This window comes from Bombus fervidus, chromosome 4, assembly GCF_041682495.2.
Source record: "Bombus fervidus isolate BK054 chromosome 4, iyBomFerv1, whole genome shotgun sequence".
NCBI classification, from domain to species: Eukaryota; Metazoa; Arthropoda; class Insecta; order Hymenoptera; family Apidae; genus Bombus; species Bombus fervidus.
The window spans coordinates 18,854,167-18,993,095 of record NC_091520.1 but is presented as its reverse complement, the minus strand read 5'-3'; the positions used below and the strand labels follow the sequence as shown (position 1 = coordinate 18,993,095).

General features: G+C 38.6%; 6 protein-coding genes and 2 long non-coding RNA genes across 10 annotated transcripts; 6 read left to right on the top strand and 2 right to left on the bottom strand.

Moving 5' to 3' along the window:
- Positions 1–42,585: 42,585 nt before the first annotated feature.
- Positions 42,586–48,819, bottom strand: LOC139986538 (uncharacterized). Its single transcript, XR_011799669.1, has 2 exons — positions 44,931–48,819; positions 42,586–43,132 (listed from the first exon to the last, which is right to left on the bottom strand). It is a non-coding gene; the product is annotated as an uncharacterized lncRNA (long non-coding RNA).
- Positions 48,820–61,889: 13,070 nt separating this feature from the next.
- Positions 61,890–73,931, top strand: Ken (zinc finger and BTB domain-containing ken and barbie protein). The gene is made up of 6 exons (XM_072001935.1): positions 61,890–62,015; positions 69,738–70,028; positions 70,119–70,291; positions 70,561–70,788; positions 70,888–71,179; positions 73,074–73,931. Exons 1-6 carry the CDS (start codon positions 61,905–61,907, stop codon positions 73,533–73,535), a joined length of 1,557 nt encoding a protein of 518 aa, XP_071858036.1. The 5' UTR covers positions 61,890–61,904; the 3' UTR covers positions 73,536–73,931.
- A 3-nt stretch (positions 73,932–73,934) lies between these two features.
- Positions 73,935–76,829, top strand: LOC139986535 (uncharacterized). Its single transcript, XR_011799664.1, has 2 exons — positions 73,935–76,219; positions 76,250–76,829. It is a non-coding gene; the product is annotated as an uncharacterized lncRNA (long non-coding RNA).
- A 2,240-nt stretch (positions 76,830–79,069) lies between these two features.
- LOC139986532 (apolipoprotein D-like) lies at positions 79,070–81,245 on the top strand. The gene is made up of 4 exons (XM_072001947.1): positions 79,070–79,226; positions 79,487–79,617; positions 79,938–80,178; positions 80,546–81,245. The coding sequence occupies exons 1-4, from the start codon at positions 79,113–79,115 to the stop codon at positions 80,969–80,971; spliced, it is 912 nt and encodes a 303-aa protein (XP_071858048.1). The 5' UTR covers positions 79,070–79,112; the 3' UTR covers positions 80,972–81,245.
- A 1,052-nt stretch (positions 81,246–82,297) lies between these two features.
- LOC139986534 (apolipoprotein D-like) lies at positions 82,298–86,201 on the top strand. The gene is made up of 5 exons (XM_072001950.1): positions 82,298–82,322; positions 83,621–83,739; positions 84,001–84,134; positions 84,639–84,818; positions 85,488–86,201. Exons 2-5 carry the CDS (start codon positions 83,629–83,631, stop codon positions 85,630–85,632), a joined length of 570 nt encoding a protein of 189 aa, XP_071858051.1. The 5' UTR covers positions 82,298–82,322; positions 83,621–83,628; the 3' UTR covers positions 85,633–86,201.
- Positions 86,202–92,944: 6,743 nt separating this feature from the next.
- Positions 92,945–121,535, top strand: Dnt (tyrosine-protein kinase Dnt). 2 transcript variants are annotated; one of them, XM_072001932.1, is made up of 8 exons: positions 92,945–93,527; positions 112,221–112,348; positions 117,041–117,447; positions 117,777–117,962; positions 118,679–118,817; positions 119,007–119,299; positions 119,865–120,024; positions 120,484–121,535. In XM_072001932.1, the coding sequence occupies exons 1-8, from the start codon at positions 93,428–93,430 to the stop codon at positions 120,730–120,732; spliced, it is 1,662 nt and encodes a 553-aa protein (XP_071858033.1). In that variant the 5' UTR covers positions 92,945–93,427; the 3' UTR covers positions 120,733–121,535. The 2 variants fall into 2 exon arrangements, with proteins under 2 accessions (XP_071858033.1, XP_071858034.1); XM_072001933.1 differs by lacking the exon at positions 92,945–93,527 and adding an exon at positions 114,040–114,102 and having other exon boundaries at positions 112,220–112,348.
- Positions 121,536–123,681: 2,146 nt separating this feature from the next.
- LOC139986600 (uncharacterized) lies at positions 123,682–125,868 on the top strand. The gene is made up of 3 exons (XM_072002040.1): positions 123,682–124,266; positions 124,352–124,687; positions 125,630–125,868. Exons 1-3 carry the CDS (start codon positions 123,997–123,999, stop codon positions 125,786–125,788), a joined length of 765 nt encoding a protein of 254 aa, XP_071858141.1. The 5' UTR covers positions 123,682–123,996; the 3' UTR covers positions 125,789–125,868.
- A 979-nt stretch (positions 125,869–126,847) lies between these two features.
- On the bottom strand, positions 126,848–133,936 carry LOC139986525 (uncharacterized). 2 transcript variants are annotated; one of them, XM_072001930.1, is made up of 7 exons: positions 133,717–133,936; positions 130,879–131,186; positions 130,749–130,773; positions 129,477–130,694; positions 128,684–128,786; positions 127,970–128,093; positions 126,848–127,217 (listed from the first exon to the last, which is right to left on the bottom strand). In XM_072001930.1, exons 1-7 carry the CDS (start codon positions 133,805–133,807, stop codon positions 127,029–127,031), a joined length of 2,058 nt encoding a protein of 685 aa, XP_071858031.1. In that variant the 5' UTR covers positions 133,808–133,936; the 3' UTR covers positions 126,848–127,028. The 2 variants fall into 2 exon arrangements, with proteins under 2 accessions (XP_071858031.1, XP_071858030.1); XM_072001929.1 differs by having other exon boundaries at positions 130,749–131,186.
- Positions 133,937–138,929: the final 4,993 nt, after the last annotated feature.

Sequence of the window (138,929 nt, the reverse complement as noted above, 5' to 3'; positions counted from 1 at the left end):
TGTAACGCGTTAATCGTCTTTTACGATTCAATATACAAATATATTAAATTTCTAACGAAGTAAATATACTTTATTAAAACTGATTAAACGTTAGAAATTACTAAATTTATCTGTTATCTCGTTCGAAATCTGATATCACGACCAATTCGCATGTTTAATATCGTAATAATCTTCTCAATTATACGAGTTAAATAAAAATTTTCTTTCGCCTATATTCTCTCTGTTGCATGCCGACTGTTTCAATAAATCTCGATATTTCTATCACCTTCTTTCTTCATATATTTATTGTAACTCGGATTCTAGCCAGAATCTTTCATGCAACTGGATTCAACTTCTTTTCCAGGAAATTTAAGTTGAGATACTAAGATTCGAAATTAGGTTTCAAGGTATCTTTCGTTTCGTTTCGACGCTTGATATCATATTACGCGTTTCCCTTTTTAATTACCTTGAATCTTTTAATTTCAATTTCAATTTCAACGCGCAAAGTATAAAAACCCGTTGCGTGTTAAAATAAAAAAGCAACTACGCTGTTCGAATAATAGATAATAAAGTATAGAGTTTGTACGACAAGTTTCTAATCGACTCGAATCTATACTATAGATATGTAAAAACGCGACGTTGAAACTATAGTACAATGTTTGGAAGTAGGAATTCGATCAATGGATATTACACGTCTAATAAAGCAGATTCTATCTTTTAGTCACGCATAATAACGAGAGAGTTACTAAAAATTAACGATGGCCGAAATTAATACTAGAAAATTTTCACCATCGATAATGATCATTGTTATTGACGATCGAAAGGTAGTTTCATTGCTGATAACAATTACCGATAATCAAAATGAATTTTTCTCGGCAACATTGAGTACCATTAAACAAAACGTGTCTTCCGTTATCGACAATGGTTATCGATAACCATAGAGATTTTAACCATTAATATTTATAACGGTTATTCGTAATCAAAATCATTTAAACTAGGACATGAATTCTTGTACTGTTACTTTCTCAATTCGAATTACAACGGTGGCGATCCCTGCGAGAGACAGGTTCACGAAAGGTCTAAAAATATAATAGAAAGAAAGAACGCGTAACGATACGAAAAACGAATGGTATATTTTGTGGCGGATAAAGAGAGACCGTGGTCGGAGAGGCTCGTGCGTTGATCGGTGTTCTCCAAAGAGCGTAAAGGTACCATACGGGCTGCTGGTTGGCAGCAGGCCCTTTCTAAAATCGCGGGAGTCGACCGGAAACGGTACGAAGGCCCCGAAAGAGAAACCAAGAGTGGGAGATGGGAGCAGTGGGGGAGAAAGGAAAAAGACGGCGCGAGAAACAGACACGAAGGAGAAAGAGGTGGGCCAGAGCCGGGTAAAATGTGGAGGGGTACGCACTATTTCCTAATCCAAGCGAGAGAGAAGCGAGAGAGCCAACCAACCGACCAACGAAAATGAAAGTGACGGAGAAAGTTGGGGCATTGTTACGGAGCGTAAGCCCAGCGTGCGACGATGTTATACATATGCCTCGACTCTGAAATTCTCCTTGAATTTTGATTCGCGTAGGCACGCGTTTTATGTCTTTCCGCGACTATATAAGTCATTCACGAAAGTCTACGTATACCTATCGAATTTTGCGTATCCGACTTGCCAAAGAAACCGTTATCACCAAATTACTTATACACTTAAGTATCGATATAATTATCGTTAAAGTATTTATTTAAAGAAATTCAATGGTTCGATTCAGAAAAATCTTGGTCAGTACAATAAATTTGTCAATACCAGGGACCGGATACCAAGCTTGACGGTACGCGGTGGGATGTTACAAAATATTAATATAACAATAATGTAACGTTGAGCCGTAATTTTTGTAACAGTATCCCTTTCTATACATCGATCGTGAAACACGCGCAAACACGTAATAATCGCTTTATCTTCTTTCTATTTATTCGCTACCGACTCCGCCATGGTCGATTTTCGCGTAAGGGCACGCTTCAAGGACACCTAACGCCGGAGATTTCTAAATTATCAACTACCTCTGTTTGCTGTCGTTGCGAAACTGCTTGCTCCGAGCTGGAAGAAATTCTGTCGTAAAATAGAAATTCATCTTTGTTTCTAACGTTTCACGTGATAGCCTTTTTTGACATTTTGCGATTAAACGGCATCTTGCTATTTTGTAGTACATTTATCACTGTTTTCTGATATCTGTATCGTTTCATAAATAACACCAAAGAATTCAAAGTTGTTTGCGTTTACTAATATTTCAGCCTCTTAAGAAGCCAAACTGATGGCAATTCTACTTTTTATAATTTCTCGATTCATTACCTGGAATCTTTTGAACGGCCAAATTTATTCTACGTTCTAACGTAAATTTTCAAAAATAACGTTTGTAAAATTATAAATTTTCTTTACTTTTTAATTCATCAAGCTGGAGATTTCTACACGCTTCGTCTTTCTTTGCGTTTTAACACAACGTTAAGCAATTATATGTCAATTCACGCAATTATTAAAGCGTAAAATCGTACAAGTTAGTATGTAGCGACAAAGCGAATCTCAGATACTCGCTATTATTATTACGTTCGATAAATTCGAAATTATTAACGTACTTTTATGTCGATCGATATTATTGTCGTTACCAAAAACGTCTTACGAATATTTGGCAGGGTGAAAGCCCCAAGAGCCCCCCCCCCCCCCTCTCCACTATGCTTGTTACGCCATTCACTATGGATCATTGGTATTGCGATATCTCGAAACTTTCTCTTTGAGTTAATAAATCGTAATAGATTATTAACCACTATTGTACCGAAGAAAACTTTCTATGCAAGAATCGATTACTCCATATTACCTCAGTCGAATAATTTCTAATGATCGTTGTTGTTACAAATGTTGCGTAATTTTGTCACGTTGCAGATACAAGGAAAGATCATTTTCTTGCAAACGCGCGTACACAAGTACGATATTTTTGAACTTCTCGAGCTCCTCTTTACGTTGTCTCTATTCACAGATCCGACAGAAAAATGACCGTTTATTACGAACTTGGAACAAAATTTCTATCGTACCACATTTTTACTTTATTTCGCAACATTGACTCGAAACAAACGCGTAAGTCGTTGAAAACTTGGTTTACGCGTGTCCAATAATTCGCAAATAATTACCAAAATCGTCGTTTATTCGGCGCGGTCGGTTACGGTTCACCAACTCGGAGCAAATACAATTTCTGCGGCATTTGCAGATAAACAAACAAGCAAAAACAATACGCGAAAGCAGCATTGCAGAATCGTGCGGTTACGATACCAGTACAGTGGAAATACGGGCGATAAAACGAAGAAACATTTCGTAGGTAACCCGGCGAGAAACTCTATTAGATTTTTTCTTCCAAGAAGCGGTAACAAAGTAGAAAAGTTTCTTTCCTCGTTACCTAATTTCCGGTTTTACTCGCATCGCGATTGCCACGGCGACAAGGTTACCGTTCCGTTTATGTGGAACGAAGTTTGCTTTGAAAACCAGAAGAGGAGAGAAAAAATACATGCATGTAATCGACGCGTTGGTGCACGCTGTGACGTTGAAAGCCTACCGACATAAGAGGCACCCGACGAAAGTGCGACGTTACATAATTCGAGCACGGGACATTCGTCCTCGTGACCGCGTGGCAGGCAACGAATTGCCGACAATTATGGAAAAAGAAGATGGAAATCATGCAAGAAGCTAATTACGTTGTTTTGTCGAGCAGACGAAATGCCGTTTTCGACTTGCTCTTTCCTTCTCGCGATTCTGTACTTTTGGTCGAGAAACGAAGTTTCTCGTTTCGCTGAGGACGTACGTGGAATGGAACCGTCAAAAATAATAAATTTACTTAAATTTTCACGCGTGTTCTTCTTACGGCTTAAATCTATTAATAGAAATGTAAAGATTATTAGTAATAATAATAATATGAACGTATTCAACTTTTATGTAAAATATTTCTCGATATCACTGAGATCACTGAGATCGAAGATATTCACGATGATCAATCGGCATTATATACAGAGATAATTTTGAGTAATTTGTAATTTTTCAAGTTTCATAATATTTCAAGCATGTATATACGTTCTAATTTACTTTCAAATAGAATACGTAGATTTTGCATTATATTATTTGTATAAAATTATCGGTAAGTAATTGAATGTAAACCGCGATTGTAATAATTTGAGGATCTAATATTCAAATTATACGATGTATTTTGAATATTTATCGACGTAACAAGTCACCGTAAAACCGCAACCACGTAACTGCGTTATCTTTCTTAATGAATTCTTTATGTAAAGAATATGGTAGTACGTTTAATTTATCTATTCGTAAATTTCAATAACTTTCAACTACAGGATTAGAATTCTATAACTGAAAGTTTTTCCTTTTTCTTGATACTTTGAATGGCCTTTAACGCGTCTGTACTAATTTTTCTAAACTCCTTGTAAAAATCAAATTTTACTAGTAACTGCGATTATTATCTTTATGCGACAATTTTCTTTAACCTTGTATCCGAAATTAATGTATTAGTTGCAAACACGTTAAAATATTGCGCTTCGTTATATCATCGGAACAGATAAAAACACCTTTAACGCGAATGACCTTCCGAAAGGCACGATGGAAAGAAAATAGATAGTAGTCTTCCGACTGAAAATAGATCACGCCAAATTAGTCATTTTTGCTTAATTTCAAAAAATAAACTGCCACTTTAAGACGGATGTGACGATAAAACTAGCGACACGTGTTCCAACGTACAGCAGCAAACGTTCAACAGCCCGTGAAAAATACAAATTAAACTTTAAGCTCAAGAACGACCACTCGAACTGCAAAAACATTCGTCGATTACCATACTTCCTTGAGGAAGTATGAACCGTTTGACCGACGCGGAACATAACGTGACATGTTGCGAATAATTATGCTTGGAAGAACGCGATACGAGAGAGTCAAAGGACTCGCAGCAAAAGCGAACGCATCGGAAAGATAGAGAGGAGGAGAAGAAGAAGAAGCTGTTTCTTGCAAAATACCGGGCAACGTGTCCGAGGTCGAGGACCATCCGTCGAATCTCTGACGAAACTCTTTGTTTCTTGCCTTTTCATTCGAAACAGCAATTATCGTGCTTTCCAGTTGGACCAGGTAAAACAATCGAGCCTCTCTAGCTACGTAAACCAACGAGTATGAGACGACCGGTCCTTAACCGGACAAAGAAAAACTGGTCCCGCGAGCAGAGAGCCGCAGATCGGAATCGCGATGAACAAACTCAGGAAAGGAATAATACGAGCGGACGTTTTGTCGCCTCGATATCGAGAAAAGTTAAACACAGATCGACCAGCTACCTACCACCCATCCCTTCGATAAATTACGAAGACTGTATAACGAGGTAAGGAAGAAATAAGTAGATAAGCAATGGTAGAAATAATAAAAAAGAGATAACGCGATAATTATTTTATATTTCATTAAGAATAGGAAAAAGCGAGGCGCCGTTTTGTCGTACAAATAAGATTTAGAAAAACCACTATTTTCTATTATATTCTATTATGTTCCTTGGTAAGTACGATGCAGTTTTGAAGAGTAACGACAATTTAATATAACGCGAAGGAAACGATAAAGAGATATCGAAAGATATACGTAATTTTTATTGATGTTTCTTTAAAAGTGGTACGTACTTGGTAGTTTTACCTAAGACTACCGCGTACTGTAAAAATTAGGGCAGAATGTGTAGGAAAACTGATTTCTAAGTCTAGGAAAATAGATAAGGTCCGACGGAGACGAGCGATTTTTTTACGCTACGTCCTCGCTGCGTCCTCGCTACGTAATAAGTTTGTCTTCATTGACGAGTGACTTTGACATTAAATAACCTCTTTTAAATACTTTGTTTCGCTTATCGCATCGATGTAACGTCGCATTTTATTGGTATACCATTACCTATGCCGTTCGAATCATCGTATCCATGTAAGTATCTGTTTACTTACAAGTATATCGGGAAAATATTACTCGTTTGTAATATATCAAAGATTTATATATAAAAATTGTAAAAATATATTAAAAATAAAAGGAAACCGTTAATAAGAAGTTTTCGTAAAAATGTTTAACTCTAAATGTATAATATATCATACCATCGTCTGAAAATTGTCGAAATAACATATTCAAGCAGAAGGGAACTTGGATTTGTTTTACGATCAAAATACGATGAAAATCTTTTGACAATTAAATAGAAAAAAATGTTATTAAAGACCAGAAATAATGAATATTTATTAGGAGCGATACCAGCCCCAAACTCTTGTACGATAGCGTAGATATGCATATCGTAAGAAACGTAGTAAACAATGTTGTCGTAATTTGCGTTGACGGTTCTAAAATATAATCTGAAGAAAGAAAGACGCTGTGTTTCTGGAAGGTGACACACCTGGACAAACAGAAGAGCGATCCAAGATCTAATCGTTGAGAGACTCGGATCAAACCGTCGCGATCGAGCGAATGGTCGAGTTAGTGAAACACTTGGAAAGGCGGCTCAAGGCTCGGCTAGCCTTGGACGCGTTAGATTGCCTAATATTCAGGCTTCGAGCAATGCTGCGTGTCGTCGACATGGGGCAAAAATACACATGAAACTGTATGACACAATTCACGATGGACTGACAAGGCTCGATTTTGTACTCCATCGGTAACGATGAGCTTCGATATTCCGATAGCTGTTAGTTCTCGTCGCTACAGAAATTTCTTCTATTTTTGGGCAACTACGATGATCGACGATCGTGCGTATTTGTCGAATTTCGACATCCGCCATCGATACAGCAATTATTGCTCAAAAGTAAAGCGTTCGCTCATTTGTAGCGCTATATATAGTTTATATATGTAGCAGAATACACGTATAAGGACGTGATAAAATAAGATTAGATATAGAAGAAAACAAATATTATATATTTAATTACATTATTCATTGCCTCAAATCTTATTAATCGATAATTAAAACTTGCAACGAGTTGTCTGCGTAAGAAGATAATATCGGTATTAGGCTTATTACGTGTAGCCATGAATGCAGATAAAGAAGTAGGATCTAAATAAATTTTACATAAATCCATAATCCGCGCTCTAATCATAGTAATTAATCATTATTAATTTACCTATAAAGATCAGGCAAGCAAAACACGAGAAATCCATTTTTGTCGATTTTCTAACTGCGATGCTATTTAACAGATAGAAGAGAATATTTCGGTATATTTATAGTAAAATAAGCGGATAGGATAGGAAAGCGAAACGCAATACGTACTTGTAAAGTCGTTTGAACGTACCAAGACTGCACTCGTCGACGAACTACGATATAATCTACGAAGCTACGATTCGTCTAATAAATGAAATTTGTCTAATAAAAATAGAGACTGATGTTTGCGCGCTGATGCAAGCCGTTTAACCTTCCACGGAGAAATAAATTTCCCCACGGGACGTTCGATTCTGATTAAGATTACTGCTCGCATATCACGAAGGTCGCGGAGCTACGAGTAACGTCGACGCCGATAGCGTCTCGCGTCGTCCCGTTGCTCGTTCGGACGTCTCTCCAGAGGCACCTGCACGCATCGCAAGCTATGTAAGTATGTACATCGAAGCGTGTCAGGCGTGTACGCAATGGCGTGCAGGTGCGTGGTCGCTGTAACAACCGTACTCGATCGACGTGCGACGTGCCGAACGATGAAAAGTAACATTAAGCCACGTACGCACCAGCAGACCACTGCTCACTTTTAAGCATCGTGATCGTGGCAATGAAAATCAAATGCGATTCGAGCAAGAAGAACAAGATAATAGCTCACAGGGATGTTCAAATTCGCTTATAAAAACCTTCTATATATATATATATATATACGATATTTGTTATGTCCTTATATTTGATAATAAATAATAATAATAATAATAAAAATACTCAACAGTAGATAATAATAATGCGTAACAAATTGTGTAATTCTTAATATTTGCTATATACAATACATCCGTTGTGTATTACGTGTAACACTTTGAAACCTCATTAGTACTGAAATAAGATCCGATTATCGTTGTTAAAGTTTGCGACAAATTTGTAAACGTACAGGATATTTAGTACGAGTATTATATCATCCGTTGTATATTTCACAGAGATCACAAAATGTTTAAGCAATCGATCCAATGGAATATTCTGCTGCGGTAGAATTCAGACGATTAGTAAGAAAAGAAACCAACAGTGATGCAGTCAATTACGATCCAATGGTACTAGTTGAGATTTAAAAGTCGGCAGACCGATTAATTTTACAGCATCTATCCGCTAATATCGCATCCGATCGATTTGATGTCGCTGCATCCGAACAGCGTGCGGAATTAATCCATTAAATAAATTGACCCTGAAGATATAGACGTTTCTTTGGAATACGATATGCTGGCGACAGGACTTTTGTTGAAAGTAATTGCCATTCGACGTGATAGCAGCAATCGGTCGCGATTTCCATATTGTCTACGTTAAGAAAAAGGTCGTAGTTGGTTCACTTTCTAAGGCCGATGACTGTTTAACCGATCACCCATTACCAGCGTCAACGTCGCGGCAGAAAGGTTTGCGAAACGTGACTGCTACCTATACTTGTCTCCCCATTGCCATAATACCCGCAACATCGCAACCAATAAACGAACAATATTTGCCTAATAATGGTGATTCACTTGCACAAGTGTTTAAGTGAAAGTACACGGCGACAAATTTTTTATCGACAAAGGAGAGGAATAAAAATTTCGAACGATACCGCTGCCAATGACGAGTAACGCAAACATTCTATTTTAAGGCAAACGATCCATCGTTTGTTGAACTGTTCTCAATCGTACGGTGAATAGTTAACACGTGTCGCTAACGTATTCCGCAACGATACGTACGTATGATTTTCACTTTTCTGGGATTTAAAAATAGGGAAGGTTATCGAATTTGGATCGCTGTGAGCTTTTATTCTCTTGCCCGCTTTTGTGTCTTGTATATTTCTAATTTAACTTCAAGCATATTTCGTAATTATGATTTTCTAGTTATTCCGAGCGTTGAATTAAGAAACTAAATCAATATTGAATTATGCTAACCATGATTGCGAAATAATTTCAACAAACAAAATGGAAAAGACGAAGTTTGAATTTTCTACACATAGGTATATGTTTTTAAGAAAACTTGAGATTTTTAAAAAATTATTCATCGATCCAACTTGAAACACTTGCTTCGATCGAACTGTTGTCGTAATTTCTGCAAGCTCCTTCTTTGTTCGCCTTACTTGATTGCGCGTTTTAAAAAATAAATTATATTATCTTTGGAACATTTCGAATCTACGTTAAAAAATGTAAAATCGATAGAAATTCCCTAACCTAAATGCTAAATTTAGCGTAGAATAAATGTTTTTAGGATTTGAGATCCTAAATATTTATGCAGTTCGGAATACATGCTCGTATCGTATAATTATTCAACTAACAATTCCTTCGAACAACTATGATTTGTTTCGTTGTCAATTTTAATCAGTCATTCGTAGTAAAGTAACTTTTTGCGCAAACTGTATTTATGCCAATAAGACGTCAAAAATTATTTATATATATTAATTGATATATTAAGTATTCGATGCATACTTAAATGCATATTTAAAGAATCGTAACGACGATTAAATTTTATAAAAACGCTCAAACGATACGGCTCGTAAGCCGCAATATGTAAAAAGAATATAAAGAACTATTAGGTGAAAATTATTGACACCGCGACATATCAATGTTTATACTCAAAATTTAATTATATGTATTAGTCGAATGAAATATGTTGTATAATTGCTTGTTTCCTCGTTTCGGTTATGCTTGTAAAACATTGGCTAAAGGAGATGTTTCTTACCCAGAAAATTATATAAATTTTCTATACGCAACGGAGAAAAAGAAAGAATATCTAAAGAAGATATTATAATGCAATAAGAAAATCAAAACGATAGGTTACGTAACAATTCTGTTAACGTTGCAAATATTTCCAAAGCAATTTACAATTCAACTTAAATTCCTCAACATCGATTCCGAAAGCTAATTTAAATTTTCAGAGGTACGAAAATATAAAAATCGCGATATTATTTTAAAAAATAGAGAATTTCGGTTATCGCAATGTAAACTGTACGGTAAGGTTCGTCAATATTTCTTTAAATTTTCCGTTCCAATAAAATCTGTCATCCGAGACAGAAATTTCCGAAGAATTGGAAACAGTTATAAATAGTTGTGACGGTTCTAAATATAAGTAAAAGTGGTTAGCATTAGGAGAAATAGATCGGCGATAAGAATGCCGGCTGCAACACGTGCGCAAACACGCGCGTTGCGTTTTCGTGTTCGTATACAGTTCAGCTATGACATAACCGTGTAATGTATGCGTTTAAAGGAGACCATCGAGGAGACGCAAGTCTTACGGGGGAAAGCAATGCTCACTTTCACCGGTTCGCAGGCTTTTACATTGTACGATACGCGTGCACGGTGCGCCTCTTTATGCCCGTTTCTTCGTACAGTCGAGTTTCGTTTTGCCGCTTAATATGTACATATAAAACGATCCTTTACTACTCTGTCAAACTCCGTGAAACTCCGCTAATCTTACGTAATTCCAGTCGAAGACGTATATTCGTCATCGGAAATTTTCTTTCCCTTTGAAATCTTTAAAACGCGCTTTTCAAGATACGCAAAGATAATCAGTGCGTTTCTTGCCGATGGCCGCGATGAAATTGCACGTTGCCAACATTTAATGCCGCTTGGTAACGTAATTTACCGCTTTATCGTTTATCTGGATACTCTTTAATCCGGTTCCTTTTATTTCTGTCTCTCGTTGCGTTCGCTTTTGCCTCGTACCGCTTCGATATTACTTGCACCCTTAAGTCCGTATCTCGCGACTGCAACTCTACGATATTAGTAACTGAAATTTCTTGCTATTTATTATTTGTATATAAAGTTCGACTTGATGACATTAACTGGCTGGCATCGCACGTTTTCGAAACTTGCAACCAACAAAAAACTAGTAATCTTCTGTAACTAATAATTCGCATAAATTACGGTTTATACACGATCGTGTGATCATTTCTTAAGAATTACCTCTAGAATTCTATCCTCCTTGATCGAAATGTCCTATGTCGAAACTGAAAACAATTGAAATTTTGTCAGGTTCTTTGTGTCATCTTCGATATTTTCTTTTTCTCTTTTCGAAATACTCTTTCGAAATACCGAATCATTATTTCATAAGAGACTGCGTAACTTTATCTACGAGATAAAAATACACGGGGAATATCAAATATCTCATCGTCCCTCAGAAAATGAAAAAGTGCTACTTTAATTGAGAGGAACAGAGATACAATCGTGAAATTTTGTACTCGTTGTATCCAAATAAAGATCTAAAAAGTCATTGAGCATCAAAATGCCAAGACTTGGAGGAAAAAATAAAAGCAAGGAAACAGAAGAACGGACAAAATGACTGCGTTTGTGTTATGGAACTTAACTTCCAAAATTTCTCCGTGTCCATATACGGTCGATCGCAAAAATCTATATACACCCCTCAAATATAAAATATTATAATAAAAACGTTGATCGTGCTAATTCTACTTACACATTAAGACACATATTATTAAAACGTAATACGATTTATTCACTTTCACTTTTAAGGAAGAAGAAGTAAAAGAATACCTATTTACGTGTACATAAAATCATAAACATAGTAGACTTGATATTATATTGATTTCTCGTACCGCTCCTTCTCCCACCTCCACTTAGGCATCTTCTTGGCGTTAAAAAATCGAAGGTTTTGTAATTTCCGATGTAAGTTTATCCCACGATTTTTATAAGATAAATGTTTTAATTTGTACAGTTCTTTTTAGAGATACATTAATAATAGTTGTATCGATATATAAATAATTTTATGAAAAAGCGCGTTTTTAATTTCTTTCCAAAGTCAGATGGACGAAATTCGATAGCTGCGTGTAGACTTCCCTGGCTGACTGTATAAACGTTTGAAAATTCCGCCGGAAATAAGAATTTCCCTCGCTAGGAAACGCGAACCGTTCGCACGCACAATTCGTTCGACAATTTTCACTTCTCCCGTGTTCTTTCCCCCTCCAACCGGAGCAAGTAAAAGCTCCTTCATAAGATACCGCGTATCCTCGCCGCGATACGTAAAGTAAGGCGGGCACTTTCGAATTGCATAACAGCGGCCCGCGCCTTCAGTTTGGTTATGTCAGAAGAAAGCTGTCGAGAGCCTGCCTGGGAAATGTAGGTAGGCATACGTACGTACACACGGCCATTACTGTCTGCCCGCTTCTCTTTAAACGTTATAAATAAACGTGCTAGCTTCTTACTTCACGATCTACCAGACGGAGGTCCGCCGGCCAACGAGACCACCATTCACGTGTACTACCGAAACGCGAAGAATAAACTGTTCGAGGATCGTTTCCTTTTTCTTTCTCGCATCGAGAAACAGCCATGAAATCGCGGTTAATCCTCCCTCGACGTTAACTTACGTAATCATCGAATAGGGACGCGGCAAGCTGTCTTCGCTTGCCGCGACACAGTACAACGTCCTTAGATACGCTTCAGTTTCCATTAAATGCTATCCAAATCGATTTCTAATTGTTTACTTCCACCCTTTCCTCCGTACGTATACATATTACATAAATTAATTCAACGATAACGAATGTACAGTGGGATTTTGGTAAAACGCTCTTCAAATTAATCCACCGTCTCTCCGATAGGTACAGCATCATTCAAAAGTACTTATACTTTGAATCAAATTCTTTAACCCATTAAGAACCAAAGTTACGTTAGCGCAAACATGTTAGGTAAATTTTAAGAAAAGGTACGGTACCTACGCTGAACGTGAACTCGATTATTGTCGTTAGTCGTATATAACAAAAATTATATACTGGTTATGAAGTACATTGAGTAATGAGATTTTTCTGAAAATTGAACCGAGAATTATTATATCGTTAAAATCGAAATTACAAATAGGAATAAAAAATGTAACGCGAAAAGAAATGGTAAATAGGTCATCGTATAAAATAGATCGGTGGGGGAGAGAAGTACATACCTAATCAACTACAAGCAGATAGTTATATCTATTATACTTTTAGTATACTGAAACGCTTTAAATCCGAAATATTCGATTATTTTTCTCGCGTATGACGTCACAATTCTATGTTCACATTTAATATCAAATTCGATCGCATATTCGCTTCAGTTTCCATGAACTCGCGAATCGAATACAAATTGAATGTAGCTGGCGAGCAATTTCCAAGATAGTTACATGAGTCTCGATCGAGTTTATCTTTGTAGCAATTAACAACACCCGGAAACAGCAATCGCCCTTCCGTAACGTTAAACTACGGCACGTTATACAATTATACATATATGAATTTGTAATATCGTTGAAGTATTTAAGTATGACATGGTAGAAAACACGTCGCGTCGTATCGAACGAATTGCTGCGTGCTATACGCATATGCGTGGAAAACTTTGTTACAGTAATGTAGCATGTGTTTAATACAGTGGAGATAAAATTGATTTCAATATCTCCTCGTGCGTTGTAAGAGATAATAAATTGGTTATGCAAATAGTTCTTTTATGAAAGTTCGATTTACTATCGATCAAGTTCGTATTGCTGAACTGTTTTATTATTTGATTAAATATATGTTTATGGAATTAAGCGAACAACCGTGAAGAGATATATCGAAAATATAAAATAAAACTAGACCTAACTACAGAGTCTTTCGAGCCTTGTGTAACGCATAGAATAGGTTCGTAAAACTTTTCTACGATGAGCGTTGAAATATTTTGTTAATGGTATGTATTAATCCGAATAAAAATAATACATTCTGTAAATATCGTTGATAAACCGGGTTAAACTTGCAAATAAGCGACAATGTACGTACAAAAAGCTTGTGTAGAGGAGGAAACAGTAGAATGAAAGGGAAGGGGGTAGTAGAGACCCAAGGTAAGGTGAGCACCTGAAGCTCGATTGGATCCGGGTACCTGTTTGCTCCAAACACAATTAACCCCCTATGGAGAGACGCAGCTTCTTCTCTTTTTGTCGAGCTTACAGGGAATTGTCATCGTTCCACGGTCCCACGTCAGTGCCACGCGTCCGACCTGATTTACAACCGATTTGCATTTTATTTCCAACCTTTGCACCCCGTGACACGGAGACCCCCAGAGTCTCTCTGTTACCTCTATTTTCACCAATGCGATCCGTTACACAGTACGAAATGGTTGAACAGGACCAGAGAAGAGAATAGAAGGTTCTACTGTTGCAAACGATCTATCAAAAAAAAAAGCAAGGTCAATAATGTCGATTTTTCGTTGGAATTTTAAGAAACGCAGCGACAATGCACGCTTTACCGTGTCTCGGAATTTATTGTTCCGTTACATTCGATGTAGGAGTTGCCGATTGCATATTTTGTTATGTTACGAACAAAGGAAACTATCGGAAGCTAAACTGCTTGGAGTTTCCCAAGAAAAGTACAAAACTTACGATCAGTCAAAGAAATTGATTCATTTTATGCTACAAGAAAATATGAAAAATGCAGATAATATGTAAAAATGTAAGTACAAAGTATCGAGAGTAAAATATTTGTTATAATATTCAATGAATGAAACGTGTTTCTATATAAATTTTGCTCTTTCACTGGGCTCCGTAAATATAGTTAGGGGTTCGTTTAGCAGAGAATTATTTCAAACAGAAGCTCATTCTAGTATCGAAAAACTTTCAGAAATGTAATTTTTTTCATAAAAGAGATATGTCCTTTGGTATTTCTTATTGTATTTTTATATTATACCGTAAGACGAATTCAGTGATGCAATAATACGTATCGTTTCGATTATCCAATTCTCTAATAACTTTATTTGTTTCTGAATTAACGCCTACAATTTCGTTGACAATATAGAGAGTACAAGCAATATCGTAACTGACTCCTGGACCGTCCAGTATGCCAGTAAAAGAGGAGATTAACCATCCAGGTTAACGGAATCATTTTATGTAAAAGCAAATTAAATGATACATATCGTAAAGCGTAATACAAAAGTCGAGAAAGAAAGACTTGTACGAAGGCATTTGAAATGTTCCAACTATGAAGTGTACCAAACTTTCAATGTTTATATTTAGAGAAAAGCTATCGGCACATACTTATCTCTTTTCTGTTGTATTATTGTTTTACATGTAACTATCGTTACCGAGGAAAACGAAGAAGTACAGTTGTCTTGTCAGAGATATTAATAACTGGTATAAGAATAACTTAAAAGTTACTCATCAAGCGACTAAAATCAATTAAATGAAGCGTCGCATAAGAACATAATAATAAAGGACAAGCGATTGCTCGTATGAAATAAAGATTGTTGGAACAGCAATAAAACAAAAGCGATTGTCATTTACAGTAATTATCAAATCGCTTTCGAGTAGACTACGATAACAACGTAACATTACTAAAAATAATAAAGTATTACCTTAACTTGGCTGTATCGTTGTCATTCGCGACTGTACACACAAACGACTGTCACTCACGAGAAGTTTTTATCGAATTCATATTTTATCTCTCAAATGTTATTAATTACGATTTGTAACAATTACACTTCTAGTATCCTTATCTTTAAGTACCTTCATTTGATATAATTATTGGAAAGTATCTTTCCAATATCACTCTTTCTAATTTACTTCTCTCTCATACGTTTGGCCAGTAATGTTTCTCGATCGTGTTAATCGAATCCCAGCTTTTTTAATTTATCAGAGTTGAATTCGCCGCGTGTTTGTTTATCACAAACTTACGATCACCAATAAATCGTATAACGTATCATTCGTATTAATTTACGCGTATACATATGTCATAAAACAAATTCAAGCAAAGTCTAATTAGAATCCGTTCGGTACACGTAAATTTTATTACATATCTAGTTTTAAAGAACAAATATTATGTAAATCAGTTAAATAATAATTTATATCTTGATAATCGTTTGGTTAAATGTTAAGCGAGTTAAGTAATACAATATACGTAAGACGAACCTCATAAAATGTAAAACGTATTAAACGTAAAACATGGAAAATAGTCTTTTTATCGTCTCTTATGCCTTGTATAATGTTTGGCGATTTGTAGAAAAGTATGTAAGAAAATTTGTATAATTGACACCAATTACCTATAACTTTAAATAGAGTTGCAAGTAACTTTTAAAGTAGAGAACGAATGTCATATTAGCGATGTACTTAGTTATACAACGTTGAAGTACGATTGCGATTATAACAATGTTTATTATCAAAATAATTATTTAAAATGTTTAGCATATCTTAATATATATATAATGCTTATATTTCTTTGGTCCCATTTTACATTTATTTTAGTACAAATGGAATAATAATGGAAGATACTTTCTTTTATCTAAATCCCTCGATCGATATTGGATGTGCGAAAATTTCAAATATAAAATATTTTAATTTTTTATATATATTTCTTACATATTTTTAACTTAACGACGCAACTAATAAAGCTTAATATATTTATAAATACGAAAGAATTCACATCGCACAAGAAGAAATTTCCATGCTTTATAAATTTTTCCTTTATTTCGAAAATAATTACTTAACTATTATTGTGTAAATTAAAGATTATAGAAACATAAATTTCGTTAACATTAAAAACTGACATCGACACGTATATTACGTATTATTAAACCATTCACGTTTCTTTTACTTTCCTTGTAACCGTAATAACGATATTATCTCTCTCGAAAGAACCTTACAATTTATAACCGAATATGACGTGTAAATAACGGTCTGATTTTCTTGCACGAGAAACAAGTAAGATTTGTCCATTGAAGACATTCTTTGAAGGATCGGAATGCTCGATTATACATCGTGGGCGTAAATTCGTGGTAGGAGCGAAGTCTGGCAAATTCTATAGAAGCTTCATTCTCGAGAAAATTGAGCTTTAAAACTCGTCGAGTATACGCGTATATGATTAATTATCGGTTAGGTAGCAGCGAGAGATTGACAAGAAATTATTCGCTTCGTTACGTGCGAGATACAGTGAAAAATATAGAACAAAAATCGTCCCCCTTAAAGTCTGATTTTTGAGGAAATTGGGTTTGAGTATTTGTTCCGTATGCTGTGTAGACTTGTTTTCGTACGTAGAATAACCTGCTATCGATTGTTCGCTTCTATGTAATCGAGAATTAGTCAAATAGAGGACAAGTGCTTGACACGTTTTCAAGCGCGATATTCTCGAAAACTTTCAAAGCAGTCTCGTTACTCTTAATTTTCGTTTTATTTCGAGTAGTAGAATCTGCTTGATTTCTCTTGTGCCGCGAATTTAGTTTCGTCAGGTGTGTAGAGGCATTCGATCGAAGAGAAGCGTACGAAGAGTATCGTTGGTCGAAAGAAAATGACGAGGTGCGAGCCGCGTGGCCGTGCAAATGCGTGCTCACGATTGTCACGGAAATAGGTCGCCGGCGTGACGCTGTTGAAGAAAGGAAAAAAAGGAATCGTGCTAGCCACTTTCCTTCTCATTCGCCGTGGAAGGTGTCGCGAACTGTGTACAGTGTAGCAGCAACGTTTACCTGCCTCGGGCGTAAATGCTCGCTCGAGCGGTTTTAAAGCAGCAACGTTCGACTTCCTCGACTCGCTGTGCGTTCCATGATGGTTGTACTTAAACGCATACTTACTTACTGTTGCCTGCTGTCTCATGTCCGTTGGTTTATTCTCGACAACCAACTGAACTTGATAATTGGACAAATTGAAAGACGTCAGTTTCGAAAACTTTCGAACGTGCGTTCGATAGATACTGATAGCAAGACATGGCGTTTCCATTAAGGGTAACAGATTCCCCCGTGATATATGAAAGGACAGATGTTATATATGCATACGAATAGAAAGCGTGTCAAATCTACGTAATTTATCGCAAAAGATATTAAACTAATATGGTATTAAACAAATACGAATTGGTTTCACGTTGATTCGGTCGAAGTGTGTAATTCTAAATTATTTCTTGTTAGAAATGACTCGTTTTCTTACTTTTGAAACTGCATAACGAACGAGAATCATCTAGAATTCTTTAACGCTTACACGATTATATGTTCATAACTTACAAACTTCGATTGTCTATTTATTGAAATCAGAGGGTTCGACGCCGAAAACTGAAACCTAACCCCTCGTTGACCTTTCGACCGTACTTACGAAACGTGAAAAATATCTGATCGACGTAGGCGTAACACAATCTATAGTTAAAACTATATAGGCACTTATTAGTCTAGTAGTAATAATTCCTAAGTTAAACACATGTAGGAATAACGAAACAGTTTTATCTTATCTGCAATTAGCTAGCAGCGTAAACACAGCGAGAAATTTTCAAGCACTTCCCAAGGAAAACGGATGACGCGATTCGTCGAATCAGGTACGAGAGGTCGAATATGGAAGATGCAAACTTTGGGCGCGATCTGCCAATCGAGTATATCGTATGCAGAAATGTACAGTTGTTTCGGTGTACAAACAAGATAGTCGTAACAGCGATTAACAGTTGCGAGGACAAATAAAAGCGCGTGAGAGACTATCTTCGGGCGGCTGTCAGGAACTCGGTCAGAGTGCTGGAAGCATCGATGTCGAAAAGAATCGAGGACGAAATGGGTCAGCGCCGGAAACGATGTCGAAACGAATCGCTTCGTCTAGCCGCGCTTTCTTCATGACCTTCCTCCTAGTCTATAAATAAGCGGACGTGTATAAGTGTAGCCGTATGTGCACGCTGCTAGAAAGACACGGTGCGTGCGAGCTTACGAGCGCGTATCGTTTGTGCAACAATTGTTTCAAGTGAAATATAGGTCGGCGCCGAACGGTAGTCTAGGTACTTACTTTCGACTCGGCTCACAGCCGTTAACAAACCATCGCTCGACGATGAGCCAAAATTCGATCACGACCTCGGTGGATTTCTTCCAACCTTTTCCCTGCAGCTTCGCCGCCTCTTTAGTTCTAATTAAAGCTTCGGTATTTACGAGGATATTATGTCAATCTATGGTGACTTCTTTTATAACTTTCCTGTTTTTTTTTTTTTTTATCCTTGCTGGTATATCATAAAATGATCGAAAAGTTAAGACGAGCTATCGAGAAAGGTAAATGAGCCGAGTATTTCTCAGACCGTGTGCCAAATGAACAACAAGTCGGTATTACTCTGCAATGGCGATTGTAGTTCATCGTGTTTGCCGTTCTTACATCGTATTTCTATAAAATTTTCATGGAAAATCATCTTAATTTCCGATAAGAATAATTATTTTATATGCGATTATAGCTATTAATACAAGTATCGTTTCAAAAGATGATCGTACATTTTTATAAGACGTTCTCTACAAACCAATTTTGTGAATATACACATCGTTATTGCTACAGGCCGTTCAAAGTATCCGAGTATTTATAAATGTTGGTAGATTACTTCATTTTATTTCTCCTGTATTGCACATTTTGTCGATAAATATAAGAGTTGTAAATCGCGTTATTATCGGCTGCGTTTATCGTCAATTTTCGACGATAGTATGTAAACTTGGTGAGCAATTCGACTAACAAACGTACACTAACAAACGTATTATTAGTCCTCGAGCTGTATGGTACATAATCTTTCAATTCGTCCGCGTTCGCGACAGGATAGGATAAAATCTCGTTCGTATCCTTATTTGCAAGGAATAACGTTACACAATGTGCGCGGATGATATTATTAGTGACCCGTCTGGATGATTGCTCGGCAGCTGCCTCTGCCAAATGGTCAAACGGTCTAGGCGCTTTCTTCCCGACCTTCCTCGTCTATAAATATACGTATGAGCTTACGCGATTGCGTTTATGCAATTGTCCGTTGTAAAATAGGTCACGCCTTATCGTGGATAAGGCTGTTTTATTTTATCACCAATGCCGCTTAACTATTCTCAGATTTTTCTTCCTGTTTACAAATGGCTCGACACAACTGGATGTCAACAGATTGTTTCTCCCACCACTGCTTTTCTACGCAACTTTGTAACTCTTATCTTGGCGCCTATGCGCGTCCAACGAGCCCCAAGTGCTCCGATTAAATATCAGTTCGAATTATACCTGAAAGCTTATAAATATGTGTGTAACACTTACTGCTGTTTCATGTGTATTTTACAACTATTCCGATTTAGCGAAAAAAGGTATTTGGATTATTTCATTGAAAAAAGACAAATGAACGTTTCCGCTTTTATACATGTACGTATCCTCGGTCGGTACATACAATCATAGTAGAAGTTGTACAATTATCGGTCTGTTATTAATTTAAAATGTTTTGGCGATTCAGCCTTTCCGGCGTTGATATTTAATGTCGTTCTTATATTTAAAGGGAAAAGAAATATTACGTGTTGCTGCCTTATGATCAATTAATATAATTTCAATTTGGAAAATCTTATAATCTACGAAACTATTCGAGGTATATGACTTAGATTTTACATTATCACTTACTAAAATAAAAGATAGACGCTTCGTTTTCAACCGAATTTTTCTAACTTGAAGAAGTATCTTCAGTTTCAAGAAAATATGATTTATCGCTTCAATTTTATACTCGACATATCCTCGTAACAATTCCTTTTTGTGAAAATTGAATTATAAAAATTCAATGATCGCGATAGCATCAACGGGAAGAGGTATAAACCGTTTTCTTTTATTTTCATTCGTGAACCATGGATCCTAGAAGAAATATCGAACTTTCGAGCAGCGATCTAGATACGTTCCAACGAAACGTCGCCTCGTTTTCTCCATCACAAACAACAAAATGCTGCTATTAAACGGTATACGTAATTTCTCATTGTCAGGCAACTACACGGGTACGAACAGATTTCCGGATGGAAGAAACGCGCGTAAAATGTACACGTCAGAGTCTTTAATCGAAAACAAATAAACGCCGCGTGCATCCCGCGGTATGTAGCTATATCTAAAGCGGAGCCACTTGAAACGCGCGGGAAAAGTTATTGCGAAGAGTCCGGAGGCAGCTGGTTAACGCGTTATACGTGTGTATACGAGAGATCGGCTGTAAATAGGTCAGAGGCCAGTGACGTCGCCGAGAAAAATTCGGGTCACCGGAGGCTTTCTTCATGGCCTTCCACCTTCCTTGACTTCTCGCTGCTACTTCGTTTTCGGCTGCTCGCCTATAAATAGCTGACGGTGTTGCGCGTTACGTTCGAACGCGTGCCGAGAGCGTGTACAAAGAGACGCATTCGTCGCGACGCACCGCTACGCGATTATGCGACTTGCCATCGGTTACAACATCGTTTCTCGATTGTGACAGATCGATATGATGCGTGAAGAAGGAACCCTCTTCCTCCGTCGCTACGTTTTCATCGATAATCCACGTGTAAATGCTTCCCTCCCTTTCACGGCTACTGTCCACAGCTGTTAAATGGATAATTAAATTTCCAATGCTCGTTTCGTTCTCCTTCAGATATCTCGAACAGCGTTAGAATTTGAAGATACCAACTTACATAGTATCTTTCTACATTGATCTATAAGTTTCTCGGAAATATAAGTTTCTCGAGTGATCCTCGAGATTAGTAATTTGAGTTCTATTCACCATGAAATTATTTTTATAATATCCGATATAAAACGCAGACGTTCGTTGAACATGGATAAAAATATTTTACTAACTTCGAACGAAACCAATATAACCAATATAATAATAAGGTAATAACCAGTAACAAGTATTATATTTTTATAGAAGCATGCTTTTTCATTGCGTTATTTCGCCGTACCTCCTAATCGTTCAATGGGAAAAAACAACCTCTTGTTTGAAATACAAAGATTTTGATACGTACCGTCTTAATAGTTTATTTGTAGTAGAAGAATATATATAACAAAACTATAATTTCCAATCAATTTTTTATCACTACTTATATCTATGATTATTTTTCAAGTACATTCACTCCCACATTAATTGTATACGATGAGTACAAAAAGTACATTTGTAGAGTGATACAATTTCGTGTGACTACAGAACAATAGAACTTGGATACTGTAAGAATGAGATATAAAACCTGATAAAGAAACCCTTCGAAATAGAAAATTAGGTTATCGGTCAGTGTGGTCACTGTACGTATTCGGTACGAAAAGATTTTCACGTCGATCAAAATGATAAATCATTCGGATAGATGAGAAACATTTTAATTTCAGCTTCCATTTCAGTTCCAATCTATTTACGGAAAAATATACGATAAAAAAGATCGAATATAAAAAACATAGAATATTATGTTACATGTTAAAAGTTATGGTTGTGAATGAATTATGAATTGAGTAGAACGACGGTAGGAAAAATTCTTAATTGCTGGGCAACTTTGAGAAAATATATCGATAGATGGATGCGCGTTGTTGGTATTTGATGGAACGCGACTAGAACCGGTAAAGTACCGAAACAATGTATCGGGAGATTGCACACGAAGGAGATCGTAAAATGTTCTTGGAAAAAAAGAAAAAATATTTCTATCAGATAAGCGTTACATTCCATCTATTCCAAGCTTGGTCGTGTTTTTACGATGCTAATAATTGGATACAACCGGACCAGATAAGGATTCGATGTATCGCAAGATAAGATGTCAGCATCGTACACGGTCATAGTTACGCATGACATTTCACGATTCGAAAGTATGGCTTCAAAAGAGGCAGTTTGTGAATTTTAACGTAACAACAAACTCACAACTTATAATTACCACCGTATACGATGATTTATTATTGTTTAAATGACGGTACTATTACGGACGGTGTATTGTTCGCGGAAAGGAATAGTTAATTCGTTATTTATTTAGAAAGACTTGATTTATTACTTTTAAGTGAGCGAAGTCTAGTTACCGATATATCGATAAGTGGTCGTGAAAAAACCAAAGGTTGAAGACGCAGGGAATTAATCGGTTCTACGATATATCGCTTGTTTTAAGAAAATAGTTGATATTATCTCAAATCCTTCTTTGTCATTTTTTTGAAACTGTACTTCCAATTTTATCCTGACAGAACCATTAATTAATTTTGTAGCAGCGTTATTTACAATTTATTTTTGTGGCTGAATCCAACTAGACTTCTTGGATAAACAGATGTAACCGGAAGTAGGATTAAGAACATGGTATAATGCGTCGAAAGAAGCAACGAGATTTCCAAAGCGAAGTGCTAGCCTGAAATGCAAACCTGACGAAAAGAATGTACTCGGAGTTACGTTTCTATGAGGCCGGCGAGTCACGATGATCCGAGGCCGACCTTAACTCTAGTCTCGAAACGAGAGCATCGTTTCTAAATGCGTCGTTCGCGACACTCTTTGAAAGCCGTTAGCACTATTGCAAGCAACGCCACGGACCGTCGGGACTGAATTAACCTTGTTTTACCACTCATAGACCGGCCGGGGCGAAAATCGTGCCAATCCGACGTGTGTCGATTTTCCACGGGTAAAAGAAGGAAAATAGCTCGACCAGTTCGATTCGCAGAAGTGGCCATTTTTCTGTTTTTCACTCGTGCAACCAGTTACCGTCGTGGCGTACGAACTTTCATGTATACGAATTTATGTTCATTCTTTTACCCTTTGCATTTTGCATTTCATAATAACGCCGGTGAACCAACTAATCGAACTGTGTCGCCAAAGGTACGTAAAACATACAGTGGCTAACGATAATATTTCAACATTTATACACAAATAACGCTACTTTTATGAACATATTATGAGCGTATCGTGTGTGTCATATAAAACATTTTGAAATTTCACGACTATCATGATTATATTGGTCAAATTTCAAACGAATTTGAAAATGTTCAGAGAAGTTAGAAAATATTTATTACAAACATGCGTTCCCCGGAAATTATTAAAACGATTATCATATATCGTTAAATCAATAAACCGCGATATTTTTAATGGAATTGTCTTTGTCACTAATTATATCGTATTATATCGCCAGCAGCAGTCACGCTATCTAATGTATTTATATACTTTTTACTAGATTTATGATCGAGGGAAATAACTTGTAATTTTTATATGCGTTTCTGAATTAGTTTCAAGCACCGGTATAATCGAGATAATCGTGTTTCGTTCGTAGGGCTCGTGAGATTTCGAAAAGTTCTCAGATACTTTCGTATATCGCTGTATTGAAAATCTACGAGCACGTTGGAATTTCTAATTAACTAATTACATGTTACGTTCGTAACTGTGGGATATCGTTGAAAGATTTTCGATGAATCGGTGGAGAAAGAGCGACTTGTGATGACGATTACTATAGAATTTATTAAAATAACGCGTCCTAACAATTTCTTCGACTCGAGTTGATCGAGCGTTGTACACTCGATAGGGAACACGATGATTCCCGTAACGGTGGAGAGTGTGCAAATATTTGGCGACCGATTTCGGGCAGTTTTTCTTGGCAGGTTAGGACAAGCGTCCCCGATAGCAAAGAGCAAAAGGTGTGAGACGGCGGCGCAGCGGCGACAGCCGGTAGCAGAACGAAATGCATAATAAGAATGGCCACTATTATTTTGATATGGCTCAGGTCGAGCAACGCTGTGGCGCGCGGGCCGCGTTCCCTGCTTACGTAATTTTACCCGACCGCCAGCGTCCCGCGAACGTCGACGAAATGAAAATGAAAGTAACCAAACATTCCTTGGGCCGTAGAACCGCTACCATTAGCGTTGTCGAGGAGGATAGAAAGACCGTGGCCGGATGCCCGGGAAAGGGGGATCTTTGTTTGGTAAATGTGTTCTTCCGTGCATGATAACTTCCTGTTCCTCCTGTAGATAAAAAGAGCAAACGTTCTCGGTTTTTCGATATATTTAATTTAAAAACTTGCTCCACTGTCTCTTACAACTTCTTATCTTCGATTCTCGATATTTTCATCGTTTAACCAACAATTACGTAAAGTAGAAATCGATATTTCTTATCCGATAAAAAATTAAAATCCATTTTTCTTATTCTCTAGCAATTTAGATTGCTGAAATGAAATGAAATGAAATGAAATGAAATGAAAAAAATGTTCATCGATATAATGTATGCATTTTCGAGTGGAAGAAAAATCTGAACGCATGAATTCGCCTCTTTCTCGGATTTAATGGTCCAGGAGTAGAACTTGCTACGTAAAACTATGAACGAGTTATTATTCTATCAAATTCATGTTTATTACATTGTATAAATTACAATACCCAATGAGGCGGAATAGGAAAAAATGGCGTGACCAAAATGAACGAGCGCGATCATTTTTCGAAATAACTGCGGTGTCCGACCACGGTGAATATGTATAGGTACGTCGGCAATGAAAGTAAAGGGCAGTCGGAAAGGAGAGTAACGAGAGAAACGTCGAGAGTAACGAAAACGTCTAGAAAGGGGGGATGTTATACGTATATGTTCTTTGTGGAGGGGAAAGCGCTTCCTGTTCCCAAGAAGCAGTGGTTTCAGAAAATCAGAAAAAAAAAAAAGAAGAAGAAAAAAAGAAAGAAAAACAACGGTAACGATGTTCTTTTTTTATGGTATAAACATGGTTGACAAGTGCTTATTATCGAACTAAACCGTTGACAAATTGCGAGAACTTCTGAAGATAAAACGTAATTAATGATATATATAACTAGAGTAATTTCGTTAAGAGTTCGTTCGAGACTTCAAGGCAAGCTGTAAAAAGAAAGAAATGGAAAGCAGCAAATAAAATGTGAATATTCACTATCAACGTTTGCTTATGTTCTTATTTGAACTTGATTTGTAGAGATTAACGTTATTAAAAAAATTGACGTATCGTTTGGCACGAGATAACCTTTTTCCAAGATTCATTAAAATTTATATCACTTTACCTTCACAGATACGATTAAATCGAACAGAAATTTCTTTGTAGAAATTATTGCTTATTGTACGTTGATCGCAAGAAAACTAACAATAAAAAATTGTTTAATTTAAAATTTCATATAACGAGTTTATAATGAGAAATAATGAGTTTCGCAAGAAAATCTGACAAACGCTAGTCAATTTTAATCGAATATGCATTTATAAGTTATGAAATCGATTTTCTGTACTTTTAGTATTTTTTTTTGATAACATTATAAATTATCCTTTTTACTACTGTGCCGTTATTAGTGTATTAGGATTATGTTATATTTTATTTACATTATTTGATATGAGAATAAAATCTATCGATATTTTAACGTATAAATTACTCTCTGCTTTGCGTTTAAATTAAGATTCTGATCATATTCATATTCTATAATTTATACGTTCACACGCTGGGAATATTAACACTGTTTGTCAGATACAGTGCAAAGTACAAACATGAAAGAATTTATTATTATCTTCAGCCTGTGTAACGTATTTTAACCTCTTTAATAGAATATTTGGTTACAGAAATATAAACAAGCGATTACGAAATTCAAATAAGCTAATTTATATTTTTAAGCACATTCCTCTTAGACGACGCATCATTTTCTTTTATTCCGTATACGAGATACGAATATTATTGGAAAACTCGACGCTATTTCGCAAGAAACAGATTCTGCATGCAGATACAAAATCCGTAGAAGGGGTTTTATGTAAAAAATGTACCTGTTCGAATATTCACGGATCGTGCATTCTAATAAAAGAGTTACGTCGTGCTATTTCTCGAGTTGATCTATTTTCCTAGAAGTTAGTCACTTGACCAAGCAGTTGGCTTCGAGCCACCTATTGCACCTTAGCAGCCTCTTCCTAACTTTCCGGACCTTGCTCCCATTTCTCTAGTCGAGGTGAGACTGCCTAAATAGATTCGCATCTCTCGAGACGGTTATTTTAACAAAACCTGACCGTACGCAAAATTTACGATATTAGTGTATCGAGATGCAAACGTACGATAGAAATAAAGCGCAGAAGTAGCACTTTTGGTTAAGAGAGTGTTTGGAAAATTTGTACTTTTAGTGCTAGAGATATACGTGTATTTCGAAATAAAAAGTTGTTTGGAAGCGCGCAGTAGCGTAGAGTAGAAACGATACTGCGATACATCTTGTTATGGCAATATTAGGAAAACATTTATTCTTAGTTGGAAAGATACAGACGCATTAGGAAATAAAGGGGTGGTTTAGAAACGCGTAGTACGAAATGGAAGATCATGTAGAACCGCGCTATTAGCGAAACAGATGAGACGTTGATGCGTTCCAGATTTCTCAAGGAATCCGATGCAAAATTACCGAAAGTCCGATTTCACTGACACGGTTTCTCACGAACGAGAGCTCATAGCGCAATAAAATCGTTTCTCCCTTTTTCCGTGTCGATGCCGACGATGCCCTTAGACGCTTAATACGTGCGCGTCGAAGGCCAATTTCTAATCCCCTTTGCGACTCAAGGATAAGAGAAACGCAGCTCCTCGTTTCGACCGAACGTTGCCGGGCAAAAAGGTCCGGTGAAAAACATTGCGAAGAAAAGATTCGAGAAGCGAGAGCGAGAACGAGTGAAAATCGTCTTGAATAACATGGTGGTTTCCTCTGAAAAAAAAATGACCCGGTCTGATGTAACTTCACAAAAACTCAGGCAACTTCCTTAAACCTCTTTGACAGAGGCAACAATAAAAACAAAAACAGACGGAGAAAAGGCAAAGGAGAGGATCGTGGACTATAAAAACTCTCATAATCTTGCTATTGTGACTGGTAAGGGGCCAAATAATTTCCAACCGGCCACTAGTAAACGCCCTCGTAAATGCCCTCGTAAACGCCTCATAATGCCATGGCCGTGGTCCTTTTTGGTCATTCTTTCGACAGATCTACGAAAAAAAAAAAAAGATTCGTTTGCACTTTTCCTAATTCCAAGAATGGACAATGCCTTTTTCGACTTTACCCTTCTGCTACAACTATCTTTGGATTTTCGTGTATGCAATATCAAATTTTTTGAAAACTCGGACAACTGGCAAACGTTTCAACTTTGAACCTTCGTTCGATCGCGTAAGGAATAACGAAAACTAAAATTAATTTAACGAAAAAAACGACCCCGTTTTAATTATTTTACACGAATTTCTCTTACCGATAGCAAGTCTTAAGTTTACGTAAGTTACGTTACCTTAATGAGAAAGATAATTAGAAAGTATATATCTCTGTATATGTATTATGTTTGTATTTAGCTGTGTTACTACGATGCATTTCTATGAGATCTACGAAGATTGTTGAACTAGATTAGCGTTGTTACAAATTTTACCCAAATTTTATACGCATTAAAAAGTGATATAGTAAGTTCAAATACGAGGCATGTTCAATCGAGTATTTGAAAATAATTTTACTCGAAGAGCCATAAATCCAGCGTGAAATTTCTTCAAGCGCGCAGACGACGAACGATAGAATTGGCAAAATTTTCTCGTCCTTTCTTACTTTTTATCGCTCATTCTTCGTCTTTTCTCACCTATTTAGCGTATCGATGGCTACCACGATGTCGTTTATGGCCATACCTAAGTTGGCCGAGGTTACATTTTACGGCATTTCAGTCTTAGATGGTTCTTTGGTATCTATGTTTCTCCTATCTACTCGCCCAAGGTTGCAACTTTGTCGCGCGCTGATTCTTACAACGAGCTTTAACCCTCCCATCGAACAACAGTTTTTGCGTTCTTGCGGTCTATCGAGACGGTAAAGCCGTGGCAATACTCGTCAAACCAATTGCGTTTCACAGTTACATAATTCCAGTGTATCGATTAAGGAGATTATTACGGTATAATTTACGAGCGATCTGCATTATTTAAGATTGCCAATTTTTGGAAAAGTACGTCCTTGCTGTCAATTGATCTTCCATATTATTAGTACCGATTTTTAATATACACCTACGTAATTATACCTATTACGTATAGATGATCATCCAGTTGAAATGGAATAGGTAAATATTTATGGGAAGAGCTTCAACGTGTTGGATCTTGTTGGGGGGAGGAGGACATAATAAGCTTATAATTTGCTAATGAAATGAAAATAAATAATATACTGTGCCTCTTTGGTAATTGGAAAAACAAATGTACGATTTGGTGTTTTCGGGGTTAAATCAAATAGCGAATTCGTGTTTCGATATATAGAACTTATACGTTGGGAAAGAGCTACAGGTATAAACAGATAATAGGTAACGAAGGAAATTGAAAATATTCCTTCGAAACGGAATTGTACTGCGCCAACAAAGAATGTTTATACTTTATGTACGTTGCGTGACAATCGATAGAGCATCGTTTGACAGTGAACGTTTCGCAACAATAAGTCGGTGCAATCGAGTATAAATCCAGTAATAAATTTTTATACTATTCGGTGATAACGTACTGTCCAGTCTCGATCATTGAATAATTAATCGAACGCAATCGGAAAAATTTGTAAAATGGATCGGTAAATTCGGACGTTTATACCAGTCGAATTTTAAGGTAATTAAAACAAATTCCATTGCAATTACGTTTTCAACGAATGTCATCAACAACATTGCATAATCTGTATTAGCATCGCGAACATAAATAGCAGGCAGGCGTTAAATGCATTCACGAATTTTAGCACGATGCTCTTACTCATAGCTAAACTTTATTGCACATGTTCGCAGTGCGTCATTAGGAAATATGTCTTATGCTTGCATCGAGTTAAAAGTGCGGATTTTCTTCTCTACGAAACAGATATTTATGTATAAAAATGATTCATAATAAGTAGAATCGTACTAGAAATGCAATTTATTTCATTAATCGGTCAATCCTTGTTTTTAAGGTTCGCTGACATTCCACGTTTACGTTCAAATTATTATTCTACGATTATTCAACGATGTCGTATCACCCTTTCAGCGATGAGATCAAATGCGACAATTTAAAGCATTATATAACGAGGAGAATAAAATCCTCCCTATTGATATTCTCAATATGCTTTAATGGCAAAGTGGTTTATGCTCGACGATTAATGGATTTTAATGAAAGTCCTCTTATCAAGACCTCGAGTCATGTTTTGTTATACTTAGAACTCGTTATTTGCATTTAGATCCCGCCCATCTATTACTAAAAAAATTCTAAATCGTCAGACGTTACGAGGAAAATAGCGTAACCTTAAAAACTTTAACGTATGTGACGTGCGTAAAAACATGTCTGAAGTGCGCAAAATGAAATTTACGATCATTCCATAATTATCGTGTGTTAGGAGAAGGGGTATGGTCCCTGGTTTCGTATTGTTTCTTAATATCTGTAATATCATAGTTCAAATTATTTTAAATTTTTGTGTAAGATGCAGATCAACTGATAAAGTTACGCGCGATAAAAAGCGGAAGCGAAAGAAAAACAATTTAATCGAACGTAATATATGCGCGTTCTGAAACCAAATCGTTTTAGGAATTTTTACTACAACGAGGATAACGTAACGGCCGAAAAAGAAATCGTAAGAAATAATTCTTTGATAAAGTTAGAAATCAAAAAGGAGTTACGAAATAACATAAAATATGTATATTGTATATCTGTTATAAGATAATCTGGTAGTTTGATAGATAGATTTGAAAGACTTTTGATTTAGCTTGTTTGAAGAGAGATAGTGGCGAGCGATTCGTCAAAGTTATCGGTAAAATTTTACGTGTCGCGTTCGCAGTTGCCCTCATCGACGCGAAGAACAGGCGGATCAGCTTCAATTTCTGGCCGACCCAATTTCGCAATTTGCCGTATGTACGTACGGGCTCGCGTGTATATACACGCGGTTGCGACTCGGCCACGAGGAGCTATCGAATCTCCACTTTATTGTTCCCCTTTCGGAGCTGCTTTCGCCTATCGACCAGGTCCATCGATTATCAACTAACCAACCTTTCGGTTTAGCTAACGAACGAGAATCTTTTTGTCTATCCTCTCGTGACGATAATTGGTCAGAGAGGAAGTAATCGTATCGTTTGCTAATCGTTTCCGTAATTCTTGCAGTTTTTCTACTGCCACGCCGAGAACAAGACACGTACTATACAGAGTGTCCGACAAATAATAATACAATCGGAAAAATAGTTTTATCTTTGACAGAATTGCCTTTAGATATTCGCCTAGCAAGTGTTAACGAGTCTCGCTGCAGACCGATGTCTTTACTTATGTTCTTATTTATTGCGTTGTATCAGAAAATGCGTTTCCTTTGTATTCACACTTTTTCTATTATTGCGAGTAATCGACAAAATTTAATGTTCCACTTGATCGAGCGTTGTCCATCGTCCATCTGCAATGAAATCTGATCTCTGTAAGTTTAATACGAAGAGATTTGTGTCGTCTGTATAAAAGCATCTTCGATATCTATATAGACAAAGAATAACTACTTACAACATTTCTACGCGTAGATGAAGGATACATGAATTTTTTATCGGCTTATAAGGCAAATATTTGGAGCTAGTTTTCTCGACGCTTTTGACCTATCTATTCAAGGTAGAATCACCATCTTACCGATTATATTACTTACGAGACACCCTGTATTTAGGGCTCGAACGTTTTGCATTATGCATGCCGCAATCCCACCCGATTACACCACAATGACGTTTAAACGTTTGTATCGTTTCCCGCTTCGTGGCTCCTCCGTAACATCTTCGATATGCACAATTCACTTTTATCGCTAAATACTTTTGATTGTTAGCGATTGAGAGTATTCGAAGAATAAACAGTTAGAAAGAACGAAAGTTCAAAGTCTATAAATAAAGCGTAGGAAAAATAAGTCGTAAAATAGAAAGGAAACTTTATTTTCATCGGTGTATAGACAGGCTTTTCTCGTAACGGCACGTTCGTTCACGCGTGCTCGTAGCTCGCATAAACTCTTACGCGTGGTTGCAATAGCACGACAGCACGCTTGCGTCAGTGTGTACTCCGTTGCGTGCGTAGCCAACGATGAGATGCACGCGTGTGTGTGCGATCACGCAAACGTTAGAGACGCGTATAACCACGCACCAAGTATAAGTAGGCCACGGTGCTTTCACACGATAAGACCTTATCAGAATGTACGCATGCGACTTTGCCTCTATCGTATTTTCCTCTGCCTCCTGCCTCTCTTTGCGTTTCCGTCCCCAGTTTTCCTTTCTCTCTCTCTCTCTCTCTCTCTCTCTCTCTCTCTCTCTCTCTCCTTTTTTATATTCGATTCTTCTATTCTTACTTCTATGTATTTCCTACCTCTTGCCTCTTGCTCTTTCCTCCTTTCCTTACCGGCATGTTTTTTACGATCTCAACCCCTCCTCCACTTGTTCCCAAGCGCTTTTTTCTACTTGAAAGAAGAATTCGAAACACATTTCGTTCTTTATCGATCTTTACAGCCGACGAATAAAAATCTGACAAACTTGTAATCTTTTACGCGATTTTTATTGAAAAATATAACTTTGAAGTCTAAAGTTCAAGCAATCGGGGATCAAACTAAATGTAACAGGATTGAAAAATAAAAATATAAATAACTTGTGTTATCGTTTTCTCGAGATACGTACTAAAACAATTCATAGGGACTGGCTACTATCTATAGAAAGCAAAGACGCAAATAACTAACCTTGATTTAAAAGAGATAACTAATAGTTAGCTGGTAAATTAACTAGAATAAAAGGAGACGTAGAAACATGGGTCAGGAAACCGAAGAAACGATAATTTCAAAACCTATATTTTACGATATCTGAAACGTAAAATAGAAATCGTTTGTCGTAAAGATTATAATTGAATAATGAACGTTCTTTCGCCAAAAACAGCAAAATATAGCAAAAATAAACAAAGATAACCGTTCGGTGACAATGTTTGTCTCCTATTTCGCTATATTTCCACTTTCTTCGGCGCTTATCCCAGCAATGTGTTTCAATGTCATGTCCTTTTCTTCGTCGGCGCTCTTTAGTTTCTACCCTCACCCAGCTGCGTGCACGATGGAACCCTTCCCACGCACGGAAACGAAGGATTGTAAAGGCTGCGACCGCGTGAATGAAAGCATCCTGAAACGAGGCTCTCGTTTCCTTCTTCGCTCCCTTCTTCGCTCCCTTTCCTCAAGATCGTTAGGCAATGCGAGCAATACGCTTCGAGAAGAGACGAAATACGCTCGACGCAAGATCCAACTCGATTCCGCTCAACGTTCTTCTTTGCAAACCAGTTTATTAAAATACCCATCGAGTAACGTGGATACTTTGGCGCGATCAGCCTTTGGTATTTACGGTACACAGAAAAATGGACATAATTCTTTCGTTATCATCGAAACGTATCGAATGTCTTTGTTTCTTCGACAATCACGTGGAGAAAATGCCAGACGCGATGAAACTTTACGTAATCGTGTAATGATCTAGCTATCTGTAATAAGATAACGTGATATTTAGCAAATTCTATAAAATTATTGCTTTTGACATCGATTAGATACACGGTGTTGCGTTGTGCAACTAAACGTCGAATCGGTTCTCTTGCTCTGATTCAGCTCGCTGTGATTATTTTCGTATCATATGGAATTGTTTCTCGGAAATAATTATCAACTTGAATCATAAATCTAGATAGTTATCTTTGTTGGAAGGAAAAAAAAATGGTGCACCGATGAGGAAGCGATTAATGGACTAGGTCATTACATATAAATGAAAAATTTATATGTATTAAATATTAAAAATTTACATGTACATATTAAAGAATCTAGTTTATTTGAATAAACTGTATTACACAATTATATAATATTCGTTTTCTGCAAGAGAGAAGCTCTCGGAAACAACGACCTTTTCTACGTTACTTCACAGAGAAAAGTAGAAAGGGTCATTATCTGTAACCGATTTAATAAAACATTGATTTCGTTTCATAAATCTTTATCTACCTTCGGAATCTTTATTATAACTCATTTACGCAATCGTGCAATTACTACTGATTTATTGTTATTTACTGCTAATCCTTTTTTTACCTTGTCACGAACCTGATATCAAGGGGTCTTCGCCCACGAATAAATAAATAATTAATTAATCGATTAAACTTTGAGATTTTACCCTGCTTCCTTGCGTCGTAATTGTAAGGAATAAATTATCCAATAAGAAACGGTCGATGTGTGGCCCATACGCACGTAGATCGTTATTATATCATTCATATTTGTAATTAAGGTAATTTCTTATTCAGAACCGACAATGCAAATTGGAGATCTAACGATGATATATTTTGCTCGCAAATCACGGTACAAGAGTCGAATGCAATTAAAGCACTGTTGGCGTTTTGGTGTTTGAATAATCGATAAGATCTGGCGGCGTGGCGGAGGTTAGCAAAACGTTCGAAAATAATTTACAGAGCTGCGAGTGACAATAAGGAAGAGAGCTTTCGAGAGTGACATTCGGTGCTGAGAAAATTCTCTTTTACGAACGGGTTATATCCAGAGCGTAGCGACGAAACGAGCTTGTTCTAGAAACGGTCTATCCGTCGTTAACCCTTATTTATACCTGCTTGTATAATTAACGTTTACAACGTTCCGACGTTTACCGGAGACGGAGAGTTTTAACCTCGACGGAATTATTGTTTGACAAAGTGTTTCTTGCTTTCCATACTTCATTGATGCGTTTATGTGCTTGCGAACTGGTTTGAACGAATTCGGACGAAGGGAAGAGTTTAAGGTCGAGAAAAATCACTTCGAGAAATTTCCTTTCAAGGTTGCATCTTTACAGAAGCGTTAAGACTCTCCGAGAGTTGTTTTTTGCTGTGCTCGGTGATAACGATAACTGTCCTAAACCGTATCAGTAAACATTTCTTAGCAATAATTCAATTTTATTTTCCCACTATAGATAGAGCGTCCCACGAAGGTACCGTGTACTTGAACACTTCTAGAAACATTTTACGAATATATTATGCCAACTATGTAACAATTTTTGAAATTTCCTTATCACTACCGATAATAAAATACGATTATTATTACGATTACGTGTATCAAGTTTAAAAGTACCCGAAAATGTGGCGTATACTTGACAGGGGTAATCAACGTATTTAAAACAGTCGATTATTCGTTAAATTAATAATCCGCGATATTTGGTCAAATCATCTTCGACACGAACGAAAGATGAAAGCTAATGTAATGTGGAATAATAGTTTGAATGTTTTCACAGTACGAGAATGAATCTATCGCAATGAATTTTGACAAGCGTCGATGGGAAAGGAGGCGCCCGCGCCGGTACAATTTTCTCCGGCAAATACGTCCCTGGATCGCATCGACGTGTTAACTCGTTGTACAAACAACAATGTAAAGACCTTGAGACCGCAGTGGTGCAAGGCATCGAATGTAAAACGTTCACATAACATTATGACATTACATAATGATCCGTAATGCCACTGCAATGCCGCGTCTGGCGTGCTCGACGACTAGATGAGAGATCAGGATCGTCTAGAAAAAAGGGAAAAAAAAAGTGCGTGTGGGATTTAACGATGTGTCAGTCAAGGTAACGAAAGATCGGCCGATACGTTTATCGTTGTTATTCGTTTATCGTATCGCGGTCGACCCTCGGTCGGAACAATTACCAATTAACGCGAGGCGCCATTCCACTGAATCCAAGCCAGAAGAAATTCTACAAAATCTCGCTCGACCATTAGACGCGCTACTACGCTACCTGCTAACGCTTCCCACGTGTCGATCGTGTTACAACACTTTTAAATGCTGAGCAAACACCTTTTTATCTCAGTGTAATCGACGATATTCCGGATAGACGTGAAAACACCATGACCGATATGTTCAACGTTCCTGGCGAGTAGCTTGGAAAACTTTTTGTTCTACGTGATGTTATTCTGCCCGACTTTGTCGATCGTCGGTCTATGGTTTTTAACATTTTCGTTTTAAGGTCTAGGAAGCAACGAATAAAGCTAGACTCGCGCAACAACGACGGCGCAGCGCAAGTCCTCGCACGCGTCTAGTTACGATTAGAAATTTCAAATAAGAAAATACATTTATCTTCTTTTAAGCGAGATAACCTGTCTCGTAATTTTGTTTACACGACTTTTGTCAGATCGTTGATTCGAACGACGAAGTGAATGTAAGGTACTTTTTTGTACACCCAGAGATTTCACGTTAATCTAGTAATCTGATTGTATACGCGTAGACAGTCCGTGTATCATTCGCACATAATTTGCCGGTGTCAGTTCTAGATTCACGTACAATCGCGTAACAAATCATACATTAACAAGATGGCTATCAGGATGAAAATTCCGCGGAGTAACATTTATCTGCAATCGGGTTCGCAATTTTTCACGAAAGACTCGTTTCAAGTCTCGTTGTACACGGTTCGCACTCGATACCGAGATTGCATCATCTTGCTGTTCGCGTCGATTTTTTCCTCGTTTTCTCTCGCAACCAGTCAACTATTGTTTCCCGAAGCTACCGGTCTATTCAGGAATACGTTTATTTTTTTCCTCTCCTCCGAGCGAAACAGAAGACTCGATGCGTACGCGCGTGGACGTAAACGCGCGCTCACGCGGACCTGCGTTTTCCGCTTTGGAAAGTCGACGGCTTCCTGCTATTATCCGAGCACGTCCATGGAAAAAGGACTGTTATCAGTCGTCGTTAACTCGACGTTGAAAGATTTGTCACGCACCGCCGTGTGTATGTATACCTCGGTTCTTTTCATGCGCGATTTCAGACGGCCTGCGTCTCGACGTACAGCTGCGTGGAATCGCCGCCCGTGCCTGCAAAAATCACCGATACGATAACGACCACGAGGACATCGTGAAATTCCTAATTGCGTAAGAAACGATCGTATCGGACGTTCCTTCGGCTTCCTTCCCTCGCCTAATAGCTTTATGAAATCGCTTTTCCGTCCGACCACTCGAGACGCCGATTTAGAAAATTATATGACGAACCGTATCGGGCAACGATGCAACAGACGCGCATTTCTGTGAACAACTGTACGTGCAAAGTAGAAGGTTACCGTATGACATCAGCCTACTCTATTGCTACACTCTATTACTTCGTTGCCCGCGATGATAGCACAGCCGAGTTTTCTTCTGCTACCGACGATAGTTGAGATGCACGAGTAACGGAAGTCACGCAACGCACGATCAACGACAAAATGGATCGATTTTAAGCGTAATCCATTAGCGTAGTCGCGAACACGTAGAGACGCTCCGCCAGTGATCTGAATAAAAGGTCCGGTAAAAGTACGAATGGAAAAAATGAAGGAACACCCATGTGGGAATGTGCGGGCATACGTGCGAATGGATCAATTTTACTCGTGCGCTTTGTGCGAAATGTAAATGCATGGAGCAGGTTGAATGGATAGAAATATGACGTAACAGATGCAAGTACAATACCGGTATACTAAGAATCGTTTTACGACTCGAAACGAATTTATGAATAATAATTTAGTCGACTGGATGGTAAAATGTTCAGCTATTTGGTTATTTTTTACAGCGAGCGAAGAATGAAACAATGTCTTGGTGTCGTTGTAGAAAAAAGAGCATTTAGCATGACAGAAACGATACGTAATTTCGCAAACAACGAAAACCAAGTGCATAAATAGATGTACCCACCTGTCTGCTAGCTATTATTAGAACGTTTGAGAAAACAGGCATTCCACTTTATCTAGAAAGAAGCAATTTCATGCGTGCGTTCTTACGTTCCAATTCGCTCAGGCATTGCATCGAACAAATCGCACGTGTCTTTTCATACGTAGATGCATGTGTAACTAATTTTATTTTGCAAAACGTTTGATAAATAATTACCGCTAATTGATCGTCGAACAAGAAAAATTTATTATCTTGAAGTAAATAATAAATCAATAACATCGACGTACCGCGTCTCTCACGCGATATTGTAAGCGAGTGGGTTATCTTTGTACTCGAAATTCCATGAGAATTTTAATATCAGTAGATACGAAGTATTATTATAGTGGATAGAAAGTATTCGTAGGTAGAAAACAATGAAGATCGATTTATCTGTGTCGAAAGTTCGTAAAATAACGACCTAAAGAGACGCTGCTACGAATCTCCTTAAATTTTATCAAACGACGCGTCCACGATAATGCAAAAATATCTATCAATGTTAGCACTCTCTGCATACGCTTACACAACCTTGTTCTGATTTTAGACCGAGCCGTATCTTTCCACGGAGAAGCATAAGCATTTTTTCATTAGCTACTGTGATACTTATCGTGGCATTGCGCGACAATTAGAAGAATCTCTCTCGTTTCGTTCCAGTCTTCTTTCAGTTGCACGCCAGTTCCTGGACCGCGGATCCTATTAAGCGAGCGTAATTTTCATGCCGTCCATATGCGAATGTATAATTAAATTTCCCAGGTAGAAGTATTATGCTAAACTTTGTAATCAATTACGAGAAACCGAGACAGAAATACCTCGAGCAGGAAGACAAAGCGCCATAAATGACGTAAGTTCGCTCAGACGATCGAGGTAGGATGGAAAGGTTTTTTCCTCGAATCCTAATGGGGCGCGGCCGTTTCGCGAGACTCGAAGAAGAGCTTGTTTTTCTCATTTTCCAAATCATCGAATCGCTAGGTTACGAAACCAACAGACAATTAATTCGAAGCATTTCCTGCAGAGGACACTGGATGGATATTTCCGCCCCCCCCCTCCCAAAAATTATCGGGTACTTGTTAATTTTAAACATAATCTTCGTTACATTAGATCTATAATAATATGTTTAAAAGGTTCATTTTTCTTATACCATTAATAAATATCCATTTCGTAGTTACGACATCCATTTATCTTTATTCTAAGTGCGTTACATACGTATGTAACATACATACGTAAAAGTGTATGTTGCGCAATTTTGAACGATGTTTAGACCGATAACAAGATTTTTACAAATTGTTGAAAAAATTTGCAGCTTTGTAACAATCTATTTTATAAATAAAACTATTATCGGTTTTACTCGTGAACTTTAGATGTATCGAAAGAATTGCAGATAGGTATTTAGTGCTTTAAATATATCGCGAGAAACTCCACCTATTATTATTTTCGAATTACAAAAATTTATTAACGAGCCTTTCGTCGACCAAATGCTTATCTACTGAACGAAGCTCGTGTATGACGCTTGTGAAACTAATAAAATAATACGAGTAAGCGCAACAAGTAACGATACCAGATACGCAATTAAGCAAACAAATAAATTGATTATTTTTATCGATCCCGAAGGACGAGTCGAAATAACGTTGACGACGATCGATTGATTCTGTAATATCTCTTTTAAATCTCTCGTATCTGCGGCGAATCATTATGCAATTAAGGCAAGAGAATTTATCGATGACGTTGAGCGGATACTTGTATATTCGCGATCGAGCATAAGTATCGACATACCGATAGAAAATCGTGCCCAAGAAATCGTCCAAGATGAGTACGACTAGTTGTTAACTGTGTGCGCAAGTTGTAACGATCGAGGAGGCAACCTTGAAACTGGCCACCACCTCCAGCTTCGTCACCTCTATCACCTACACCAGCATCGCGTAATGTGCATCGGTGTTCGAACTACCGGTCGGTAGCAACTAGCGGTAGCAACAAGAGCAAGCATCACCGACGCGCGTTCGCCGTCTCTTCCGAGGCAGCAACGATGGAAGCTCGACAGGCAACGATTCAGCAACGAAGCGTGCAGCATCGACTAGAAGAGAATGAGAGGAGAAAGGGAGGGCCCGTATCGTTGGAACGACCAAAGAAAGATCCCTCCCTTTCCTTTCCTTTTCCTACGACTCCTCCTCCTCCACTTCCTTCGCCGTCCATCGCAGCCCTCTCGCACCTTCACCCTCTCTCTCTCTCTCTCTCTCTCTCTCTCCCCCTCTCTCTCTCTTTCTCTTCCTGCCTCCTCACGCGCTTTCTTGCTTCACCCTCCGTCACGGGAAGCAAACCGGATTCGCAATAAAACGAGTCACCTCGAAATATACGAGACCAACGAGGATCTAACCTATACGGTCAAACTGGATCTCCGTCTTTCTATTTCTCATTCTGCATTCTCCTTCCCTATCCCCCCACCCCTCGCTCTCTCTCTCACTCACCCTTCTCTTCTCGCTCATTCTCTCATTCGACGCTCTCCTTCTCTCTTTCTCCCTCTTTCTTCTCTCGTCCCCCTTTTCATCTCGTTCCGTTGCACCTTCGTCCCCGCTTCTCCCTACCCTTTTCCCGGTTTTCTTCTCTCTTTCTTCCTCGTTTCGCTAAAACTTCTTTCCCCTTCTGGTTCGATTCGAGTGAAAGGGACAAGGAAAGAAGGAATGGCTAGAGAGCTGCGTCGCGTCGTGTTGTGAGAAAGGTGCAAGTACGACGATCGGCGACCATCTCATGGGACGAGGTAGAAGTAAGAAGAGTTAGAAAGGAGAGTCCGACAGAGGGAGAGAGAAGGAGAGAGAATGAGAGAGAAATGGACGGAGAAAAAGACAGAGTGAAGGAGTTAGGAGTAGGGTGAGACCGTCTCACGAAAGAGACCAAGCGGTCCAAGGGTGTTGTTCCATAATTTCTGTGCATAGTGCCGTGTCAACGGAATTTCTGTTCTTTTACGTTGCCTGTGACAGAAGGAGACTGATACTTTCGCGCGTGCCATTCCAACTATATAACGTATACACGTTCGTAAAGAATTACGTTGAGCGACAGACCGCGTTGAGCAACGTTCATAGAAGATTATGTATTGCGTGAAATATCAAATCGCGGACGCAACAGTTACAAAATTTTAAGCATGGAAATGGTGGCTACGGAGAAACGCTATCGCACGAAAGACCTTTCGATTCCGTCGTAGTAAAGAGTTGAATTCATTTTACCGGTCGACAACGACGCGACGACTGGAGTAGGCTGTCCTAATTATACATATACCGTCGCATGAGTCAGGCGAGGAAAAGAATTTCTAAGGTGATAAGATTGTGCAGATAGCGAGAGAAATGTTTGCTCACCACCTATGTACATGGTCGACGTTAGTTTAGTTTATAGTTACGAGACTCTATCACGACTTTCAACTAGACGAATTCAATGTAGAAAGCAACGGCAAGGTAGAAGTTCACCGAGCAATTTGCGCAGCATCTGTCGGCTTTTCCTCCATTGGCGATACGATGAAACGAAGAATACTACGCTGTGATAAATAACGAGTAAGATGAATGCAAATTAAGCAAAAACCGAAGGAAACGAATAATGGCAAAACGCAGATCTCGATGGTACAGTGGAAAACAAAGAAGAAATTGCGAAAAAAAATAGCAGAGCGTTTAATTGCATGCGTGCTGAGGTCGAAGAGGACCTTGCAACTTTTCTCTCTTTTCTTCGTTCTTCTTTCTCTCTCACTTCCTTTTTCCCCTCCACTTCCTTCTATCTTTCGCACGTAATGATAAACAGCCGAGTGTTCCCTGTAACGATTACGCAAGACGTTTGGCCTTCTCGACGCGCTTTTAATTTAGACCGCACCATAAATAAATAAATAGTATCGAGCTCGATAACTCGACGCCAGGCGGTAACGGGCCGCGTCCACGAGACCGCGCGCGAATTAATTAATTTCTCGCAATTACGCCGACGTAGATAGCACGGGTAAATATTTAACGTAACGTACGATGGCTTCTTGGAAGAGGAAGAAAGATAGAAAGAGGAAGAAGAACAGAGAAAGAGTTTACCTTTTACGTTTTTACGTTCGTTCATCCGAAAAATCGTCAATTTTTCGATAATCAACGTCGATCGTGCGAACGATTATTAACCTGACATTTAATGTCGATACACCCGCGGAAAATGCATCGCTACCGCTGACACTTCTTTTTATCGACTGTCGAAACGATTAAACCACGATTACGTGGTTTAACGTTGGATTCAATTGATTAAGACGGCGTTACCAAGTTACCACGCTCATATTTGTCCAAAAGGTCATCGATTTCTCATCGATTAGCGACTAAATTATTAAGCGAGAGGATGACATTTTTAACGCAGGTGGAACACAGTAACGGGCCTGTTCAACGTCTTCCAGCACTTACTATTAAATCACGAAATAAATCGAACGAGGCCGACGGCAGTTCGTACAACTCGAACAAAGCAACGTACTGACATTTTCACGTTATTCCGGCTACGATTATTTTATTTCAAGGCTCCCTCGATCTTTGCTTTTTGTTATAGCCGCAAGTACTTTATTCGATCGAAGAAATCGAATTAACACGTATGTCATACGATTTATTCGTGATTAACGATAGATTTACCAGGGGCACCATGGAGGTCATCGATGATTTAAATTAAATAAGCAGTCTATTCGTACAGTTTTCAATATTCGTAATTACGCTGACGTCAAGTACTAAATGCTCTAGAAAACGCTGAAACAATGTTGCTTGTTGTAGTTTGTATACCCCTGGATCGAGGGAACACGCGGTATTACGTATATATAGGTACACGCTAATGTAATCACTCCTTTAAACAAAAACATTCGACTCGATTATTTCTCGTATCGTAGACACACATGGACGACTAAGAGATACAAACTTGTTACGTATTTATTAGTAATTTTTCACAAATTGACGTTGAAATGTACTCGTGATGCATATTGTTGAATTCGCCTCGAAATGTATAATAAAGTGACGACAGCGCCGTTTAAAAAAATTACGTCGTTATTAAAACAACAAATATATATTGTAATAAGAATGAAAATAAAAATCGAAATGTTATACGAACAACAAAGGCACCAAATCAAAGTGACCGGTACCAGATCTTTTTTTTCCGGTTAGAAAGCATGCAAGTATTTTTATTAATATTAGCGTTTACTGTTATCGAGATAGGAACATAATCGTATATAGTACTTGTATAGTTTCGTATCGTTTTAATTTTAACCGACTGTACATTACATACGCGTACAAGTAGCTAAGTATTAGTCGGTAGTAACAGCGTCGAGTTTCTTCCATGAAAGAAACTCCGACTTTCGTATAAAATATTTTCTTGCATTTTCAATATTTAAGCATATAGCGCGCATATATATATTTATTTAAATCCGACATATTATATACGAATCTTACAAAATCTTATATATGATGCTGAAATAAGCGACAACGTTCTGACGTTATACGTAAAACATGCAAAATTCGTCCAACAGTCAACGCGTTAGCACGGTCGGACTATGTTTCGTAGCGAGAAAGAGCATAGGAAGAGTTTATCGCGGCGAGGAGCTCCGAACGCAACACATATCGCATCAGCTGTTTCTCGACCTCCTTTCGGAGCGTCCCTCGAGCGAAATTCGTCTACCGCTCTAAGTATAGCCAGCCGCTGCGCTGCCGTAATCTCCGGACGCGTGCACATCGTTGACCGAATCTACGAATGGCATTAGCTGCGGGTACGCCTGTCCCCTGCTATCTGGCTAGAGAAAGAGGAACGATGAAACAATCGCATACCTGGTGCACCGACTCGAATTCAAGCCACACCAGTCGGCCATGAAATTCTTTCGAAGAATGTTTATAAATAGTCCGAATGAAAAGTAAAACGTTCACGAGCTAAAGCTTTCGTTAATGAAACGAACGCGCGGCGTACAGACGGCTGACACGAATCGCAACAATGAATGAAAAAAACGTCGTTGAAAAGCTTCCGCTCGTTTTTCGTAGACTCGATTCGGAATAACGAGAGTTTTCTTGCAACTTTATGACGATACTTCGCGACGCGTAATTATCGATTCGAAGCAGCTACCGCGCGAAGCTACGAATGGACCATCGGACCATTCCAAACAATTCGAATCGGAGCATAGTAAGCAAGTAAGTCTTTTGTAAACGACCGAAGCATAGGACGGATCGTATACAAACGGACAAACAAGCGGAACGGGTTCGAGCCCATTTAAGGTTAATCCGACGATAAGAGCGGTTAAAGATGCTCGTGTCACGAGCTAAACTCGTAATCAAAGTAAACGCGGAGGAAGCTCGAAGCAGTAGGTGTTTACCAGCGAGTCATTCAAGCATTTCACTATCGATCACGGCTGAAAGCGTTTCCGATGCATAACTAGAGCAACGACATAATTCTTCGGATGAAAAAGAGTACGCGCGACGATCGCACGCTCCAACCGATTGGATGAACCGGCCGGTCGCGGGCCATAAGTTTTTAAATGGGAAGAAAGCACGTGGGAGTGATAGGTGAACGAGAGGAGAATAGGTACGGCTTGGAAGGTCGGCGAAAGAAACGAGAGAGCGATCCGGAGCCTAGAGAGGGATTTACAGGAAGGAGGAAGGGGAAGGAAGAAGGGAGGCGGTGAAAACATAACGTTCTATCTCCTCGGTTCGCGAGCGACTGAAGAGACGCGCAAGCGCGTTTGCTCGTTCGCATAGACCAGAGGATCGAGGCGGAGTGAGAAAAGAAGCGGGAAAGACAAAGAGTGGGAGTGGGACGGATCGAGGGAGGGCAGTGAAAAGCAAAAGATAAAGTTTCAGCCGGTGATAAAGAAAGACGGAATAATAGAGGGAACGGGATAGAGATTACAGAGATAGACATGGTGGACATAGGAGGAAAAGGCTCACGGGAGGACGCACAGAAAGAACGGAAATGTTGGGTCGCAAAAGACGGGGTGAGAGAGCTCGGGTCGTAGGGAAGAGGAGGAAGGAAATGAAACGAAATGAAAGAAAGAAAGAAAAGAAAAAAAAAACGAAAGGGTAAAAGAAAGAACGAAAGAACGAAAGAAGGAAAGAAAAAGAGAGGCGCGCAAGGGTCTGCGAAGCTCTCTCGCTCCATTCTTACGTATTACGTGCACGAGCACGAGCGGAGCCTTGTATTACACCATTATCGTGACAAAGAAACTCGCTATTCGGCCGCATCCGAGAGACGAGGACGAGAATAAAGAGTATAGAGTGGTTGCGATTTTCGCGTGTGCGTTCGTACGTGTGCACACTACCGAACGATATGGACATATGCGCGCGTCTAGACGGAGAAACGAGAAAGAAAAGATGAAAAACAGAGAAAGAGGAAAGGAGAGCGTAGAAGGGAAAGAGACAGGGTGGGCGGCGAGAGGGGGAGTGGGAGGTGGGCGGGAGGCGCGAGAGAGAGAGAGAGGAAGAGAAGAAGACGGAAGAAATGAAGACAGACGAAGTCTGTACTCTTATCGTACGACAGTTCGTGCATGTGCATCGAGGAACACAAACACACAGGTTCCACACGTGAATCGTGGCGCGCGTACTTGCACACAATGTTGAGTAACATAAATGTGCACGGAAGGAGCAACACCTCACAAACGCGGCCTAGGCAAGAGAGCTATTTGTAATGTAATAGTGAGAGCACCAGTGGGGAAAGGGAGAGTGGAGGAAGGTGGTGGTAGGTGGTGGGGCAATGGTGGGAGGAAAGAGTAAGCGTAGGAAAGAGATAGGTAGAGGGAGAGCGAGTAAGAGAGGAAGAGAGAAGAGAAGAGGTGCCACTCGACGAGGAACCAATACTACGGTCCCTTTACAAACGAACTCACGAGGCTCGCGAAGCCTCCTCTCTAGCGTGAGTATTCCGCCGGGAGTTCTCGAGAGAGAGAGAACCGTGCTTTTCGGACCCTCAACCCTTTCTGGGCTCGTCTGTAAGCCACGGGGCCCACCTGGCCTCTTCTCTACCACCACCACCACCGCAGAGTCACTACTACCACCGTTACCGTCATCGTCACTGTCACCGTCCTGCCACGCTCCGATCAGTGGACGGGTATATACGCACTCGTTTCAAGCGGAATTCGTGTACCACCACTACTATCGGATCGCATCAACCACCACCATCGTAACCACCACCACTACCACCACTACTACTACCACCACCACCACCACCACAACCACCACCACCACCACCACCACCACCACCACCGTAGTCACTCGTCGACTGCCCAGTCTACCTCTCTTCGCGTTTACCTAGGACCAGCCAGAGAAAGAGAAAGAGAGAGAAAGAGCGAAGTATCATACGCAGAACGGAGATAGAGGTAGAGATAGAGATAGACAGGGAGTTAGAGAGAGAGAGAGAGAGAGAAAAAGGGAGAGAGTAAGAGAGAGAGAGAGAAAGAGAGAGAGAGAGAGGGAGAGGGAGGGAAAAGAGAGCGAGAGGGGGGAGAAAGAGGAAAAGAGAAAGAAGGAAAGAGTGAGAGAGCGTGAACAGCACAGAGAGTAAGAGAGGGTCTCGGGTTTGCGCAAAAGTTACGACGGAGCGAGGAGCAGTGAGACACACCGCGGAGACCGGAAGAGACCCTCTCTCCCTGAAGAAGTCCTCCGGCGAAGTGAGAAAGAGAGAGAGATCACGCGCGAAAAACATACATCGTGTCGATCGAACCGTGTCGTTTCTGTGTATGACGTGCGTGTATGCGACGCGTGTGTAGTGAGACAAATTTCGTGAAAGTCAACGACAACGTTGTTAACGTTTCGTTTCTATCGGCGATCGTGCTCACGATCGTCGTCATTGTTGTCGTGGTCGTCGTAGTCGTTGTCGTGGTCGTGATCGTTACCGTCGTTCGCCGCGAGTCTTCGTCGGGAGGCCACGTGGCCTCTGGTTGCTCCTATCTTCTGGATTTCCATGGGACTGTGTCGACACGATCGGACATCGTCCGCACCGTGAATTTTCTTCGGCTTTTTATATCGTGGTATCTGAAAACGAGTGGCACAACGCGTCGTTATCAGTGCGATCCGAGTGCGCGTTCCTGCCGAACGAAAACACCGGACACGTGCTCATCCGCACGTGCTTTCGTCGACGCACGTGCTCTTTAGGCAAGTCCGGTGTCATATATTAAACGAGCTTTTCGAGGATTTCAGAGGAATGTCAACGGTTTAAGCGGATTTGCGATTGTGGATCGTCGGCATCGATACGACGATATTTAAAATCGCAGGAATTGGAACTGTGACACAGGGAAAGCGAGAGAGAGATAGAGGGAGAGAGAGGGAGAGAAGAGGGAGAGAGAGAGAGAGAGAGAGAGAAAGAGAAAGGGGGAAAGAAAGGAAGAAATAAAGAGAGAGATAGCCGAGACAGCTGGTGAAATTGTGAAATCGTGAAAGGATCCGAGCGAAAGGAAGAGAAAGGAAGGAAAAGGTGGAGAAAGGAGAAAGAAGACGGAGGAAAGGTGGAAAGGTGGAAAGGAGGAAAAGAAGAAGAAGAAGCTTCGGAAGAGCAAAGAGCGAGACTCGGTGCTTGGTTGCCGCTTACGTACCAAGCAAGAGCGGGCTGCGTTGTGTAAGAGCTGAAAGTAAAAGTTGAAACCGCCGAGTTGGGCTCGCGGGAGCGCGTGCGGAGCGCGCTAAAATCCGATCCTGTCTCGTAGGCTGGGCATAGCCGAATATCTCTGCCTCTCTCTCTCTGTCTTTCTCTCGGTGGCTTTCGGATTTGGTCCCACCTTCGAGCTGTTTCTCTTGGACGTGTCTCCTAAGCGAGAGTCGATCGCGGGCACCATTCCCGCGGAAGGAACACGGTGATTGTCGGGAACTCGAACAGTGGAACGCACGAAACGGAACGAAACGAAACGAAACGAAACGAGACGAGACGGAAAACGGGAGCAAGAAAAGAAGTGTGCAATTGTGTAACAACATTTCTAGTCCGCTGCTTCGTGAAATCTGTGTCTAATTCCGATTAGACGACGCTGGTGCACGCCGACACGAACTCTCGGTTTGGTCTCTCCCGCGACGAAAACAGGTGAAAGAGCGCGCATACGGTGAACGCGTTCGATCACAATCGTTGCCCGTGTTCGTCCAAATCGTCGACCGTGTCCGCGTCGACGAGGAAAGCGATGGAAACGATCGTTCTCGTATGTTTGTTGGTCGTGTTGTGCGCTGTGAAACGCGAGTGTTCAAGGTCGTCGCTCGTATCCCACCGGTAACCCGCTTCCGGGACGAAGAAGGCACCAGGATCCCCTGTCACGGCGTGCCTTTAGCAGCCAATTTCGTGGTAGAATTCGAGCCCGTCTCTTGATCCTTCGATCGCGTCCCGCTCGTTTCCACCACACGCCGCCACCGCCGCCATCGCCATCGCTATCGCCACCGCCACCGCCACCGCCACCGCCACCGCCACCGCCACCGTCACCGTCACCGCCACCGCCACCGCCACCGCCACCGCCACCGCCACCGCCACCGCCACCGCCACCGCCATCGCCACCGCCACCGCGTCCGGGCTACAGAAGTTTCGTAAAACGGATTACAAAACCAGAAGAGAAAGGAGATAGAGAAAGGGAGAGGCAGAGAGGAAGAAGAGAAACAAGTGGAAGAAGGAGAGAGAAACAGCGGTGATCCGCCGCGTCGCAGGAAATTGTAAGGCAACGATACGCAGTGGAGATACGGTGTTCGAGCACGAGTTCTGGATCGTCTCAGGGGGTGGACGACGACGAAGCGGCCGGCAGAGTGCCGAGTCGTGAAAGAAGAAGTCAGACGGCTCGGCAACCGGGAGAAAGAGGAAAAGGACGGAGAAGTCTCTCTGTCGAGGACACCAGTAGTAGCGGAGGACAAGTTTGAAAGACGATCCGGATGTGGCTGAATCCACTTGTTATCTTTCTCAACTCTGACGAGAGTCCGCGTACTTTTCTAGTCTTTCGACTCTGGTTCACCCTTTCAACGTACTGGATTTTCTCAGTGTCTCTCTCCACTTTGATCGATAATACATCCCCCGGCGATTTTGCTCGACGTACGTCGCTCTTTTACAATAAGATCTTGGAGAGCTCGTGCACGCTGTACGGAGACACGCGGCCGAGCGGAATTAAAAGTGCGCTTAAAAAGGTTAGCGGGATAAAAAAGGCGCGCGCGCGAAAGGATAAGAGAAAGGAATAGGAGCTACCTCCGAGTCCTTGAGAGTACCCAACGGGTAAAAGTGCCGCGCTCGGAGCCAGCCGGTTGACCCTGGGCAGCCAACGGAGCAGACCCCGTTGGAAAAAAGTTCTCCACGTCTTTGTCGTCGTCGTCGTCGTCGTCGTCGTCGTCGTCATCGTCGTCGTCGTCGTCGTCGTCGTCGTCGTCGTCGTCGCCGCCGCCGTCGTCGTCGTCGCCGCCGTCGTCGTCGTCGTCGCCGTCGTCTTTGTTGTTCCTGTCATCGTCGTCATCATCATCGTCGATGTCATCGTCGTCGCTATCGTCATAATCGTCACCATCGTCACCATCGACGTCAGTGTGATCCTAGTTATCGTGCCCGATACATCGTTCTTCCCGATTCATCGTTCGAATATCGCTTTAGGGTGTCGTGCGACGTATCGGGCTACCAAGTTACACCCTTTCGATGAGATCGCGCGTGGTTATCCTGTGGCATGTGTGAAATTAAGAAGAACCACGCTACATTTGAATACCACTTCTGATTATTATCGGTTGCGTTCGAATTTCCTTCAAGCACGAAGACTACGACTTGTCATTCATTCGCGTATCGTGATTATGTGAACGTGTTTTTCGATGTGAAGTGATTCTCAGTGCCAACTCCGATATTGTCTCGATCATATTTCGTTGCTACACCGTCTGTTTAATGTTCCACCGTTTCGTCTGCGTTCCTGTACGACGTTCTGCGATCTGTTTCTCGTGCCGGTGGTGATACATGCTCCGGTATATCAATGTATGTCACGTGTCTGTACCGTCGTCCTCGTCGCCGCTATCACGGGATTTCGGGTCGTCGGCTCGTGGAGATGCTTCGTGACTCTTCGAGAGAGTCTTAAGGAAAACACCGCCATTCGCCGACTTGCTTTCTTTGGATACCACCGATATTGGATAAAATACGGACGATTAAAACGACAAGGTGAGAACATAGAATACGGAATATCAAAGCATTATCCTTAAACTAAGAGACGAACGCGACAACTGGTCTGTTTTAAATTTCTTCGCTTCTGTTACGATTCGTAAATCAAGTTAATACGTTGACGCAAAAATTGTTACCACGCGAACATCGGCGAACGATTTGCCATGTAACCAAACGAATTTAGATAGGAATTTGTGTAACGATACCCGGCGTAATTTCTGTAAGCTTAATTGTTACGCTAGCATCGATAATTCGAACTGTTTGTACGTACAAGTGAAACGATTCGAGCTGACGATATTTGCATAAAACTCGTACGGAACGTGACGATTCGTAGCACGAGCTCGTGTGCAATTACGTGCACGCGAAGCATCAGAAAACCCCGTTGAAAACGAAATTCAACGAGTTCGAGGAGTTCTCTCGATTTTTATTTCACCGCGCGTCACTTGACACAGCACATATCGGTATATCGAGGAAACGGCGAAACTACGAACGATAATGAGGAAATTACCAGAGCAGTGAACCAACATTCCATACTATTGGATATAAGAGACTGTGTAAATTAAAGTGGCGACGTAATTGGAAGCAAAAACGATCTAACGTACTCAGAGACAGGTAGATAGATTGCAACGAACCGCACTGACAATGAGAAAATATGATCGAACGAGTTGTAGAACAAATTGCACGACTATATTGACTTCGCGAAAGTAATTCCTATTTCTGTCGAAGAGCCTGCAGTACTAAATCCGAACCTGATCGATTTGCGTGTATTCGTCTCAATAAGAATAGCAGCGCCAACGTTATAAACGTTAAAATACCATATAATATGGTCCCTTGAACGAGCCATGTATTCGGTGTATGAAAGAAATAACAATTTCACCGTGGCCGTCGTTGTCCTCGTTGTCCTTGCTGTTTATTGGTCATTGTTGTCCTTCATTAATATCTTGGTAATCTTCAGAAAACTTTCGAATAGACTCGTCGACTCGTTCGCATAACGACGTAAAAACTTCTCTCCTGAACGTGCAATTCAAGTTCAGGTGTTCCATGGTCGTGCATGAACGTTGGTTGCGCAACTGTTTTTAAGAAAAAAAGATGGAGGAGGGACTCGCGAGTTCTATGTGGTCATCAATGGCTCGCGATGACGGATCGTAAAGAAAAAGCGATCTCGAGTCAAGGTCGGGCTCGTCGAAAGGCGTCTTTACGTTCGCCATTTCGTATTCATGTGGTCATTATCTGCCGGATATATTTATGTTGCGCTCTCGCATAGTCAGTGCATATAGAACTTGCATCGACGCAAATATTCCGATGCAAACAGAAATTACGGTCAAGTTTGAAAGGTGAACCAGGCGAAAATTCCGAGTTAACGTTAATCTACGCTTTTATCGATGCGATCAGCGTGTATTCTTTTTACCGGCTTTCATAGAAGAAAATTTTGTCGCCGTAAAAACGAGTTCTTCGTCCCTAGAATTCTCTTTCGAATTATCTCACATATAGAACGAATGAAGCAGAATACAGACCCCTTACTTTCACATTACATTTTCTAAACAAATTATTTATGCGATTGCGCCACTCGGGATATTTGAAGCGTACGCAGAAATAAATATTTCTTTACGCAAACTACAAAATACTTTACGATGCTATATACGGTAGTGTTCGTTAGATGATTAGTAAGGCTAGTGAAAGGCGAGTTCGGTTCCATTAAGATAAATTTGATCAGCACATCGAAAAGAAAATATTTTCATTCGTACCGAGATAACCGCGTGTTCGAGTAACTTGACTTGTAGCGCGTGTATTTACGAACAATCTATTACACAGACGATTTATTATTAAATAAATAGAAATATCTATTAAACAAAAAAATAGTAACGTTTCAGCACGAATCTCGATCGCTTTTATCTACGTTACATGGTCATTGATCGGCAGACCATTGATTCGTTTAGCGGAGGACGATCGGCTCTCGTAAAAACGATTAATTAACGAGAAGCTGGTAAATGAGTATCAGCAGTTCGATGGTTCACGATATTCGATATCCGATATTCGAAAACAATGTCGCATGCTTCTTACGTTCTATTTGATATCGATCGCTTCTCGATAATCGATACACAACTGACTAAATCCATCGTGAATCACGTCCAATTGACGTTACGTAAGAGAAGTGTACGTTTTCTTCGCTTAATTGCGATCGGCAGGTAACACGTGCATTTTCTATTTCGCTATTCTTTAACCGTTTTACGAACGTCGACCGCGTTGTATTTCTCGTGCAGACCTCGATCGTTCTATCGTTCGTCCTATTTCTATTTTCCTATCTGTTACGAGAACGTTTGATTTCTCCTGTGATATTGGAAATTAATTTCATGGTCATAGATGGGATTAAATCGGAACGAAACTGCAACGCGTAGCATTATCGCTCTATAGAAATGTTGGCAGTTGATAGCAAAACTCGATTATCGCGGACCGATTGTAACTAATATAGGTGCCGCGAGATAACTATAATCACGCACAGGCACAGTACGAGTATAGTATATTTAACACGATTGCATTTTTTTCTGTTAAGCGTTAAGCAGATACTTATAGCGTGGCAATAACATCCGACATAATATGGATGTACAAAAAACACATCGTAGAACGGCCTATTACGATTCAGTACCTACAATGTTATTATTCGTTTGAAAAAAAAAAAAAAAAAAAAACATTCGCGGGCATGGGAATCTCGCCTGAATGGAAAATACGTCACGGTCGGAAATCGAAATTTATCCTTTGAAAACGTCTGGTAGATTTCGCTGTGTGTCTACTCGTTCGACTCGTCGAACGGCGAAAAGATCGATCAACGAAGAAGAACGCGATCGGCGAGCATTCGTATAAAAGAATGTTGAATTTTCTACGTAGGCTGCCGGCGTATCTCTCGACAATTTTCACCTTCCACGGTCCGCCTGCGGTTGCTTCCTTCTCAGACGTTTCTTCGCCGACGATAAGACGGTTATTAAGACGCGGTCTCGCGACGTAGAGGCCTCGGATTGGTCGAACGTTTCGATGTGTAGGGCACGTTAAATGAAGTTGCAATTAAGAGAGCTAAAAGCTGCGCGGCTGACTATGCTTCTCAAGGCCTCGGGCCTCGCCGGAGCGTACTTCCGCTTCTGATTAGCTTCCTCTTTTCCCACATCGTCCTCGCCGTTTTCTCTCTCTCCCTCCCCCCTCCTTGCCCCTGTCCTCTCACCGCTATTCTTTCTCTTTCCTTTTCTCCTCCTCTTTTTACTCGGTTTCCTTTTCGCATCTCTCCCTACCCTGCTCTCCCTCCCTTTCCCTCGCTTCTTTTCTCCCTTTTTCTCTCCCCCTCGTGTTTCTCTTTATCTTTGCAGGTCTTATCTCGTACCGTGGGAATCCGCGCGTGCGATTCGCACCGCGCGCGCGACAGAGAGAGGAAGAGAGAGCAAGTTCTTAGTCTCGTTCTGCGGTCATCGTTTCTGCTTTTGCATCTTGATAATCGGCCCTTGGCGCACCATTGGTCATGAACATTACCGGCGTCGGATCGTTTCTTACGGCTTTCTAACATACGTTGGGTTCGCTTAAAACTTGTAAGCTTCTGACGCGTATTCCACCCTTTTCGCTGGCAATACCGTTTTCCCAAATTCATCTTTGGCAATTATCGTTATTGGGAAGCGGTATTTGAAAATCCTTGTTTACGAATAAAATTGCAATTGTTATTATTATATTTTTATACAGCATTCGTGTATAATCACGATCTCGTTATATTTGCTTGTAACAAGAGAGCATTCGAAACGATATCATATTTACGTCGATGTCTCGCTCGATCAACGTTGAAAAATCATCGATCGTTAACGACACGATATAAGAGAGACTTGTAAGTAAGCTTTTTATAAGGTAAGCTTCGCAAATTGTTAATCGCCTTGCACGTATAAATAATTAGCGTTGATCCGCACTTCGAACGACATGTACGGACTTCGAAACTGCTTGAAATTCGTTGGCGTTCTTTCGAGTTTACAGCAATAGGCTGCTGATTATGTAAGATCGCTAGGCGAGAAACCAAGTTGAAACGCGATTGTTGTTTCCGAGTAAAATAAAAATCGGACGTCGTCCCACGATAAAACTCGGCCGCGCGATTTTAACGGTTTAAGACGTTAGGCGAAAATGTTTCACTCGCGGCGTGCACTTTCACTCGAGCCGAGTTTCGCCGAATTGGCAGATACGATTACATCGCGCGTTGAAATTTCTGTCGATCGCGCGGAATACGGTTGTTCGTTGCGTCTCGATCTTCTGAATGGCGGCTGATCCCTTCCACGGCTTTCCACGGATGCGATTACGTACCTTGTAACGAACGTCCGATGAAAATTTGATGCAAATGCAAGAAGATATTCGATGGAAGAGTAACCTTCCGATCTAATAGATATTTCTAGAGGAAAGTATATGCGCTAACCTTGAATACGTTTGAGAGGCAATCAAGAATTTGGTCGACGTACGTTTGGTTGTGAAATATTCATTGAATTATCTTTCAGTGGAACGCCATTCACGTTTTTAGCGTTCGGATAATGCACGGATTACACGTTTCCTTTATGCGAGAAATGTTAATATTTCATCGCACGACGAGAATCGACGGTATGAATTACATAAATCGTAAAGTAATTTAAATTTTAGAGAAAGTTAAAATAGAGTGTAACATAGGATCTAAAGTGGAATTCTTGTGCCGCCTACACGACAAAGTGTTATTCTCCGCAGTGTCGATGGGATCATCGTGATACCTACGGCTTTCTATCCGTAATTTCAATCGCGATTCGTAGCCGTGTAACAGAATGTTATCCTAAAGTTTGTTAGAATCGTGTAGGGAGCGTTTTCACCCACTCGATCGTCGAGAAAACATAACAATCTCTTTCTGCTCGACTGAAAAGTCAATTACGAACGCATATATTCGCCTACTTGCAGAACAAGTCGCTTCCATTCAAGAGGAACGGCGGCGTAGCTGTTGAAAGAACGAAATGAAATACATACCTGTAACGGCCGAGTTATCAATTTTCCAATAGTCTGTATAAAGTTCTTGCGAACACGGAGTTTTCTCTCCCTTGAAATACCTCTCGTCCAAAAATAGAGCGTTCGTCTATTAATAGAGATGTGCGTATATGTCCGTTTTAATAAAACGAAAAACAAAAAAAAAAAAAAAAGAAAAAAAAATAAAGGAGAAAGAGTGAGAGAGAGAAAGAAAAGAAAATACGAGTTGATGCAAGATTTTTGTCCAACCATGGAAATTGGTCTTGTAATTTAGGACAGACGTATGTTATCATGGTTGGCGCGGTGATTTGCTCGTTCACGCAGGTACTTGCGACTGCCTCGTGGTATTTTCCTTGGTTTCTGGCCCGTTCTGGCTCGTGGCGATTGTAAATCTTGCGCTGTGGGCCCCCGCGGCCGAGTATATGGCGAGTAACAGCGGCCACGAGTATATACGTCCGCCAACCCTTTCTACCTTCCCTTTCACTTTCATCTATCGCGTATGCTCGAGGCCCCTTCAGGACTTGCCTGTTTCTCGCTCGCTTACTCGTTCAACTTGCTCTTTTGCTACCTACTTGCTCTCTACGTCTACTATAGAAAAATGAAAAAAGGAAAGAAAATGTGTGCCGTGTGTAACGAAAGAATCGTTTCGCTGCTCGAGGTGGCCTTGAATCGGCGAAGATTAAATTAATGCTCGGACGAACGTTGCTTCTCGAAATCGTATTGTTTTAACAATTGTTAGATTTGAACGTAAACTTGCGTTCGATCGGGAGAAAGCGTATCGTTCCTCGTCGTTTGTTGCCGCCTTATCTAAATAAAGATTCGAAATATCAGATCATTGTATAAAGTTGTATTATGGTTAAGAGCCGAGGGAAACGCGTAAGATCGTAAGTAACATCACGGATTCGTGTATTTAAACGGGAAAAATGAGACGATCGTACGTTTCGATACCTCGAATGGACATTGAACCGTACGTAACGTATGCCGTAACAATGATATGCCAAGTAAAAAGCAGTGAAATTTAAAGTAGTGACCCGGGGACAAACGTCGTTGGCTTTCTTTGCAACCTGGATGAAATATGGTTGGTCGAGGTGCCGAGTGTTTCGTACGACAGTGAAAGTGTCCTAATTTTGAGGAGAGAAAGAGTTTCCGAAAACGTTAACGGTAATACGAGACACGTAACCATTGTCGAATGCACTGTTAGAACCTGTTATTGCCGGCTGGACAAATATAGGAACGTGCCTAGTAAAATAAATTATCGATAAATACTGTACGTAACGCTGGGGAAATATTGTTCTTGATACCTAGGCGAATCGAATTCGAGGAAATTTGCTACACGATGAATAACGATGATCTCTTTGGTACGTATTGTTGGGCAACAAATAATTTCCTTTAAAACTTTGATATATTTTCTCTAAAAATTTCTTTCGCGTCATCGAGTCCGATCGTTTGAAAGTTAATGGTAAGAAAGGCCGCATCGCTCGCAACATCACCTAATACCGTACGTGTACGCTCGAGCGTTACACTATTTTTCGACTTGTGTTGCAAATCGAAACAACGATAAGAATTATCGGAAACGGCGTTTGAACGTTTCACGCCCGCCTACCGGATAACTTTTCTGCCTTTTAGCACAACCGCATTTTTGTTTTGCAATAATAAGTTGTTGTTGCAATCGGTACTTGGATTGCCGTTTGGCCGTTGTGTCGAAAGGTATAGCACGCCTCATTAAAGGCCATGACTGTCTCGATTGTTGTGATTTTGTTCTATACAAGGTGTAAACGTCTGTCGTTGCTATTAGTCACGATCGATGTCCAAGTTTTTCACTCTTCGATCGCACGTACTTAATTAACCTCGTGCTCCGGTAAAAATGATACACGCTGGAGACATCGAAGACATCGTGTGCTTCCAAATTAATTTCCCATGATCGTCCATCGACGTTCATCGATCGGTTCGATCTTACAACGAAAGTTACGAAACTACTTTTAATCGCTACGTGCGTACTTTCTCCGCGTTTGGAAGAGCGTTTACACGCGTAAACGGATACATTTTGGTCCGCGGTTTTAGCAGCGTAGTCTGTTTTTAAAAGAAAAATAATTCGTTTGTCGGTTTATCGTCCACGGTGTTCCTTCCTGACTCGCTCGCCTATTTTCACCCGTACATCCGCGACCGGCGTGTTCAGAGACAAACTTTCTTACTTACATGCTCGCTTACGTGCCTCTCGCTGCTCGTGTACACCCAACTGACAGCGTAATTTCTCCTTCGCCATTGTTACTCTCAAACGATCTCGCAATCGTCGTCTCCCTCTTGTGACACGCTAATCATCCCCGGAGCTTGTTACGTCGCGTCGCGAAACGACCGACCTACATACATACCGAATTTCGCCCCGTTTCGTCCTGTTGCGTGGCGTTTAACGTTTCCTGGTTATCTTAACCGTGTCCGGTCTCCGTTCGATTCGAAACGGTCGAGAGAGAATCGAGAGAGAATCGAGAGAGAATGGAGATAGAATCGAGAGAGAATCGAGAGAGAACGAAGAAAAAGTTACGAACGAATGATCGCTTCGTTAAACTAGTAGCGTTTTCCTGCGGAACCAGTTGTCAGATGGAACAGGGGCAGAACGCAGCAAAGGTAATTGCAAGGTGTCGAGGTGTCGGATTAGATAATCGTAAGCGATAAAAGCACGGGGTCGATTTCCATCGAACCAACGCAGCGACCCAGATAGAACGTTCGAAAAAATTGAAATAGCCCCGCGTTGCGTTTCGGAAATAATCTCGCCGCGTTCGCATCGGCCGAACAATGCTACTGGTTGCGCGATATCGGAGTACAACGAGACTTACTCGACTCCGACTAGAGGAGATAAACGCGGTATCAACGCGACCTATCTTCCCGTTTTCAAGAGTATCTTTTCGGGGCTGGAAAGCCGGCCATCTCTCGCTCTTCTCTCGCTCTTTTCTCGCTCTTCTCTCGCTCTTCTCTCGCTCTTCTCTCGCTCTTCTCCCGCTCTTCTCTCGGGCAAACAATGCAAACGGCTTTCCACATGATGCAGACTTTTCGGACACGGTGTACGCTTCTGCTGTACAGGGACGGGACGCGTGTGCGCGCACACACGCTCAGGTGGCAGACCAATACGGCCTCAAAGGCACACGCGTTAGCGACAAGTCCCCACCCACAGTGTGAGATCATTGCGATTACGTAAGTGTCCAGTCGACGGCGGTGTGGACGCGCATAAAAGTATCGTGTAGCACGGCACATGCCGCTCTAGTGGACGCTAGATCGTGTTGTTCCAGCGGATAGTTCTTTACTATGCTAGAATTTCGAGGGAAAGGGGGATCGGTCGATTTCTTTCGGTTCGGTGGAAACTGAACCAAAGCAATGGACGCACCGTTTGTCCAATATGCCGGCGATACGTCTCACTTTTGAAGCTGAAATTCCCGAATGACGTAGTTAGAATGCCCGCGCAATGGTATAGATTAACGGTAACTGCTACTTGCGTAGGAGAGATAGCGCGCGATTCGATACGACCGAGTGACATCAAAGTTCGACGTAGATAGTAAAAGGATGAAAAACGAAATTTCGATAAGAAGAAAAATAAGGCTTGTTCACGGAAGCGAATGTTTTCCTTTAAACCAATGCATGCGGATAGAGGTTGACGGAGAATGAAATTTGCATAGAATTTTCAAACAGCACGAAGGCAAATGGATGCAACAGTGGCGCCTATAATAGGATTCGCAGGTAGCACGACGATCAGCCGCAACGCGCGTGATTGCGTAACATTTTGAAAAGTCGACGTAACGTGTCGGAAGTCATCGTTAACTGCGGCTACAGTGCCGTCACGACTGACCAAGCATGAATAAACAAACGAATAATCGACCGATGCTTTGGATCACCTATCCGCTTTGAATTTCGTTCGCTTCTCTCGATCGCGTTAATCGTCGACCTCTCTAGCAATTTTTCTCGTTGAACGATAACAACGATGGGGCTTGGTGCGTCGATTTCCGATTCACAATCGTAACAAGGCGTCGAGAATAATTATTCAAGGCTACGCTATGTTGCAATTGTATCGGCTAGAGCTAACTATACCGATGAAAGTCTCGCCGAGTTTAAAGAGCTTCGGAAAGTTTTACGCGTGAAATCGTTTTATTGATGTATCGTACTTTTATAAAAATTCCTTCAAACGGCGAAAACATATCGAATCTATCGCAGACGCGGTAAACTTGAACCATAGTAAACAGAATTGAAGTAAATGTATGAAAATAGAATTACGTAACGAGAATCACGCGAATCGAGTTATTTTTATGAAGAAATCAAGTACTAAAATGTAGTTGCGCTTTCGCCTGTTAGAATAATATAAAACGAATTTAAATCGAATAACATACGCATAAAAATTGCGGAAGTAGCGTTTCGATATAACGGATCGACGGTATTTAGATCGTTGTGATTGGCCGGTTTATTCCGAGGAGGCTCGCTCATCTTGAAACAAATATGAAATTGCATAGAGAGCACAGGGGTCTACTTCTCGCAAAACGTTGGTCATCACTTGACGTTTCTCGTTTCCGCCTGACTCATTTATACGCGGCAGCAAGGCCGAGCCAAAAGCAGCGATCTTGGCTTTATTAAAATATGCCTGCAAGGCGATTACAAGGTAGCGAGTGTAAATGCAACCAAATAAAAGCGGTTCCTAGCGAATGGCTGCCTGCAGAAAAATAACGCGCATATCGTTGCATTCCGATGCGTTCTTGTAAAATTCCATTCCAGCCAATACCGTCGATGTACAGTGTAACAATGAGGCGTAATTGCGACGTTACCATCGATCGTTACTAATCATTTTGTATATTGCCAATTGATACAGTATTATTACACAAAATACCGTCTACAGTTAATTCGAACGCTCTACTCTCAAACTCGTCTCTACTTTCGTTCGTAGTTCGTTCTTACCTTTACGAACAACAGAACCTGTAAATTCCATGACATCGTGTTCTTCTTTGGTAGAACGACGTTCGTTCGGAAACTATTCTTATATTTGATCAATATCGGAATATAGATTCGAACGTTATTTCGTAAATTTTATAAATTTATAAATTTTGCTCCGATATATTCGTACGTAGTTTTATACGCCGCTTGGTAAATCTCGGAGAAACTGTCTGCGATTGATCGAAGGATTATATTTTGAAAAGCGAAAAAATTTATTTTACCGAAATCTTTGCTTAATTTTTATCTATCGTAATCTAAAGGAAGCGAGTGTGGTGTTGTTGCTTTTAAGATTGGGAAAGTGTCGAAGAGCTGGTTCGTTACGGATACTCTTACGATAGTTTTGAAATATTTTCACATTCGATGGCCGTGGTACGGTGAAACGGAGATTATACGACGAATTAAAACTCGGAACAGCGTGGAATAACGGAAGTACGCTCGTCTTCGGTACGTCTAATTCTGCCCGAAAGAAGCGTAAATGGATTAAAACGGCGAATCGTCGGTAGACTTGCCCTTCGGATCCGAAACGCTGGAGCAGCGTGCGTGTCTAACTGGCGATGGAGAGGGCGAGGGAGAGGCGGAGAGAATTAGCGGAAAAGAGAGGAAGAGGGAGAGAAGAACGATCGTGATTGCGTAACACGAATGCACGCGGGTACCTCGCGGCCGCGTATGCTCCCGTACGTAGGTGTATGTAGATCTTCTAGGTAGTGAAAGGTCATCCGTTTAATAGTCCTCAATCGCGGCTGTATGCACGATCGGATCTCCGCCAGTCGATGACTAACTCGCGAGCAGAGGCTTTGACGAACCACTACGCTACATGCTGCTGCATCTGCCGATGCGCAGTAAAAGGTGCACTGGATGATGATGCCAGGCTTTGACATTGAACGGATCGAAATCTCGACGTCGCGATCGGTACACTCTTTTCCTCGACTTCTTCGCCGAGTGCTCTTCTCGTATTCGTAACGTTGCGCCGACGTTGCTTCCGTTTTCCAGCTTTCCATGTTTATATATAGCTGAACTCGTAGGAAAATTTCTGAAAAACTCGTTTCCCTGTTGCGACGCACTCGCCGTCTTATATCATATTACGATGCAACCATATTTCCATTTAGCGTAACAAGCCAGAAAGAAGGAAGATCGGCTAACTCGATCGTCGCTGTTTACGAATCTGGATCGGTTGGATGACGTTTGGATTTGAAAATCGTTTCCTAGGAAGCGTAACTCCGTGCGTTCGTAGAAATCGTAAGGAACGATTTGAAAGCCGTTTGTCACTCGTTGACGGCCCTTGCTCTCGAAAGGTTAGACGGACGTCGACGGTAGCGAGTTCGCCGGGGGCAGAAATGCCTTTTGGCTCGTGTACCAGAAGAGAAGACGAGACGCGGTGCGTTTGAGAGAAACGATCGTTTATTACGTAAGAGAACGCAACGCGGAGACGTGCGTGTTGCGGGGCATAAAGGCAGATACACACGATTCTGTTTACTTGTTTGCAGCGACTGCAGCGAGATACGTATGTGGCGTGCACGCATGCATGTATGTACGCGCGTGTTCTCTCGTCGATGTAAGGGGAGAAAGGACGAGCGTCGAGGATCGAGAGAGCAACGTTGCCAAAGTCTACACGGCAGCCTTTTTTTTTTCCTTCTTGTAGATTTTTTCAGAAATCTCGCGAGGTTGCTTCTTCGATGTGTTTCCGCGTTTCCACGTGATCCTGCGGCAACGATGCTCCGCGCTCGGACGTCCTTCTGGTTATGCAACTGCTAAAAAGTGACCGACGCTCAATATTATAACATACACGATGTTTATCGCGCGAATTCCGTAAAAGACATATCGTTTGCTGTTCGAGAAAAACGATCGAAAGTCCGAAGTTTCTATGATTTCTGCCATGCACCTTGACTCTTACACAAAAACGATAAGCGAATTAATTTGTTTCGCAGAAAAAAAGCCGTATGTTCTATTCCAGCTGCAGTTTCTATTACTCGACACATTCTTGCCCGATGTTCTTTAAATGCTAATTACTTTTTTCCGACGAAACAATCATTTTCCATTTGCTACATCAACGCTGTGAGTGTTGTTATCCCGATGTATATGCGTTTCTATCGACGAGGAAACACGTCGCTTAGACGTAAAATCCTGAGACGCGGTTCAAAACCTGTCGACCTTCGTCCGCGATCGCGGTACGAATATTCTCAATTTTAACGAGGCTGGCCGCAGAAATCGCGGGTGCACTCGATTGCCCCATAGAGCGAAGAAGTGCACGACGCGTGCGCGTAACAAACATGCCCTTCAGATCTACAATGATGGAGCGTCTATTAGAGGAGGCGATTGTTCTTATATAATGAATGGATCATGTAACTAGCCGCTTCGCGGACTCGCTTCGTGGAACGAGAGACAGAAAGAGAGACGAGGAGAGAGCGGCGAGAGACGAGAGAGAGAGAGAGAGAGGGAGAGATAAAGAGAGGGAGAGGGAGAGAGAGAGAGAGAGAGAGAGAGAGAGATGGCTTGCCGCGTACACATACAAGGCCATCGAACGTGTGTCACGTACAAGCGTCGCGTATACCTGGGAAGAGTGTGTACGACCACGTACCAGTTAGAGTCGGCTAGGTTGGTACGTAAGTGCAGCTGAAAAGGCTTTTTACTTTCTGGCCTTGAACGAAATGTATCCGGTGACTCGACGACCGCCGATCGGCCGAGGGAATTCTGTCGTTCCCCTACGTCACGTCGAGTCGCGTCGCGTCGCGTCGCGTCGCGTCGGGTCGGGTCGCGTCGGGTCGGGTCGCGTCGGGTCGCGTCTCGTCGAAACGAATCCTCCGTCGTTGTCCTGATCGTTGTTATTTTTGACACGCGCCTGCTCCGTATCCGCCAGTGATCCGTCATTGCGTTTACCGATGTCGGGCCGATTCTACCTTTTAATAGCCTCTACGGACAAGTGGATAGGATAATAACCAGTTTCGTGGCGCAACGCACTTATCGAACTTGCGATCCAGAAACGTGTCTCCGCATCATTGTTTTCCCCGAGCGTGAAAGTATTTCGAAACATACGTACGCAGGCCGGACGGCTGACTACCGACATTTCAAGTAGAATAATCTATCCGAAGAATTTCGATCTCCGTTCGATCGAACAGATTTTCCTTTTTCTTTTTCTATTCGACCGTTAGATTTTCTCTTCGCAGCGGCGATCTTTCTTCGTTTCTCGTTCGTTTCTCGCGTTATTAGCTTCTTTTTGTAACATCCAAACGTAGTCGAGCGATTTTCGTCAGACCGGTTGAATAGCGAGCGAGCAAGGGAGACGGAGAAAACGAAAAGGAAGAAGAGAGAAGAAATAACGGAGAGAGTACGTCACAGTCGACGGAGCGATGCGCAAGAGGGAGAGCGTGAGAGACCAGTTGGAAAATAGTGATTCGAAATCGGGGAAAGGTGTGAGTCATAGGTTTCACGGGGTGTCATAACCCTGCCCTCGGTTAGAATTACGCATTTTCGTTTCTAATACACGGTGAAACACGTTGTCTGCACGACGAGGAACTAACGAGCCACGACTCTACGAACTCTATAGATATTTTCAGCAGTTGCGAATTTCAACCGAAACGGTCAACGTGGAAATCCAACCGCGGTGTCAACCGAATCTATAGAAAAAGTTTATCCTTCTAATTCCTTGTGTTTCCTTTTATCCATCGGCCGAAGATTATAAAACCACCATTAAACGGATATCGTGTTCTTGTCAGAGAAGCCATCAACGGCCGTGACGTGTTCGATGCAATTTCTTCTCTTGTTCGTGATATTTTGTGGTAACGCTGGATCGTATAGCCTCCCCGCAAACTTCTATGGTGTTCCAAACGAATGCTTTCCGATGCTTGTGTGCGTACGTGTAAGATACATGTACACGAGAGAGGCCCGATGAGACCGCGAAACACGGCCTATTGAGGCTGGCGAAACGTAATTGGGCCCACAAAAAATGGAGCGGAAACGCCTGGACCCCATTACAGGTCTCGTAACGAGTTCTCCGCGCGTTGCTCAATCCGCGCTGGCTGGTTCGCGCGGTTTCAGCAGCCTCGCCTTAATCCGAATCGTCACGATCTGTTCTCTTTGCGATAAATAACAAACAGCTCCATTATTTTTCAGGTTCGTACGGCACTGTAATGACAAGCAATTCCGTTCAACGGATTCCGCGATTTACGCTGTTAAAGCGTGAAAATTGGACAACTTATTTCGGTGATTCGGGTCTGCCGACAACGTAACGTTTCGCGTTTTGCGGGAAACGTTCTTCGCTTACATGGACGCATCGCTTTTTCTTTTTGTCATTTAATCGTTGATACGAAAACGAAACGTGAATCGATAACGGCAGGTCACTTTGACAAACGTACATCGTTATCGGGACATCGTTGTCACGCAGTTTCTTACCGTTGTCAAAAATAAGCCAGCATCGATGCAGCAGCCACCTGTCATAAACTCAACGATAATATTTACCGTTTTTATGCTATCGGTTTATATTTGACAGCGTCATATATATGAAAAACAATATTTCGTACATGGATATCGTTTGATAGTTTTTTCACATTTATGTCTAAATTCTTTACGTTGTATAGCATCGCTTATCGGACAAAGGTAATGAAAAATGCAAACGGTAAAAGAAGTCGTTGTCAAGTACAGAAAATCTCGCGAACAATATCGTACGTTTCTGAATACTAAAGGTAAAGAATTAATTTCAGACTTTTGCTCGTTCGACGAAAAAGGATCGTTCTTTCGAAAAGAAGAAAGACAGAAAATTTCATCGCGGATAAATCGCAAATTCGTACGTGTTCTAACAATTTCAACGGTGTTTGTATCAAACGACACATTGTCAGCGAGAATCGACCGATAATCGACGATTATATTATATTTACATTATATTATATATATTAATATTAAATATCCTAACCAAGTCCGTGTGCTACGTATAAACAGTTACGTTCGAACAGTCAATTGCATCGGTCAATCGCGTAGAATGATAATTGTACGTACGGGACCTAGACCAACATAAATGTGAACCAAGTTTTAAGCACATCGAACCGCGAGAAACAACACTCTCGGCATCGACGAGCGTTTTCTCCGATCAAGGCCTCGGTTTTTCATACGAGAGCTGAATCTTTTTCACCGGCCGATGCTGGCGCGAGCTTCCCTCTCTTGGCCCCGCTGTCTCGCGCTTTAATTTCCAGCCTCGACATTTGCGTAACCCAGTTTCGCCATTGTTCGATTCAATGGTAGATCGTAACGTCCGCCATCCGGATAGAAGATTATAATGCTCGCGTGTGTGTGGCACTGCGCATCGTTACATCGACATAGTGTGAGTGTGAATATGTACGTGTGTACGTGTGGTGGTGTAGTCACGAACCGAAAGTGTAAGTGTACACGCGCGCGCGTCTGCCGCGCGACCGTATTAGTATGCCGAGGCGATAAGCAACCGACGTCCACGGAGAGTTCGCGCAACGAAATTTACGAATTCCAGCAACTTTCTCCTCTCATTCTTATCTTTAGCTCAACCTCACGAACTCGTTGCACCAGTTCCCACTGCATCGTCCCCTCTTTTTCTTCCACAAATGCCAACGTCTTTCGGATCGTCTCGATGTTGCACACGAGACGACGCGTGTTTTTGCGAGTAACTACAAAAGTTGGACGACGTGACGTATCGATACTATTTCGCAAGTTCCGTCTGTGAGGCAGAGTATTTCAAGTTTACAGAAATAATACGCGCAACGCTGAAACTTTCGCGCGTTCACTTTTACCCCTGAATTACCCTTTAACGTATCACGTGCGGTGAATGTCATCGGCACGGATCAGGGATGCATAAACCTACTATGCGCGATCGGTCAGCTATATCGGCACATTCGTTGATATTTGGTATAAATCGAATGTCTTTCGCCACGAACGTGTTTCCTAGTCATTTTATCGCAAAACTATTATTTCATTCGCGTCGTGTATACCTTATACGTAATATAAAATACAAAATAAAGCAACAAACTCCCAATACTTGTGACTGGTGATGTATATAACCAGGAAATCTCATCGGTACGAGCCATTCGTATACCTATTCGTATTCGAGTAAAAATTATACGCTTCGTCTGTTCCACCATTTTACATAGTGAAATATCGAACATGATAAAATCAGAATAGCTGGAATACACATGCTACGTCGTAATGACGATCATAGAAAATCGCGTATCGCCTATGGGAAACGTTGGTGCGCGGTGTATTCAATAATCAAAAGGTTAACGGATGGCACGGTCGTTTTTACGATGCGCGGATTAATTTCTTACGAGATCGCGTGACGCGTGAGAACGTGTAAAACCGTACAGTACCGATATTGCTATAAATAAAGTACACTTTTCTCGCAGAATTCACGATTCGTACTTTCCCAATAAGAGCGTAGCATCTATGGACAGGGAAACTTGTAAGCAAAGTTTGGTAAAGAACATATCTGAAAAGAAAGAGCAGATTCTTGGAACGAAACGGTTATCAGAAACGTGCTCTAATTTCGCAATCACGAGCATTCGGATCCACCGCCAAAAGCGTAGCGCCAAGGTTCTTCTATTTATCAGCGCGCGACAAAGTAGGAGTCGATGGTGGTTTACCGACACGACGCGATGTATCGAAACGCGGCGGACTACCAGTTGGGGTTAGGTTGGACTGTCGGGGAAAGAGAGCAGCACCTACAAAGAGCGGCAGGCAGGCATCCTGACTAGTAAAACTGGCAAACAGTCGGATCGCGCAACCCCCACCAACCGACAACTGGGCCAGAGTTTCTGCATCTAGTGGCACGGGGCCTTGCCCCCACTTAGCACGAATGGCACGAGACCCCGCCCGGCAACTCTTCAAGGCCCAAATAGAGGAAGAAAGACGAACGTAAGCGTAAGCGTGGACGTAACGCAGCCGGTCGGCCAGCGATTGACCCTGAACTTCAAGTCGTGCTTGCTAACAGCAGCAACAACAACGCAGACGCATCAGCAACCATTTCCTTATTCAGCGATTTTCTTAGTAACCGCTTCACGAGACATTACGTGTGCGATCGAGTCATACGCGCGCGAACCAGCGCCGCGTGCCGTTTCTTGTTCAAGGATCGTTCTCCTTTTTTTATCCTTTTTTTTTATCCTCTGTTATTCGATTTTTGCAGCAGATTTATGGTAATAGTAGATAGAAACGATATCGCGAGGAACATCATCGATCGATGATCGTCTAGCGGAAGTATTTCACCGATAAAGCAGACGGTCGATAAAATTAACGTTTCAAGAACAGTTTGTATCGGCGTTGGCAGTTCGACGATGAGTCATAAAATTGGAGCTTTCAGAATATAACTTTAAAACGATGTAGCCGTTCGCCTTCGTGCGTAAACAAACCTATATATCGCAGAGAATAAGTTGACATCGTACGGATGATCCGAATAAAGGCTTCTCGTGGCCTTTGAAATTATCGATCGATCGATTTTACGATCTCCTTATATCCCTTTTATTCTTTTCTGCTATAGGTACGTATCTACGATCACAGCTGTACGCTGCATTCCAATTTAGAATTCCACGGAATAAATAGACAACAGTAACATAAGCAGAGAAACAGTAATCGATCGTTATTGTTTCGAAAAATTGGAAAATCAGAAAGCGAAATTGTATACATTTTCTTTTTATTTATTAAAAATTATTAAAAATTTCTTTGCACGGTTTTAACCGAGGTTTTAGTAGGTTATGCGATTAATTTGTCTAATTATCGATTTTACAACCTCGTCACGTACGAATCGTAGCCACGATTCTTTTAAGCGATGTTACTTAGTTACGTCGAAGTAACGAATTTAGGATGTTCGTAGTTAGCGAAGTATTCGAACAAGATACGAGGTATGGCACACCCTCGAGATATAGAGAAAGAAAGAAACGAAGAAAGCAGCGTATGTGATTCGCGATCTCTCGCTTCGATGGAATTCACGCCCTCTTCGTGACTCTTGCCCAAGGCCTTCCCTTTCCAATTTGATCGGATCAGTCATCGAAGGTCACGTCGATGAGTATCCACTTGACAAGCTCCTGTATCGTGTCAGCGTAACAGGAAAACGGTTTCGTGATCTTCGTTTCTGATCACTCTTTATGCAACTAATTTGATCTTAATCCAATTGTTTCATTAAAAATCTGACACTTTTTTTTTTTTTATTCGAAACAGAGTACCAACGTGAGAAAATTTATTCCGTCTTGCGACGAAGCTGTGAGATACTCGAGATCGATCTGCTTAGGTTGATAACAGAAAATAGCATGCGTGGTTTTCTCGATCAAACACCCTCTCTAGAAGAGAAATAACGAGTTTCGCTAACGTTCGCGAATGTTAAGCGTGAAACTCATTGTGCCTGAGACACGTTTGACATTGCGGAACGCGTCGATGTTTACGGCATTGGTTTCATAATGTTAATTATACTTCTGCTCGCTGAGAGCATATAACGTGAAATCAAACTTTCTCTCCCGCGGCTCCCCTTGAGAAACGAACGAATGAACGAACGAACGAACGAATGAACGAACGAACTATTACTCGATTCCTGCGCGACGAATTTATTCAAACGTTCGAAATGAAAAGACCGTTCGTTCAATTCGTTGCGTCGTATTTGTACGCTATTGGAAAATGACATACGTCGATTCGTTATAAATAAATAATATCGGATGGTACGCGCAATTTGTTACGACGTTCCGAATAAACGTACAATTTATTTTCCGGGTAACCATGTTCTGCCGCGTTATTTTCTAATCGCGAATTAAATTGCAGTGCAGTTACATGAGTCACGGTAACATTTCGTTGCGAGCTACTTCACCGGTATTCGCCGGTACTCTTTTAATAGGAAGTTTCTCGAAGAACGCGGAGATCTACAGAATTTCCCCTCTCGAAGCGGCAGATCATTAATCAGCGGGACCGCAACTGCCTAATTACGCTATTGCATCCAAGATGCAATTCTATTATGTTTATCGATGCACTGTTACTCGCGAACAATTACGTCAGTGGGATTACGCACACACGGTTCTCTTCTCTTCCCAGAAAGATAAAATTTTATCGTTTCATTTTTCCGAGCAATAAATGAATTCAAAGTAATTCAGCAATTACCTTGAGCCCGTTAGTTTTAACTGATCACGCTGTTTCGTATCGTGTTAACGATAGACAGATCAGAATCGTTTTCTTTGAAATATCCACGTGAAACTGAATTCGTCGAATAAATAGCTTTGCAACTTAATTATATAGATGAGCTATCATTAGACGCAATTCAAGTCCTTAGCAGAAAGCTGAGCGAATGTCAGAGAAACGTGAGAAACATAATCTTGGGACACGTCACCGCCTTCCGCCGTTTCTAACAGAGGCGGGGCACGGAAAGATGAAATTAGTGTAACGAAGCTGTCTTTGCATGACGCGAAGCGACGACAGCGCATTATTGGGTTAAGGACGTCACACATATTTCGCTTATTTCGTTGTTACGAAAGATTTTTCCTCGCCGCTATCGTCGTCGTGCGGTGATAACAAGCGACATAGTGCTTAGATTTTGCGTAAATCATTGTATGCATCGTATGATGCAGGATGTTCCAACGATACCTAACTGATCGTATAAACGTAAAATCGAAAGCTTCTTAAACAGTTTCTAATTTCGCTACTTTTAAACGACCATCAATTAGAGTTAATCAAATATAAGTAAACGACAAGCAGTGGTACGATCTCTTTGATATTACAACTTGTTTCATAGAATTTTATATGACTCGAACGGAAGGTTTACGCCAAAGTTTCGATAGAAATAAACGCACATTTACGACAATTTAGGACAAGATCTTTTGCATCCTCTTGCAACAACTGGTTCAACGTTATCGGTACAATTTTATAAATTACGAATCAAAGTTACGAGTTTCCTAGCGAAATAAACGAAATTCTGCAAGTTAAAAATCATCGTATTATCCTGTTGTAAACGTAAAATTAACGTATAAAATAGGTGTCTATATGCGTACATTTTACAACTAGTAACTTGTCGATTCGTCAAGTCGATGCACGCTCTTAAAGTACCTTAATTTCGATTAATTTTCCTCATAAAGCAAGCAATTAAAGCATGAAATTATTTATCGTTATTTATTTCGTAATAAATAGAGCCGATCAGGTTCGGCAACAGACGATATTTTCACTAAATCCGAACTGCGCGAAGCTTCTTTACGCGAGCTACGATTTCTTCGAAGCGTTTTTTAATAAAAATCTTTACAAGTTGCTTGGAGATAATCGAACGCGCCACGCAATTACACGTGCAAACACGATAATGGAATAAAGCAACGAATAACGTAAATAACAATCGACGAACTTTTTACAGACGATGTATACTGACGGTCTCCTGACGCTCCATTATGGGAAGCATCCAGCGACCTTGGCCGCGGAGGTTGGAGCCTGGTACACCGGGGACCGTCACGTGGACGTGACGTTAGCTTGCGACGATGGATCCGTCGTCAAGGCCCATCGAGTAGTTTTGGCCGCAGCTAGTCCCCTTTTGGCTAGTCTCCTTCGTAACCCTGCATTGGACCATGTGGTTCACTTGTCCGGGGTCCGAAAAACCCAGCTGACTCATTTGTTGGAATTTCTCTATAACGGAGAAGCTCTCATTCCAGTAAGCCTATTATCTCGTTGTGTAACATTTTACTTCGACGATGCGTCATTCGCCGATGAAAAAACATGCAAGAACGATGATATTTTGCAGTCGACGGAACTCACGCCGCTAAGGGAATTGTTCGAGCTTCTTCAAATTAAGTCGGAGCTGTTCGAGCCGAATCAACCTCAAACCTCTAGTAACTCCGACCCCGAAAGGATACCCACCCCTCATCCCTCCGAGGGCCAGGAGAGTTCCAGCTACGAATCGCAGTACGACGGCAGGTTGGTAGAGAACGACCAGTGTCGAGGGTTCGCGAAACGTCAATACGATCGACAAAACGGATATCGTCGTTTCTATGATAGAGAACTATTAAGATTAATTTCCGCTTTCGTTCGATCTTTGCTTCGATAAAGGGCCAGGCTGGTGCGTTCGCGCCTTTATCTTCCACTTTCCACATTTGTTCCCAAGTTTCCGGATGAATACGCGTGATATACTTAGACGATTCGAAAATCCGACGCAAAGAAACAAGTATCATCCGGTAACGTTACAGGCAGTCGAACAATCCGGCCGACTGTTGCTCGGTACTCATAAAAACCGAGGGATGCGAGGAAGAACCAGAAGTAGACGTGGAAGGCGTCGAAGGTGAAACTCTCCTCACGGAGAATAGAGAAAGCAGTATAGAACCGCCTCGGCGGAGGGATAGTTCGGATCCCGTAAACCTAAGCTTAAATTCTGGAACTTCCACCACTAGCGAAAGTTCGCACGATATTGTACCTAGGTAAGTTTGAAAATACGTACAAACGTTATTAAATTCTCCGTTCCATTGCTGGTTGGTCGTAACTTGTTCTACGAGTTTTATCGCCGTACGTTTATTCAGGCCAGAAAAGCAGTTACTGGAGAGGCGAGAATCTCTAGAGGAGGCGGAAGAGAGAAGGAGGCAATTAGCGGCTCGACTCGCGTTAGGCTTAGAACCGGGAAAGCGAAAACCCGAAGAAATACCTATCCCACCTGCGGAGGCGTATATCGTCACGCCTCATCGAAAACGACGGCCAGGTTTTCACAATGCACCCGCTCAGAATCCAGCCTTTGTACCGTTCAATCCTGGATTCGAGACGCCGAGGCGGTTGCAAGCGCCACATCCCCTCAGCGTCTCGGCACCCCCGTACCTGGTACATGAGTATTTTTATTTTCTCTCTTACAATAATACAAATCAGACCGCGGACTTTTATGCACCTTTTATGCCTTTTTTTTTTTTTTATAGGAAATTTACAAATGAGAAAATACAAAACTATCCTTTCATCAAATTCAATCGTGGGCTTCTCGTGCAAAAATATTAATATCGATTTCGATTATTGGCTTCTTTTATCGGTCACTATAGTCGATTCTCAAGTTAGTTTCTTCGCAAACCTTTATGGATTTATCGTGTACAAAATTGAGATCAAATCGTATATTTTTCTCTCGCGATCTTCGTATAAATTCATTCAAAGTTGAGTATGTAAAAATATAATTTTGCATAAATATCCGCGGTCTACGATATTATTTACGTCACATTAATTTGTTAATTATATGTAATCGTATTTCTACCTAAAAGTTGGTTCAATTGAAATTTCACATAGCTACCAGGACTACGGAGATTTGCAATTATTTCGATGATATGTTAACATTTTAACGCGTTATAAATAAATTGAATTTATCTAGGTATTCTCTCGTAAGAGAATCGTCGACGAAAATAATTTCTATTTTGAGATGGAACGATGTCTAATTCCAGACGTGTAAATTTAAAATACGATGACTTATAATATTAGTAATAAAATTTTTCAAGTTGAAACGTGCAAGAAAGTCAAGTAGAACTTAGTAGAAGATAACGAACGGATTATTTTAATTTAATAATACTGTTCTTGCTTTATCTCTTAGAAATAAGGTTTGAAAATTATAGATTTCCAGCGCCTATGGACGAGCAACCTGCCATACACCGACTCTTAAATACGAGGCTTTAGTAAACTCTTGAGAGCAACGTACAACTCGATGCGGAGAACTATGATGTTATCGTTTTCGCATTTAAATTATGGCAGTTAACGTTTGATGACACGTGTTCTTAAACGCGTGAAAATATTGCAGCCTGCATTTGTAATATTTCCATCGCTTATTGTAAAATACAAATAAAATTTTTCCAGAGTTTTTTAAATTAATGTCACTTTACTGAAAAATGAAAATTTTTAATAATCTTCAAGATCATATTTACAAAAGTATTACAGTTGTTGTTACCAAACGCTATTAAAATTTAAATACGAAACAACGCAAGTAGTCTTTGCGTCACGCGATATACAGTTCCTTGCTTAAAATATTATCGAAAGGTTGTTCATCGATCGATGCCCGACGATCAATCCCGTATTTTTAAAACTTTGTCTCTAAAAATAAAGCGACGTCAGGCATTTGTTTATTAAACGAAGATGTTATTCTCATTGTTATATGTCATCTTATTTGTCCGATCTATAGCTTCGGAACTATGTATATGTTTATGCGATACGTATAGTACTTCTTACGTAGAACAAATTTTCTATGAAAGAAAATTGCATCGATAGCAATAATAATAATAAATTTCAATAATACCAACTCCGAATCTACAAGATACTAGATTAATTTATCAATTAAATTAATCGAATTTCGTTAAAATTAGGTATTTGGATAGCAGTAAAGGATAGTAAAAAAATAGCAAGGAATAGTAAAGAATAACGCTATAAATCAATATTATGATAGAATATTGAGGTTTCCTGTGCCTTCTTGGGAACAGTAATATTATGCAAGTTGTTAGGAGTAAGTAAATAATAATCGAATATTTGAAACCGAGCGGAGAGAAGAAAATAAATAAAAGTTGAGTTTTCTTCGGTTTCGATAGGACGTTTCAACTAAAGACGACAGTATAGATATAGTACTGGCAATTTCAAGCGAACAACGTCAAAATACTCTAACAATCGAATATAAAGTCCTTGCCTGTATGAAATATTTTAGAAAATTTGTAATTTATTTGCGAATAGGATAACATGTATTTATCGTATTTTATAGCAGGACAGATCAGTGACACCACCAGGAGCGTCGCATAGACCACCAAGCGCGGATCCAGCATCGGCGGCAGGCTTGGAACCACCTTGGGGCTCTTGGGCTTTGCCAGCGGCAAGAGCGCCTCCGCCTCCGCCGACGGATGACCCGCCAAAGTCTACTCCCGTTCGCGAATATCGGTGCACTTATTGTGGCAAACAGTTCGGAATGTCTTGGAACTTGAAAACGCATTTGAGAGTGCATACGGGTGAAAAACCTTTCGCGTGTAGACTTTGCGTGGCTATGTTTAAGCAGAAAGCTCATCTGTTGAAGCATCTCTGCTCCGTTCACAGAGGCGTTATAGCCGCCCCTGACAATACCTTTACTTGTTGCTTCTGTTCGTTAAGTTTCGATAGTCTACAAGAGTTAATTAGGCATCTGTCAGGGCCGCATAATAATCTGCTACTCAGCAAAAATCTACACGACTAGCGACATGGATAAGGCGAACCGGTGCTGAATCGTCATCTCGAACGCATCTCGATCAAATATTGCGTTCTCGCAAATCGATTCGAGCATGCTTGGATCGTGTTCAGATGAGAAAGTACGAGTGCCTTTAAATTTTCAATCGCAGCGCAACACATTCTCAGTATTCGAACTATAGATTCAGAATTTTTTTTTTTTTTTTTTTTGTATCTTTTAGTTTTTCCTTTTTCCATTGCTTCCGATCGTTGACGGAAACTTTTTGGTTTGAATATCGATCTCGAGATGATAAGACCATCGTGCACAGAGTAAAAAAGTAGTTTTCCCAACTTTTTTCTGGACGAATATTTTTCTCGAAAGATATTTTAACGTAAAATAACATAGCATTATGCATTACCTTTAAATTTTGTTACCTTTAAACGAACGAACGAAAGTGTGAACGTGTTATTTTATAAAGTTCTGTAGCAAGATTTACGATTCTGCGTGGAATTACAAGATCTTCGTGAATCTCTCTCTTTTTATTTTTTGTTGGAAAGTAAATATCTTACAGCACCGGATGAGCCTTCCACTAAAGCGTTACGTCGTTTTCGTGAGCCTCTCTAAATCGAAGATATTCGAAGACGACGCAACAATCGACTACCTGTTTATTATTATAAGCGATGACCAGTAACTCTGACCAAATAACGTATTTCCGACAGTCGACGTTGGTCGGAAGTGTGTCGGATATGTTGACGGTCTCTATCGGGTAACGTTAAGAAAGTCGAAACGAGAATATATAACAAAAGGAAAGAAAGAATAAAGCAAAAGATAGAAAATATAATATAAACGAAGAGGCGAGAGTCAATTATCGTTGTCACGCGCCGAATTTCAATCAGTTCACTAAAGTGAATCCGGCACGCGTCTTCTCGTTGCGTCTTACTTATTGAAAAAGCTTTTAAACGCTTCCGTTCGCGTCACGTGACATCCAGCGAAACCTCTCGTTTACCTCAGATCGCGCGCAAACAATCTCATGTGTAAATAAGGTTAATGTTTAGTCGTAGAAACAAGCGAACGGATATAACAATTTATTTATTTTACACTTTGCAAAGGGACCAACCGATTTTCCACCGATTTCTGTCTTAGGTAGATTTTAGGTATCCTGCCCGTTAATCACCTCGAACAAATTTGCTCGCAGAGAGCTGTGTGTACGGTTTCGGAATTAGCGTATGGAAGGATTCGATTAGAAGGTCAGGGATGTAGAACAAAAAGATATTGGCGTTCTCCTTATCCTACGAAGAGGAACATTATCGGCGAGACGCGATTCTGGAAGAAGCGACAATAATTTTTTTCAAAACGGTTCAACCTGTTCGCCAACTGTTAGAATAAACGTTGCTAATGTTCTTCCGCGTATTACAATCCTCGTCTTCCACTTCATCGTAACGGTCCTTCTCACTTCCTCCCTTGTCCCATCTTGTGTTGTTTTTCCTCGAAACGTCTTTGGTATCTCAGCGACTCGAGTGCCTTGTCAAATGGGTCCAAATTGGTCGATTGGGCAGTGATTTCATGTGTTCATAGGCTTAAGATACGTACACGTGTAAGATGACGATACGAGCTCGCTTAGGAATTGAAAGAAAGCGTTAATTAATTCACGTAGAAGTTTTTAATATCACTCGAATTAATCCAAGTTTCGTTAGGATCTAGATAGATTGTTTTAAGTAGTAGCTTTTGTTTCTCTAATTTCTTTTTTGTTGGCGCAGGACGTCATGAATTTCTTTTCTAGATAGGTATTACTACCTAAGGTGCCTTGAAGAAGGGCCTCAACCTCTCTTTAGCTCCTTGGCTGTATGAAAATCTGTATGAAAATCTGAAATACGGAACGGCCGGTCTTAATAAACGTACAAAATCAAATAAATTCGAGTCCCAATAAATATCATTAGCGATAATATTATATTCGTTTGAAACTCACGCGCACATTCCATATACAAGTGAATACTTTCACGAAACGATTCCTCTAATTTATTTTACTCAAATTATATTTTTATATTTAACGTGACCAGAGATGCGATTTCCAAAATTTCGTTCGTAATATCTCCCCATTGATGATCAAACGTATCGCTAAATTCGAACCGTTTCACTTTTTCCAAGCGGACGATGTAAAAAATCAGCTAGCTGCTGTTGCTGTTTATTGGGATTCGACATTTTTGAAAAAAACGATATCGCAAGTGTATTTGAAATAAGATCGTTCGTTCTATTTGCCTTCGCCATGGTATTTTTACCGCCGAGGTATAAACGGGCACGAAAGCAGAACATAGGAACGTAAGAAGAGGTTAGAGGGGTGGTGTGCGCTCTCATCAAGCCAGGCAAAAATGGCCAGCACAAAACAGTGAACGCAATGTGATACTAAATGATAATAAAGATAAAGTAATTATTGTTTAGCGTGCAACGCTTCGGCGCATCGCACGAGCGCGACTCGTGGCTCTTTCAAATAAAAAGGAAAAATCTTTCGATCGCGAGAGGAAGAAGCTAACGGACGATCCTTTTTCTCCTGCGAGCCGCCTAAATAATTTTTTAGTAACTAACTTTTCGTCGTTTCTCTGTCTCCAACCCTCTCCTACCTGAAACCCTCTCCAACCTCCTCGTTCCCTCTTCTCGAGACGTAAGCGCACTAGGATTACGTATGCAGATTATGTTACTGTTAATTAGTTACGTTTATTGTGTATACATACACACAGACACAGACACAGACACACAGACACACACACACACACACACACACTCGCGGCCAGATGTCCCAAGAGGGCATTTCTTTTCTTCCTCAACGTAGCGAAATGTTGTAGAAATAAATCGTTTTTTCATCGATGTTGAACTTTGCTTTTCACTATGTCGATTATTTAAGCGGAGAAGACTTTAATTAAGGAAGTAAATTGCAATCCTGATGGTAAATGCGTATGCAGAGTTAGAAAGGTCGATCGTTCGTTGTTTCCTACAGATAAAATCGACGATGCGTGTTATTTCTGCGATTAAAATTTATATAAAATCTTGATTACGAATGAAATGATTATGAAGAAATGTCGTGATTCCTTTCCAACATGAAATAATACTTGCTTTACGTTACCATATTGTATATCACTTTCCTTTCCTTAAATATTCGCTTGATTCGAAATCATTGTTCTTCGGACATCTGGTCAGAGTTTTCTAGAATTTAAGCATCTTCCGAGCGGAGAACGTTTTCCGCGTGCTTTCTTAGTGTTCATAGATTTACAAGAAATAAATTAATTCAGATGAGAAATCTGTAAAAGAAGATAAACGAGCGAGCGAAAACAACTTGGCTCATATCAATATCCTTTCCCTTTCCTTCCGACCTAAAAGAACATTAGATTTCGAGCGAATTCGTTTTTATCGCTTTCTATTATTTCGCAAAATTAGTCTTTAAATAATCTTTTGTTGCCGAGAAATTTCAAATGAAAAAAAACAGGATTTTGTATATAATGCAAACGATGCGCGTTCTTTATCGAATTAAAGGTTTCGATAAGTATCTTTCTTTATCGTATACGTAGAAGTTTCTTTTTATTTTTTTTTTTCTTTTTTTCTTTTTTTTCAAGAACGATAAACACAGAAAAGAGAACGATTTTTATCAATGAAAACTAAATGTACTTCGAAGAGGAACAGATCGATTCATATAGTTGACATGGATACACACATGCGCAAGATCAACGTCTGAATGAAATTTATCGAAATTGTTTCGTAGCGGTTCCTCGTTTATAGACCTATCGGTGTGTAGTTAGGGGAACATTTACTCCAAACTAACGGTTCGATGGCCAAGGATTTCATACAAAAAGAAACCTCGTTGAAAAACCCGTTACTGGCGGGCCACGGTTAAGAATGGTGGTATACCTTTGCCAAGCTTTATCTGTTGACAGTGTCGATTGCGTAATTGTAACGCGATAACGAACAGCTAGTTACTGTTTTGTTGCGAGAAAGAAAAGTCGGCTACGTTTGCCATCTATCTACTTCGTTCGTGAACATAAATACAGACTCGCTAAGGATCGAGATTGTTGAAACCGGCTTTATGAATGACTACAGGAAGAGGAATAACACTATCAAAGGTGTAAATTTCACAATCGCGCATTCCAGGATGCCTACTGCGATCTACTCTAATCTTGGTCTCGTCACGGACGAGCAACTGATCATGAAAACAACAAACAAACAAAAATGTGGGTCAAGATAACTGCGAATGAGATTCATGTAAATCGAAAGTAACAAATTTATGCATTCGTCAAATGAAAACGAAAGTTTTAGATATGACTCACTCGAGTATCTTTTTATATTCCCATTTCCTACTATTCGTAAAGATATCTCCTGAGAAACCGTATATCTGATTTTTCATCTTAAGATCACTAAGTAATCGCTATGTCCTAAAATTGGTTTCCTCAAGTCTTTAAGCCCAAAAGTGATTTCACTTACTCCGTATTCGAATATTTCGCATATTACACGAAATTTACCTCGACGAACGTTCTTAATTATCGAAATAAGAGACAAATTTATGGAATAGAAGATATTCGATATTTTTATACGTTGCAAGTGACTCAATAGGCGATGGTAACGTGTTTCAGAGTATCTTGTGTTTGAAAAATTTTGTTCAAAACGTAAATACAGGTAACAGTGCTTAGAAAACAAAAAGTGTAAGTAATTCGCATTAGTTTCGTTCCTACAACTCACTCGCTTTACTCGTATAGAATGTGCAAAGAAGTTGGCCTGTGAAACTCAATTATATCGGTAACGTGTTCAAAAATTCTACTATATCCGACTCAATGAAATTTCCTTCTTGCGCTGCTAAATGAGTACTGGTATCGTTTTCAAGTATCTGAAATATCTGAAGAAGACCGTAGTCCGAAGAAACCTATATATACCGAACTATATGACGAAAGCCCAATATCGTCTTTATTCGTACTCAAACAATATTATTATCGTTCGACGTATTATTTGACCAGAGATTAATACATTTATAAGTCATTTGTAATATGTAATAAAATATTGCCTTTTGCTTCAACAGGCTACATTCGCGTCAAATATTCGTAACTTTCTTCGCATAACGCTTGTAAAAAATGACACACCGAATTAATTTACTAAGAATTTTCCATCGGTAACAGCAACTATCATCAAGATCGAAGAAACTTAGAAAAAGTGACACGATCGATGTCCAGAGAATTCACCTTGTTCGTGGCCCGTTACGATTGCTATGCGTATTTAAGAAACGTTGGCGTCCCGTCAAATCGACTGACACCGATCCATCGAACAAAGGATTCTTCTTCATCGACCAAAAGTACCGTTGTTTGAAGAAATTGCATAATAGAGCCTGCATCGGTCTGTTCTCAGCGGGTCGTCGGGTACCACCTTGGTTAAACTTCTTGCCAAGAAGTCGTCTAGCAACATTGACCAATGACCATCGTCTGGTGACCAGATTCTGAGGCCACGAAGAGTACCGTAAGAATATTCACGTGTAGGTAAAACAGGGGGGGTAGTGTCCGGTCAACGCTCTTGCGCTCCTTGGTTAATGTATATAAGAGAAGCGGTTTGAACCATGTTCACGGCAGATCAACGGTAGACATGATCGGCAAGATAGTTCTGATACTTTCGGCTTTGGCTCTGGTTCGAGCCCAGATACCCAGTCTGGGTTTCTGTCCAGATTACGTACCTATGGCGAACTTTGACATGACCAAGGTGAGTACAGTTATCCAGTCGTCTATTGCAAAGTTAACAATTCAAAAGTTACTTTACAGGCGTTGCTTCCATCGAAATGGAATATTCTTTGATATTTTACGTACCCGCGTTATAGTTTTAAAAACGCTTTAACCCTATCGCGTCCTTTGGGTCCTCCTCTTCGATCCAATTGTATTTCTTTGCCGCTCGAAAATTTCTTAGGTTCTAAGAGAACGAAAGAATATCGTTGTAACGGACGAATTATCTTCACTGCTTTCTAGTTTTTGGGTATCTGGTACGAGGCTGAGAGATACTTTCAACTGACAGAAGTAGTATCACGATGCGTAATGGCAAATTACACGTTGGGTCCTGACGGCAAATTCCGAGTCAGCAACGAAGTTACAAATAGATTGTAAGTATATTTGAAAAAGTTAAAAGAACTTTCTTTTTATGGTTACTTTTCGCTTCGTGTTTATTTTACATCGCTCATCGAGCACGTTGTACAGTATCTGCGAAAAAATTTATAGTTTTTCATAGTGTACCGATGTTTCGACCCTCGATAAAGCTGGCCACGATACCAGCGAATCTTTGAAGTACACTTGTTAAAAAAAACGACTTACGTTTAATACCAGTAAACAGCAATAAACATGTATTCTTTGTTTTTCTTGTATCTTTTAATGACTATGTGATCGGATCATTCAAATATGTATCTATAATTACTTAAACATTTAGCACGGGGATCAAGAGAGTGTTAGAGGGTGAGATCAAGAAAGCTGCCTCGAAAGCCGAAGAAGGAAAACTAATCGTAAAATACACGATACCATTGACGCCTGAAACCAAATATTCTGTACTTGAAACGGATTACGATTCTTACGCGGTTCTGTGGAGTTGTTCCGGTATTGGTCCGTTCCATACGCAAAACGCCTGGGTTATGACAAGAGAAAGATTAGCACCGGGAACAGTCTTACAGAAGGTAAATTTCACTTTAAACTCGTAAATTCGTACTTTAAATTCCTTTAAATCCTCCTTCTTTTCAGAAACAAAATTTTATTCATTAAACAAAATTTAAATTCGTTAAATATTCTACACTAGTATTTACGTTCGCATTCTCTATCTATATATCGAAACACAAATTTATATATGTACTTTTTATAAATTTCAACAAACTGAATCTCGTTTGATCCGATAAACATTCAAATATATAACCTAATATCGCGCTAATATTATGGAATCCTTATCTTTAATTTCAAAAATTAACAATTAACAATTTTCATATATACATATATGATGGGGGATTTTATTATACTGCAGAAATATAATATAAAATACTTTCCAAATAGGCTTACGCCGTCCTTGACAGCTACAAGATTTCCAAAACGTTCTTCGTAAAGACGGATCAGCAAGACTGTGCTTACTTAGATACGCCAAAACCAGTGGAGACCTCAGAGATTCAAGGCGATCAAGCTCCTGTAGAAGTTCCGCAGAAAGATACCGAAAATGTTAGAGCCGCTGTAGTGCCAGATGCACCGGAAGTGATCGTCGAAATGAACACGAAGGAGGACGAAAAGTCGACGAAAAAGCCTCAAACTGCTGAAAACTTGAAGAAGAAGGCGGTTAACGCGGTTCCCGTTCGAATCATGGAAGTGGCTGACGCCGTGAAAGAAGATATACCGGCGAAGAATGCGCAGATAAAAGAGGAGAAAAACAGCGAGCCTATGAAAGAGGGAGTCGACGAAAATATGAAGCAAGTAGAAAAGATTGCGTGAAGATGACACTCGAAAATTAAATTTGTACTCGTCCCGTTCGAGAAACTTCGCGTAGATTATTATCGATTAGTTCGGTTTCGGGCTTGTAGCGGTTTCGTTCAATTGAAACCAGTCTCGCCTGAGTTTCACGTCCATTATTCATCCATTTTCAAGAATTATCACTTTCATGGTTCGTGGAGGGATAGGAGGGTATTTGTTTTAACTTGTGTACAAATGTAAAAAAAAAAGAACGATAAAAGTTAAATAAATTGTTACATAAAACGTTGCTATGAAATTCTGTTGTACTTAAATTTTTCTTCCCATTTCGTTTTTCGGTTACCAGTGAATCGTAGATTAGGTGAAAGAAGACACGAAAGAAAGGGTATAAAAGAACGATTCGTCATTAAATATCTTGTTCATATAATGGTAATTGCATGAATAAAAACTAGATATGTGTTCGTACAATTTGAAAAATAATAAATTATTTAATATGTAGTCTTTGACGTTAACGATAGGGTCAACAAGGATGTATAAAGCGGTGGATAACGGAATCGTTAACAAGGAGTTTCAATTTTGATTGATGTTCTCTTCTTCAGCCTTTTGCAAATATTTTGATTTCACATTTATAAGAAAGTACAGTAACGGCTTAAAAATAACGTTATGTAGATAAACGTAACTAGTCATACTCTAAATTTTAAAAATATTTACGACAATGTTTAATTATTCCATTCCGTTCTCTGAATACGGTGAATAGATATCGTAATAGACCAAATACCATAACAATAGAGAAAATAACAGAGCTACTATTTAGTCGATGGATCTGCCCGATGTGCCAAGACGTTTCAACGTTGTTTCAACAAACGCAAACAACGAGGAAAGGCGTGAAATGATAGAAGCATAGCAACAAAGAAAAAACAATAGAGGTGGCTATTACAATAATCTACCGTTCTTTTTAATATTTTCAAAATGTAAGATATTCGATATGAAAGGTCCTAACTGTACATTGTCCATTTCACGCGTGAATTACGTTTGACTAAAAGTTTCTAAAACTGGTTGCGGGAAATTCGTCTGCTCGAAATTAGATGTGAAAAAAATCTGAAAAAAAGTTAACAGCCGATTAGTCGCTGGTAAATTCGAACCATAGGCCTGGGGTTTCTTGAACCTGCGGCGTACCGTTAGTGACCCACTAACTGACAGAAATCTTCCGAACGCATCCAGTCAGCCTTCGCGACTCCGTCTGCGTAAGCGGAAGGTACAAAGAACGGGAAGACCAGTCACTGGCGGACAGTTCGTCGCGTGAGAAGTGTCACTGCCAACCCCGATCAGTTCCTCCAGTTGTCGAGTTTCAGCGTGTACAACGGTTGTCAATCCGGTACGTGTCCCATTCGAATCAGTTCAATTCGTGACTCTCATAACTTTTTTACATTACGGTCAAAGATCACGGTGTTTTTCCTCTTGTACGCATTGCATACAAAGAGATGATACGATTACAATTGGCGCATAAATATCGATGCTCGCTGATTACAATGGTAAAGATATGGAAGAATGCAACATTGTTGTAGCCCTCTTCTGAAATAAAAATGCAAATTTTAAATACGAATTTTTCGCGTTAATACGATTTTAACTATTATGTACTTTTATTGCCTATTTTGTGTTCTTTATTTCTCATTAAATGGTTCGTTGTAATAGAAAATACGATCGTTATAGTTAAAACAAGCAACGATTTTTATTTAGAAACAACGCAAATTCATAACCTCCTTCTATATGAAACAAATTCATTTTTAGAGCTGCGAGTATAATGTTGTATAGAATTCGTTATTAATTGCTTCTTATTTTCTACAGAGAGATATATAAATAATGAAAGATATTTGTACGTATTTGCAATGCTAACGTTACTGTCATTATCACAGTTCAAACATTAAAAGTTAACTGTTCTTTCGAAACGCGATTCTGGTATACACGGTACCTTGTCTGCAGAAAGTATTTACAACTGTTGTATATGCAAAAAGCGTACATCGCATACTGATATATGATATACAATTGTATGTAAAAGATGTGTGAAGGAAAGATGCTAATTCATAAGAGTAGAGAATATACAATTTCTTAATAGATCCAAAGAAATGTGGGTTGCTTTATTTGATTTAAAGGTATTTTATCTTTATGGACTTAGAAACGTGATTGAACGTTATGCGTACCGTTTGTTGATAATTTTTTGCTATTCAGTGAGTAATTTCACGATTGCTTTAGCGAAAAAATCACCTTTCTTGTTCACGTAAAACTAAAAAACGAATAGTAAAAAATGGAACAAATTCTTGATGAAGGTTGAGTATCTTTTATCCGTGTACCGTGCGTCTGTTAGTTTCGTCTTCTTGTTAGCCGTAAGAAGATTGTACGCAAACTCGGGTAATCTGTTAACTGGATTTCTTAATCAAAAACTTCTATAATTACGAAATTCACAATCAACGAAGGCAAATCAAGTTATGTTAATTTTAATCCTTGCAAACGTATTTATTATTTTCAAGAAAAATGATACGGCACTTAAAAAGATAAAGAATCTCTACGAAATAAAAAATTATTATGTTTAAGAAAGTGACAGTTCAAAGGACGAATTAACTCGTCTTCTCGCCTCTGATATTAGAAATTAAACTAATTTGATAATTCTGCTTACAGAAGAGACGATGCTGCGAATATATTTACTTTTAATTATTGCAAACGCTGCAATAGCACAAGTACCATTTTTGGGCTCGTGTCCTACTGTGGAAACTATACAGAATTTCGATATAGAAAGGGTATGTATGATAATCGCATGTTTCAAAGTCTATTATGTCGACTAGAAACTAGAATAGATTTCTTGTACATACCTGCGTTATTGACTTACTTATGAGGTAATGCAACCTGCATTTAGAAAGTTGTCCTCAATAGGACATTGATACACATAGGATGTAACGAGAGATAGATATGTAAAGTATAGAAGGTCAAAGATGATTCGTTCGGACTTTCTTCAAGGTTTATCCTGTTTAAATAAATACGCGTGTTCCGCTGTTTTCCAGTACTTGGGGAAATGGTACGAGATCGAGAAGTACTTTGCGTTCTTCGAGTTTGGTGGAAAATGCGTAACTGCTACTTACAATATAACAGACGATAGCAACTCGATCAACATTTTGAATAAGCAGATATCCGCTTTGTGAGTATAATCGATTTATTTTTTATAACACGTTTTAATTGTTAAACTTTCAATTAAAATTAATTTCTAGCTTTTTAAAAAAATAACACGTAATATTTTTGCTCGAAAAATGTGCAAAACATGTAAAAATATATTTAATAGAAATTTAGAAAGAATGAAACGTCATTTACTATACAATTTTGGTAGAGGAATTTAGAGATATTTAATAATAGATACTTTTACAGCCATACTGTTATATTACGCTTTGTGTTGTATTGAATTATAAACTTTCTTCAAATTTACAATTGTTCATTCACGACGAATGTATGTAAAATATAATAATTCTTTGCATTTTCGAATATTCGACATTTTCCAAAAAATAAAAAAGAACTCTTCGTACGTTTACTCGTTAATCACATAATTTACGTTAATAACGATATTATGTTAAATAAGAAAATTAAAATTAATAACAATAACGTTTAGTGAAATAGTTTGATAGAATTGCATATATTATTATTTACTCAGGACTGGAGTTTCTTCGAGTATCGAAGGAGTTGGAAAACCTGTTCTTAAAGTGGAAGACGCAAAATTAACTGTTTCGTTCCCAAGTATGCCTCTTCCATTAGATGCACCTTATTGGATTCTCGATACCGATTATACAACCTACTCCGTTGTATGGAGTTGTTCAAATTTCGGCGTGTTCAGGTAAATGTTCAAGGAAGTAAAATTACATAACAAATATACCTTAACATTTCAAAGTAGTGATTATTTTAACATGCATAATACATAATAATAACAATATACGTAATATGTAAAGATAGAGAATTACTGGTGAAAAATATGAAAAGTCGCATTACCTATATTTTACAAAAAGGCAATTTTAAAATTCGATATGTTATCAAACAATTCCACGTGAACATTATCTTTTCACTTGATCGGTGCACTAAATATGCAGTTCTGTTACTTCTCTTAACATTTAAACGATATTAATGTGAAATATATGGACCAGTATTAATTAAGTTCAATTAAAATAACAATCGTATTAATATCGTTGGCTTTTTATGAAATATCATAGATTTATCGCCTATATTAAAAAATTTGTAGATTTTCGAATCTATCAGAATATTCCCTTTTTCAATTATTTCATAAAATATTTTTTCTTTTTTATAAAATATTTATTTTATGCCACCAAATGACGTATAAGTCGGAAAATCAATAAAAATGGGCTTGTCATATTTTCCCCCTGCGATTTTCATATCCTATTATTACATATTTTCGAGGAGATTGTTCGTACATTATTTTAGTAGCATTATTTTAATAGAGAATAGAGAGGTACACATTACTATAATAAATTTATTGCTGTATGTATTTCAGTACAAGGAATGTTTGGATTATGGCAAGAGAACCAAAGCCATTGGTTTCTGTTTTAGAGAAAGCTTATCAAATATTGGATAAAAATAATATTAGCAGAGCATATTTTATTCGAACTGATCAGAAAAACTGTCCTATAGGAAACTAAATAACATTGTACTAAATATCAAAACACATTTGTTTAAATAACATAGTTTTATTTCATTGTAAAATAAGTTGCGACGTTCCTTCGAAATCAATAGGTTTTGAAGAGTACCGATTATAAATTATGACTGTGTGCTCAATTTGATTCGTGATTATTTAGTTATTGACCTTTAGCTGTTACGTTTGTATCGAGTAGCGCGATATGATATACGTATATGACTCGCGTTATCGAACGTCGATAAAGAAAATTGGTAATTGAATACTTTTAATTTTAATATACTCTTCTTTCTAGAGTCGAATAGTTTTTAATACTTTTGATCTCTTATTATTATGATTTAATTTTCCTGTAAAATTCACGATACTCTAACTATCGGACAGTTTTAAATCCGTAACTATTCGTTTAGATAATTAAAACGTGCTAAAATTTCTATCCATATGAAAAATTAAAGAACATTATTTATTTAATATTGTTGTATTTTAGAATAATGCATTGTTATATTTATTGTATTTATTTATCTATTTATATTCTATTAAACGTAGCGGCATAAAATATGATAAACTAAAGAATGTACTAAAGTGTATGATAATAAAGCACTTTCATATATAATAGAACTTGTTTTATAACCGCAAATATTATACAATTACTCAAAGCATCGACATACATAATAATATTAGAACTATAAAGTATATCTGAATAAATATCCCAAATTATGTTTTTAAACTAACAATAAATAATGTACATGACTTTCATACACATAGTAACGTTATATACATATACTCCTTAATCAAACACGTAGACATAGACGTATAATTGATATTGAAAACCATTACATATTACAATATACTTTTCTTTCTATGACGGTCCTTGAAATCTTTTTATATTTTATAATATACATTTTATTGTAAATTTATATACATAAGTGATTTCTTCGTTCTGCGTTTGTAATTTTCCTTTGAAATCTGCAGAAGTTCTACGCGTGCACCATTAGATGTCGCAGCGCACACCGATACTCGGAAATCAACAATAGTTCAAAAAAGATAAATAGAAGTCGGTAATATTACGAGAAAATGTTTTTAGCCGATACCTTAATACAATAATAAGTAGAAATAATAAATACCAATTCGAATGAATGAATTCGAAGCACAGCATAATAAAACTATATTTATAATAAATATGTATAAAAGAACTTTCATAACGGTGGTATTAGATCGAAATTTGTTAGTTTTCTTTGGCACAAGCAACTAACAACCGTAAACACATATAAAAATAATAAAACGATATAAAGAATAAAATCATGAATGTATACCTATAGTGATTTTTCACACGATACTACTACATATAATATGTATATATCGAAAGTACACATGTGCTCGAATCGCTGCTTTCTCCCACGTTAAAAATGCAGGAAATGGACCCGAAAGAAATAAATCGAGCGTCAACTAATGAAAACACCGCGTCACAATACTGTTAAATTAAACAAATAAAGCATGGAATATTTGGCCGCGTGTTAGGTCTATCCCTAACGCTTCGTCACGTGGCGTCCGTACAAACAGACACCATTCAATTGCAGAATCTGCAGGATGTCGTCAGCGATGCATTGTGTATCGAAAAGATGAATCAAAAGATCCCACGAATCAACCCCAGATTGAAAAAACAAAATTGAGTGGAAAAAGGGGCGCATACGTACGTGTATATAGCAAGTAAATCCAACGCAACCCAACATCTAACTATGGTTAATTAAATACATCTTGTAGCCTCGTAAAATACATCTACTTAGATAAATAACGAAGCGCTGTATGTATAGCCATCGATTTGAAACTATCATGGTGAGAAATTTTGTGTCACTTCGTAGAACGAGTTTGTACATACTTACTTCCATCTTCTCATTAATATCCAGTAGTTAGTCGTTCAGAGGCGACAACAAGAATCGTTTTCTCTCCTAGGAATAGGTGTTTCTGTAATCAGCAGGATCACGAACGATAAATTAAAACGCGGTAGAATCTAAATCAGAATCTAGATAGGTAGGCGAAAACTTTGTCCGAGAACCAACGGGTCTCCTTTCAAATTTATCCGGCTATCCTTTTCATCTCTAACTGCTCTTACACACGAAATAAAGCGAAAGACAAACGGCGAGGGGAACAAGAAGAAGGCGAATTCTGCGGAAAGAGCGAGAGAAGAGAGGACGGAGGATAGCGCGATCGTCTTTCTCTCGAGGGCCCAAATATCCGCGTGGGCCCTTTGGTTTCCGAGCAGCACCGGCCCCTAATAACAGGGTACACCGAGGCTAAACAAACATACACGCCCCTGGCATCTCTCGTTGAAAGAACACACGAGAAGAAATGTAAAACAAAACAAAAGAAGCAGAAACAATTTAGCCACGCCACTTAAAGGATGCAAGGTGAAGTATGATAGGTACTGAAAGATTCAACAGAAAATCAAGTACATGCCTCGTTTCACCGAAGTGTACGTCGTTCGTAAATTTTAATCCATCGGATAAGAATAAAAAGCAGCAGGAGTAAAGAACCAATAAGTATCTAGATTTTGATGTTTATTAAAATTACAGTGCTGTAATCTCAAAAGATACTTACTTGAATACCTGATAGAACACGATATACTTGTCAGAAATAAAGAGAAATATGTTAAACGTGTAATATTTGAGCGTAAAATATGGCCCATAAACCGTTAACGTAAAACGGTATGGCATAATTGCTAATTGCAATCGTGAATAACAAATGTTTGCTTCGCCACTCTTTTCTTAACATCAACGATTTAATCGAAAAGGAACAAGACGCATATTGTCTTCGATAATCGATTCGGAGAATTCGTTCAGTTAGCAATTATAACTAAATTATAATTACGTAACGAGTTCGTTGCTTAAGTCTATGGTAATTGATTCCTATCGGTACGTGCGGCGAACGAAGAAATCAGGTCATGCTGAGAAATTCACTTACAATATTGAGTTATGTAAGAGAAATTTAATGCAGTTACTGTTACAGCAAAATTAAAAACAACGATAAGTGCTATTACGTAGATCGAATAAAATATTTTGGAAAAATAAAACAAAAAAAGGTACCGTTATTCTTCACAAAGGTGGATTAAAAGGAGTGTACGTCTGACATTTCCTGTCAATTCTTCTCGTATTACTTCACCATTTCTTAAAATGAAAGCCAAAACGTACATATAGAGCTTGGAAAGATCTTAGGCTTGCCATGTAATCAAGGAAAGTAAAGAACGAGAGAGAATAGAACGCTTGTCGGCAGACATCGCATCTTCGAGTTTAGTATTGTTTCTGAATAAGCACTGCTATTGTGTATATGCACTTACGGTTTTCTCAATATTCTCGAATACGTTTGAACGTCTCTTTCTTTATTTTAAGACACAGGCACATCGTATCAATATGTACATAAATTTCAACGATTACGGACAACTACAAATAGGTCTTATAACTCGCGGAGTTAAACCGATGCACCATATTTCATTGGATAAGAACGTATTTCTAAAATATCGCATAGGCTTCTTAATCTAAATGGAAATACGTAGCGTGAAAGCTAAATGCCTTAAGGGCCGATCCATTTGTCTCTAGCACGTGCAAAAGACCGGCGAAGAGACGCGCAAAATGCGAGAGTACAAGGGTTTGAGTAAAAAGACGCGAAAAAGAAGAAGGAGATGAAGAAGAGGGAGAAGGAGGAGAGGACGAAGAATATAAGAAAGAAGAAAGCGAAGACGAAGGTAGATGAGACAAGAGCCATTCTGGTTTGTGGGCACAGCCGCTGCCTGCAGCCCACAATTATGATAATAGCCCCTGGTCCTGAGTCTTGTTAGTCCAACGTGGAACCATCTCCTTTTATCTATATCTTCTTATTTTCAGACTCACCATGCTACACCCTCTGCTTACTACAATTTCTACTTTCACCCCTTTGCATCGTTGTGAGGTCAGGTGGAGTCAGATTGATCGAATTTTGCCAGAAGAATATATCAAAGTTTATCTTTGAATAAATACTCTGAAAGTTTTAGTGTACCTTTTATGTGTTTTAAACACGAAGTGTGTTTACCACGTTGATCTGAAAATCGAAACCTACCAGCTTTGTTATCTTCACTTTTTATAGTAAAACAACTTGTAGTTGATCACGATGTATCGCTTCGATTTAAACGCTAAAAACAAAAAAAATGTTGTTATACACGAGCAGCGTATCGTTGGTACAATGATACAGTGATAAAATGAAATTTAAGAAATACAAATAGACGTGTATGTGCATAAGTTTCAAGTTACGTGGCGTTTCAGAAGCATTAAAGAGCCAATCGGACCGTAAATGCACGTGAGGAAAACAGAGGTACTCAAAGAGTAATTAAAACGCGTGTACAAACGTTTTCGTCTCGTTAATTAAAATTAAACCGAGCGATCCGCGTTTCCTTGAACTATACTGTGTAAGGCTGTTCTGAACGGTTTTGTGTTTTAGTAGATTGAAGGCAGCTAGGAACGCGTACAAGGAATAAGAATATAGGCAGGCAGAGTGTCGGCATCGGTCGTGAATACAAGGAGCATGCAGTATGTACGTACTTACATACGGTCGCGTCTGTAAACGTTGTAAAAGGCGATAGCAAACGGAGCACGTTTTAATCCACTTTTCAACGCACCGTCGTCGTCGGGCCTTTTGACACTGCGGAAAGCGTTAATTGGAGACTGCGCCACTGCGATCGGGCAAAGAAAACCTTTCAAAGCGGGGTCCCTTCGTGTGATAGTGCCAGCAGCTTTTTTTCAGGATAAGTAGAAAATGCCGTTTCTTCCTTCTTGTGCACCGTACTGCCTATACGTCAACCTGACTTTACCGATGTCGCGTCAAAGCTGCCTGGGAACCGTCACGATGTTCTTTTCAAAACTCGTACAATTTTGTTATATCTATATGTCCGCGCGTTATTACGCGTACATCATATATACACGAAACTCGAGGGAAAGTCTTCAGAGGTAGTCATCTACGTGGGAGATCAACGAGCGAAATGTCAGCTAGAAATACATGTTTTCGACTGCAAAACTACAAGACGAAACATTGACTAATACTACATCGGTACAGTGGTACTGTGTGCGTTTAATTATATAAAAGTTGAAGAAATTGATATATTTGTAGCACTATGATAAATTACTTTTTTAAAAATCATAGGCCACTTTGTGGTCCTTTAATTTACCTTTGCATTTATCTTTTTTTACCTTTACATATCACATCACTGTCTTGATCTTTGATAGAATCATCGTTTGAAATTTTACATCAATCTATATTTCTTTTTGCATTTTTTAATTCAATTAATATTTGAAATTTATATATATAATTGTTTGTGCAAAAATTATTGTTGTTATTACTTTCATACAAACACAATATAAACAGTTGAAAGTACTTTTGCGATGAAAGATACACTACTAAAGTTTTGAAGGAAGATATCTCCGCTTTTTCTCTACAGTAGCTACTACTGGGGTAATTTTGGATAAAACAAGAATTTCTAGACGACACAATCGTGGTATATGGTTGTTTGTTCAGATTAGAGCCGACAAAGGGAACTGTTCTCTCTCCTTAACTCTGTCTTGATTTAAGCGAAGCGCCCCGTATTTGCTCTAGATTAAATGGAGCTTCATGGCATAGCCCTCTCACAATCAGAGATATATACTAGGCCCTACTACAGTGCTTTATATTGTACATTGTATTCACAACCAGAGCAACCATGAAAATAATCGTTGTAAAAATTCTTACGATTTCCTCGCAGACATATATGGCTGGCTTTTGAACTGCAAATAAATTACAACAAAGTAAATTTATCAGTTGAACAAACAATCTAGATACGTACTTTTATCTATGTTCTTTGTGGTTATTTTCGTTTCTTATTAATTTAGTGTCAATGGCTTTAATTAGTTTTAAGTTTAATAGCTTTAAATAACATAAGAAGAAAAATTGAACGAATTTGTGTTTTTTGTAAACGAGTGGCACACAGTAGCAGTGAAAGATCAAGCTTGAAGATGAATACATCTGAGAAATGCTGGTTATATAATAGACAAACTAGTACTAGTTTATTTTGCCTTTTGTAGACAATTCCTCTTTTCTATTCCCATAAACTTCTCAGTTAGCTACAAATATTCAATAGAATTCTACTTGTTACTTTTTTCTGCTTCCTTGTTCACTTCCCTTTCTTGTACTTTCAGTCCCTCGTTTTGTCCGTTTTGCTCTCATAGCAGAACTTTTTGTCTCAGTTCATCTCTTGGTCCGTAATAATGACGTTCAGTAATCAGGCGCATCCTGATAGACTAGAACGAAGAGGAAAAAGAACTAAAGAGGGTCGTGATTTGTAAACGTCTACGTGGGCGTTCTCGCTACAAATTATGTAAATAACGAACATAGAAATTACAGATGACTCTACCCTGATCAAATTTAACGCTGCTGGATACAGCAATCTAGGTTTCGTGAAATCGAGGCTGCAGATATCGAGATTCTATTACTCGTTTGCAGTGTTAAATATGTATAATATAATAGGATTTCCACGTGATCTGATATAGAATTTCAACAATAAATTTTAAACAATATTAAATAATTATTAAATAATCAATTAAACAATAAATTTTAAACAAAATTAATGCAAATCTTACAAACGCTTTTGATTTGTCTCCAAACAATTTTCTAATGAATTCCATAAGGTCAGTAAGGCGACAGAAACGCCTATACGCTATAGTTTATACCTTACAATTTTGCGTATTAAATATTAATATATATATATATATATTTATATATATATATATAGACTATAGTTACATTGTAAGCATTTAAAAGAATTTATTCAATAAAATTTGGAATTTCTTTGAACGCGTTGCAGAGCATGTTTCGTAACCTGCAGTTTTCAAGCTTCAAAATCATAGAGCATGTACATACATACGTACAGTGTGTAAGCATGTCACGAAAATGCAACAAGTAACATCCGAGTGAACGAAACAAAAGCGCGCGCTGCAACTGATTCACGAGCCTCGTCTCGATTCACTGATTTTCATAAAAAGTTAACTCAACACCTTCCGTGCACGTCGTACCGATTACAAGAACGAATGGTTGGTATCTCGAAAAATGTAGCCCGATTATCCTCCCTCGTAAATCTTAACGGCTTTCTTGCGAATCTCAATTTTAATTCTCTCGTTGGTTGCTGCTGCATCGAAAGACCGAGGCCATCCGATCCGTAGAACGGCTAGAACGTGCGTTTCTCGTGGGTGGACTTCGGTTGCGTTCGGCCGGACTCGGCCAGTTTCGACTGCGGTGAGCCTGCGTCGACCCCGCTCGACCCATGGCGGTCGGAGCACACAACTGGTTGTGGCTTTCACGAGGCAACTACCTACGTCGCGCGCTCTTCCTCATCGCGTGTGCATTCTCGTTTCGTCTCTTATTTTCCGTTTAATCTTTAGCTCGTCTCTCGTACGCGTTGTCTCGTGAATAAACGGACACTGTCGAAGTAGTTCGTCAACGTTTCACGGCTGTAATATCCCAAGTGCGGTTCACACGATTCAACGAGTTTCACGCGACGAACTGTCAAAAAATCTGGTTCGTTGAGAGAAGTCGTGCGATATCATCGACGCTCCGTGCCCATTCTCATCCGGTCGTGAATACCGTGGCGGAAAGAGGTGCTGTCACGTGCGTTTGTATCCGTGAAATCGGCACCGATTTACGATACTCATGGACCATGAGTCGTGTTAGAAGACTTTAACGTTGTTTACAGCATAACGTATCTCGTGTTTACGGCTACTCAGTACGTACAACCGGTTAAGCACGTGGTGGACACGATGCTCCTAAAATTGGCAGTGTTGCTGTTCGTTCTCGTGCGGCCAGGTGCAAGTTACTTCAACCTTTTTCTCAGCCAGGCAGAAGTGCGGAAACTAATGGGTAAGCAAAGGTGTACAATTCGTTTACGCTTGCATTCACGCTTCTATTAAGTCGCTGCGTTGTTTCTGAACATATTTTTTACATATATGTCCTTGGTAAACCTTATTCACTATATATGTATATATATAATATTCGATTAATATTCGATAAGAATTTTTTTGTACGTCTAGAAGAAATATTTCATTCATATCGTTTCAACATCAACAAAATTGTTTATAGCTATGTCATGTTGATCTGTCAAAAAGTTTTGAAATATTTACTTACATAGTAAGATTACTTTTGATATGTAGCGCTATATGATTTATTTTCATACATACACTTCATGTAAATATGAATAAAATACTTGTTTTCTTAGATAGAACAACGTATCTTTACTTACATATATTTACATGGTTGTGTTTACAATATTAGCGCGGACTATGTTACCAATCTATTGCGATGGCTGAAATTAATATATTATTCGTCATAAGATATTAACGTATCTAAAAGTTCTTAGAAACAGAGTGTTTTAATTTGACATTTATCCGCATTGTTGTAAAAATTATGCAATAATTTATTTTTCTATTTCTTTATGACGTACAATAGATCGAAACATTTTAAAACTATATTCAAAAAGATATCATTGTTTAGAATAACTTATACTATGCCGATATATGTATGATTTTCTTCAAGTGTACATCTTATATGCAATTTAAAAGAATTTTTTAGTCCGAGTAACTTAACAATCCATTAAAGTACGTACCGACGAGAAAAAATTTAACCACCGATCAAAAGCCCATTAAGATAGCGATTAGCGCATAGCATCATAATTGAGCAGCGGACAGTGAGGAATCGATGACGTTAAAGGCTCCTAGTACCGAGATTTCACTCGGCTAATGAATAATTATCACCGTCTTACATTCATACGGCAAACCTATTGCCTTCGTCAACAGTTTGAAATTCTACGGAATTTAATATATAATAGTAGACTGTCGATATGCTTAATTGAGCATTGAAATGCTATAGGTCAAGTAGAGATAATTTACGATATAGCAAAAGTGTCATAAATCCTTGTACTTGAGTTAATGGTAATTTATCGGTATCTGCTGTGATATAAAGGCTCATGTATGCGAGTATGTTGCGTGTAAAATTAGTTCGTAGAACTCGCTTCGCTACGCATCTTTTCTTCGACAATATGTACGTGGCCTTTTTTTAGAAGTTATTAGAAAAGAAGGGGTATTCTAAGAATATTTCATCAAAGTAATAAGCGCAAAAATGATATTGTTGGAATTGAAAGGTAAGGAAAACAGCAGAGAATGCCCATTTTTAGCGATTTTAGGCATTTCAAGTAAAAAAATATGGAATTATTGACCCACAAAGGTTTATAAATAGACTGTAAATTTGTATGCATTTACGCCAAATTTAATCACGCAAAATATGTACAATGCATTTAAAATACAAAGTACAAAAGAACCTAAAGTAGGATACTAATAATTTGCATTTTTTTACATTTATAAAAATCTAAATTTGTATAAAAATCCTGAGTTTAGTTATAAAGCAAAAATGTCCACAGTGGGTCCACGTTAAACATTTTTTGTGATGGTTTAAAAAAGTGTTCATCCTCCACTTGAATGAAACAAAGAATGTACTCTGTTTTCATTATTTTCTATTAGTACAAATTCTTACTATGTTAAGGTCCTTGTCTATAATAATTATACGTTATTAACCATTAATAATGATTTAATAACTAATAATATCATTTTAGTGTAAGAAACTCCTTATAAAATGTAAATTTTCGTCAGTCGAAATCCGTGAAAACGAGATACGTTAGAAGGAGTGGGGTTATTTTGAACCATCGCGTGACAAATTGTAGATTATAAACTTCTGGTGTTCTATAATTCTACGATTTTATAGCGAATGAAACAATCAATTGGTTTGTAATTATAGAATTAATTCGATTGTGTAAAAGGTTCTCGAAATACTAAATCTCTGTTGAGTCCATATTATGAGTACAGAGTTGCATATTCCTCATTTTCATAATAATAGAAGTGAGCATTCATCACTTTGTTCGAAATGCTGTAGTGTTCAACAGTTTAAAAAAATGTTAAATATAAACGATTATTTTCTCTGATGTATAATTAGACTTAAAAATTTCATATTATGAACAATGCAATTAATTTAATGGAACTTTGTCTTTTTTAATAATAGATTAAAGTATTAAAACTTAATCTCTCAATGAAGTTTTACGATATTCCTTCGTACCCACTAATTGTTCCATACTTGTCCAAGTACCGATGTTTGAGGCACGGAGCGTTCTTTCAGTTTACAAATACTTACGTACCACGATATTCTAATAAAAGTACGATTGAACCAATATATGAATGCTCAGGAGCAGCACGGTTCAACGATCCATTAAAATCTCACGGACGATGTGGTTGATTTCAGGGAGCTCGACAAATCCGTTCGACGATACTCGATCGTTTGTTCCATTCTCACGCTCCCGATCTTCATTCTTCCCCGTCACACGTATACTCGTTTGGAGCATTTTATTTTTTCTTTTTCTCTTTTTTTCATTTATACTTGCTGTTAGTCAAAAATCGTCGCTGAGCTCGGTAGCCAGTGCAGAGGAGAATCGTTGCACCGGAAACAGGTAAAAGCCACTCAACGCCACGAACTTTCCAATATTTCCACGATAACTTCCACGGCGGCGGATAATTCTCTCTCGGCTCGTTGATCCGCGAAAAGCGTCGAGCCGGTTGGCTAGCATCGGCGCACCGCGCCACACCGTGCAGAAAGAGAAGAGATGTGTTTCGACGACACCTGAAGTCGAGCGAATTGCCGATTCGTTGATTCGCCCCGATTCTCCGCTGAGAGAAACGCGCTCGCGTGTAGCATTGCGCGTTTTCAGCCACGCACTTCGCGCTTCGTTCCACGGTCGACGACACGCATTTCCTATGCATATCTACTCAGGCCTCTTTGGTTAACTCAAACGTGTTCGCGTCAAAAGCCTTGCCTGAAATCGAATTGTGTTTAGCGCCAACGCGCGTCGCTCCAACGAATGAAAGGAATCGGATCGTACGATTTGCTATTTAGAGACGGCGTCATTAATCGCGCCTATAAATTTGGAGTGTATTGGCAGCGCAATGTTCGTTCAAACGAAAGGGATTAAATCGGTACGTTCTCGAGGAACTAATTTAAATTATATTTCTAAACTTACATATTAAAATTTAGAATTAAGAATATTAAAATGTTACTCGTTTGCGATTAATGTTATTTTCATAAACATCAAAATTTTAGGTACTTATATTACTTGGAAGAACACGGCGAATGAAACTCGATATTTATATGCGAGAATTTTAAAATGTTTTACAACTCCCAGAGGCGTGTATTAACCTCGTCGAAGTAGTAGATATTCATCTCCAACTAGATGGGATAGCGTTTCTTGACTTAAATATGTATGTATATAGTGGTTTATCCTGTTTAATATAAAAGCAGAACTTGTTTTTGTGTCATTGAAGGATAGGTAATAAGAATACCGCTTTTGCAATAAATGTGTTTTGTTGGTAAAGTGTGAACACATTTCGCTGTTAGAGGAAATACTTAGCTATTTGTTGTTAATAACGAAAAATTTGTATTACGGAATTTTGTTGGTTAAAATTATACACTATCGTTTAAAAATTTTTTAATCACTTCCAATATTCATGATTTATGAAAGAGAACATAAGAAAAAATGTATTACTGTTACGGTTGATGGTTATTTGTCTTCAATTATATTTTTATTTCATTCGTACATCTTGAGCAATTGCCAGAAATGTCACGCGTTATAAGATTTTCTGATTTTATCTACATTATTTTAATATACTGTAACATGGCTTTATCTTCGTATTAGATATATAAGATATACAAGAACTGAATAATCAAATATAAATTGATAATTATAATCCAACATTTTTGTTGTAATCCAATATAGTAATTTAAAGTCCATGAAAGCTCGATCATCCACTCCTGTTTCGAATCACCAAATTCTCTTTCCATCAAATAAAAGTTACGATCTACATTTTAACTTGGTTCTTCCCTGTACATTTTGTGTCCCATACCTTGGTTTTTATTTATACGACTGTTTTGTCGCCGTTTCGCGATATCATTTTGTAGGGAAAAAAATATTCGAGGTAAAACGAGGAAACGAAATTGGTATTATAAGTTGGTATAATATATACACGGGACGCAGTAAAATATTATAACGAGGTCCTTGTTAAACGAACATAGCGTGGGGTGGCTGGACCGACCCTAGTTTGTTTAGACATCGAATAATCGACAGTCGTTTCTTTTAGTCTTGTTTTCGTGCGAGTCGTCCGGTTCTATTGCTTTTTTTCCGTTGGTTTCTCATTTTAGTCGGATGGCCATGCTGCCGATTGGGCCTGTTCAGATAGAGCCCTGGATACCGATTTTGGAGGGCCCCTTGGGTCGCTCTCCATATGGACCACGGGTTTTTCAAGCTGCATTCACGCTTCCTGGAAGAAGGAGGTTTCCAATTTCGGTATTTACTATAGGGTTTCCCGTATTCGCTTACGTTCCTTCACGAACAAGCATCGCAAGAAATTGATCTCGATCGGCCGTGTTCCACTCTGTTGCCTCGTTCGGCCGCAATCATAATGGAAAGGAGTGCCGATGAAGATATTGACCGGTGATTAATTATGGTTATCGGCTTATACGTTCTTAAAGTAGTTTTCGTTCATTAAGTCTTATGGCGCAAAAAAATACAGATACATATACACGAAGGTGAGAGAGTGAGAGTCCAAAGTTGGATTTATCACGAGTCGAACATCGAACGCGCTTATAAGAGCCACTTACAAGAATTACGTTAACTTCTTACGTTTTGAAAAATTGTGAAGGCAGGCCACGTTGCTCGAGTAGATTATATACACTTTTATACCGTTGCAGGGTGAAGATAAGGAAACGTTATTTGTACACGTTTATCGTGTATCCTCGATGATTCTTTTTCCAATATTCTTGGCGTTTCTCGAAGCGACTTTCTTTCTTCGTTGAATCGAGGTCCCAAGACACCTCACGACCCTAAAATTTTAGAGTTATCTTAAGATGTTACGGCCTTACGAGCTTGCTACCACTTTCGTATCGTGTAGCATCCGCTTTGGATAAGATAACTGAATTCCACTGGTGTCACGCTACATTCCGATTTTCGTTTCCTCACTCTTCAAACCGACGAGTAAATTACGCTCGTCTACCGGCCACGACGTTGCCTACTATATTAGTCATATGAAAATAATAAACATTACGAGATACATTGTGTTAATAAGTAGGAATGTTGTTTTCAGCGTTCTTAATGTATCATTCGTCGTCCGATAATGTATTCCTCTTTTAAAATATTGGGTTGACAACTAAATGATTGCAGATTTTATCATTACCACCCAATGACAAAACCCAATAGTATTACTTGGATTAAATTGTGCCTTCATACGCTAGTTAATAAATTTATTATCTTCATAACGCAACAGCTGTGTATCCTCTTACGCGTAGTATTTGTGCTTTATACTTTTTTTTTGCAATCCATTTAATGTATGATAAGTTGCCTGCTTATACGTAGTATCTCGAATTACTTTATAAATTTTGAATTAAGTCTGCATTAAATCCGTACGCGTAAAAGATTGTACCGCAAATGCGATAATAACTTTTAACAACCGGATTAAAATTCCTTAAAAGTCCGATAACTTTCTATTTAACGAATTTGCATACGAAGAGAAAGCGCTTGTTGTAAAATTATTGCGGTGTTCAATCAGGAAAACGTCAAACCACAATGATGCGCACGAGCATCATCCGTCAGAAGTCCGTGTCAAAACACGATAGTGGTGTGCACTCCGACAATCTTGTGCCGGAGGCGGTGTTTCACTCGTGTGAGTCCGGCTTGGGTCCGACCTTAGCTAGTTAGGGCCTGACAGGCCCATCTTGATGTTACTTCAGGAGTGGGGTGGCCTCAAAGGTCCCGCCTGGGCTCCGTGAAAACGTTTATGCACGCACAGTGGCGTAGCAAACGGTGGCTCCGTGAAATGATAAAATGTTATGCTTACTTTCTGCTTATTCAACGTATATAACCTCGCGTTTGCTAACAGCATACCTGTAACGTCGTTATCCAAACGAACGCGGTAAATTGTCTTATATCTCACTGTGACGTGATACGTTAAATTCTTTTAATGTTTTGAGGATACCACCGAGTTCGAGACGAAACAGACGAATTAGTCACGTATGTAGATAAATATGGGCAAATGTTAAAAAACTATAGGGACAGAAATGGGTGAGGATAAAGAAAAAATTGGTAGATCGTATCTGTCGATGCACAAGCGACAGAGAAGAATACGTTACGAGGGACTGGCTACGAAGAAACGCTCGTGTATGGTTTCAAGATGGACCAGCGGGCGAATGCTGCACCGTTGTCCGCATCAATCTTCGACTCCTCGTTAAGATCCGCGCCTTAAGTTTTCGCTTGTGTGCGTCAGCTCGTTTCGTTCAACCTACGTGCCAGGGACACTCTACGGGATGTGTTGGTCAGACATTTACATGAGGAGCCGTCCGAAGAGATACAGGACCCCCGTGGATTTTCTTCCGAGAGCGGACGGCGCGTTTTACCTCGTGTCTTTTTCTGCCCAGCGAAAGAAGAAAATCCTACTAAAGTATCTCTGATAAGTTTCGATGCACGACACGTGTTACTTTTCCCAACAACGAAATTGAAATCTCTTCGCGTATGGTATACACGATACACATACCTTTACCGTTTCGTAAAAGTACTTTATGTATGGACAAATGATATTTGCTTTATCGTATATCGTTACGAGTAAATTTGTTATACCCAACTTTGGGATGACGACCTATATTAATCTAAAAAGCAATTGTAATAACAGTGTAATAAAATTGAAAGAGAATTGTATATCAAATGAAACCGTAACGTGATTGTCTTTTATGTGGGCATGGGCTCTTTTAATCCCTGGAGAATTCAGAGATGCGATAGTACGAGGGTGAAAATGGTTATACGCTTGTTTTCCAATGGCACTTGGGAGATTTTTTCTTTCTGCCGAGGGCTATCGTGAGATGTAACCCAAGAGGATTTGCTTCTACAAGAAATTTTTCAAATATTATATTTTATATATATTGAAGTACAAATATTTTTAAATATATCCATATATACGATAAATATCTGATGAAAATATATTTCACAGCATTTATAGCTAGTTTATGAGTTGGATTTGTAAGATATAAGAATATTAATAGTTTAAGATTTGCTGCGCGTATTGACAGATGAGCGATGGCTCCCCTGTACCTCGCAGTGTTACGCTTAGCAAGCATTCTTCGCAGTCTATGCAATTTGAATAACAAAAGAGAATAGGTGAAGTATTTATAAGTATCTGTTAATATAACTATTCTTATATTTTTGATTTATATTGCGACGTTTGTGAATCGATTATTCTTGACGAAGATTCGTAAGAGGCAATTTTTCTGAGTTTTCTGTTTTCAGTTTAATTTGAACCGTATTGAATCTCGTAAATCGATCGTATCTTTTCCATAATCTTTATTTTATCCTTCCTTTGCATCTTTTCTTACCTATCAACGAGAGCGTTTATCGATTTTTCAACATTATCCTTGCGAAGAATCTTTTAGTTTTTATCCCTGAGTCTTTTTTCGCTTCCACGCAGCGAGTTCTGAGTGACAGGATCTTAACGAGCATCTGTTTCTCGAAGATGAGTCTGCCGTTCCTACAGGATCTCTTGTGAAAAATATCTCGCGTAGTTGAAGTACTTAGGAAATATGCTGCCTTCCCTCGATTCAATATAAGATCGTGATTCAGGCTCACCGCCAGAATAAAACCTTTTTATCCAGGAACGCTGTTCGCTCCGGTATACACGAGCTTGTACTCGTGATGGGAGAAAACATTTTTCTGACGTATAGACCTCGATGCATGGGCCCTTATACAAGGTGACTCGGCAACTAAACGGCCGAACTCTTTCCAAGGGCCACAAACAGTTCCTGACAAATGGTTCCTTAAGTGGTACCCGTCCTTAACCTTTTATGTTGCTACCTAGAACGAACTACCGTAGAAAAGAGAACTCTAAAATACCGCCGTTCTGGAAGTTTATGCGGATAATTTAGCGTTTCGTGACTGCGTGTTACAAGCTGACTGTGTGTAGACTTTGTGGTTGGCGTATCGTTCACAATTTTTGACAAAGGAAGTGATTTGGTTCTATTTCTCAGGATACTCGCGGTAATTAGTTTAATGCGCAAAATCACGCAAACGAAATTCGTTTGTATAATTTAAAACCTATGTATATTAAAATAATACAACATACGTTTAGTTCGGTTGGAAGATTCGAATTTTCAAGCGCGTTTTCATTTACGTATCGAATCAAAAATTAATATTCTGAATTTTGTTGTCAGTGTTAACTAAACATTTTATCCGCACCATCTCATTTCCTTTCTTTCATTTTTAATTAAGCCAACGTTATTGCCCTCGGGATAAAGAACTGGTCTACAATGCGATTTCACACATCGGCCTTGAGAACCGATTAAACATAAATGGACGAAGACAAGTTGTACCTACACGTACAAACACGAGTACTTTTATACGCTTTTACGTCTGAAGTGTCCTGTCTTGTTGTATGTCATTCCTCTGACAGCAGACGGAATTTCGAATGTGTCTCTGAAATTATCAAAGCATCGGTGCCGTGAAAAGGAACACATGGTAAGGTCCATCCACTTAAACATCCGAAGGCTTTAGAGCGCGTAGATGCCATCTCAGCTAGGGTCCTCAGGAGCCCCACAGCAGGGGATGCTCTGCCTTTTTACGTCCGATGTCCTCCTATCTCCTCGTCGGAAATCGCCCTTGCACGACTCATCCCTTGGTAGCCTGTAGTGATAAATCTGCTAGTGAGACTCCTGACGGAAGATTGATCTTTCCTCCGGACAGACGGGGGTAAAGAGCTGCGTTGTCACGGAACACGTGTACTCGTAGGTCAGTTCTTTTCCTGGAATTCGGGATGTATTCATACGTCAGTCATGAGTCGAACGTTACGGAAGAAGAGTAAGCGGTTTCGTTATTCCGCGGACCGGACGGTGTATTTTGTAGTTGTTACTTGACGATCCACTCTCACTGTGCGAAGCTCGCTTCCATTCCCTGGTTTATGATGAAAAGTTCGATGGATTTAGTACCTCGTTAACTTGTTTTAGCATGTGCGAGAGTTTCAGATTTCTGCGTATATTCCTGTACGCAAACCATTGCCTTATAATAACACGAGTCGTATTTAAATAAATCGCTTCATATATATAGTTGATAACATTTTTCCAAGTTTTCTTTCTTTAACTAGATATGTTTTCGGTTGTTTTAATAATGATGACAGATATATTGCAATTTGTAAAAGGTACTCGAGTTGCTGTAGTCAATGTTTTTTAATGTTAAAAACTTCCTTAAAATGTTAAACGCCTTCTCGTTTGGATATAAAATTTAAGTATACAAATTCTAAGACTACAGCAGGATTAAAAGAAGTCTATATATCTAAATGAATAAATGCTTTTGAACTTGTGTTTACGCCATAGCTGGCTCTCTAGAATGAATCAATTAACATATAAATCAATACGTGTATATAACCCAAATCAAAGTGCAAGTAAAAGCGTTGTAGACGTAAACAAAATTTTAAGGGATCGTACGTGAGAGGATTGAAAAGATTTTTCTGAGTCCATGGTAACATTTTAATGTATTTAGTTTAGCAGATTGATTCCTTAAGAAACGATTCCTGAGCGGTTGAAAAGAACTTTTCCCTTACGTAATTTGGAAATAAAAGGACTGGTTGGGTGACGTGGCAAAGTTCACAGCTCGAAGGATTAAAGCTGAAAGCGAGGAAGATCGACAGCGAGGGATTTGAAAGGATCAGGATAGCCGGTTCTTTGGAGTCGACTTCCTGGCCAATCCTTCTTAACGAGCAACGTCGATCGAAGAGCACGAACGAGGTACAAGGGAAGGACATGCGATTCAACGTCGCGATAAATTCAGCTGCCACGTAATCTTCTTCGTGTCCGAGCCCTGATTGCTAGTACGGTGCCATATGTCCTCTCCGCAGTGGCGACAACGTCTCAATCAGCCCACCCATCTGTCAGTTAACGTTCGGTAGGCTTTTACTATCGTTACCGCACGATGTAACGACCTAGCCGAAGCTCGCAATCGTATTTCGAGGGTGCACGCCAGGAACAATATTATTTTAGCTCCCGATGCCAGAATCACGTCCCAACCCGTCGCAGGTTTGCTTTGGTTCCCGTTTCGCTACCATACTACCCCTCGATAAATAAACGGGGCCAGGGTTACCTACAATACTGAGAGTCTATCTACTGTCCCTGCTCTTCGTCATAGGACAATGAACCAGATTTAACCGCGAGACGAAAGAAACATATCTTACCCGGACATATGAAAATAAATCACCGTGTTGTTGTTAGAAGAACCTTTGGATGATTGCGACGTATGAAATTATTGTTATATAAGACTAGATGGCGGATTCCTATTAAATATTTTTCTAGAGAAGTTACATGTTTGGTTCGTTTCTCTTTTGGATTTCCTTTTAATTCCTTCTGTTTAAAGATTTGAAAAATACGATATCGATGAATCACGTTGATGATATATCTTAGTATGAAAAAGAAACTTAATTGGAGAAATTAAGGGAAATGGAAGGTATAATGCGTGACAACCAGAAAAGTCACAGTGGAAACCATTACGGCGGAAATTGTTGGTAAATGAGCAAAAGTTTCGTTTAAAACACAAGCTTTATAGCATTGGAAATTCTTCGCGATAGACAGTGAAGAATGTCAGGGATTTCAGTGTAACAAAATACTTTAGTGAAAAGGTTCTTTTAATCCTTCCGCTGGCTAAAACTATAAAGGGACGGTTGAGTTTCGGAAAGACTGAAAAAAGTATCACCGAAACGGTGAAATAACCCAACGACAAGCGCTTCGTCTTTTTCCTTTTCCTTCATTCCCCCTTTTTTCTTGCTTGCTTACGATCCTCTAGAGTGAATTATAACTGGTGTCGCGTGAAGTTACGCCTTCCTGGATGTGACCTATGGCCTGCGAAGAGAAACGGAGAGAGAATCAGCCTTGCAGTAATGAAAGAGGATAAACTAAGAAGGAACAGGCAGGGTGTACAAACGACGTCCAGGACTTGCCTAGGACTTATGGGTTATTCAGAGGAGACCCCCGTTGGCGAAGGAAGAACCCACGTACTCGTTCGATATATGCTAAACAGTCAGCCTCCTGTATTATATAGAGGGTGGGTCTAACGTATCACACTTGCTTCTTATAACGATACTTATCATCCAATCCAAGTAATACGGCCAAACGATCCTGGAAGGTGTTCAAATAAATTTGTCCTACCTTCGAATGAATTTTCTTACCAAGATTGAACTGTCGAAGCGTTCAAGGGTTTGTTCGAAAGCAACTTCGTTAAAACATTACTTATTGCACCCCAACCAGAATAGTATTATAGTTTCTAATTATATAATTATATAATATGCAATTATATAGGTATCTCATTTTCTTTTTTCAAAGTATTCGGATTCTGAATTCTAGCGATCGGATATTTATGTAAATTTATATTTTTACGAATGTGACGAATATTTCACATATTTATACGCGCCTATGTGCATTTTCTGCATTTTTACACCTTCAAACGTCCCATAAATCCATAAAAATGTGCAGTCTGCTAACGATTCAAGACATCAAAACGTCTGAATCCATTGAATTCCGAAACTGAATATACATGTTGTCTGTATGGTGATAAGACTTTTTTTTTTTTGTTAAAGTTTCGTTATTTTCAAAAGATCGCAATAAGGGTACACCCTATAGCTATATGCGTACTACATCGAGATCACACGTGGGTGAGAAGCTGGCGATATATAACAACGTGTGTGCGTGCACAGGGTATATACGCACGCCCACGTCGCGTCGCGTCGTTTGCCCGCGCTGGCGAAAGTGAAAAATATCCCATGCAGCGGCAGCACGCGCTTGTATACATACATGCACATGCACATATAAATGCGAGCTCGTTTGTACAAGCATACATGGATACGTTATTAGATCTCTCGAGGCTGCGTGTTGAGGTATCGGCGAGTACCAGCTGCCTGATCTGGTCGTTAACCTCGCCTCGCGGATCATTTTTGGATCGGCCTGACGTGTTCGAGTTTTCATAGGAATCCTCACCGTAGGTTTTTGATAAATTTCTCGTAAATCATCGATTGCGCTCGACCGCGTTGGCTCCTGCGACTAAAACTTGAACCACGTCTGTATTGCTGTGAAACGAAATTCGTCTCAAAGATTCGATTTCCTCTTCAGGTTTTACTATATCGTGTGAAAGTAGCTGTTCTACGATGCGTTTTACAAGTCTACGATTAGTTTACGTTGGTAATAAAATAATTTTCGCATCGTTCACTTGTCATTGCGTTATTTCCTGTGAAATAAGTTCGTTAATGGTCTGGGATGTGGGGCACGAGTAACGAGAATTGTTGCGATTTTGTACCATGCACCAGGTGATGCTGTACAATTTGACAGCTTTAAATTTTTAATCACACGCTTGCGCACATGGCATCATTAAAAATATGATGCTGTCGAATCGCACAGCTTTGCTGACACGAAATCGCAAGGCGACGCACCGGTTGTCTGTATCAACTCCTACATTGTAATATTTTCCATTTTTTTACACATATATTTGTCACGTCTTTCGTGATAAATACCAACAAAAATTGTTTCACGATTTCATTTTGTAAATTGAGAAGCTTCTGTCTCCACACAGCAGCTTCCGATTTGGTGTATTCGCGTACTCCTTTCGAATTTCATTTGCTGTAAAGGAGCAGATCTAACTCCGCATGTTCGAGGACAAAGAATGTTCATTGTGGTTGGCAGTGCATGGAAGGAGCTTGATGCGCAGAATCGCAGTGGGATCGAACAAAAATCGGAGCGGGTGCATTGTAAGCAGGCGTCACGACGTGTAAATCTAATATTTCCTGTTCCTTCGACCTGCATTTCAGCATTCTGCCTTTCCCTCTCCCTATTTTCTTCCCTCGTAGTACTGCCACCCGCCGTCATCTTATTTTAAAAGGCTCGCTACGGGAAGATCTCGTTATAAACGTACCGTGGGTTTTGCGCTGCAAAGGTGTTAGGTTTCTGACCCAAAGCCGTGGGCCCCCAGAGAAGGAGAGGGGCAGAGAGAATCGGAGGCCCCGCAGCTAGCCCGCAATTCACCAAGCCTTTTTTTCAGTTCTCTTTTATACCACGACTCTTGGAGCTTCGCTCGTCAACTTGCTTCTATACCGTATTTTGACAGCGGGGGACACGAAGCCCTGCGAAATTTTGCCGGCTGTTTCGCGCCTCGCGAAACGAACACTCTTACGCTCTTTTCTTCTCTATCTCGGTTCTTTGTACCAACGCTTTTTTCCCGCCCCTTTTGTTTCTCGTACGATTAAGCACCTTAGGAATTCGGCGTGACAGTTAGAGAAGATAGTTCTTGTTAAAATTGTTAAAATTTGTTAAAATTGATCGGTTATGTGTGCTCGAACGTTCAAACGGATGTAACAGATCCTTCGTCTTAATTTTTCTGTGGTTTTGTATAAAATATTAACATTTTTAATTTTTCGATTCAGTTGTAATCTTATAATTCGACTTTGAAGTTTATTACGAATAATCAAACTTACTGTATATCATAAGATACTATTAGTCCTTAATATAACGTCGAAAGAATAACAAGATACTTCGCGTGCGGCAAAAGGTATCAAAAACGGAAAAATAACTCGAAAAACTATATCGCAAATTTAGTTGAGTCAGCACGGAGGTATTATAATTAATAAAGTAAGCAACACTTTAAGTAAATACAATAATATACACGCGTTATTAGGTTATGATAATTATGACTGAGAGTATTAATATTAATTCAACAAAATTTTTACTTTTTTATAGTAGGAAATTACGGCCTTCGAGTTTTCAATGTATCGTATATCGCACTGTTTTGTATTCCACTAACATCCAATCAAATAATATGTTTTCGAATGTAGGTCGCTAGAAAAACGTTTTATAATCGAGTTTAATGAGTTATAAAGCAAATTGTTTACCTTGAACCAAATATCCTACTCAAATAACTCTACGTCTCTCTATATATAATTGAAATTTATTTCTTGACAGTCTGAAAGTCTTTTAGACTTCTTTCTCGATGCGACAGCGTTATATTTTCATCGTTAGCTCCCGTTTTATAAGCTGGCTCGACATTCTATTTTGACAGTGTGAAATTTTCTTAATTTCTCTTTAGAATTTCCTTTCCATACATTCTTTTATACTCTTTACGCGTCATTTGGCTTCTTTGTAAAACCTTGAAAATATTTGCTTTCATACATGTATAATGTATCCGAACAGCATATAAAAGTGAAAGGTCCTGCATGCTATGCCATAATAGTGAACCACTTTGAAAGGCATAAAGTATTCAGAAGATCGTCCTCTGGGAGAGAAGCTCCGTATCTTTCCATTCCTTTTACTTCCTATATTCTACACCGACCATTTCGTTCGACCATTGTATTCTTAAATGCTTTATAGAATCCTCGAAAACTCGATAGTATTGGTGCATCTTTTCTTCAACGTTACAAACTTGTATGCGATATTATACACTTTGTGTTTGTTAAATAATATATTACAATTTAATATCGAATTTATATATTATTCTAGCCGATGTTTAAATCATAACGCTAACAGATGCATTAAAATAATTTTTAACGCAACGCACAAAGCCTAGCTTTTTTTGTGTTCTATTCTCGCAGCATAGCTCACTCCTTTGTACAGCACAGAATAAGCATATCAAAGAGCTCGAAAGCAAAGAGCAAAAATAACGCCAGAAGTCTTGCAGGGTTCTTTACTACCTTTGTTTCGCTTTCTAGATATTGTTGATCGATATCTGTTTGCGCGCAGGTTCACCGAACCGACTAGCCGTCTGAAAGTTTCCTTAGTTTCTTATCTTTGATCCCGCATGTTTTCCGGGTGTCAGCAGGCTGTAAGGGGGTTCCGTAACAGTTTGAGAGTTCTACCAATAGGCGCGTCGGTCGGTGTAGTTAGAGATCGTACATGTACCAGGAGGAAAGGTTCGAAGTACCGTGGAACCCTTCGTGACAATTGTGTCTGGCACTCGTTGTCGAGGGTCGACGCCTTCGTTGAAAGGGCCCTCTATCTCTCTTTCTTTCTCTTACCGCATCTCCTTCGTCTTTTTCTTTTCTCTCTACTATTCTTGCTTGCACTTTGGCCCGCTGCAAGCGTACCAGACATCAAAGGATCCTTGGTATACGCAACCCCTTGCTTACCCGCGTGCAAAGTTCCCGCATAAATGCGTAAAAGAACCCCCGACTAGATAAGGGTTTCAAGAATACCTAAACCGGTAACGAGGTCATGGCTAGGCTGCTGCAAAGAATAGACCAACTGCCTCGATGCTTGTGTCGTATATACTCATCTTTCGAGTGTTGAAAAGTACCTGCCGTTGACTTAAATACCGAAATTGGTATCCAATTCTAAGTAAGTAATGCAGGTTTCGTAAAATAGCAAAACGCGTTAAAATGTTTTTATTCACAGAAATCGTATCATTTTGTATGTTTTCTCATCGCTCATCAGTTACATCTGTATTCAAAAGTATTTTCGATAAAAGCAGCAACAATGATCGAACTGAGGTTAAAACAGAAAAACGGTATTGCAGAGTTAAAACGTTGCGGTTGACTTCTCTAGGAAGTGAAGTTTATCGAGAGAAAGATCTTGTTACTCTTCGAACGTCCGAACAAAGAGTCTCTCGTCCGGATGACTCGGTAATTTTCGACGTAGTAAGGATCATCGATACTCGGAACACCTATAAAAGTGTCCTACTCGTAGGGGACGAAGATTCGATTTTTAGCGGCGATAACTCAGCAGGGTTTCGAGAATCTAAAGGTAATTATTTTCTGAGAGGATCCTACAGGGTATATTGCGTCTTTTTTACGACGGACACTGCGCCTGGTCCCCAGGAGGGAAGGCGGCCAACCTTTGGCTGGAGGAATAGCCAGTGCTGAGGTCGTGGGCATACGATATCTGATGCAGAAAACCGGTAAAGGCCGAAGGCCGATGGAACCGAGAGGAAAGGGACGGTAAACGAAGAAGAAGGACCAAAAGCAAAGACACGATTGTGGGGGCTACGGCACATTGTCTTCGGGTGACTTAAAAATCCAACTCGTGCCTCGTTAACCCTCGTATCTGATACAAGCATAGACCCTCGAAGGGAGTACACGACGTGTGCTTGCTTCCTTCTCCCTCTCGCGCGATCTTTCCCCCTTCGTTTCTTTTTTTTATCCGATCTTCCACCTTCGTCGACTCGCCCACGTAACCTTGTAGCTTCTGAATGCGGATTACTCGGTAGCGTAACAACCAGATGCCACGGCGTTTCTGGACATCGAACCATTTAACGAATATTTACTAACTTTCTGATAAGAATGGTACTTAAAATAACTTTAGCGATAACTTAGTTTTAATCGTACTTAAAATAATTTCAACAACATACTCAATGCGTAGGTAATTATTAGCCATGGTATCATCTTTTTAAAATGACTTGATTACGTAAATTAAACAAAAGTGTAGTTTCACCACTATCTATTGTAATTTCTCTTGGAATAGTTTGTCGATATATATACCAATGTAGCTAGCAATCGTAATGTTCTTACCTTCCTAATATCGCTTATCGTTAGTGTCAGTAACTTTTAATTCGTATCTTGGATTATTGTAATTTGTAATTGTATTGTATTTGTATTTGTATACAGGGTGTAAATGTGTGTAGAAATTTTTAATGTAAAGACTAATCAAAACTGTCAAATAAAACTTATTCATTCGAGACTGAATTTTCGGAGAAATATTCAAATGTTTCGTTGATTGCAAAATACGTTTTATTCTTATTTTACTCTTATTGAAGCGTGTTTGGTTTTTGTTAAACTCTCAATTTGCGAATGATTTTTAATGGAATGGAAAACGAATGTTTTCTTTAATGACAAAGGAAACGAAAGCTTCTTGCAATACAAAAAAGTAGGAGAAACTCAAGAAGAGTTTTCTAAAGCACCGATATAAATTCTTGTAATCGTAATTCACTTTTAAGTGGCACGGAGGTAGCGAAGCTAGCGTTTCAATGTGCCTTTAAACTTCACAGAAGCGTTGTAAAAATATATGTAAGAAAATAACAAGCCCATTAAATCGACAGAGCGAAACCACCTTCTTTTCGAGACAATGTGCTCGTACTACCATTACTTATTCTTTCTCACTTGGTAAATTGCAAGGAGAAGCAGGATCTCTTCTGTTTCGCTTCGGTTCACACGATTTGTATTCGCGTTTGAGTAGTCTATTACTCGTGCTGAGGTTCGTGGACGTTGTATCAACTGTCTCCTTGAAGATAACTGGATGCTTAATCTACCTGAAATATGCACTTTCTTCGTGTTTTATTCCTTAACGATTAAAGTTAATTTCTCCTCTCTATTTTCTATGTCGGTTGTGCAACTGCAATCTATCGGTTTCCTTTGCGTTGATTAAAAGTGCTATTTAAAAGCGCTACTGATTTAGTATGAAATTTAATGTGCTTATTATATTCGATGTCTGATTTGTAAATCTTTTGCCGCAAACAGTGAAAAAATTGCTTTAGTGTCATATAAAGAATCAAATTGCGTCGAAACTTTTGGAGATACGGAGAAGCGCTAACGAAATCCAATAATATAGACAGTAGAACCGGATAGAATTATTACTACACGTCGCTATACGTGACTTTTAAAGATTTGTGAGAATTACACACGCTAGGTTAATTAATCGTAAAACGAACACGTCGCTATGAATCACTTTTAGACGTAAATATACTTAAGTCTTTTACTCACGAAATCGACCACCGATAGTCGCACCCCATTTTCATCATGACGTCATTGCTTTTGTGTTTCGTGAGCATGAAATCGTACCTTCTTAACCGATAAAGTTTACATTCAAAGAAAGCGAATTTATATTGCGATCTGAGTAGCTCAAATCAGAGAAGATATCAATGAATATATAAATAGTTTCGTAGCAGTGATATCAATAACTAATTTAATTATTTAAGATTATAGATAAGATCAGAGAATGAATATAGTAATTTCAGTATTCTAAAACATATTTAAAGATATGTAAGTTATTTCCATCGAGTCTTAAGTGATTTATTAACATAATAGATTGTACGAAGCTACATAATTTTAAACAATTTACTTGAATTTAACTTGCATCCTTTACGTCACACGATAAATATTAATTATATCTGTCGATAAAATAGATACGTGACGTCTATATGAGTACATATTGAAATTTGCCTTAAATTTATTAAGGCTTGAGAAATGTTGTTATATATACTGTCCGAAAATTATTAAGTATGAAAATTCCAAGAATTGCCAATGATATATTACATGCTAAAAATTAAAGAATAAATATTACACGACATTAAATTATTGCAAATACTTATCATTAACTTGATAATAAAATTCTCGACATTTCGCAACTTATTCCAGAAATTTGTATTTAATAATAATATCGCAAAAAGATAAAAATACGAGTTCTGACGTTTTTATTTTACGATCGACTAATAACAGTTCGAAAACTTTAATCGATAAAATATTTGTCGTGTTGTTGCAGGTCTTCAGGCAGAATTGTTTTACGTAAGAGAAGGCGTTATAAACGAGTATGCCATTAAATTCGTGGTCCCAGTGCCAGCGCAGGTTCACAAGCTGCATTTCACTTGGGAAAATCTCGCCGGTAGGCCGGTAAGTTTTACAAAGGCACAGACCTTTGATGTAATTTCTTTGAAATAATTCTTCTCAAACGACGCAAATCTCGAGGAGGTAAAGGAGGTTAAAAAGCTCGCGACTTTAAAACGCAAGGGAAACGCGAACCCGGTAATGAAAAGAAGCGTTAGCGGCTCTTAAAATGTAGCTTCCGTATCTTCCGTTTGCTTTATTCCCTATTTACGTTTCTTTGACTGGTCGTCACGGTGGATCAAAGTCACCAGGAGCGAGGCACGATAAATTCGCCCGTTAACGAAGGAAACCGTGTGATGGCAAGATCTCACAGACGAGAGAATCTTGTCGGACGAATCCTTGATGAAAACTCTTCAAGCTTGAACGGTCACTGAGCAACTGTTCGAAGCCTTCGCTCTTTCCTTCTTGTCCGTTCCGTTCCTCGCCCTTACGAGACGTACTTATCCAGATTATCGAGGCATGTCGGTCCTTCCCGTTTCTCAGATTCATGCCACAGTGGCGCAGCACTCACCATGGTATTCTTCTTCGAAATGAATTTATAAGAAGACCTTCTATATAATCGACGAAGAACGCTTTCGTTAAAATCGTTGCAAATCTCGCCAATCCGGGTTGCGTTCGAGAGAATTATCAATAGTATGCCGCAGGGATTAATATCGTGCTGGGAAGCAAGAAATCAGTAACGGAAGAATGCTTTATCGAGCAGAAATGAATAGGATTCGTTTTTATTTGTACCTATGAATGTTTCCAAGGAAAGTGCAGTAAAACTCCATTTATTTGATCCAAATTTTAGTTTAATTATCTAAGTTAATTATTTAGTTTAATTATTGTGAAATTTTTTAAACAATATTTGGAAGAAAATTTTCAAATTAATGATACAGTCCCTTTGAAAGTTATTTTTAATTTTTCGATGCGTGATTGATTCGATTTTTCAAATCGTCAAATGTACGTGATTAAAAGCAGAAGATTTTAATTAAAACGATATAGTATAGATGTAATACTAATTCGATACAGATACATCTTTTCGAACAACGAGATTCTTTGATACTCCATAAATTTTCGTTTGAGGGTATGGAATGAACTTGTCGAAGGAAAGGTTCGATGTGACTCAAAAGTGGTCAGTTTGATTGGCAGGTAGCTGGTGCGCTTAAGTAGCGTTCGGGGCACTCGGTTTTGTCGCGAAGGTGACGGATGTCTCGACGCTGGCCATCAGTCTCCGGGCTTCTTCCTCTCCTTCTTCCTCTTTCTTCCATCGAGACATCTCGAAGAAGTGGCTGGACCACTTTGTCCTACTCTCGGATCTGTTCTTTTTTTTTTCCGCACATCGTCGACGAGTCAATCCGACACTGTGCTGCATTCTGTCCACTTTTCGCCGCCACTTTGTCAAAGTACCATCGTCCTCAACGAGAGCGCGTTAGCAAAAAGCATTTTCCCCAACACACTAATAATTCATTCGTCACTGTACTTTCGATCGTTTTCTACGAACTCGTACACAAGTAATACTTCTCAATATCATATTATCTTCGTGACTTAGTAAACGAACAAAAAGTTAAACTCATAAAATTGCGTACGTATATTTTCCGCTGTGTACTAGAATAACTAAAGACTGTTACGATTATAATTTATAATTAACGTTCGAGTTGTTTAAACAGAACACTCACAACTATAAAAACAATGTAAAATTTCTAATCCTTATACAGATACGAGGCACAAGACATAACGCAACCAGATCTGATTATGTAGCAGTATGCAAAATCTAACAGGTAAATTTATTGAAATTAGAGGGGTGATCTGCGTACTACTAAATGATTGTTATAATTTCATTTTATTGTTTGCGAGTTTGATTTTAGTGTTATATTTGCTCTGTAGTTATGAGACGAGAATAAATTAACTTTCCATCATATTTCGTTTTTCTACTGAATATAATTTATCCTTCTTTTTGAGAAGAAGAGATAGATTATTTCTCAGCGCGGTTGTAAATATTGCATATTTAATCACGACATAAATATCGAAAGTTTTGAATAATTTTATAGTTACGAGATGCAACGTATAAGAACCGTTTCTTTCAATAAATTTTTGCTATTTGTTGGGTTGCTGTGAGATCATAATGTCGAAAGATCAGTTTCTTACTACGCAAATTGTTTTGTAAAAGCCAGAAAAAATGATGATCATGTGATAGGAAAGATTCTTGGTAAATGTTAAAAATTCGAGTTAGGATCCAACAATTTTGATTTACTTTTTACCGAAATATATGGCCTTTCGTTTTTGTTAAAAGACGACTATCTGCCAGACGTTATACCAAACTTTATTCTTTAGGTGATACATTTAAGGTTAAATAGTATTTTGTAAGAGTTGATAACAGATAATTCTCGTCACATTTCACCAGATATAGAGTATGTAAAATATAACAGAACACAATGTAAGAAACGCTACGATCTTTCTCGACTATCTAACACGATACATTATTTTATATCATAATGGTTACCACATAATTTTGTAAAAATTAATGTACACTACTGATTCGAGTAGTATCTCATCAATTTCAAATTAAATAGTACTGAAGATTGAATATGGATGAGATTGCAGTATATTTTGAAAAGGTTAACGTTAGTTAGGAAGTCTATTCTATATGATTTGAAGTATCATGCGGTATAATTAACATTTTCTCAGTACAGTACTTCATCGTGGTTACGTTATTCGTTTATTATATTGTAGCATTATGATATATGAATAACGTTATAATAACGCCGAAACTGAGATAATATTATTTGAGTACACTTTGCGAGCTTTCTCTTGAATTCTTCTAATTTTAAAAATTATCTCCAAAGGCAAAAGTAAATTTCGTGTTAATGAATCCAAGCTTAACGAAGAGAAGTCTTTATTACGGGGAAAAGGTGTCTGCTTTTCTTGTAGATTAAAGCATTTATCTTTTTATTTAAACAACTTAACATTTCAATTAAGCAAAGAACGTAATATGTATAACATTGGTAGAATTTTATTATAAAAAATATATATAATATAAGAAATAGTATAAATATAAATATAATATAAAGAAACATGCCAATTTACATAAATAAGTTAGGGAGGCTATATTATGCTCAAAATTAGATCTATTTATTTATCGTTAGATATTTTGTCTTTAAATGCTTATAGAAGTATCCAAAAATGTAAATTTTTCAATTCGGAGAATTTGGTATTCCTGTTTTCGCGGTCGATAATATGCGAGTGGCATATTTTAAGTAAAATATTTGCCGAGGCAATTCTAGGAAAAGAATCCTCAGAAATACGGCACGTTCGTAAAATTTCACGCTGCCGCGTTGTTTGGCGAGTTTCTTGCAAAGTCTCGGGTTGTTTTGAGGCGTTCAGAAAATGGAGAGAAAAAAATCATAAAAAATTCCTGACAGTTTAAGTCGAATGGTTAGCCGGTTTACAGAGGCATTCACTGTCAGCACGTAGTTGGTCGCTCGTGGTCATAAAAGACCGCAAGTTGAAGTAGCCTATAACGTATACAGCGCAAAGCGTGCAGCGTATAGCGTGTAGTGTACGGAGTGTAGCATGGTAGCGACAAGCAGGCAAGTTGACGAGGTGCCTTCTCCGCGGCTAGTTGGGAACCGATCATCATTGCGAGCTGGTAATCAGCTACGAGCTCTTCGCCTTCAACCGAGCTCCTCTTTCTTTGATCTAGCATCTCTTTTCCCCTCTTCTTTTCTTCCTCGTCCCCCTCCTTCCCTCCTTCCCTCTCTCTCCTCTCTCTCTCCTCTCTCTCTCCTCTCTCTCTTTCGTTCTTTCCTTTCTCTTATCCCTCGGGCTTCTCTCGCCCGCGGTCTTCTAGATTCACTTTGCCCTCCACTGGGCGCAAATTGTCTTCCGAGAATGGTACGTTTCAGATTATAGGAAGGTTCAACGTTCGCGTGATTACGAGCAAGTAGTAGCAACTCTCACCCCTTCCGTCCTTCGACTTTCTTCCATTTGTTTATTGTCCTATCCGCTCTTCATCGATTCTCAAAAAACAATACCTTTTGCCTCGCTTCCACTTTGCTTTCCTCTGTTTCTCCACTTCTTTCTTTATTTCTTCTCTACCGATTCGTTCTTTGTTCTTCCCCTTACACGCGGAAACAGTCTATGTAGATCAGAAATTTCCAGTGATTTGCATTTACCGTACCTTCCTTCTTTTCATGGATCCGCCGGGAAATTGCACATTTCGCTCGAAACAGGTGCGCGTAAACGCGTAACTCGGCACGGAAATGCGAGTTCATTTGTGTTCATTTAGCGAGTCGCGCTGGGATACGTGAAATTGCAATTTGGGTCGCACGGACGAACAATTTTTTTCTTTATTCTACCGATTCGCCAGAGAAAATATATCTTTCCTCGTTCCAGATTATTCGACGCGATAAAGTTTGAAAAATTTCCTGATTATACTATTTGAAACTTATTATACCGTCGTATATTTTGGATATTATTGATCATTATGTAGAGTCGCCAATGAAAAATCATATGAACTTTCAAAGTATTCGATACAAGCGTGTAAAGTATATTAATAATACGCAGCTATTTTATTATATAATTTATAAATTTTGCAGCAAAGCATTACAAATAATTTACTTCGATCGACATTCTGTTGCTTTATTCCATTCTCAATAACCGAATTTATTCGATGTTCAAGTTAGTAACGCCTTTATAAATATTCAATAATCTTTTCAGTTGCCGTATACAATGTCGGTAGACATCAGCAATCCATCAGCCTTGAGTAGTTCCCTGAATATATCACAGGCTGGTGAAATTCCAGTCAATGGATTGCAGACTTGGGCTTTGGCATTGCATTGTGGCCCGTATGACGCGGAGGTCGACTTGAGTCTTCGGATAAATGTCTCCCTGTCGAGAAGAAACACGACCAGTTTGGACTTTAAACGAAAGAAAATCTGTTTGAAGGATAAAAGTAACATAGGAGCGGAAGAAGTTCTTGTCGCAGCTTCCGGATCCTCTTCTGGCGGACAAGTGTTTTATGCTGCTATCGGTTGTGCTTGCGCGTTCATAGCAGCGATTTTTGTTCTCGTTATTGCTTATTACGTGCGTGACAAGAAGACTAGGAGACATCGGGATCCTCTTCAGTAAGTGATTTTAAATCACATAGTCATTAATTATTCTTAATATTTTACAAACTAGTATTTTTATTATTTGTTAGAAACTACTAATTATTGCTTTCCTATTTACATTTCTCGTATACATATAATAAAGAGATTTTCCCAATTTAATTTGCTTCTTAATGTCAAATTGACATATTGGTTAAAAAAAAAAAGAAAAAGATAACGAAGGGATATATACCAATTAAATTTATAAATTCTCTTATTGCAAATAAAAGAAAATCATACATTTTCTATAAATTTATAAATTTTTTAAACGTATTTAATTTCATATGAAATTATGTTTGCTATTTAAGAGAATCAAGGGGTCTCAGTTCTGCGTGTAGTGTGGAAAGAGGCACTGGAGTCGGACCTGCACAGACTTTTCTATCACCTGAGACACCTCCACCTGCTTCTGCAACATCTACTTCTACTTACAGAAGATTAGACGATCGACCCAGTCGAGAATTGCACGAAAGGATTCAAGAAATTACAGTTCAAAGGTAGATAATATTATTTAGCTAAAGTATTACGAGTGGAACAACAGGTCTCACGCTCGATAGTTAACAAATACGATGATTAATCTGTACCTAATAAGATTATTGAAGCATTGAACGAACTAAGTCGAGTAAACTAAGTAAACTGAGTAAAGCACTTATATGTCAATCTTTTATAAATGTTCTTATATATGTTAGGCTAGATTTTTATCACACAAGATTGAGGATTTTGTGTGAACCTGATTTTTTTTAATGGACTGTGAGTTTTACTGAATAACATAAAATAAATTTAAATAAATAACATAAAACTCTCCATAGCATTAAATAAATAAAACGAATCTCTATCGTAGTTCTGCTCGTGCCATTGTTTTCATGAAAATGTCATAAATTTGCATAAATATCCGTAGTCTAATAATAAATACATACATATATGAGAAAAATTAAATTACGGCAGTGAAGTATCCGAGGAGCAAATTTATCCAGTTTTTGGCAGGTATAGATGGGAAGACCGAAAGCATACACGAGTGTAAAAAAAGATTCGAAGTACTTACGTTAACCTGCTTCGATTATTCAGGCTGCTTCCGTTTCGATACTCGGCCGATCGTTTCAACCTCCCAATAATTTTGTAAAGAAGGACTCCAGAGTCTGTACGAAATAATTATTGGTTTCGTTGATGGTGCAGTCACGAATCCCGAAGTAATCATGTTTCGCACTTGTTACAGATGCAGGGTACGCCTCCTCAGCATCGAAATGGAAGGCACATTCGGTCGCGTGTATAGAGGCAGTTATCACGAAGAGGGTGCGTCCTCCCCGAGGGATGTCCTAGTGAAAACTGCTGCTGAACATGCATCACAATCACAAGTAAGTATTTTTTCCTTCGTCTGCCAATTAACTTGTCTTCTTCCAACATTATTAATGAAATTATAGCATACCAAGTTTCCTCTTAACTCACTCGCAATTAGTTCCGAGTGGTATAACCATGTTATTATACGACTTTATGTACTTGTATACACGAGTTTTGATCGAGTTCATTGTCTTTGCTTCGCTCAGGTTGCTCTTCTATTACGGGAGGGTTTGGCGTTATACGGTTTGAGTCATCCAGCGCTGCTTCCTGTTTTGGGTGTCTCCATCGAAGACAGAAGCGCGCCTTTTCTCTTGTATCCGCACACTGGTTACAAGAACATGAAGAGGTTCTTGCTGAGGTGCAAGTTGAGCAGCGAAGGGCCACCGAGAGCACTCACCACGCAAGAAGTCGTGGAAATGGCCCTTCAAGCTGCCAAAGGGGTCCAGTATCTTCATAGAAAGAGACTGGTGCACAGAGACTTGGCCGCTAGGAATTGCGTGTAAGTAAAAAGCAGAATTATTTAAAGCCTTGCTTCCAGCAAAAACATTTTACTTTTTATTTATAGTTATTCGTACATCTATAAATAGACGGTCAAATGGATTTCACGCGTACTTGGCAATTTTTAACGGATGTCTCGTTAACATGGAAATTCTAATTGCACCGGATTTTTTAAATTTCTGCTCGAGCATAAAAGCGATCTTTTATAACTTATATACCGCACTGAATATTTTAGCGAAGCATCACTCGAAGCGTTATAAAGCTAAGGTTGTTACGTTTCGTTGCGATATTAATTGGCCGTGCGGCATTAATTAGCAATAAATACAGTGGCTCGAGACTGCTTTAATTACCGACTGTTACTGTTTCACCTCGCGGATATGGCCTTAATGCTCCTCTTGGTAGATCCCTTTTGCGCGACTTTTTGCATTACCACGTGAACAACCAGTCGACAAATTTAAACCAAGCCACGCTTAGCTTATTTGCTCCTTTTGCCCCGCACCTTAGCATTTGTATCGGCAGTTAGTACACCTCGAAGATGTTTAACGATCAATGTTGTATTTCATTAGGGTTGACGATGATCTGAGGGTTCAAATCACGGACAACGCTTTAGCCAGAGACCTGTTCCCGCAGGATTATCATTGCCTCGGCGACAACGAGAATCGCCCGATAAAGTGGCTTGCCATTGAAAGTTTGCTTAATAAAGCGTTCAGCACTGCTTCTGACGTTGTGAGTAAATCAACTGTCTTTGGAAATTTTTTATCAACTTAAGAACCGAAGTCGCACAAAGTTTTTATTACTTTTGCTTACGCATATAATAAAAGTAAATCGATAAAAAGAGAATTAATTATATTTCGATGTTTCGATCATCCTCGAGTATATATTTTATTCGGTTTAGAGAATTTCTTACATTTTGAAAACAGAAGTCAAAATAAATAATACGATTACACACTATAGAGGATATTAAGATGGTTTCAAAAAGCATGCAGTTTGAACGCGATCTTCGTTTCAATTTATGGGTATTATTCAAACTTTTACGAATATGATGGTTGCTAAAGGTTGTTGAATAGCTACGATTGTTCTATAACTTTCTATTGTCTCCAGAAATTATACAAATTTTGTTAGAAATTTACCATAAATTTGTTATTAAGAAAAGAAGATATTAATATATATTTATTAATGTTGCAGTGGGCATTCGGAGTCTTATTATGGGAACTTACGACGTTAGCACAGCAACCGTACGTGGAAGTCGACGCGTTTGAAATGGCTTCTTACCTCAGAGATGGATATAGATTAGCACAACCAATAAATTGTCCCGATGAGCTGTTCGCAGTTATGGCTTATTGTTGGGCGATGTCCGCGGACGAAAGACCGACGTTTAGCCAACTGATAGTCTGTCTTCAAGATTTCCACACTCAATTGACCAGATACGTCTAATCGTCATACGATTGAAATCGAATGCAGTTCGTACAAAATACATAGATCTTGTGTCCGAAAGATTTCTAAAAATTACAAACGTGACTGAAAGAAGAAGATCGTTGATAGAACATGTATATAATAGTAGTACTTAAACGATAATTTTAAGACTTTCAAAAAGTCAAGCATTCGTGGCTATAGGCACGTAGTTTCATATGTATTTTATAAGAGAGAGAATCGAGTCGAATGTTTTAAAAGTTATAAACACTTGGATCGTAAAACTCGTTTCTGTAGAGTCTATTATGTAATGTATTGTGAAAAGAGTATTAAATAGACGCAGGCACGTAATCTTTATAATAGCATTCAGTAACAAGTCACGGTAGAAATTTGATGTATGTAACGCATAATTTATTTCCATGTTAAGACTGAATCGAATATTTACCTGGCAGTATATCGCTTATCCGGCGAAATATCATCATGCAAACCCAACGTTTCAAAGAACTGCCAAACCCTGCATCAGCGTAAACTGCCAATTCCTTACTCAGGAAGTCGTGTAATCGAGCAAAAACGTGTTGGACATTTTTAAACGATGTGATACGCTTCGCTTGCCACATGATGAGTGTTTCGAGTGTGCCAATACCCATTTTGTATTTTTGTATATATTTACATATATGTATATGTGTAAGCGTTAGCTATAAATAGAGCACCGTAAGACGGTCCTATCTTGGCGAAAACTGTGTACATAGTAAGCGAAAAGAGATTGTGCGAAGACGTTATGTACAAATCGCAGATGTTGCAGTCATAATAAAGCGATATAATACACACGCCTGTTATTCGCTATTTCTTCACCGAGAACCGATAACACCGTAAAGCTCTCCTCCCTTTCTCGATGAAAGTCGCCCGATTCCTTCGACTAGTTATTTTTGGCGTTTCTTCATCGTGGCTGAAGCAACAGACCCGAGGGAGAATTCTCGACGCCGAAAGAGTTTTTGTTTTCTCGGAAATCGTTCATCAAATCGTGAGATATCGCCTGGTTAAACGACTCCTGTAATTCGTGTACCCAGCGCCGGGAACGTCGGTTGACAAAATTAATGGGGTACCTTCCTACCGTGACGTCTTGTTTAAAATGACAGATGAGCTTGCGTCTAATTTTCTGGTGTCTCTCGCTGGCTCTGTTTCGCGTACAATCGGCTACATCTTCCACGATAAAAAATAACATTTTCGAGAATTTATAAATCACGCGGCTGTAATTAATTATCGTCTTTTGACGGTTTCCCATATTTTTTTCATTCTTTCGCAATTCTTTCGTTTAATTAGATAAATATAATCCGTTCGGATATGTAAATTCAGTTAAAAATCAACGTCTTAGATATCCTCGTCATTTTCAGTATAGTTCGCTCTTAAGCGAGTCCGGGGTTGATTAAACAGCAACGAAGAAAGGAACGTCAGGGTATCTACGTGCGACGATACGTGCTATTTTCCTTGCATCTAACCGGAAAATATAACCACGTTACAAATAAAATGAGTTTGGAAACTAATAGAATTTTAACATTTTTTTCAAGAGAATAGTCGAGTTTGCGACCCACGTTCCCTTCGTGACTCTTGATCCTCATAATGAGTACAATACGATGCAACAAAAAAATTTGTCATTGAATTTCAAGATCAATTTTGTGACTACTTTATTTTTGTAGATCCAGAGGCGTAGAATGACGCCACGAACTCTGATGACAAATCATTTTCAAACACGCTATACATATATTATTTCTACGTTTTTTAATAAATGATTTGAATTTATAATAAGCAGATTTTATAAGAAGGCAACAAATATATAAATTCATTAATTCGTCATTAATTTACATTAATTTATTTAATCTATAGTTTGCTCAAATTCAATTACTGTTATTGCACGAATATTATTACATTCGATAGTGTTATTGAAGTGTCCGGATATTTATGAACAGTAGCCTATGGGATTAAGAACGATAATAAACATCGTGTAATGTCCGTTATTATTAAATTCTGCTCAAGCTATAAGAAAGTTAAAAGAGTGGATCGACTCAGCGAGGGTTTTAATGAATTTCAATGAGCTTGCGCGACCCTTCGTTTGCGTAGGGGCTTAGTCAAACGTTAGATGTAAACGACGGGATTTGAGATTGTTTCAATCCCTGTGTACTGACTCTGACCGTGCTGTAACGGGGTGCATTTCAGAGTAGTCATCCTTTATTCTTCATGTCGAAAGAGCAACACAACGTCATTCGCGCACGCCGCGTGTCTTTTTAGTTTCGCCGCGAGGGTTCTATTCAATGCGCACGACTTTACACGTACTCTCGTTTTAAAATCTTCTTTGAAGAAGTTGTGAAAATCAAACAATGCTCGTGTATATTTTCTCGATACCTACGACAACGAATATTTATATCGTCATTGATATCCTTGTACTAAGTGTCTATTTGAAAGTAAATATATTTTCTTAGTATACTGGTATAGTAGTATACTGAAAAAAAAAAAAAACATTCATAGAGATTCAATTTTACATCATAATTTAAAGTTAGAATTTTTAAACTTCAATTTGTCAATATTTTTTTCAATATTTTCATTACGCTTGTACATGTTTATTATGCACTTTTTTATATAAAATTACTTAACAACATTTTTGAGGGGAGATAGAAAGTCAGCCAGAATATTACCAAATTCGATGATTTGAAATCGCATTAATTTTTTTCCGCAAATTAGCAGCAATGTATTATTAAATATAGGTTCTTTAAGAAATAACAACAAATTCCAAATATATATAAGTATACGAACAAAATTCGGCTGAAGAAATCTGGGATATCTTGTATGTTAAAAGAATCTCATTGACACGTAAGCAATGATATAACGTAAAGAGGTGTTAGTAAGACTAACATGCGGAGGAAGCAATTCATTGAAAAATTAACATATTGCGTTGTTCCTTCTTTTAATTTGCATACAATCATGTTCGCATTAATTAGTCATAAAACCCAAATGCTTAATATTCATTTCGATTTCGTGTTACCTAACGTTTTAAGAGGCAATTAAGATCACCGATTTCTCAGACAGCACACTTTTCGCTTTCGGTTAAGTCTTCCCTTTTTTTATGCCACTTAGATCCACGGAGGTCATTGTAATTTTCTTGCACACGTACAGCAATCACTGTCATTACTATATGTATGTATACATCCTGTTTGAATACTTATCCCTTCCTCGGAGCTGTTCCTTCGTACAACATCGAAAACTCTGCTCGAAAAAATAGTACCGATCGAAGAAACAATGGAGAAACGAATAAGAGAGATTGTTCTTTTCGTCTTTTTGACGGTGTTTGCATGGAAAAATTATATATCGTGTATAGAGATTTCTTCACAGATTGTATTTGATTCTCAAGAAAATGAACGAGATTCGAACTTGAAAGATTCTCTTAATTTAAATCAAGTTAATGATCAATTGGCAACGACTCGACAGATTCCTAAATCTTTTATCTTCGCAATAAACAGTGAGAATGCGTTTAGAATGTCGAATAAAAAAAGGAGTCATTTTACACAAGTAAGTAATTTTACCGTTTTATATTCGAAGAACTGTTCGTAACGTGTTAAGTAAAAAGATGGAGATCGAAATGAAATATTTCCAGGACGATTCAACGAAGCAGCCAACTGTTATTAATAATATTCAAATTATTGTGAGTGAAAATGGAACAAAGTCCGGCATAGACGTATGCAAAAATGGGATTTGTAACGTCTCAGTCTCGTCAAGACTCAATAACGAAGGTAACATTGTCACTGACGTTCATCTTACCGTAATAACAAAATTAGAGGCTCATTTTAAGACGAATGATATTCCAATTGTGGATGGAGTTCGTGGTGTAGCAAATACGTATGATCTTGGTCTTCGTCATCTAAATCGTTCACGTCCATCGACATATTTATACGATACTCCACAGGTAACGCTAATTATATTAATTAATAAGTAATCTTTAATTCCAGTCTCCCTTTTAAATATCGCTATTCTAAGCTCTAATCTGAAACTTAATAGAGATTTATAAAATAATTTATATTTTTAAATAGTTAACGAAACTAATCATAAGCAACATTTGTAGTATCATGTACTGCATACTACGGTAATTTATGTCTAAATAGATGTGCAGTGACTTACGAAAGTATTTGAACACTTTTCACAAATACGACGTTTATTGCAAACAAACACGTTATGAAAAATTGATATACACTGTGAATATACTTGCCTTGAATATAGTGCTAGAACTGGTCCTCCTAAATACACGAGGCTTACTATTAATAATATGATGAAGAGTCGACTGTCCAAATAATTTTGTAATCCTTAAGAAGCGTACGTTTGCAATAAGTATCTTGGAACTTTAATGAACTTTATGTAAAATCTTTTATAACATACGTAATGTATTAAGGAAAAGATTCTATAAATGCTCAAAAACTTTCATAAACCTGCGTGTACACGTTAGAAAACTTTTTTCAATTCCTGCTAAATTTTGTATTTCTCAGAAACTTTTACTTTAAGTTACGGGACACCCACGACCCAGTGATATCGATAAAAAATTCACGTACGAACAATATCTATCTACGAATGTATATATTATAATGTCAGAGTGCCTTTTAACACTTTGTTTGTAGTCTCATCTCCTGCACAATCTTGCAAGGTAAATATGTAAATGGAAAGTGCGTCAACGCTGGCAAAAATAAAATACTTCGTCTCGTGTCTGCCGTCGGCAACTCTTGAAAAACATAAGACGTCGATTCACGTCTCGCGATGTTAATGAGTTAATATAAAATCTTCACGTTAAATCGTTAAAGTTTCGTGCGATGAAACATTTTCATTAAATTTTTATATTGCAAAATTTCGAGATATAGACAATAATATCTTCCGAGTATCGATATAGAGATATATAAATAATAAAATGTTTCAGATCCAAAGTCGTTACCAAGGCGGTGAACCTTGGTACCAAGGCCGAAGGAGTTTTCAAAGACCTCGAATTAAACCTGTTGTTGACGACAAAATAGAACCGCCTCTTAGCAAAACTCAATGGAACAAGGAATAAAAATCAAGAAATTATTAATGTACGATGTTCCTCTTGTGAACAATATCATAGTGTTTAATAAAATACAAACAACGACTTTATATTTACTTGATTGCTTTACAAAAAGATTTCAAACGAGACAAGAAATATTCACAACTGTTTCTACAGGCATTTAGATATAGATATTGCCCCATTCGTAGCTATTAGAATACCTATAGAAACCAAGATAAGAAAAACAAATCATTAGGAACTTGCTGAAAATCTAGGACTATTACTTTCTTTAGAACTTCATCGGTAAACTGTGGATTTTTATGCATTTACGCGTTACTTGCATTCGTAAAAACATTATATAATTTGCATAAAAATCCATGGTCTACTCGGTTATAAGCAATAGATCGAAGCTTTTTCCCTTATCTATATTTTCCTCTCTTTCCACCACTGATCGATCTTGGCATTTATACTATTCTGTTACATTTTCTCTTTTTCTATATCATGCATTTATGAATCTTATTTATTATTATCATTATAAATGTTGCTTTTACGAATAATTCCATTCGATTCAAATTTTCAGCAGACTCTCTTAATGTCCTTTGATTCAATCGAGTTGATTAAAAATTTTCCCAGCGAGATTTGAATCAAAAGGTGGTCTACGTCAACATATGGAATTATCAATTCGTTATTTCCTTACAACTCTCGTAAATAACTTCCATAAATTTTCACACATAATTCTGACTCGTTAATCGGATCCTTAATGATCTTGGTCAATTATCACGTTTTCTATGATATTAAGAACTCCTAATACTTGTAAACGGTGGAATTTATACACGGAGAGTAATGTTATACAACATCGAACGAGTGAAAAGAATGCTATTCTATTCTATATATCTATAATAGAATATTCTAGTCGGGGGTCTAGTAGGGAAATTAAGTTTTTGAGAACTTTAGAATGAAATATCTGAGCGTACTAGGTAATCTATGAACTTAACCACAGATTTAATTACATAACTATTCGTGGACAACTGCACGTCAAATAGTTTTATGCGCCTCATACTCTGGGTATTTACTTGAGTACAATGAGTATTTTTACGCCAGCCATTTATGTATATTTGGTAAGTAAACGATTAAAAATATTATCTATAATCCTGAGTTACAGAGAATGTTGGATTTAAAAGGGTAAAAGAAAACAATTGTGTTTTATCGTGGTATTAACGCGTTCCATTGAAGATCAATGATAATGTAAATCCAACCGAGGACGTACATTTTACTCCTGGACCGTTCGGTAAGTAATTTTTCCATTATCGTTTACACCTGTTGTCGAAGATTTGCGGGAGATTGTTTTTCCATCCGGACCAACCAAGGTGTGAGAGCTAGAACTGGAAAACACTCCGTAATTATTGCTAGACGGTGGAGGGAGTTCATCGGCGAATCTAGATTCTATTCCCGGTGCAACCTGAAAGATTAACAATAAATTTTCGTCGGTAAATAATTCCTCCAAATAACGATAATCTTTGTAACAACAACAATTAGACTGTCTAATAGACATATATAAAAAAATATATAAAATATCCAATGGTATCTACTTGTTGTAATATTTAGTAGCTTTAAACAGTAGTTTTAAACAAATTTCTATTGGAGTTTTATTATTTTAGCTGTGTTCATAAAATATGAATTTGCATAAATATCCACAGTCTAGTAATAATGAACGATAAATTAATCGATTGCTCCAATTAGGCTCGACAGCAAGAATACCGATCGAGTTCTTTTTCATCTTATATACGAGTATAAAAGGTAAAGTTTAATTCAAAGAGTTATTCGTACTTCGTAGATTCATAAATACTAAAGTACTAATTTATTAATTTATTTCTTTGTACTGTATTTTCTCTCCCTGCTCTTATTTCCTGTAAGTATCCTGCTATTTGAGAACCTAGGGTCTATAAACCTATTTACGTTTAGACCGAGCGAACGAATGCTCGTTCTTCCCTCGTTTCAGTAAAATTGAAGTGAAAATAGCGTTCTTTCTTCACTTGGTGTTTCTTCACTCGCATTCATCGTGATGAAACTCTTTTGGCGTAAGTGAGTTTACGCAAGCTCGAACGAATGCTCTAATTTCTGCTCTACATTCTTGCTCGTTTGATTTAAACACATTTTAAGAAGTACCAGTAAATTGAGAAGGTAATATACGTGTAAACTCGTAAAACTTACCGGATTAATCGCACCAGCTTGATAACCGCCATCTGGTCCCAAATGAATGCCAGAAACAGCGGTATGCGTTCCAGGTAAGCCATTAGCTCCGTCGGTGGCTATGCGATTAGTTGCTTCAAAGATCCTATACGCATGTATAAAATTTGTGTATTAGTTGCTTTTATAACGTCATTTCCATTAATACGAACTCCGTTTATCGCGACAAAATTTTAGTTAGCATCAGATTAACGGAGTTTTTATCGATTGAAAACGCTTATGCGAACGTGGATTCCTATTGTACGAATAAAGAATCATAAGTACTGGGAAAATAAGTGAACTGCTGTTATACGAATTGCAATTATATAAACTATATAAACTTTTATTAAAAAGATATGTACTGATCAAACATGTGTATGTTTGAATTTATGTGTCATAACATAAAGTATTATCCATCATGAGCTTTAATATCTGGTATAGGTAAGGTCAAGTAGTTTCTATGGTTCAAAATAAGACGAAAATCGCGAATAATAAAATCGCATTGCTTACAAATTATTCTACGCGTGAAAATAAGTCCTGAATATTTATATATTTTTGTTTAATTGGGAAGTAACGCAGTGGCATTACGATAACAGCTCATTAAGTTCAGAAATTCCAAAAAAATTTTCCATGAAATGATTTTTTAATAATAGTGATAGTGACCTTCGGATAAAACCTCACCAACCATATTAAACTTACGATTGTTGTTGCTTTTGGATTTCAGCTTGCAATTGTCTGAAATTTTCCTCCATTTGTTTCTGAAAATCAGGAAAAGCAAATCCAGTGTCGAAGTATGGTGCGCCTGTAAACGATAAAGTAATAAGTACATATTAACCATATATGAAAGATAATTAGAGAGAAAAAACAAATTGATTACTCTTTAATGTTCATGCAGCGGTACGTGTTGTAATATATCGAGTGTATAGAAAAATTTGTAAAGAATATAATAATGTATCGTATTAAACTACCTTCCTCCTACGCAACTACTATGATAGATACTCCAAACACATTCATCTTCAAAAATACAACGTGCAATAAGAAATTTAAAGCGAGGAAAGATAGTAAAAGATCACAATATATTTAGTAAAAGGTAAAAATGTAAATAAAAAAAAAAATGCTAATTTGTTTTCTTTAATTATTCACTGTTATAAATTTTTCGTCAAAAGTTATATTCCGTTCTATGTTTCTTTGTAATCTTTTATGTATAATTGCACAGAATCGCAAAATCTTTCGATGCAAATACCTTCAGCAACCGTTGAAAGTATTTTATAATGCTATAACAAAATTATAATCCTACGATTATCCCGTTTCAACGATTACACGTATTCCCTGCGAAATATCCAGCTTTATCATTCACTACACTCGACATTACGAATTTATCATGGTTATTAAAGACTTTTCTAAACGCAAATTAGCACAGTGCATGCATCCACCCGATAATCTTCAAGCTGGTAATCTTGAGTTCGACTTCGCCCATTTTATTAATTATTACCTCCTCCGTAGCTACCATACGCCCCTGTGTTAAGCATGTTCGGCACGTTGCCAGCGTTCGGTTCGACGACCAAAGGTGTGTTGACCATGTTCAGGTTGTCAGGGTATCCTCCTTGATAACCTAACGGCGATGCGTTTAAATTTGTACTATCAGCAGAAGCTCCAGCCGATGCACTAGCAGAAGCGAAAGATGTCGCAGGTCCAGCTCCGCCATTAGGTGCAGTCCATGCATTATTATTACCAGTATCGGATATAAAGTAAGGGTTGTAAGGATTGTAAGTTGCGGAAAAGTCGGGAGCGAACGAAGGCATGAAGAACGGAGGGAATTGGAAAGTTGGGAATCCAGGATACATGAAAGTTCCTGTATTTGATCCTTCGTTCGGAGCTGGGTTTGTTGCTTGATTCGATTCAGGTTTTTTATTAGGCACTTGAATTTCATCGTCTGGATTAAAACGTGAACCTATCACAGGGGTGGCGATCGTCGATGTTGGATTAGTTACTTTTCCAGAATCGGATGGTTGTTTTGTTGTAGGCGCGGTTGTGGTCTCAGATTTTGGTTTCAGCGTCGTAGATTTGCCAGCTGGACTAGACGACATGGGCTTCGACTTAGGATCCGTGGATTCGCTATTTGGACTAGAAGTTGGAGTCTCTGATTTAGGTGTGGTAGGCTTGGGAGTCGAAGAAGAAGTCGCTGCTTTGGGTTTAGGCGTGGATTCGCTATTTGGACTAGAAGTTGGAGTCTCTGATTTAGGCGTGGTAGGATTGGGAGTCGGAGAAGAAGTCGCTGTTTCGGGTTTAGGCGTGGATTCGGGATTTGGACGAGAGGTTGGAGTCTCTGATTTAGGCGTGGTAGTCTTAGGAGTCGGAGAAGAAGTCGCTGCTTCGGATTTAGGCGTGGATTCGGGATTTGGACTAGAAGTTGGAGTCTCCGATATAGGTGTGGTGGTCTTAGGAGTCGGAGAAGAAGTCATCGTTTCAGTTGTAGGCGTGGATTTCGGATTTGTACTAGAAGTTGGAGCTTCTGAGTTAGGTGTCGTAGGTTTGGTAGTTGGACTAGAGGTTGTAGTTTCCGAATTAGTCTTAGGCGTAGTAGATTTGGCAGTTGGACTGGGAGTTGTGGTTTGTGGTTCGCGCGTTGATCTTCGATTCGGCCGAGTGGTCGGTTTAGCAGATGTTGGACTTGGTTTGGGAGTCTTACTCGTATTTGAACTTGAATCGGGTGTGCTCGTTGGACTTGGTTTCGGAGTCTCATTAGTATTTGGAGTTAAATCAGGCGTGGAATTTGTAGGATCTGAATTAGGCGTTGTAGGGTTTGAATTGGCCGTTGTAGGATCTAAATTGGGCGTTGTAGAATCTGAATTGGGTGTTGTAGAATCTGAATTGGGCGTTGTAGAATCTGAATTGGGCGTTGTAGGATCTGAATTAGGCGTTGTAGAATCTGCACTAGAAGATGTTGGATCTGAATTAGACGTTGTAGAATCTGGACTAGGTGTCGTAGGATCTGAATCAATCGTAATATCTAGACTAGGCATTGTAGGATCTGGCTTTTTTGTGGAAGTACTTTGAGAATTTTTATTGGGCAGAGTCGTACTGGTAGGATTCAAAGTAGACGTAGGTATAGTTGTACTTTTGGTAGTACTGCTGGATTCTCGTCTCATCCTCGATAGTCCATTGAAATCCATCTCGCGTGGTCTATCTTCGTGCAATCCGTCTTCGTCGATGAAAAGAAAGAAAATACCATTTTTTTTCGTTTTTTTAATTGTTTTTACACAAACGGGTCACTGTGTCTTTGCGATCAACATTTCACACATTTCACTGTTACTACCAGCATGCTTTTGCGATAAGTTTCAGACGCTTTTAATTGTAGGAAATTCCTTCACCTTCTGCATGCACGCAAAGGAAAAATTTCATTGCATAAAACGTTAAATACGTGTGTTAACTTTCAGATCTTTTGTTCTTTTTTCTCTCTCGAAAGACCTTAATCGTTCAAATCGCATAATCTTCGTTACTTTCACATAGAACATAAAACATGCAGAAAGATTATGTGACAGATAGAGCTTTGGTAAAATACGTTCGTGCACATGCCTGTTTTTTCGCGTAAGTAGGAATCTATACGTGCAATGGATACGGACAATTGTAGAATGGAAATGAAAAAGATCTAAAATAAATGACGCGTATGAAAAAATGCTATCAATCGATACGAATGACTTGTAAAATAATTGAATTTTCCTACGCTCTCAACTGTTTTCGTAAATCAGTCGGAGAGATACTCGTTCGAGTAAATGTATGAACTTTTAAAATTCCAGTTTCTTCATAAACATCGCGTCGTATTTGTGATCTTTACAATAACAGTTTTATCGATGACAATCTTTTTTCGTCGTAGAAACAATCCTGTGTTCGAGAGTCAGAAGTCCAGATTTTGAAACATCGACGAAGTCTCGTCATCGAAGTTTTACTTTTAGTAAAATATTTATGACGCGTCATAATTTGGAAAGCGACTTTAGATAAATAGATACCGAATGACGCGGTTCTCAAAGCCGTATCTCGAAGGAACTTTCCAATCCTAATGGTATTCGTTCGAAAGATTACAAGCAAGTTCAATGTAATTTCGTATCGCGTAAGTCGATCGTAAGGTCGCTGTTAGCAGGAAATAAAAGCAAAGGAAATGAAACGAAAGTATCTCAATAAGGGTCAAGATGGGAAACAAAATTGAGGTCATGGTTCGCGGGTGTCACGGCCAATTATCTGAACGCGATGACACATGATGATGTTTACATGCAAAGGAGAATGCGTCGTGTTAATGATAGTTAAAGTTACGCGGGTACACACATAAGAATATTGATTATCGATATTATCGCGGTTGGAAAATCTTCCGCTTACAGTATTTCTCGGTACATGCACGTCCGAGCATTCGCCGGTATTTCGCGCTGGTTAAGCAGTATAGATAAACTAATGCTCCTTCTTTGTATTTTTTTTGCAGATTAAGCGGTAATCGACTATTGAAAATATACTTAATATCGTAACGAAAGTTTTCAAAATATAGATTACAGTTTCACAATGTGACAACATTACTTCTTATAAGTTATACGATATTTAGCTTTTGACGATATACTTACTTTAAAAAAAAAAAAAAACTTCTTTTTCTGCTGACATATTTCCGATTTTCGTTACTATACACGAGTGCATCGTCTTCGTACGAAAGTGGGTCCTTAAACTATTAACTGAATTTAACGGGGAATATGGTAACATAAGGCACTTATTAATACACACGTATACTGGTGTCGTGATATTAGGATTAAAAAATCGTATTTAATGTAAGAAATAAGATTACTTATATAATTTTATTCTACGATTTGTTAATCTTCTCTTGGAAAAATAGTTTCTTTAAAAAGGTATATCAGAGGCGTAAAAGGATCAATAAGAATATGATAAAGGAATAATTATATAATTGACGCAAAATACTTGCTATTATTAATGAACGAAATAGCGTATGAGATACTTTATTCAAAACCAAACTGTCGCATCAGTTTCTTTCAAGTTCAGTTTCAAGCGTGAGAATTCAGAGTTTTTTCACGGAGACCGTTCTCCTCGTAGGTAACGGCCCAAACCTGTTTCTAGATATCGGATAACGTCGATATCTCCGCGAACGGTTCTATATATTCACGTATATATTTACGTACAAAAATTTTTCCGTTATCGACATGGATGCTTGGCTGCCGAAAGTTCGTTAATATCTTACGATTACGTCATATTCCGTGAATTTCGCAATTTTCCTGAAATCCCCGTATTTTATTGCGATGTCAATTTAAATACACGTGAAATGTTATGTAACCCACTGCTGGAAAAAATATTTAACGCTAGAGAACAATTTCCTTAGAAATATCGTTGCTTAACTAAGACGATGACTTCGGTACGGTCTAGCAGCGTCTCTAATAAATGCTTCTTATCCATAAAGTACGACAAACGAATCAAACAGTATAATTACGAACAACAGCGAGAACAAAGTAGCGTTAGAGCGTGTCACGATTATATTTAAATCGCTTCGTCTGCTTCGTCAGAGTTGCTTCTTAATTATCAAAATTGTTAGGTGCGCGAGTGTGTTTAGCCGCTTACGTCAAACAAAGTGAAACATTCACTAAATAGCAACTAGTCTATACATTCGTGTATTAGTAAAGGACAATTTATTTCTGTGTACATATATACAATACGTGCGTGCATATGTTTATTCAATGACTACTCACTTCTACGCACTCTGAAGAGAGGTGATCGTAACTCCGCGAATGATCCCGCAACGCTGACAAACAATAGCAATATCAAGATCCTCGTATCCATTTTACCCGGAAGTAAGAGAACAACGTTGAAGAAACAAATTTCTATGTTTTTAACACTACCGAACGCGCAAATTTAATCGATCCAGACGTTGTCGTAGCTTATGATGGAATGACTGAGTCAACCGGCGTCTCGGCCATCTTATATAGGATTCGCTCGGATCTCTTCCTTACCTTGGCTCGTATCGATGTCCGTGCGGCGCGGCGTGCGAAAAATTATACGACTGACTGAAATCGTGGAAAATTAATAATAACACACTGAAGTTCATGCGTTGTTTCATTCCCACGATGTATTCATATAAAATGGAGGAAAATTTTGAACCGAATATTATTATTCAACCGTGTAATCCAATGTTATAATCGACAAGATTTTGCTACCAATAATTGACAGCTTGTCTCCTTTCGTTAGAGATAATGTTTCATTCATACTATGTTCATTTTCTTATCTTTTCAAATTAATTTGGATATCGACAATTTATTCATACTGAAGATAATTCGTTGTATTAAAGTGAAGTATAAGAAAAAGTAACGAATAAAAAGGCAATTATATATGCTGAAGATATTAGAACATTTTCTAAGACATTCGGTTTGTTTTTATAGTTGATGAAACATTTAAATAATTTTTTTCTAACATACATTTATATAACGTTAATTTAAGCGAATTATTTCGCTAATAATTTTAAACCTACTTTTTGCAATTGAAATTAGTTTTCGTGCCAACTGATCAACTATTGTTCGATATTAATATTTATGTACGCTAGCAAATAACGTTTGTACTTGTACTATTTTTTTATTGTATTAAGTTTATTTGGAATTATGTTTAAACAAGATTAACTAACTACGAGAAGTGAACGCTACATTTGCTTTATTCAAAAATAATGGTCGTAACAATTTAACGATAAAATGATTCTTAGGAAATAGAATGATATAAGTTTCTCATATTTTATACAAGAAAATTTAAACCAAACTAAATTAAACGCTTTCCTCTAGTTTGTTATTTCATTTGTTCGATAAATTCTATGTTCTTTTACACTTTTCACATCTCTATTCGTAAGGCTTGAAATTATATAAGACATTAAAAGAATTAAACGCATAAATCTTTCGATTTATTAATCGGAATAAACTGTTGACGCGATTTGAGTTACGAATTAGTCTTCGATTCGTTTTCAACAATGAAAAACTACGACTTACAATGTGCATAAATAATAATCGATACATCGAATCGTAATCGTTCTTACATCCTGTTCTACGCGATCCAACGATCGATCAGAGATAACCGAGATTACATCTACCATTCTTTTCGTAAGGGAAGAAAATTACTCATAAAAGTGAATAAACAAATGTACCAATTAAATGCAATCGATAATCTTGTGGTTTATTGATTATTGGATAGCATGTAACAAATTGATACCTTCCGTACAACTTTCGTAGAAACAATTGTTAGCGAGATGCGGTCCATTTGCAAGAAGAAAAATATTATGAAAGATTGTGTCACAAATCGCTACTAGGATTTTATGATTCAAAAGGAATTATTATCTTAGTCACTGTAAAAAATAGTATATTCGATCGGACCCGATAATCGATAAAAACATTCCGAAGGAAGTATGACCTCATCTTAAAACTGTCCGAGAAAGAGTGAAAATACTTCGAGAAAATATTTCATACAACATTCAATCAATAATAAAAATGAATAAGTATTTATTCAGATGCGATTGCAAGTGTGACAATTGAGATTAATCTGTTTGTGATACACGTGGTATTGATAAGGAACTTCTTCGCTCTTTTTATATGAAAAATTTTATGAATTAAAAACGGGAACAACTTGATTTAGTATTACAATTTTGTTATCATTATTTCATTCTATCATACATATATTATGTTCGTTATATATAATTTTCCACGGTACGAAGATATAATATAAAGTCGCATTTTAAAATATATATTTTTATGGGTTGAAGTTATATTATAGTTTCCGAGAAGAATCTTGATTCGACAAATTAAAAATATTTGCGTATCAGTTTTAAAATATTTTCCATATCAACGCAGAAGCTTCATGTAACATACATACTACGGACAATTTGAATTTCTAGTTTCTTTCTTTATAAAAGAATTTTAACGATAATTTGAAAATTAAATGCCGCGCAAAGGTAAAGGATTTTACAAATAAATACCTGATAATTATAAACATATCATCTCTGTATAATAACTTACGAACGTTTCGTAAATTTCTGCGTACAAATAAGAAAGAAACAGGTTTCGTAAAATAAACGAAAGTAGATGTATTTTTATAAAAAAAAACATATAAGAAAGAAAAGAAAGTATTTATTCAAGATCGACTAATTTTAATCGCATGTTTATGTATATAAACTTACGTATAACCGTATAATTACGTTTTATCCATTAATTATTTATACATATTTAATTCCTTAATAAGAAATAAGTAATATCTTCCTTATATTTATTTAAAAACTTATACGTATGTATGTATGTATAAGATATATCATTCAAAATAAGATTAATGTAGGACTATGCTAATGGGTCTACGTATTAAATATTCCAATTACATTCGAATGCTACACAAGGTTATGTCCTAGACGGAATTTGTAATGAAACGCACGATCATTACATATATGTATAGTAAGACAAATGGTTATAAGCATAAATAATAATTGATACAGTGATAAATAATATAACGATTAATTAACATATTAATACATATATTAATCAAGCAATATACTAATAATCAAGCGATACACCGATACGGTAATAGATAAGGTACTCGTTATTACGTACTTCGAGGTATCGCCATCTATGTAATTGAACGTTCCACACTCATTAGACTTACATTTATTAAATTTCCCATAAAATTCACATTGTTTATTACATAACGATATCAAATGGGATATAGGCTGTTTACGTAAATTCTTTAACATTTTATTGCTAGATAAATTTCTTGGCTCTGTACGATTGTACAGAGTGACGCCGCCGGGGAATACCCAATCGCGAAAGTTGATTACCTTCTGCGCATTAATCTAGAGGCGCTTTGGACAGCAGGCTCGTTCCCTTTTACAGAGGCGTCTATTGTGCTCGAAGGCAAGGTACTCATCTGCCTCTGGAGTTCAATGTCAAGACAGTCGAGACACGTATAACCTGCTTCTGGCCCCTGCTTGATGAATCACGCGTAACGTCCGTGTATTTGCTTATTGTTTCACGCCGCTTATACAACAATGATTACGATCCGTTGCGACCGATAACGCATACGCGGTAGGTTCTTTTGTCTCTGATCGAATGTATCGCCTTGAAGGAACTGCTTTCTGATCATTCGTATCGCTCCACCGTTACTATCACGGATACTCCGTTTTTTCATTTTACGATCTTTATAAAATCGCTAAAAGTCATTGGGATTTTTGCTTGTATCGCTGTTGACACATTTAGTACGTTTTATTTGCGTTCGCGGACTCTCCGTTTAAGATGGAACTTCATTCTAGCGAAATATTACTTTCGTATCGAATTGGTGTCTAACAACCGATGCTATCTGTGCCCATGGCCATGACATATACAAATATTATTTTAGTCATTGATATCTAAGTACATATATGAATCCAAGCTGTGATGTCTTATACCAGGATGTGCATAAATATTATATACTTATTCTTATTTTTAATTGCTTCTTTATTATAAAAGAGATTTAATTATCTTTGGTAACAAAGTAAAACTTTGGCAAAGTGTTCGGTAAAGTATATTTCCTTTGTAACGTATAGTTGGCTTTTTAATTTTACATCTTGTAAGGTATAACGTTTTGCATTTTGCACCACGACGACCACGACGTTAGGCAGTCGAACAGTATCGTAAACATGTTTATAATTTTTAATTACGATAAGGATTCCGGAATAGGTTAAGCGATAGATCAAGCTAATTCGTTTTATACCCTTATTGATTATAGCATTATTTCTTTCTAACACATATCGAAATATGTAGCTAAATGTATTTAGCGATAATTGGATAATTCGTTCCAAGGACTGAAGTAAGCATAAATCTTGATTTAAGTAGGAAAACTCGAGTGAAAAATGAGGCACGTAAAATACTTTGTTTCGATTTTATACGTTGTATTCTTGTCAGAATTAATTAATTTTTTCGCCATGCTTGACTCGTGATTTTACCGTTCGCTGTAGCGTCTTTGCCTATTGTATCATCCTGATTCCATTCGTAAGGATATTCGTTGAATCGTTCGTTGTATCATACTCTACCGTAATTTGAGACACATATAGTCTTTATAAATATGTTAATTGGATGAAACAAGATAAAAGCGGAAAATGGGACCGCATTCCTACCGTTGAGGCTTATCGTTATACTATCTGAAAACTTTCAGGACGCCACGGTGGTTTGTTAATACGACTTACCCCTGGAAAAATGGCCTACAGTGCTGTCGATAAGATCTGCTGGAAATTCTCGTTGGCTCGGATGGTTTTACGTTATTCAGCTTAAGGTAGTTGAAAACTACATAAATACAGCATCGACAAACAAAAATCTTCTACCTACAAAAATCTAGTTACCAAATCGACGAACAAACGTGTTAAAATTAGTTACTTTAGTGCTGACGGTAATGATGTTGCGATATGAAAATGCCAAAGGTAAAATTTATCAATATTTAATAAGCGATTTAAAATAGACATTGTTACAATGTACAGCTCGTTGTTGATTGTTTTTCTTGTTAACTATACGACTCTATTGTAAAGCGTCAATTTCCAGGGAATTCCATGAAAAAAAAAAAAAAAAAAAATACGCGCAATTAAAAATGCACTTCAAACGTAAAATTGTTGATACGTTTTAATTCACATTAGTCGTATATTAGTTTTAACGACTTTAGAATCTTCTATTGGACTCGAATACTTGCGATGCACGATATACTATTAGAAGTGCTGAAATGCAATTTAATAATTTAATATTGTGACGTCCTTAATATTCTAAGAATGCATACGGCGCAATCACAGATAACGACGAACAACATGTGCACCTACAGAACGAACAATGTGAATCATTCGTACACTCGACTAAAACCGAGAAATACGTTTTCATCGTTTAATTATTAGACGCGATATCGATTATCTTATGATTTACCGTATATT

Excerpts from the sequence above, each read along its gene's own strand:
- LOC139986534 (XM_072001950.1), top strand. The coding sequence starts at position 83,629 with ATGCTGCGAATATATTTACTTTTAATTATTGCAAACGCTGCAATAGCA. Across the intron at positions 83,740-84,000 it reads AGAATTTCGATATAGAAAGG|TACTTGGGGAAATGGTACGA; the intron begins GTATGTATGATA and ends GCTGTTTTCCAG. Across the intron at positions 84,819-85,487 it reads TCAAATTTCGGCGTGTTCAG|TACAAGGAATGTTTGGATTA; the intron begins GTAAATGTTCAA and ends TATGTATTTCAG.
- Ken (XM_072001935.1), top strand. The coding sequence starts at position 61,905 with ATGGCTTGCCGCGTACACATACAAGGCCATCGAACGTGTGTCACGTAC. Across the intron at positions 62,016-69,737 it reads AGTTAGAGTCGGCTAGGTTG|ACGATGTATACTGACGGTCT; the intron begins GTACGTAAGTGC and ends AACTTTTTACAG. Across the intron at positions 70,789-70,887 it reads TCGCACGATATTGTACCTAG|GCCAGAAAAGCAGTTACTGG; the intron begins GTAAGTTTGAAA and ends ACGTTTATTCAG.
- LOC139986525 (XM_072001929.1), bottom strand. The coding sequence starts at position 133,807 with ATGGATACGAGGATCTTGATATTGCTATTGTTTGTCAGCGTTGCGGGA. Across the intron at positions 130,695-130,748 it reads AGATCCTACAAATTCCACGC|CCGATTCAAGTTCAAATACG; the intron begins CTGATTTAACTC and ends CAACGAGCACAC. Across the intron at positions 127,218-127,969 it reads AAGCTGGTGCGATTAATCCG|GTTGCACCGGGAATAGAATC; the intron begins GTAAGTTTTACG and ends TTAATCTTTCAG.
- LOC139986600 (XM_072002040.1), top strand. The coding sequence starts at position 123,997 with ATGGAGAAACGAATAAGAGAGATTGTTCTTTTCGTCTTTTTGACGGTG. Across the intron at positions 124,267-124,351 it reads AAAGGAGTCATTTTACACAA|GACGATTCAACGAAGCAGCC; the intron begins GTAAGTAATTTT and ends AAATATTTCCAG. Across the intron at positions 124,688-125,629 it reads TAATTATATTAATTAATAAG|AGATATATAAATAATAAAAT; the intron begins TAATCTTTAATT and ends GTATCGATATAG.
- Dnt (XM_072001932.1), top strand. The coding sequence starts at position 93,428 with ATGCTCCTAAAATTGGCAGTGTTGCTGTTCGTTCTCGTGCGGCCAGGT. Across the intron at positions 117,963-118,678 it reads CAAGAAATTACAGTTCAAAG|ATGCAGGGTACGCCTCCTCA; the intron begins GTAGATAATATT and ends CACTTGTTACAG. Across the intron at positions 120,025-120,483 it reads TCAGCACTGCTTCTGACGTT|TGGGCATTCGGAGTCTTATT; the intron begins GTGAGTAAATCA and ends TTAATGTTGCAG.
- LOC139986532 (XM_072001947.1), top strand. The coding sequence starts at position 79,113 with ATGATCGGCAAGATAGTTCTGATACTTTCGGCTTTGGCTCTGGTTCGA. Across the intron at positions 79,227-79,486 it reads CGAACTTTGACATGACCAAG|TTTTTGGGTATCTGGTACGA; the intron begins GTGAGTACAGTT and ends ACTGCTTTCTAG. Across the intron at positions 79,618-79,937 it reads AACGAAGTTACAAATAGATT|CACGGGGATCAAGAGAGTGT; the intron begins GTAAGTATATTT and ends TTAAACATTTAG.